This window comes from Blennius ocellaris, assembly GCF_963422515.1.
Source record: "Blennius ocellaris genome assembly, chromosome: 16".
NCBI classification, from domain to species: Eukaryota; Metazoa; Chordata; class Actinopteri; order Blenniiformes; family Blenniidae; genus Blennius; species Blennius ocellaris.
In genome coordinates, this window is record NC_137665.1 from 11,698,672 (window position 1) to 11,842,850 (window position 144,179).

Below are 144,179 nucleotides of genomic sequence, written 5' to 3' on the forward strand. Positions count from 1 at the left end.
GACATGTAAACCCTGTGATGTTTTTCCTCTCGGCTTTTATTGCCGTCGATTAATTCCAAGTTGCCAACTTTGGGGTTTTTAAGGATGTGGATTTTCTTCCAGGCAAAGGATTTCATCCATGCGGAGCTGCTGGCCTACCTCTATTCATCTGGGGACCAGAACAGCCTCATGGAGGAGTCGGCCGACCAGGCCCAGCGCAGAGATGAAATGTTACGCATGTATCATGCCCTCAAGGAGGCACTGCACATTATTGGAGACATCACAACAAGTACCATCTCTACTCCTGTGCCACCACCCGTCAATGACAACTGGATCCCAGACGCCAGGTGAGCTTTTAAGAAGCTCATTACAGTAAATGTCCTGGGTGATGTTTCAGTGGCATGGCCTCACCTCATCTGGTGCTTTTGAGCGAATGGGGTTTTCATTAAATATTGTAAATCTGCAACGTCTCCATCTCAGCCCGACCCCTCAGCGTAGGGCGCCTCCTGCGACAGCCCCGCCCCCGAGCCGCCCGCCTGCTGTCAGGGGCCCAACGCCAGGACCACCCATGAACCCTTCCCCTGCGTTTGGAGCTCCACTCAACCCCACTCCCGCCTTCGGCGCTCCACCAATCCCTTCCCGCCCAGGCCCGCCCATCAATGCTTTCAACAGCAGTCAGGATCCCTTCAGCGCGCCCCCACAGATCCCCTCCCGGCCGGCCCGCGTCCCTCCCGGTGTACCCAGGTACGACTCTCTCTTAATATTCGCTTTGGAAATGTCTCGTGTTCCGATTCAGTCATTTTGGCGCTCCTCAGAATCCCTTTTCATCCAGACGACGTTTTCCTTGCAGCTACAGTTGTATCTCCCATCGTTTCCTCCTCGTGTGGTGTCCATGCTCTGTCTCTCTCGGCCAGCTTTACTCTTTTTGTTTGGGTTCTTCGCTGTCTCTTTGTGAGCTCGTCTCACTTCTTGTCCTGTATCTTCTCTCCCCGATGCAGCCGAAGACCTCCTGGTGCTCCTTCTCACCGGCCCACCATTATCCGCCCTGCTGAGCCCTCCCTGCTAGACTAGACCTGTGGCCGAGCCCACCTAAGCGCGTGTGTTTGTGTGCGGATGTGTCTATATCTACACACTGTAGGGCTCGAGGGGAGGGGCTGACTGTTAGCGGTGCTGTATTCATATGTCTATTCAAGCAATGTTAATAAGCTGCTAATACTGTCTTTATTGAGTGCATGTGAACAGAGGAAAGCCCGTAACCACTTGAATATTACATTTGACTGAACCCCCCCCCACCCCCCCTTCCCCCAAGACCATTAATGCATTCAGCCAGTTTCAGGAGGAGGCGGTGCATCAGAGTAATTTCAGAAGTTTTAATTGGATTGTAATTCCTGTTGTAAAATCTTTGCTGAGAACTTTGATCCGTCTGTCACAATTCTGTTCAGTAACTTATTAACTGATACAGCCGGACTTCCCTCTCCCCTCCAGCTTTATATACTGACCCTGATGTTCAAGTCTCGACCTCTGTGTTAATGTTTGACTGGGTTTTCATATCATGACTGATTTCATACTGAAAGACAATAGCTTATTATCACTGTTGGTGTTTTTCGCTGGCGTCAATGATAATTTCTTGCCCTGTTATTTTATTTTGAGTGACTTTGTCCTTTTTAATGACCGTTCTAAATGTAGCTTTAAATAAAATCCCTAATCGCAGCAGAAAAACACACAGGACAGGGTTTCGTGACTAAATGGCTCAGACTGGATTCAGACCCCCCCCCCCCCCCCACTGTGAATTATCCTTCCACGATAAAAAGATGTCAGCCAGTTTGGCCATCATGATCCAAGCACTTCTAACCGTTCTCGCCTTACGACAAGCCTCATAATGCAGGAGTAGTTTGTTACCAGAACACTATGCACAGAAACCCAGGAGACGGAGAAAGAAATCGACTGAAGGCAAGGCTGTCTGCACTTTGTAGGAAGCTTTCTCCACCCATTCTGAGTTGTTAAAGCCTTGATTTTTTTTTTTTTTTTCGTTTTTAATCCCTTTTTCGTCACAGTCGACAGAGTCTTGAGCCATCGAGGAGACTTTGTTAATTCCTGGATTATTTGATTCAAATAGAGCAGAGCACACAGTATGGTTTTCACTTTGAGAGGATCAAACTTGGTAAAGCTGTGGGGCGAGCACTCGACTACAGATCAGTGTTTAAGAAAATAGCGACGGACTTAAGCAAAGAGGAGATGTCACACCTCTTTCCAGACCTCGTCATCAAAGACCTTTATTCCTGCGATCCGTGGTATAATACCATTGTATATAGCTCGCCGATCCTGAAGAGTTGGTCGATAACACATTATACTACAAGAAGTCGTTATTGATTAGAATCCAGGCCTAAATGGTTGAATCTCACCCGTTCTTCTCAAATTGAGTTAAGCACCAACGCTGTTGTTTGAATCGACTCCAGTGCACAGAAAAAGAGATCGGCCACCTCCTCACGCATTATTTATAAACGGGGCATTTGTCTTTTGATGTTTTTGCTTGCGATTCTATCAGATCTGTTCAACTCCCCCCCCCCCCCCCGTTAATATTTAGAGGCTCTGCTACAGGGATCAGTCGTCTCCGCGCATTGGTAGTGCACTCGGGTCTCGACATACACAGCAGCGATCATTTGCTGAATGTTCTTTGAACATTTTTGAACATTTATCTTCCCCCGGCATTTCGAGGGGACGGATTAAGGTGGGAGTGATGCCGGGCTGGTTTTTGCTTTGATGAATAGTGGCGGTGGTGGGACTGGTGGTGTGTTGTGGTGCATCCTGTCGAGAGAAACTGTCCACAAATTCCTCTGAATCACACATGCTAATATGACAAAATAATTTATGAAGGTCCCCCCCCCTAATCAGATTCTCAAGACAGAATGTGCTCCTTTTTTTTTTTTTTTAATTCCTTTCTCCGGGCCCGGCTCACTGTGACAGCGCAATAAAGGACAAACTGGTTTTTAAGGAACTGCCTTAATATTTAAATGTAAGGTCTTTTACATTAGATTTCCAGCCATCACGTAGGACACTAAATTGATTAAAATAAATAAATAAAAAAATTGCACTGGTGAAATGTGTTTTAATGCTTGTCGCTGTCGCCTGGCCTTGAGAAACCCCAGACTGTAAATACCCCATTATACAATAGCCTGTGGGAATACTGCCCCCGCCCCCCGTCCCACCTCCCACCTCCCTCCTCTCTCCTCTCTCCCTCCCCTCTCTGTGTCTGTAGGACGGGGTTGTAAACTGACCCGCAAAAATCTTTTCTTTTGTTTTTCCAAACCTATTGTCAAGTGCCTCTGTAGCAAATTGATTTGAATAAACATCATGAAGTGATTGAGAAAGGAAAGCAAATAAAGAGGTGTTGTGAACAATAAAGGGACTGGCTCTGGTGGTTGGTGTCTCCTTGTCTTGTGTCATCCTCTCTCTCTCTCTCCCTCTCCCTCCCTATCTCATATATTGTAGAGCACCTCCTGGTTTTCCTCTCCTTTCTCTACATTGAAACCAATACAAACTGACATAAACCTGCACGTTCCTATGGCAACCCTGGCTACCAGCAGGCTGCCTGCGTTTGAACGCCTCGAACAAGGGTCACCGTGCTCTCGGCAGACACGTTTCCACCAAATATGTCATGCTGCACAGAAACGACACATTTATTGGGAGTTGTCTTGCTGCTGTTATTAAAATATGGCTTTATTAATCAATGCAATAAAAGTGAATCCTATTTAGTGTTGGCTTGTCTGTAAGTATGTTAAAGTGAGCTATAGAGGAAACAGCTTTTGTTTTTCTTTGTCTTACTTGTAAGTACAAGTTCTTGTGTCCATCCAACAGCTGGTTGGATGAGCAATCTAGTCAAAGGCAATTCTTTCCTGCATGTCACAAAGTGTGAAAGGGATTAATGTCGATTGATTATTCCTGCACAGGCGCCCGGCTCCCCGTCGAAACCAGTGGTGACCTTCGCAGCCCACAGTGGAAATGCACTGACTTCAATCCATGACAACAGTGAAAAGGAAAGAGCGACACGTCTTATTTATAGAGGCCGGGGGGGAAATGAATGTTGTCAATGTGCAGTTACAGGCCTACATTTGCAAACTGATACTGTCGGTAAAACTTGAAAAGTTTTGAGTTTTAGTTCTGAAAGCTACTAAATGTGTTTGAGTCGGGTTGAAATAGTGTGGATTCTAGTGCAAACCCTCCTTCCCAATTCCTCAGCTGACCTCGCCATGTTAATGAAAACTGCCACTTCAGACAGTACGACAGAACTCTTAAGATTGATTACTCGATGTGGTGCCAAGTCACAAAGTTCAGCAGGAGAACTTGTTTTTTTTTTTTTTTTTTTTTTATTCTCGCTAATTTCTGTTCAGTGTAACCACTCAATATGAGAGGGAATTATTGACTCCAAGTTGAAAGTTCAAGTCATCAAGATGCACAGCACAATTTGTTGACTGCTTTCTGAATGTTTGCAACACTGAGAATAGTGGCAATGATTCATTTAAATAATCATATTTCTGTGTCTTAGACAAAGATGTAACATCCGTAAGACTTGTTTTCTGTCTATTTCACCTCCACATGGAGAAAATAACCAGGGAACTTGACTTAATTATTGTATGAATATTTTTGTTTTAGTTTTTTTTTGAAACAGGCAGTTTCTCAGGCCGAGGCAAAGACCACTTGTTTTTTATTTGGAGAGTACACCATTGGGTGAGATTTCTGGCTTGTTTGGCTGCTGGTGCGTAGCGTTATAAATATCGGTGTCAAATGTGATTTCTTAAATTCAATAAAAGAGCATCTGATAGAAAGCACATGTGGTTGTGTAGCTTCCCTTAATGCCATTAATAAATAAACATGTTGCCAGTCGCTTGAATGTGTATCAGTACACATAATTGCACAATTATGTGATTCAAAAAGCTGATGTGTACAATTCAAGCCAGCAGGTTTGACAAAAAATAATAAAAGTGGCCCAGTTGTCACATTCGCTCCAGGCTGGACAGAGGTAACGTTTCGGTCTTTTCTATGTGCGAACCCGCTTGGTGTCATCAAACAGGCAACGCAAAGTGTAAATTTGAGTGACGGAAACGGTGAGCATGACTAAGAGGTTCATGCAGGACCAGAAGGCCACCCTCCACAAGTTGTCCTCCAGAAGGTAGCGGTCTCTGGCTTCAAAGGCCCGCAGCATGGCCAGGACCTGGCGACTCCTCTCCAGGCGCCGGTACACCGAGTCCATTTGAGTCTTCAGTAGGCAGATGAAAGAGAATAAAACACGTTGCAGGGTGGTGTAAACGTCATTCAAGTGCTGTCTGAAGAGGAATCATAGATGCAGTAGGTGAAACAGTGTTGAGGTTTTTTTTTTTTTTTTTTTTTTTTTTTCACTCTCACCCTGAGGTCTTCCAGGCTGTACTCAGCCATGCTCTCTGTCGCAGCAATGTTCGCCCACTCATCCGGCGCCGCATCTGGGCTGCTCTGACTGTTAATGATCACCTCAAAGAACACCATCTTCTCTGACAGCCGGCTAAAGCTGTTGTCAAAACATAACCTGTAGTCTCCGTCCTCTGTTGGATCCACCCTGCAGGAGAACAATCGCCAGATGAAGAGCAGCAGCTGCTCACGTAAATTCAACACCCATACAAGTACGCACGTAGGCTATATTTGAAATATTTCAGATTGCATGAAATATACTTTGTCACAGGTATTCTTACCTTTACTCAAGTAAATGGAAATGGACTTAATTTGTCCACTTTTCGTCAAAATCAGTCATTCACGTATCCAGTGGAGATGGCTGCCATGCAAGATTTAAATTGTGAACACTTAAGTTATAATGCTGTAATATTGCCATTTTTTGCAATTAAATTCTCAATATTATTTCAAAACTGCATTCATTTTAATGGTGCAAATTCATGCTTAAAATATTCTGAATACAAGTTCAGCTTATATAGGGCACAAATAAAACTTTCGCAAAAATTCACAAAATGTACAGTATGTAACAAATCAAAGATGTGCATAAATTGCATGTATGAGTAGTAGTCCACTCAGTAGTTTAGTGGAAATGAATGAAGTGTTTTGAATTTGTGTCATTAACTGAGCATCCGAACACACGACAATGTTCTGTGTATTCAGGTGATCTTAACCAGAGGGGCTCCAGGCCTCCTGAAGCTGAAAGAGGCTCCCCTATAGATGGAGGGCAGTGGGAATTTAAGACACCCCCCCCCCCCCCCCCCCCCCCCCCCCCCCCCAAGTATAGAACGAAAAAAAAACCCTGCATGACAATATGACAAGCTTCTGGTTGAGTGAGAGCATTTAGGTTGACCCCACATGTGGATGCCATCAGCCCTCCTGAAGTCAGAGACCAGCCGCTGTCCGCTGGGAGAGATGAGAGTGAAGCCGACATCCAGACCCGACCCTGCGATCACCTGCAACGACAACATGGATTCAAGTCAAGAGTTACCCAGAATTCACTGTTGCTGTCTATACTTGGGGCATCCATTGGTACCTGCATGATAGCAGGATCTCTATTTTGACGAATTACAATAATCTCACCGTGTCGTTTCACATCGTAAAGTAGGTTGAGTTATTGTTTCTGTTTTATTATCGCTCAGAAACAGTCGGGATGAGTGGACTTTACACACTGGAGGAGGAGTGTGCAGTCGCAGTGTGCTGACCTTGTAACAAAATGATCATAAAATAACTGGAGAAAACTACCCACATTGAGAACTGTTAAAATGTGAAATCCTTTTTGTCGCTTCAAGAGGTGAGCTTCCACCATAACATACTGTGTGTGTGTGTGGTGTGGTAGTCTTGAGTTAATGGTGTGAGTTTCACTTTCAAGGGTGAGACATGATAGCTCTGTTTCACTGAGATGTCTGCTGGTGAAGCAGCTCTCAGCACTATTCAAGGTAGAAAAAGCTTTATTCTCCGTAAAAGCAGTCCAACAGGGGAGGGTTGCACAGACCAGAGGGAGCGGTATATTCCTACCATCACACCCAGGAAATCACACCCTGGTGATGTCAACCCACACCGTGTTAATAAATAACAATAAAGGAAAATAAAACCAGGAAGTGAGGTAACCAAGAAGTGTAGTGAAAGCCATTATGTCCTTGATTCATCGTTGAGAATATTTCACGAGGAGCTTGATCATAAAAATTTATTCAGTGTGACTCGATCAAGTAAATGCTGAAATACACTGAAGCTGCTCAGGATTCAGTTGAATCGCTCGCTGCAATGAGGAAGCAGATGTTCAAGCAAACGAAAGCCAAAGGGAAATATCCAACCTGATGGTGAGTAAGTAAGTCATCCATATTCTCTTTTCCCCTCAAAAGAATCACAAAAATAACACGGGGAAGAGATGTGGCCTAAACTGTGATCAACTTTATTCCCACACACAATAAATATTAAAGAGACACACAAGTGGCACGTCAATAACAATAAAACAAATATTACAGCTCGAGCCCATCCTGCCCTGGCCTTGTGTCCATGAACATTAAAAAGACCTCACCTTGATAAATAGGTGAACGTATTAATTTAGCAAGTGAAAAGTTTCTACAATCTCTGAAAATCATGTTTTATTTCTTTTGTTTTCTTTTTAAACAAAGTGATGAAATTCTCCCCCCCAAACACACACACATCTTGTCTTTTTTAATATATTCAAGAAAATGTTGCACAATCAATCACTTTGCTGTCCAGCAGGACTAAAGTTGTGTCTTCAGTGGTTTTCTTATCTCTCCAATGACCAAAGTCCAATAATTGTTAGCTACTCAGCTTAGTCACAAAGTTTCCCAAAACAACAGCAAAGTTTCCTGAACAGACAGGAGAGAGAAACCTTCTCTCTTTTTTTTTTCTTTTTTTTTTTTACCTGATATTCTACTTCCATGGTGTCGCTTGCTGTGGTAGTTGGAAAAAGCACTCCGTGTGACCAGCAGGTAAAACAAAAGTAAATTCCACTTGTTGTTTTGATCCCAAACCCAGAGAGAGTCCTGCAGCCAGACTGAAACATGTCAGCAGACAGATCTGTGCAGAAGCAGCCATCCTTGTCCTGATCGCACTGTGATCCACTGTATTCCACTTTCACCAACTCTGCTCTTGAGTTGCACAAAGGAAAAGAAGAAAGAAAAAGAACCTCCTGTACCTGCTTGCTGTCATCGTCCCATGGCTTCAGAAACAGCCTGGAATTGACTTTATCCCAGATGAATGACAGGAGCTGTGCAGCCAGAAGAAGCAGGACTGCAAACTAAGCAAATACAAAGTTGATTAGAGGCAACAAGCCATTTGCTTTGTGTTTCACAACACCGATCTGAAAACGACTTAAGATAAGATCTTCTGATAGTTTAAAATTTGATATCATCACCAGAACGCATCCAGACCTTTACATACTGTTTGTTTTTCACATGATAATTTGTTCTGTGTTTCTCATCTCCTTTCTATGTCCTATAGATGGAGCTGTGGGAAACGCCTCAGCTCCACTGAATTCCCAAATAATCCATTTAATGATTATTTTTGTAGGATTTATCCAGAATTCCTAAGTTAGGGGCTCTTAAAGGGCAAGCGATGATAACAGACAAGCCGTCCCTGCATCATTTACCATTGAGTGTTTGCTGCAGAATCCAATTTTAAAGTGGACTTTTTTTTTTTTTAATGTGTTGTGGAATGTCGCCAGGTGATAAGCTACTGAACGGTGGACAGACTCACTTTTTCAGATTCTTCTGCAGGGTGTAAAACATTTCCTGTGCTACGTGATTACATCTAATGACGTCCCATATAATATATAATTGATTAATTACTATATAATTAACAAAGGAAACAAAACAGCAGCGACGACTTCTGTTTCTTCACATCGGGTCAGTCGAAGTGATACTTTCCATACCTCGACTTTTTCTAAATGACTGTTCTGTCGTGTATTGTCGTGGTTAGCACTTCAGTCTCACTTGCAAGCCTCAGTGTGAAGAGTGGTTGTGTTCTCGCTCTCAGAGTCCCCTGGCTTCCTCTCAGGGTCGTGTCTTATAAGGGGAATTTGTGCATCTAAGTTTACTGTAGGTGTGAGTTGTTATGTAACGGTGCCTCTTCCTGTGTTGCACTGCTAACCTGTCCAGAGTTCCCCCTGCCAATTTGCCCAGTGTAAACTGGGTTTGCCTCCAGCAGCCTACGGCCATACGTTCGATGATGTTCGGGGATAATAATTTGTAGTGAGGAGGATAGTGAGTTGGAATTGCAAGACGAAATGGTGGGTTGCGTGAGGGACAGCCCAGATTTCAGTACCATAGAAACGATGAAGGATCTGAAACAAGAAGGACTGAAACGTCTCACAGCCGAGGGGATTTGGCACAGAAGAGTTGTCAAACACTTCCGCCAGCCAAATGTAGAGATTAGACGATAGTTATTTAAAACGCCTGCACAAAGTTAATCCAGCCTCTGATGCCAATAGTGCACATGTTTGTTCCACAGAAGAAAACTGAACATTGTTACCAAAACCATTTGTTCTTGATCTGCAGCTATCGCTATTTTAGGGGGGGGGGGCCCAGTATTTGTTCAAATAACAAAGCCATGTTGTTGCACTGCACGGTGGCCGTACTGCGCCTTGACAGGAAACCCTCACGTTCTCACCTCTTCAGTCCTTCCAACTTCCACTGTTGCCAACACTGTATGTAACTGTTCTTCTCTTCCTATCTCTCGGACGTAGATACAAAGGTGCACATGAGGGAACTCCACACTTCAGGAGATAAGAAAATAGCTCAACACATTTTCTACAACTTGAATTTGTAGGGGGAAGTCGCAGCTCTTCACTGGACATCAAAGTGTGAACGTTTCACTTGAGAAGACGAGTGGCTGAGATTTTGATCTTAAAGTGGACGCTGGTGTGTAGTTGTTGCTTTGACAATGAGTGTAAGACATGAAGCATGGTGATATTCTGACACTGCAGTGAGGCGGTGGGGTGCGTGGGGGGGGGGGGAGGTTTAAACGCACCATACTTTAGTCTCACACATTGATTACCACTGGCTAGGGGAAGAGTTTATAGAAATCAAATGCACTTTAACCACAACGCCAGTGTGGAGCTCACAGTTACAGTGAAACTGTGCCAATACTGTTCCATGATGCATCTCAAGACTTCTCCACCTGAAGCGACTCTTCATCTGACTACTCGTGAGCCGTCTCCACTTGAGCCAACCAGAAATGAGCCCACCCCACTCTGCAAACTTTTTCACTCGTCTGCACGCGTCTCGTGCGTCTGTTCATCTCTGTGACCTTCTCGAAGCCACAGCACTGACTTCTGGTGAGGACCTGCACGCCGATGGCTTTCTTCAACTACAGAAGGTTCAATGACTGCATGGCTGAGGGCGAGAGTCCCCCCGTGTATGTGGTGGACACTCACGCCTCTCGGCCTCCTTTACCACCCAGAATCAACCACAAGCCAAAGCATTCCAGTCGAACACAAATCCTGCTGTTCCTCCTGGTGAGCCTGGCATTTTGCGGTCTCTTCATCGAAGCCTGCTTCATCTACTCCCTCCACCAGCCTGATGCTGAAAGGAGGAGCGAGAAATTCCATGCAATTGTTCCTTTGGTTTGTATTCAACCTTTTCATATCCCTATTTTGATGTATATGGTCATTCAACTTTCCCATTTAATTCTATCTCTCACTTTTCTTCTGGTTTTATGTTACTCTGTTATTTATTTAAAAAAAAAATTTTATTACCGTAACCACGCTAATAGACTAAGAATATTATCTCTGTAGATTTAAACAAAGAAAAACAAAAGAAAGGGAAAAAAATGCCATGAATGTGTCTATGGAGATTCTTGGGTTTGGTTTTTCTATCTCACAAGGAAAAAAGAAGATTAAACACACTGAATTGACCACACAGTTTAAATAACAGCTCGAATAGTTAAAAATACACAGTTACATTACGTAAAGGCTAGCACCATATGGATCTCCAAAAAAGTAATGACAACAATTAAAATAAACTGAGAAAATACAGAAATCAAAGTCCACACACCAGTGTTTTTACTGTTTAGAAATTTCTGATTTCAATAAACTGATTTTTGGAAATCGTTACATATTAAATAAAAAGCAAAAATGCAGAGAAATATATGCAACGTTTTAAGATTTAACCATCATATGTTTGCGTGGAAACTGTAAACTGTATTATTGCTTATTGTCTATCTTTTGGGTGTAGGTTATAATAATGATGAGACACAAAAACGCTTCTGCACATGAACTGCTGTGAACATATTCAGGTTTGGAACAAATGTATTTCAAGGAGGTCTTGTTGCAATTAGTTTTTCATTTAGAAATTTTTTTTTTTTATAAGCAGCGTAAGGTTAGAGAACTCTGTTAAAGTCCATCTCAGACCCGGCGGTACAAACCTGTTCCACGACGTTGAATGGTCACTGCATTCACAGTAATGCTCTGACTCAGTTTCTTTACAGTACTGGTGCTCCTTGTGAAAGGCAGCAGTCATGGGTTTGAAAGTTGTGAGAAACATGCTTTTTTTGTGGTTGTTGTTGGTTTTTCTTTTATATAACCGAGTGCTAACACACTCTATAAAGGACGTTCGAAACAAGGAAGTGGTCTGTTTCTTGTACCATGATTGCGACCGACCTTGTGCTCATTACCAGGAAGACCAACATGTTCTACTTTGCTGTGCAGACAGAAGGAAACAAACAAACAAACAAAAAAAAACCCAAACAAACAAGCAAACAAAAAAGTAGCAACCAGCCTTTACAAATCAAATTGTCAAAAACTGTTTGCGTGACTTACTTTGTCGCAAATTGTGACGTTATCTCTCGTGATTATCTCTGTGTATGAATACTTCCAAATGCACACGCCCATGTTAGTAAACCATTTTTATTTTCCTCTGCAGCCCACCTCGTCAGTCTTCGACAAGCAAACTGAAGGTATGTCTCATATTTTGTACTTAAATGAGTTGTTTCATTTAAATCGTCCACTGCGTTTTCAACAATACAAACTCATTTCCGGTCCTCACACAGATGAGACTGTTACTATAAAAGACGATCATCTCGACAAGCCAGTTGCACATTTGACAGGTGAATCCAGCTTTTTTTTGTCTTCCATTACCATAGTGCTCACTTAATAGAAATGCTGAAAATAAATGTAGTCAAAAGCATAATTTTGTCGTTTTAAGTTTGTTTATGTCTTTGTGCCCCCCCCCCCCCCCCCCCCACAGGTGGACACGATGATGCTCATGACTCCCACATCATGGCATGGGACATGAAAGCAGACCCCGTCCTCAATGGAATCCGCTACGAAGACAACAGCCTCATCATTGAGAGAACGGGCTATTACTACGTCTACTCCAAGGTTTTCTTCTCAGAAAGCAAAAAGTTTTACCACCATGTCCAAAAGCGCACTCCGAGGTATGGGAGACCCATTACCCTTCTGCAGTCCAGGAAATACTCTCCTTCATCAGACCTGACAAAGTCCAACAGTTTCCTGGGTGGCGTGTTCTACTTTGAGAAAAATGATGCTGTGTTTGTGAATGTCAGTGACACCAAGCAAATCATAAAGCACACAGCTGAGGAAAATGTGTTTGGTGCATATATGATATGATTTGGTACCTCATCAACGGTGCATTGTGAATTGAAAAGGATGGAACGTCTTGGGAAAAGTTGATGTCTTTGTTAAAAAGACAAGTGTGAAACTCGGCTTTGTGAAGTGAGTGAGTGTTGAGTTGTTAAAAACTTAATATGGCAAAAAGTTTTTACCTTTTGCTATATTAAGTACATGTATGCTTTGTAACACATGAGGTAAAATAACTGTATAATCTTTGTAATCCTGAAGTACCTCACTTGTAAAAATGTATTTGCCTTACTCAGTGAAAAACACATCAAACGTGCTTTCTTTTCTTACTTTGTTACACAAAAACATATTTATTCTTTTGTTGCTTTGTGAGTCTGTAGTATTTATGTAAAAAAAATAATACAATTGAATAAAATCAAATGTATTTCAAGCTCTGAGTTGGTTGATTGTTCATGAGCTTTCGACATTTAACAAAAGTAAATTCACTTCCTGATGAGTAAAAAGGATCGGCAAAGGTGTTTTCCATGCACAAACACACACATATACAGGGAGAGAGAGAGAGAGGGAGATATATATATATATATATATAGAGAGAGACCTGGGATGAGGTGCAGGAGTAGCAAGTTTCCACACAGAGTGAGAGTTTTCATTCAGAGTGAGATTTCTTTTGTATTTTCACTTCATCACCTCACACGCTCACCATGCAAACGCATTGCCTCATCCTTCTTTAAAGCTCTGTTTTAAAATCGCTCATGTTCTCGCTTTCCCTTCATCAGCGTCTGTTCGCAGAAGCTGCTTTTGAAACACCCACAATGTTGTATATTTGTAAACTGAGGAGGAAGTGGTAGTGGAAGGGGGGGAGGCGGTGCTAGCGACAGATTGCCTGACTCACTTTCCAACCCCAGGCCTGAAGAGAGCTGCTGAAACTGTGTGTGTGTGTGTGTGTGTGTGTGTGTGTGTGTGTGTGTGTGTGTGTGTGTGTGTGTGTGTGTGTGTGTGTGTGTGTGAGTGTGTTACAACACTCTTGCCTCATAGAAACTCAGGTCTTCTGATCAGAAATGGGTTTCGTCCAGGGAGGCTTTCTCTGTGGAGTTTCCATGTTCCCTCTGTGTGTCTGTGTGTATATATATTTTTATAATAATTTTTTAATTTTTCCAGTCTCCCACAACCCTGATGCAAATTTTCCAGAATTGTGTGTGCGTGTGACATGCTTTAGGTTAGACTGTGTTGGTGTGGGTATTGAAGTGTCGAGCACAGGTCCGCAGGAAATGAATGTAAGTCAATGCGACGAGCCCAATACAAATAGAAAAAAAAAAACTGTGTGTGTGTGTGAGTGTGTTTGTGTGTGTTCCCCTGACATGCACTGCATGTTTGCAAGCTCACGCTACGGTGAAACTGTAATTACTGTGCATCGTTTAGCTCCACATACATCTGGTCTTCTGAACCCATAAGAAAACATATTGCCATTGAAATCATGGCTGGCCTTCAGTCAGACGTCTATGCAGTCTCCTTGTATTTTCGTGAATACGTTTGTGAGTCATTATCCTCCAGCACCGGCTGTGAGCTGTGACAGACTGTGGCAGCAGAGGAGGGGGAGCTGCATATCAGCCATATGGTTGGGATGCATGCCTCCGTTTTATTTCTCACCATTAAAGTCTAGTCCAGACGAGACTTTCACAAAGAACGTGTGTGGGATGAGACCACTTCACATGTGGCTCTGATCTCAAACAATTGTTCTCACTCCCATACATGGAAACAATATATTCCACTGATAAAACCCGGCCTTGCTGTCAGATATCACTCTGATGAGATGGCCAATTTCCGCACGCTTGAACGAAGCAACACTTTGACAAACAGGTTGTGCCACGTTTCTATGAAAGCAATACTGGAAGGAGTGAGTGTGGCACACACTGTGAAGTGTACAGCTAAATGCTGTCCCCTTGTGTTGGTCCCTTGATCGCTTGGAGAAGAGAGGAGAGATTTGACTGAGAGCTTGTTATTCATGAGCTGAACTTTCACTAAACATCTCCTGATGTCTGGCTGGAAAAGATGTTAATTGGCCATTGGGGTTGTTCTGTCTGTGGAAGACTCATTGGGTTTTTTTCACCGGGCTGTGGAAAAAAAAAAAAAAAAAAAAAAAACCCAACCTAGGAGTTTGTTAAACGACACAATGTGGGTGGCAGTTCGGTGTATCAGCTCTCTGCATTAGAATTCGACTTTTTGCATCTCTCCTCTGTGTAATCGAAACTTGTGGAGGTAAGACCTAATGGCTCAAACAGCAAGAGACACAAGACTTTGTGGCTTAGCGTAGGAAAACAAGATTTCAGATAAACCCTCAGTGACTTAGAAAATATGTTGATGTGCTGTGATGATTAATGTCTTGTCTCAGTGAACTATAAAAGAAAAAGAAAAAAAGATCTGGCACAGTTTGATGTGGGTATGTTTATGTGATGGCAGAAGTTTGTGTTTGATGAATTTTGCTTTGTCGGTGTCTTGGGGGACAAATTCCTCGACAGAAAATATACAGGGAGGGTCCCACTGTATCTATTAGTCTCTGAGGTGCTTCTCACTTTCGCTTCATTTCTAGGGTCTCGAATATGACTCAGAGTCAAAGGAATTAATGGATTGTTGTAATTTCACTTTTGTCTCTATGACACATGAATCAGACATGAGTAAAGCATACAGATTTTAATTGCATTGATAAAACGTTTTTTTTTTTTTTACGTTTACAGCTGATGTCTCAAACGTGAAAAGACAAACATTTTAGAATCCATCGGAAGACAATTGATTTCCTAAATAAATAAATAAATAAAAACTGAAAATCATCGACAAATACTACTTTTACTTTCAGCTTTTCTTCTTTCTACCACATGAAACTTTACACATCAACCACCCGGACTTGTGGCTGCAGGTGTCAGAAAGAATGAAAAAGATCCATTTGACATGTGACCGTGATCAGCAAATACACATGTGGTAGAGGAAGAATTACACCCAGACATGTCCTATCTACAGTTTTACACTTAACCCTTTCTTTGACAAATATACTAACATGGTGGAGTTTGTAGCTCGGGTTCGAAATTTGCAACTGACTCACAAATAAATGTTGCACATTGACCCTCATTTTCAACGAGACAGATAAATTACTGACTGAGTTGCCTCTGTGACTAAGTAATATAATAAATGCTCTTATATGCTGGACCATATTTTGGGCCCAGGCAATAAATTAATAAATCATAAATATAGATGTATATATTACATTAAGCTCAAATATACTATGAAATAAGTCTACATTTGGCAAGTTGGAACTGTGCGGGGAAAAAAAATTCTGGCTTAAATGTTTTTTGTTGTTTTGTTGTTTTTTTTTACCAACTTTGATAACAAACATTCTTCTTGTCATTTCAGGAAGTCCAAGAAATAAATAAAATAGCAACTTTCAAGTACGGCCGGTGAACTTTCAAACATCTAATTCACTGTGTCCTGCAGTCGGAGCCACAATTTCGAGCAAAATCCCGCTTTGCTTTTCCGATGGTCACAATAAAGAGTATGAGGGGGGAAACAATCCTCCGACCAGCGCAGCACCCTTAATAGCAGAGGTTTCAGAGGGTGACTCTGAAAAACATCTTTCTTTAAAACAAGAGACACACATCTGTAGTGAGGACATCGACTTCAGACTCGCACAAGAGCTGCTACGCATTCAGAAATAAGAAACGATCGGGGACACTGGAGACTTTGTCTTTGTAGTAAACCAAAAATCTGAAGAGGGGAGGGCGGGGGGGAAGGGGGGGTTCATCCGGCCTGTGGATGAAGGACTACTCTCAGTGTTGAAGCCAGTTGTAACATCCATTCTTGCTGATACCTCATTCAGTTGACAGCACCAGAGTGATTCAGTATTGTGATTTGCGGGAGTCCCTTCAGTTCAAAGCACGTTGGGCAGGTAGATGATGTCCAGGTGGGTCACAGACTCACTGGGGTCCAGACTGCAGGGTGGGCTGACGGTGACCTCCAGCTTCTCTCCGGTGGACAGCAGCTCCACCTTGCTGAGCAAACCTGTGCTGTTTGTTTTTGTGTTGAACCAGCCCTCCAGGATCACCTTTTTGTTCCTGCTCAGGTGAACTGTGCGCTTCAGGTTTGGAGTCTTGCACCCTTTAAGTGTCGCCTGAAGATTTAGGAAATAGTGTCCACCCTTCAAAATGATCAGAGTGGTGGTGGGTTTTGACGCAGACATCAAACACTCTCTGGGGTTGTTTGTTAACCATTCGATGGTGCTGTCGCCTGTTAAAGACAGAGCAGTTTGTTTACCAAACGTTATTCTTTGAATGTCATTTTTAACAGTGAATATCTCGAAGGTAACTCATGTTATTTTAATGCGCAATTGATCATTATGAGCTATAAAAACACTGAATCTAACAAAGATTTTTTTTTTCCATTGACATCGAGATCAATTCATGTACACATATGTGCATTTTTCCACACATACAAAGCTCAAATGTGTGAGCCATTACCTTTAACAGCTTTAAATGTGAGCATCGTCCCACTGCATGAGGGAAGCCTGTCCTTGTTTGAGGGCTGGTGAATGAACAAAAGAGATATTACTCATTAAAATGACGCCGGATTTCAAAGCGACCCATCCATAAGCAATGAGGAGGTTTATTTCTGTAGTTAAAACACAAGTTTTCTGCACCCACCCCTCAAACTGAGAACAAAACAAATTACACTCTGTATTCAGAAGGAAATCAAAGAACACTTTAGTGTAGTGGCATTTCCCCGAATGTGACGATGACGTCAGTGTGCTTCCTCCAAGAGGTAAAGAGAGGAGATGCACAGGGGAAAGTGAAATGCAGGTGAACTGTTGTAACTTCTGTGTCAATAATGCAGAATTTGTTTGTCTAGAGGATTTGTATTGCAAACGGTGCTACAATCTCGCAACCACACGTAAGACAACTCAATCATCAAGAGTGGATCAAGACTGTTAAAATGCACTGCAGAGCAGTTTGAGCTAAAACCTCTGAAACTGTGGAAATCTTACAGAAGGTGTGCTGTGGATCTGGGAATGCTTCAGCGGTGTCGACTCTGTGATGTTGCTGTTCTGCAACTGGAGAACGACAACACGGTCACATCATGTGCTCATATTATATTCAACAGGAAGGCTGAAAAAGTGGACCGACACAAAGGATCACATTTGATACAGAATGACTGTTTTCTAGCTTTCAAGTGATACTGCTTAATGTCAAAATGATGAATCAGTTGTTTATTCATCTGATTTTGTTTACCCGAGACGTTCTTAGTTTAAATATGTTCACTGGAAACTGAAACTGTATATCCTGCTACATTCAGCAACCTATTTTACACACGCTACACACAAACACGTATTTCTAATAAGATTTTACAAAAATATTTAGCTCCTTTCAAGTCATGGCGGGGGTCTGTAGACCACAGACACAGCTGCTTTTCCTCCCAGCTGTGCTACTACCAAAACCACAAGAAAGAACAGATGCACTGCAGAAGGTACTTGAGCACACACACACAGTGACGCCTTATTACGTGCTCGCATTTATTCAAACATGAAGAAAACTCTTGTTGGACGGTTGTTCAAATCTATATAATATCAAATGTGCATCTCCTCGCTAGTGTTCAACATGAAGATTAATATTCAAGCTGAAGTGACTTGAAGAGTTCTCACCAGGTCTTTATGTCCTTGAGTGAAGAAGAGGATGATGAACACGGCCTGGACGATGGAGAGGATGGTGGTCCAGAACAGGAGGATGCAGAGCAGCGAATGGTGGGTAGGCAGAGGCATTATCAGTCCGGTGTCGGTGCTGAGAGCCGTCTGACGTTGGGGAGCGCAGCAAGACCGAGGTGAAGAAAAGATGATTTCACAGGTCCCGAGTTTCCTCTGCTGTACAACCAGAGCAGTGTGTGTGTGTGTGTGTGTGTGAGAGAGAGAGTGCACGCTGGCTTCCTGAGCTCCGTGTGTGCATGTGATGAGGATGTTTTAATTTCTAACTGTGCTCTGCCCTGCTGAAGGTATGTATAGGGTGAAAGGAATTCAGATGGTACTTTCCCCATTATGAAGGGTGAAGGCAGGAAGACCGGGCCCAGAGAGTGTCTGCCGCTGGGGACGGGCCCTTTTCTCCAACTCACCACAAGTCACACAAAAATGAGGAACATACACCTTCTACCAGGGAGTGATGGAAGGAGTGAAGAAATCAACCATAAATCAATGGCAAAATGACTCATTCACTTTTTGATGTTTGAAGATATCTTGTGCGAAAATTTCGGGACAGTTATCTTTTCTTTTTTTTTGGTGGTTTTTCTCCTTTGTGAATCATCATAAATCACTTCTGTGTTCCCATTTTACATGTTTACCTGATCGAATGAAAGTGCCTACCATACTCTAGCTTTACTGGGGCAGATGACGATGTGTACAAAAATGACAAAGTAAACAATAATTGTATGTTTTAATACAGAATTCCATTATACTGTAGATATACTTCTTGACACTTTTCTTCATTTTTCACAGAACATTTGTTGTAACACACAAAAGAATAAGTATTCACAAAATAATAATTATTGTACTACTCTATGTATCCTACATATGTGTGGGTTCAACCACATTCTGCTAAAAATATAGTTCAATGAGCTTAAAGGTTTCAGATTGAACAATATTATCGCTTCTCATCTGGACCGATAAGGGAGATCAAATGCTTCAAACAAGGCATCACAGTCAACTACGAGTGGAACTCACAAAAGGTCACGTTATGTTGTTTACTGTTTGCACTTCTTGAAATTTCCCACCTGCCTCTAAATTCTGGTTGAGGTCAGTAGATGTGGTTTCACTTTTTCTGTCTGCACTTCACCTGCGGGGAAGTTTCATGGCAGCAAAACAGGATGGGTTTTGGTTCAGGTATGTGTCATCAGACTGACTGCAGGACTCACAGAGAGAAATTACATCTGCAGCGAGGTACCCATATGACTCGAGATGGTCAAGGAACCCAGTAACACACGACATGCCCGGGCATAAATTTTCAAGTACAAACCAGAGCATGAAAGTTCTGTTTCTTTCCAAATCGATCTGACTGATGTAAATGGAAACGAAGAAGAGAAGAGGGATTTTTGAGAAGAAGCAGTGTGCCGGTTTGTTCTACATGTAAAACAAATGAAGAGATCACTTTTGTGTGTCATATGATGACAAAGATGATGGAAATTATGAAGGAAGTTAAATGATTTCAGAAATACCGGTATCTTGGCTGATGGCTTTCCATACAAAAGCCGAAACAACAGTGCAATACTGAATTAGTCATTCAAAACAAACGATACAATCAACACTGGAGTGGGTGAGGATGAAATGTTCTAATAATTAGTAATGGAAACAAGGATGCTGATATCGTATAATAACGAGTGGAGAAATGGGATGTAATTGTCGTGAAAGAACAAAAGAATCAGCTATATAAATACCTAAATGACGTCATCATCATCAGTTACACCATGTTGACTTGTGTCTTGTGGGACAATTTAATTATCTGTTTTAAAGCCACCTTTCACACACAGGACTGTACATGAACTGTCGTTACTTCCGCCTTTATTTTTTGCAACTATCTTGATGATTTACAGCCATCTAGTGGAAATAAATCACTAATGCACAAAAACACCTGCTAAAAAGTGGATGCAGAAGATTTATTTCTCCAAACCTCAAACTGTCTAGTTCTGACAAAGCACGGCTGGAAATGCTGTGGTAAAGACACGTGTTACAGAGTTTTATCAGCATAAAAAATAAATACATACCGTGAGCATAATCTGTGCAAAAGCTCGGTTTCTCTATCCCACATAAAAAAAATAATCATCTTTTATCATTCCTCACTTCCTCTTCTCACTTTTCTTTTCCAACCACTTTTTTTTCTTCCTTCTTTATGTAATTTCATGGTTTCTCAATTTTGTAACGGGATCAAAAGGCACCAAGCTGACAAAAAAAAAAGCTTTCAGCGTGAAGCACTGGCAGATATGTGATACCTCCAAAGTGTTTCTTTGAGGGTGTAATCCTAATAATCGGCTTCAAATCCATATTCTTTTCATGCTGTTTTGCTTGGAGAGCAGTGGCATTGAATATTATAGAATAGAAGAATGAGAGTTGGAGAAAAACAGCTTAGATTCACTTCAAAAGGACTGAATTCAAGAAAGTCAGAATTACAAACTGCCCATCAGTGATTGCCCCACGCTGGTATTTATTTCACAATTCACATGTAACTCATTAAGATTATGAAAGATCCATTAAAAATGTGAAATAAACAAAAACACACCAATATTATCCTCTGTAGGATAACCGTGATTTTCACAATTTTCTTAATGGAAAGTTAATTTACTTTATAATCCTGAAACCACAATTGACTTTCGTTTTAATATTTTATGAATTACTTAAAAAAAATGTTTCACTCATAGCAACTCATGACATTTCTTTGGACCATTTCTCCAATTTCTCTCCATCCTGTCTATTCTCTGTAAAAATGATTGGACTATTATTATTGTTTCCTCCCCCAGAAATTTCTCAACCCCGTTTCTATTACATTGCAACTTTCATTTTTCCAATTTATCTCTCAGATATTTGTCTTAAGCGCTTCACCGTCGCTCTTATAGTCTGACCTTTCAGGTCGTCATCCTGATGACAGATTAATACCTTGTGCTCAAGTGATTGCAGTTTCTCAACCCTGTCATACCTGAACCTTGAGTGTTTTTCGTCGTGTCTGAAAAATTCAAACAAATTCATAAACTAATCATTAAGGTGCATATATCAGTATTGATTTGGATCATATTTGCACTTTTGTGTAATTTGTTGCTCAGAGTTGGTTCAACCTAACATCCTCAACACTGTCACGAATACTTTCCATCTGTTGAAACCAAACAGCCACAATGGTGGAAAAGAAACTTTTCAGTTCGTCTTACAGACATTTTAATCCACAATGTCTTTATTTTGCTTTGGCAGGCCTGAATACAGGAGCGAGGATTATTCAACAGAAAGGAATGGATCCAGTGACTCACTGTGGCAACTGTCTCAGGAAATCTTGTATCAAATATTATACATTTACTGTTATCGGATTAATTTAGTTTCTAACTTTTTATTGTGTTAATTTTGGACACAGTCCAACAGACAGGGTCAGGCCATAAGTTATTATATAAGTTGTAGCTGCAGTAGTTCAAGTTCACATTTCTGTCTGTTTTGTTCCATCATGGTTCCATCTTGAAACTGGTAACATAAAAACATTAGTGGAAACCAAGGAAGACTTTCACAGGAGCCAAATCTACACAGATCAAATACCTTGTTAAATATTTGTTGGTCTTTAACAAGAAAACAACATAAAATCAACAACATGACTTCATTTCCCATTAACAAGCCTGTAAGTGCAATGTAAATTCCCTGCTGCTCACATGTTAAGTCAAATTAGAAACCTTACAGCTGATATACATCGTATTAAATCAACGTGTGCTCTCATAATAACAGTTACAAGTTGTATTTTTGAACACAAACCAAAAGAATTATGTTATGTGTACACAATATAGCAAATCTGAAAGTACCTCCTCTTCAATTCAATTTCAAATAAAAACAATAAGCAACTGTTGAAGTCAGGGTTCAATCCCCAAAGTATACAAGCATTACATTAAATTAAATAGGTTCTTCTTACCTATTTACTTACATTTTCTGCTCCTGCTTCATTCCGCAATGTTTGACACTGGGTTGTTTGTCTTGGCTGGTTCATCTTCATTCTTGTAGTCTGACATGAACAATTCCATCACAGTTTAAGTCATAACATAATCTGTTCGTCTTAAATCAATGTTTTCCTTTTTTGTCAAATTATTACCACAGACAGATCCTCAATCTTAACCTGGTAAATTTTTTCTCCGGTATATCACCTGAGTGAGAAGAGACTCTGTGTTCAGTAAGTCATGGGTGTGTCAGGCTTTGGTTCGTGGTTTAGATGACTAATGTAGATAATAGTGTGGTATTACTGAAGAAAAAGTTCATCCAAACCATTGCTTTTTTTTTTTTCCCCACTTGGCTGTGTATGTGAAAAAAAGAAATAAAGCTCAATACTCAGACTGCAATGTGGTGGTAAAGATGACTGACCATGGCATTGAACAGGCTGTGTGCAGATCCTGGTTTAATTCCTACCTTTGTTTTATTATGCCCAATAAACAACCTGTGGTGTCGAGGTTCAGATGACTGTTGTTGGAAGCAGGATTTCAATTTCCCTTTAAAACATGCCTTTGTTTCTTATGGTACTCAGTTGTATACACACACATTGAAATACGACTAAACATGTTATTTGACTGAAATGAGCTCCTCCAGTTCATTTATTTACCTTGAAGATGGATTCATATGATTGATCATTGCTTGTCAACAACTATTGTTACATCTGACAAAGTATATTTCTCCAAAAATATAGATGATCACAGAAGATACTAAAATCAGAATTGGGAACAAAATGTGATAACATAAAGAAATTATTGGAACTTGCAACACCAAAACTGGAGTCGTGTCTCCAGGAATTTACAATTTCAGAAGGTCCATCAAGCAGCTGTGCCTCTGTCTTCACAGTAGGTGGCAGGATACCACAAACCAAAAGTCTATGGGGTTAAACTAAAAGATCATGTATTGAATTGAAGAGCCTGCACAGCTTAAGTTGAAGAAATAAGATATGATCTCTTTCAGAGCCTCGGACGGTTTGATGAGGGAAGCACAAGGCATAACGTGCAGATGGTGTTTTGAGGAGTTTACTGGCAGATAATCAAACAGCAGTCAGCATTGTGGAAAGATAAAAGTCAGGAAGTGGTACACCTTATTATAATGATTTAGCCAGTGCCTTGATGGCTTTATTTCAAAGTGAACAGAGAAAACACATTTTATTTTCCTCCTCCTTTGTTAAAACTTAATAAAATCTATACTAAGCCTATAATTAAAGAAAAAAACTTCTCATCAAGCAAAAAAGTACTCAAATCTGTGGCAAGAGAAAAGAATCAGAAAGATTCACACCAATGCAAAATTAAATATTAGTCTATGGTGCATATACTGTTGTCCCCCCCCCCCCCCCCCCCCCCCCCACACACACACACTTTTATTCTTTTATATTTTTACCTTAAGTACAATCACACTATATAATCTTCTTCAACATTACACAGTATAAAAACCTGAGTCAATTAAACACTTAAAGAGTTTAATTTTATTCTGTTTCAGACAAAGATTGATCCTACTGAACATTTTACTCCAAGTCCAGTGTCACATTATCTCATTTTACTTATTGTAGAGTCAAGATGAACAATGGATTATGTACCCCAAAAATCTTAACACTGTTCAGAGTAACATTGTTACACATACAGAGATATTTCCACTCAAAAATAGTTTAAAAGTCTTTAATAGTCTTAAGTGTATTGATATTTAGTTTCCATTTCTCTGGAGTGTTAATGTTTACATATTCGTCATATCATATATTACTAAATTGCTGTGGTCTCACCCATCTCAGGGAAATAAATACAAAGATACAGTAACAACATTTATTATATTTCAAAGTTTTACAATTAACAAAATAATCACGATATTCATGAAGCGTTTTATTTCCATTTTTGTTGTTGGATAGTTTATTGGAAATAGTATTCTTTGCATCTACATTTGTACAACACACATTGCCCTTGCATTGTTTTCATCATTTGTCTTGGAAATGTGTTTTAGACGGCCAGCTCGGATTAGATAAATGTTGTTGATTAGGGAATTGAATGTGTACGAATGCAAAATTATACATTTCTCATAAAAGTGATATTAGATAGCATTCTTTATCACTGCATACTGTGTTTTACATGACGCAGGAAGCAAGATGATTGCCAAATGTGATGATTGAGTATCAGAGGAGATGTAAATATATGTATATGTATAGATTCATATTAACATTAGTGGAAATTTATATTATTTCTTTTTTGTATGTTTATGCATAGATTTGCTTTTATACGATGGTTTTGTCTTCATATCTTTAACAAATTAATAATCAATCAGTTAATTCAATTATGTCACGGGCTATAAAAGTAACAGATACCGAATTGAATGCTTTTTTAGAGGACACTATACTTTCACTTGAGTGTTTTAATAGATTTCCACTAGTTTTTTCATCTCTGGTAACGAGTTCCTGAAGAGCACAGGGACACTGTTGTGGGACACCTCGGTGGTTGTTCCCAGAAATCGAATGGAATCGAACATGTTATAGGTTTTATCGATTAAAATGGATTTGTACTTTTTTTTTTTTTTTAACAGCTCAGAAGCAGAAATAAAGTCAAGCGCTACCAGAAGTAGCATCAAATACTCATTTCAAAATAAACGCATGGCGTTTTCTGCCCGGGCGTGTGAGAGCGATGTCTGCGGAGGAGTAGCTTTATTCTGAAGTAGCGAGCGCCACACTTCCGCCTCTCATTAATGATTAGTGGCGTGTGAACGTGCTCGGGACGTTTGAAGAGCGAACGGCAGCAACTCTCTCCCCACTCACCAAAGTTAGTTGTGAGCTTGAGGTTTCAGTCGCTCGCCGGCGTGACCCTCCGCCGCCACTTTGCTCCACTTTCCCCCCGCGCTGCGGCTCTTTTCATGACAGACGCGTTTCCATCTGCTCCGCGGTGCTGCTGTCAAACTTCAAGCTGACATGGATTTGTTGCGCCAACGACGGACGGACTCAAACTTTTAAAGGGGGGGTGGGTGGGATTTTTTTTATTTATTTTTTTGTCATTATAAGGGGAGGAGGAGGAGGGGGAAAAAAACTACTCCGAGCCACTTTTAAACAAGTTCTAAAGTAGTTTTGCGTTGAGCTGAAAACATGCAGAAGTTCAATTCCAGCGGCGACCACAGCAACACGCTGCCCCGGGACGCGGAGCTGCAGCTGCGGTTAGCTGATAGCGGAGGAGCCGGGGATGGGAGGGAGAACGGAGCCGGGAAGCATTTCCTCACCCAGCCCGAGGAGGACAGCTCGTTTTGCACCAAGAGCAAGATGCTGGTCGGTCTGGATGTAATATGCCTCTGTGTTGGTAAGAAACTGTGTTTGCGCTGAACACCGCTGTCATTAAAACAACAACGACACCAAAAAAAAAAAAGCACTACGCATATATTCTGCATATCTGTTTATATTTTCGATTTGTTTATTTACTTCTTAAAAGTCAACATTATCTTCTTGTGAGAAAGAAAGTAGATTTTTTTCGAGAGGAAAAACAAACAGGCCATTGCACGAGGGGCTGTTAAAGTTAACCAAGCTGCAAAGTATTTTTCCAAAAGTCAAATGGAAACTGTTGAAAACTTCAGTAAGGAGGGAGAGAAGAGAGGAGAGGAGAGAGGAGGGGGCCTCAGTTGGCAGCAGCAGAGTTGTCCCGGGAATTCATCTGTTCCCATGGCAACCACCCCAAGTTCCCGGGAGAAGAACGTGGGAATAGGGATGAAAACATGCCTCGTGCTGTATGGATGTTTGAACCCCTCTCACTGAATCATCACAAAAAAAAAAAAAAAAACATATTTGACTAAACTCAGCAGGGCCTACTTATATTTCAGCAGGAATGAGATATCTGGAACAACATGTTGACATTTAACTGAGTGGACACCCTCACAACCACAACAAAGGAGTGTCCTGAACTGGTTTTACGTAATGATACCTACAAATGACCCATTCATAGGATGTAATGAGCGACTTGTGGCAAGTAATAGTTGTTATGCTTGTCAGTCTGATTTGTTTTGGTTTGTATTGTTTTAAAATGTTCAAACGTATTTCAAATCAATGTCTGTTGATTTATGTGCAAACACGAATCAAGAAAACCTAATATTTCTTAATTCACCAGAGATCAAAAGGAGCTGGCTGTTGAGTGCTCATGTTGCTCGATACATTTTAGGCTGAGTCATAACAAATGTTGTTTGTCATGGACTCAGATAACGTAATTAGATCAGGTCAAGTTGTGTTTTCATTCGGCATCATTCAACTTGGCAGGATTAACACAGTTGAATAACTACAGACGTCATATGATCAGTCTTGTGTTTTTCTCTCTTTAGCTTCCTGGGTTCAGGAATTATTAGAGTGGTGTGATGAAAGTTTGATTTCTCTGGCAACAGAAATTGTGATAAAAGTGGAATTCAAACCTTTAAAACCACTCAACTGAAAATTGTATACCAAAAATTGATTTATACTGCAGTAACATATAGTGTAAACTTTATGGTCACTTAGAACTTTCATAAGCGTGTCAAATATGAGCGTATGTTTGCTTGCCTAATGTTGATCTATTAAGCATTAATTTACTACACAAACTAAGGGGAAACAGAATTTATTTCCTCCTAGAAATCCATTCTAAAGACGAATCAATCATTCAAGTGCAGGTAACTCGGTTCACCTTGTACATTATTCAAGTGATTCGACTTTCGCCAGCTCTGTATAGTCGAGCAAGGAGTCATCAGGAATCCCCCGTAAGCCTGAAAAGTCATCTTGATGGCTACGATCTATCCTTGCTGACGATGGAAGCAAAATATATCACATGTTTCATGCCGTCATCTCACATGACTGTGAAGGGAGTACCAGCGTAGGTGATTATTTGGACCGGCAGCAAATGGAGAAGCAGAACCCGTCGAGGCAGACTGACAGGTCTCAGGCATGCTGGCAGTTAAAGCACCACGAGCAGGCTGGCAAACAAAACAACAATGTGACACACTCTGTTTCATTGGCGCCTTATTCTTAAACCCTGCAGGTATGCTATTAGCAGTTAACGCTGCACACTTCTCAGTGGCTTTACTCTCGGTTGAGGAAGTGGGCTGCAATCTCGCATCAGTCTGCACAAAAAGTGGAAATGGTGTCTGCCTGGGTTCTCCTCGGGCACTAACTAAGCACGCCACTTGTGTTTCCACACGAGACAGCATGCCCTGAAACCTTTTTATTGTCCTCGGACCAGATAACAACACCGAAGCAGAAGTTCTCAGCAGGAAGCTGGACTCAACTGAGAGTCTCTATTGTTCCTTAACAGCGTGACATAAAAGCTTACACCTTTTTCTTGGTTTTATATATAATTTGACGTGAAAATATAAGATGTTAGAGGAGGCCCATTCAAAGACGTTCGTTATCAGCGTTTTTTATTCGGCACAAGCACAGCATGCGTCGCGGAGTGAATCGTTTATTACACCCTGTGTACACAAGGGCACGATATATCTTTTCCTCTATTGCAGCGTTACAACTATTCTTGTGAATGATTGCACTTTGAACTATTAGGTTACTTATCAATTCCCATCAGTCTTTCTGTCGGTCTCTGTCCTGCCAGCCATCACGTTAGTTATCGGCGAAGGCCTGGCGTTGCCTCATCCGTGTACATTTGGCAGGGAATGTCATCACTTATTGGGAATGAATTGGGCCCTTCATTCTCACTTAATCTTCTTATCTCTGACTAACCCGATTTTCCCTTTAAAATGCCATCATCAGTTCCTCTAGACAGTTGACCCGCCAGCATTATTCACCCTTTGAAGGGGCTCATTCACTACTGTAACTGTGGAATTTACCCCGAAGCATCCCTCCTCATTATGTGATCATCTGGAGAGGGATTCCACCATGTCTGAGGTTATCGCTGTCTCCCCATGTGTCAGAAGTATTTGCTTTACATTCACTGTGGCAATGTAACGTTAGTCTGTTGTGCTATTGCAATGGACCTCTAGTCTGTCTTCTGAATGCTGGTATACAAGGGAAAGTATTCTTCCCGTATTGTTATGCACCTCTTTTAGTCATAGGACAGTGGGACTGTTTGCACATGTTTATGATGGATGCTTCACAAAGATAGATTGTTCTGTTTCAGCTCAGTACGAGTCATTCCCCGGTGAGGTGCAGAATAAAACCGTCTCAGTCCATTTAAGTGCTTACATGGGTTCCTGTTAGGACTGCGGGGGTTTGACTAAAAAGAGAGCTGACAAAATCGGCGCCCTGTGGCTGCACCTCAGATCTAGTGTCCAAACTACCCAGAGGTCAGGAGGATTTGGGTGTTTGTCATTTCTGACAAGCATGCAGGGACAAGCCTTTCCAACCAGCACTGCTGTTTCCCTCCCGCACAGGTGGTCTTTATGCTGTCATCACCCCAATAAAGTCATTTATTGACACTCCGCTGGGTAATTGGGAAATGAATAGAAGTGGTACTTGAGAAGCCGCCATTAGCTTATATGGCTCATACTCGAATGTTGCGAATACCTCTGGGCTTGACCTTCTTCTTGAGGTTAATTACCAAACGACATCACTTTAACACAGCGCTGACATGCGTAAGAAGTTAGCCGGCTTTAACCCAATTCCAAAAAACACTTTCGTAGATGTGGATGTTTTTTTCTGTTTACCAAAAGGACATTGATTTATTAATTTGGTACTTTGCCAATAGATGGATAGGAGAGAAAGAGAAAGTTGGTATCGAGTCGATTGTCATTCTGTGTGAATGCTTTTTCTCTCAGACATGAAGCAGCATGCCAGGACAACAAGCCTCGTATCTACCCGAGAGATCTGAACTCACAAAGCGCTAACTCTTTCCGGCTTATCTCCACTTCTACATCCTTCTCTTTTCCCTCCACCTTTCTTCAGACAGGCTCTATTTTGGGTCTGACGGTGTCCGGCGAGTGCACGCGCGCGTGTGTGTGTGTGTGTGCGTGTGCGCGTGCGCACACGTTTCGAGCTGGTGGCGGGGTTACGTTTGAGGATTTTTTTGTTCAGGTTTTTTGGCACCGAAAGCTGCCAAGTTACTGAGACAGCGAGAGGCCAACACGTCACAGCATGCTGCTTTTTACAGGCCCAGAAATATTCAATTTTCTCTTACGTGTGTGTGTGTGTGTGTGTGTGTGTCTATTTATATGTGTGCACACGCGTGTATGTGTGTGTGTACCTTTTAGTAAAAGTGTGGGTGTGGATGTTTTTGTGTGCGTGAGTCATTATGGCTGTTAATGCAGACTCCCTTCTACAGCTGCCATGTGCTTGCTGTTTGTTGACAAATTTGCCGGTACTGTTTGGCTGCACGTCTCAGGATCTGAAGTTATGGAACACATTGGCGTCACTCTGCGGCTGACAGATGGAGAGCCATTAAAAGTGGCTCCGTCACATCATTAGCTAGTGGAAGAAGTGATTTTGCTCACCCACCCTCGTGACTATATTAATGTATCTGCTTCTCCTTCGACAGCATGCAGAAGTTCGGGAATCCATTAGGTGCACCCTCTCGTCAACCGACCACACAGACCCATTCACTGTACTTTCCCGCGCGTCTTTCCATGAGCCATTAGTACGTTAGCATCAGCTCAGGCCTCAGAATGCCTCACAGGGGCAAGTGAGAGCCTGAACGAGTGAGCAGCCCCAGGGAGTGAGAGCGGAGTGAGTTACGGAAAGAGACTAAGGGTTTGAGCAGCTACAGTAGGGGTCGGAGGTCAGACCCACGGGCGCCTGAGGGATCGCATATACAGCTGTCTGTTTATGTCCGAGTGAGGAAGTAGTACTCAGAAATGCATCGGAAAGGTTCAGACAGCAAACGGCTTCAAATGTACTTTTAATGAGACAGCTGCAATCTTCTCTTAGAAGACGGTTCCATAAGTGCCCGGGGTGGTCCATAGGAATTAGCTGTAATGAGTGAATGAAGATGTGTGTCGCACTCTAATCCTCAGTACTCATTAGATGGAATGGGTGTGATGAGGCTCAGCATCAAACTCTGTACCTGACTTCAAATGCAGGCTGCAGCCCTGTCTTTGCATCTGTCAGAACTAATGACTTGTGGTCTTCTGTCTGTCCCCCAATAAGAATACTGAGGCAGCCCCTCTTGGCTCCATTGCTGGGTTATTCATCATCGTGACCGCTTCATCATCATGTCACACCTCACCTGCCGGAGTCTTCCTGCCATTTATCCTCTCAGACGAAACTTGTTGTGAAGTTGCTCCAGCTGCTTGTCCCCCTGCAAACCGCGACGCTGACAAATCAGCCCTGCAGCCCTCACCTCTTCCCACACAAACATTACCACCACCATCAGTCTGCTTCATGCTACATACCTCAACAGCAGCCCTAGAACTGTGTTGTTCTCACATCGCAGACAGCCAGCCCTCACCTCACTGCGCACACCCTTACCTTCACACCACAAATCCACCAGAGGACTCCTTTAAAGTTTCCAAGGTACATACCACAGCGGCGGGTCCTTTATGCTCCTGCTGAAGCAGACAGGCAGACATACAGACAGACAGACAGCCCACTTCAAAACTCACCACTCATGCCCTGAGCTCCAGAACTGGGCTCCAGGAAGCAGGTCAGTGAAGTGTGGAGAGAACAGAAGCAGCTGTGGGAAGCGTGTCTCCACTGGCCAGTGGTAACAGCAACAAGCCAGAGCACCTCTGGGCACGAGATGATGGCAAAACTACTTTAAGGCCAATGTACTTGTTGCGAGAAAAAAACTTCATGTTGGTTTTTATTTAGCGATATGGGGATTTTTGGATTCAACTCACAAAAAAGATCAATATTAGTTTGTGATTTCTGGGAAATAAATGAACCCGAGCAGCACGGCTCACTGGTCCCTCTGCATCTGTGACGAAGGATCCATGATGATAAATTAAACTAAAACAGACCGCGTGGAGTCCAGCTGTAGCAGATGTTGATGATAAAGGATGATTAACAAACAGCCGAGATGGCTCCTCAGTACCTTTTTGTTCTTGGATGCCATCAGGGCAGACAAAACACCGGAGTCTCTCAGAACAATCCAGCTAATTATGCAGGAAGAGATAGAGGTGCAGGAGGCCAGTGCTCTTCTTCTTTACCTGGTTTGGACCGCAAACGAAGAACAGGAACTTCTGCACTGTCGATTAATAGGGTTTCTTGCTGTTTATAATCCCACCCTTGACATGAATGAGTTCAACTCTGCTTACATGTCACTTTTGCTCCAGTGTAACAGCTTTTGCTCCTGACTGTCAGTCTCTTGTGTTTTGAGTTCTCAAGCTTTTGTCATATGCGATTCTTTTCTGATGTCTTGAAGCGGACTTTTGGGAAACATAACATTCTTGGCGTTGCTGTTTAAGTACCTGACGCACATTGAAGGCGGATTAAATCAAATAGCAATCCAAGACTAGCTTATAGAGACGGCTTTGTGCAGTTAACATCTTTATTGCGCTAGTTTTTGTACGAGCCCACCCACTTGAACTGCTGAGTCTGTTTATGAGCATGTTGGACCGACTGTTGTGCTGCTCCCTATAATGTCGTTACAAGAGATTACCGTGCCTGCACAAAGTTAAATTACGCCAACAGTCCCCACGCTTAAAAAAAAAAAAAAAAAAGGTGATTTAAATGTAAACAAGCAGCTTGAAATTGAGTTGGGGAAACTTGGTAAGATACTGCGGCGGCCCCGTGAATGTGGACCACCCGTGAACAGTGCTGTATCCCCAACTACTGCCCAGTTCTACGGCGGGCCAGATGGACCTGTGACGACAAGTGACCAGCTGACTGTCCTCCAGTTCTAACAAAGGGCGAATGTGGAACGAGGCCTGCATCGTCAATTATTATCGGGTGCTGTGAAGCAGATGATCATTACTGTGGGTTAGACGTGGCTTGAGGCTGTGTCGTGCTAATCTATGAAGTTGACCTGCTGCTTGTCAACAGCCACACCATCAGAGGAGCCGATGCCGGCCTCTGAAAGGAAGTGATCTGTTTGTCTTGATGCATGAGTTGTGGATTGTTTGATTATATATGGTTTACTGACTCCAGCCTGGTTTATTTGCTTGGTTAATTTTTTTTTTTTTTTCCCCAGGTGTTTTTTTTTTTTGTGTGTGTGTGTGTGGTTTGTTTGGTTGTCTGTTAGTCTATGTGGCTGCGGGTTTGGTTTGTTTGCATCCATGTGTGGTTTTTATGTGCATGTGAGTGTGCCGAGTCTGTATGTGTGTTGGGGGGGGGGGGTATTCTGCTGGTTGAGGCGGGGTCGTGTTTACAGAGCGGGTCCCAGCAGAGCCCAGATCTCTGACCCTCACATTCCAGAACCACCACTAATCGCCTCCGTCTGCTGTTCTTCATGGAGAAATCCTTGGTGCATCTCTCTTGGCTCCATCTTTCCAGTTCTCTCTCACCCCCAGGATTATTGGCTTCACCCCCATTTGTCAATTTTCAGGCCTCCTGGCCAGGCATTTTCAACCCAGTTTTTTTCGTTTGACACTGTATTGATTAACAGCTGTTGGGCAATATGACCTCAAAGCGTTGCTTAATAGCGACCATTTGCCAACTTTTTCTTTGCACTTTTCCTTTAACTACGCCCTCTTTCTTTGCACTTTTCCTTTAACTACGCCCTCTTTCACCCTCTCTCTCTCTCTCGTTCTATGAGTGTTTTTTGTTTTTTTCTTTTTCTTGCATTAGTTGTTGTTCTCCTCTCACAGTGAGCTCATTCTGGGCTGTGGTCATAGATGTGTAAATTAGAACCAGAAGAGTTTCTCAGAGTGAGGCACATATCCCCTCTTCTCCTCCTTCTGCTTTTCCCTCTCTTGCTCTTTGTCTCTCTGTCCCTTTTGACTATTTGAAAGCATTCCTGCTTTGAATGTTTGGCCCAGTAAAGCAGCACTTTTTGGACTGGCTGTGTGAGCCGACCCACTCCTCTGCCTCCTCCTGGATCCCCTCGCAGGCCTTCCTGCTCTGGCTCTCTTTTGAGCATGCCTTGGCCAGGTGCAGAGGTTTGCTCACAGCTGCCTGACAGATGATGTGAGAGTCTCTTGAGTGTTTTTGTGTCTTGTTGTGAGAACTGTTTCAATGTAATTGCCAAGTATGGAGGTTTACCGTGACACAAAAGCTCGCAGTTTCTCTCATGCAGTTATTTCAACTTTATATGCGACCTCTCCCAGCTCTGGGCTGCTGTGACATTTTGCGGCACAAGTCCATCTGAGGTAGATTTTGTTTGCAGTATACTGACCACTGTTCCCTGCACATCGGTGGCAAGCCTGTACATGGATGTAACACAGAAATGGGACGACATAAGCCATTAGTGTCAGCAGGCAGGAGATCATAAAGTGTACCTCCATCTAGTTCAGTACTTTACAGATCCCATTAGACCATATATATATATATTGAAAATTGATCCGTTTATAAATCCATGTTCCGGCTGCAACTGCAGTTTCGTTGGGCCTTAATGGAGACACTATCCATTATCTGTCTGTCAGTGCTGCACAATATAGATTACTGAGGGAGGGCAGGCCATATTGTGGAAACCAGAGATGTATAGAAGCGGTTAATGGATGATATGAACTGAAAAGCTTCATATCGAGCACAAAACTCATGTCATTACAGCTGAAATATTCTATTACATATTTAACACCAGGATCTCATCAGCATTCAGTAATAATGAAATGGACTAAAAACATGAGTTTGAAATAGCAAATCCATCATGACTGACTGTGAAATCTTAGAAAGCTCTTCAAATTGCATCAAAGAGGTTTTGCTGGATTTTGTTTGGGGGATTTCATCTGAAACACGTTAAATGAAAAACATCATACCTTCTGATTGAGAGCCAGGAAAGAAGCAAATCACATGTCTGCAATTCTCCACTTCCGTACGGTATACTCAGATATGGATGTTTGGATTGAGGAAATCCCAAAGATCAATAACCAGACGAGCATAATGTCCAGAAAACTCAAAATGATCAATTCTTATATATTGTATACATCTTATACATATTGTATTAGGTGATGACTTTGAGTGTAGAGGTCCTGAATTCAGTTAACTTGTCATTGCAGGAAGATCATTTTGAGTAAAAACTAGTGCAGCCTCGTGTAGCAGTGACTTGCTGTGGTGAGGACCTGTAAAAGAGAACAGCCTCATAGACACTTCCTTTATTATCAAATAGTCAATAATTTCATTGTGCTGTTTTAACAGATTGTCGAGCTCCACTATACACAGCTTGGCGAGAACGTCAAATTAAAACATGAACGGATGCATTCATATGAATTAATAATTGACTAATACACACAAAACATGTACATCACATGTATGTCGATGCGTTTCATCAAGTGTGAGACTGGGGTGAGTGAGGGCGTGTGTGTGAGATGAGCTGCGTGTAGACGTGGCGTCTGAATGCGGCGAGCGAGAGATCGGGGTCAGATGAGAGGTGTTTCCTATCTCTCCTGCTTTCTTTGTTGGCGTCACAGCCTCTGCTATCTGTCTTCAGCGTGTTTCCCTCTCGTGTTCCCTCCTCTTTGCTTTCTTAACATCTATTGAAATACATGAAGGGCAGCCTGCTTCTTCCATTGTTTTGTCTCTCTGATGGGTCATCTTGACTCTGACTGAAGAGTTCACGAACACATCCTGCTGATTATAGTATAGATTGTTTTTGAACACACGCTTGGCTGACCTCGTCAGATAAATATCTTGGATATATTTACATGGTTGTTAAATGTGCGACTGTGTTTCTCCATAGGCTGTCGTGAAACAACTGAGCAAATATCCAAACTTCAACCGATTTAGCCAGTGTGGGAAACCGCGACGAAGATGAACTCTCTTTAACTGACTTACCTCCAGTCAAAAGACACACGGTTACGGAACGGTTTTCAGGCCATTGTCTGTGCGCCTGAGTGTATATTGTCGTGTCAGGCCTCTTGTCCTGATTTTAAACGTGTATCCTGTGCACAGCTCTGTCACGTAGGCTGAGCGATTCCCTGGCAGGAGCAGTGTTTTGGCCTGGGTTGGTTCCAGCCAACCAGCAGGCCCGGGATGACAGGGAGCGGCACAGAGGTTAATGATTAGTCCCATGTTCTCACTGCATTCCACAGGGTGACAAGGGGATATGGGATAAGGGACAGAGAAATAGACCACGCTGGGCAAGCCCTTAAAGGTTTAACTTTTTTTTGCTATTAGTTTGAAGTACAAAGCAGGATAAGAAGCCGCGGCGCTCAGCCCTCAGTCGAGGGGGGGGTACAGACCTCGCTTCCCCTCTTGTAATTAAAATGTTGCACAAGTTTTCTCCCCCTGAACTTTCACCTCCAAACTGAAAGGTTTGTTTGCTTAAACTCGCCAGGCCTCGCCTCTTCTCACCTGTTGTTGATCCCCTATAATTAGCAACCCGCAGGAACTGCGGTGTCGTACAAATGTTGGCACACAAATTATACTGATTCACTTTTCACAACTGCAACTCATCTGAGCGTTGATTTGGCACGAGAAATAAACCCGAACCTGCTTAAATGCTGGGACATGGCTTGTGCAAGGTAGGAAAATATGCCAAATAGATTGCAACATTAAAGTTAATGTTCATACAACTTTGTAATTGCAACACTGAGCCCAAAAAGATCACTATGTAATTTTCTTTGTAAGTTTTCTTTTCGCAGGAACAATGTGTCATTGTTCGGCGGCTTGCTCTATTGCACAGCAACTTCATTGTTGTCTTTCAGTATGCTCAGATTTTCTTTTTGTTTAACTTTCTCAATGTTGCGCCCCTATGCAGCATGATTGTCTACGTTCTGCCAGCCCTTCCCCTCTGCCGTGCTCCTCCGGTGGAGGCAGCTATGTGTGGAATGCTCGATGCCCAGGAATCATGTCACCAAATGATTGAAAAACATAAATGCAGCGCCCCTTATTATGTTGCATGTCATGTCAATCTCCTGCTTGCTAGGAGAAAGCCACCTTTGTGGGGAGCGAATATACCAATTATCTTTTCATCTTGATGTTTTTGGTCCATGTCCACCTTTGTCCTTATTGCTCAGATATTAATCAAGCCATCTTTTGTTTTTTTTTTGTTTTTTTCTTTCAGCCTCCATCCCATTTTTTGCCTGCGAGTTGAAGGCGGTAACGCCGTACAGACGAGGTTTTTTCTGCGGCGACTCCAGCATCACCTACCCCTACGTGGATATAGAGGCCATCCCCGACAGCCTGCTGATCGCTGGTGGCATAGTCATTACAGGCCTAACAGTAAGTCAATGACACCTTCTAAGTGTTCACACATGGGGTCAAAAACCACTTCACATTGATTTTGTAACGTCAAGCGTCAGAGCACGCTTTGGGATGGGAATGAACAGTCACAGTTGTCTTGTCTTCTCCGCAGATCGCACTGGGCGAGTGCTACCGCGTTCGCTTTCGAGGGGTGCACTCGCGGGCCTTCATTCGAAACCGTTACGTGTCGTGTCTGTATAAGGAGCTGGGCAGCTTCCTGTTTGGCTGTTGTGTGGGTCAGTCTCTCACCAACATGGCCAAGCTGAGCGTGGGTCGCCTCCGACCTAACTTCCTCGCGGTCTGTGACATCACCTATGCGTCCATTAACTGCACTCACGGCAGCTACGTGCCAGAGGTCCAGTGCAGGCAGCCCAAAGCAAAGATGGTGGAAGAGGCAAGGTTTGTGGTTTGGGTTCATTTTCCAGAAATTAATTGTTTACGAAAGGTTGAGCACACTGTGACTACCCTTGCATAGTCAATGTGTAATCTTCAGCCTCTTTTTATTGGTCTTGTCTTTCAGGAAGTCATTTTTCTCAGGCCACGCTTCCTTCGCCATGTACACCATGCTCTACCTGGCGGTAAGTCACCTCTGCTATGCAAACACACACACAGTGTGACCTTCACTTTCACCTGAGCTCATGTTGTGTAATTACAGTATTTGGCACTGTGTTTACACGGGAGGGGGAATATTATAGCTCTTACTTTCTTTCTCGTTATTAAACACAACACAAGTCCCTAGAGGCCGAGAACAGTGTGTGCAACTACTAACTAAGCTAATTAAAGATGCGGTAGCACACACCAAGACATGCTTCCTGATCATGAGGGAGGAAATCTTTGAGCGCAGCAGTTCTCTCCAGGCATTCTGCTTCCAACTGAAAGAGCTGGTGAGACAGCGAGCAACGAGGAGGAGGCGGCGGCGGGGGGGGGGGGGGGATGAGAGAGAATGTTTTCCACAGGGAACATGAATAGATGAAGAGACTCCACAGACAGAGGAGGCCTTGTTGTGGGTCTCATTTAGAGGAGGGGGTGGAGGGCTGAATATGCCCGCTGAGAGATCGACAGGCTTCTTTCAGCAATAGACACCCTTTCTGCCTCCCCTCTCACCCCCCCCCCCCCCCCCCCCCCCCCCCCCCAACTCTTCATCTTTCTCCCACACCGCACAGTGCCCAGTAGTCAGGGGTACATTGTGAGAGAAAAATGACAGTTTAAAGGAGACAAAGGAGCATTTTTCACTATAAAAACTTCACATTCCTCGTGTCCACTACATCACGAATCCTTAATTAAACAGGTGATTTATTTTAACCAGCTACACGAAAACTATCGAAATGTAAGTGGCGCTTTTAAAAACTTGCAGAGGAGAGTAGAAAATGAAAACCTCTCCTCCAACTTGTACTTCTCCGCTATAGAAGTCCAAATGAAAAGCGCCATTCTCAGTTGTAAAGGGAGAAACAAGGATGAGGACGGTGGAACTGAATGAAGTAGATTTAAAAAAAAAAAAAAGTGGAGATGTAAAAGAAAGAAAAAGGAAAGAAGTGGTTTGAGAAAAACAAGAACGTGACTGGTTTGTTGTAGCTAGTTTATATCCCCTTTTATGCCATTGTTTCTACCCACACACACACACACACACACACACACACACACACACACACACTCTGCAAAGCACAAAAACACAGCTTCACATGCCGGGTTGCTGTTGGCTGGAGTTTCAATAGGCTGCAGAAAACCTGAGGAGAATGTGTCGAACCTGTAGCTACATGCCACCTCGAGTCTGGCCAGCTGCTTGTATGCAAGGCAGGAGGAGCGACACCTGCTCTCATTTGGGATCAGAGGAGGGAGGGTAGGACGTGGCAAGGGTCCGCTTCTCTGCAGGAATGTAGGCCACATGCTCTTCCGTGGCCGATGGGCCCAGACAGACTTCCAACCGCTTCATGAAGCCGGCCCCGCGTCTGCATCGTGCTCGCCCTGTGACCCCGTTTCTACCGACACAAACATCCACTCTGAGCCACAGCGATCATGCAGGGGATGAGGATGAACAAAAGGAGGAAACGGGGTCTAGAATGTGTTAATGAAATCACGCCTTGCTTCTCTTTCCTCTCTGGGTAGCAGATTGAATGGGTTTTCATGACTTACTGCTCCTGTGTTTACAGAACTTATAAAGTCATTAGACACAATTACTGGTTTATGTTATTTGGGAAAACACAATCACACAATAGCTCACTTGATTTTTAATCCCTATATTTATCTTGTTTGTGTGCAGTTCTACCTGCAGGCGCGGCTTTCGTGGCGAGGAGCTCGGCTACTGCGTCCATTAATACAGTTCCTTTTAGTGATGATCGCCATCTACACTGGCCTCACCCGCATCTCTGACTACCGTCACCACCCCACTGATGTCCTCACGGGCTTCATCCAGGGAGGGCTCACTGCATACTGGGTGGTATGTTGAAAGTCTAAATTGTTCTGAGCAACGTCTAATCTTTGCCTTTATGGAATTTGTTTCTCTATTCCTTTTATTGACTGACCAAGCTCAAACAATACACTCCCTCACTCTGTTTCCCCCCCCCCATGACCTCCTCATGTGGTTATAAACAGCAAATGATTGACAGCATGTGTGGTCTGTGTATCTTTCCTAACGTGTTTTTTTGTTGTTGTTGTTGTTGTTTTTTGTCTGTGCCTGCAGGCCTTCTACATCTCCTCCATGTTTAAGCCCTGCACCCGTCCAGACCTGTCTCCCACCAGCATGTCCCTGGAGAGCCCGCTGTCCAGCCAGCAAACTGTGTGTTAGCTGGCGCACGCAGTCATTTCAGGAATAAGAAAAAACACGGAAAATGGACTGTAGAAATACAGGGGCAAATAGCAAACAGCACAGATGAGGAGCAGTGAGAGGAAGGAAAGTGTAGTTTGACGAAAGGGAATCGTTTTCAAGAGAAGGATGTGATTAAAGAGTACGATCTAATACACATTACACGTACGCGCGCATTGACACACACACAAAATGCATTCACCTGACACATTCACACAATCACACACTCTCACACGTGAAATACATTGTAAAGCACAATTGACTTTTAAGTCAAACCCGTCCAGTGAAAGAACTGCATAGTAGTACAGATATTTTTTATATATGTATATAAAACAAAAGAAAAAAAAATGAAAGTATATTTTTCAAGAGGATTTTTAGAAGCTGCTAACATTGAAAGTTGCCAGTTTGAACTTGTTTTCTTTGAGACGGAGGCCTTTGGTGTGTGAATCCTGTTCTCTTTCAAAGCAGAACTGGCCACTCTTTAGTCTTGTGTAACAGACGTGAACAGGCCGGCCTCCTCTTTGTTTTTGATCCTCTGCTAAGCTTGGAAAACATCACCCAGCAGCTGTGAACTGAGACCATCCGACCTCAGCGAGTGCCACGTCTGTCACAAAGTGACACAACTGGCAGTGATGAGGAACAAGAACTGGCATCCAGTCCTAACCTTCTTTACCTTCAGTGGCCTGACGCTCCACTCCTCTAACCAGACCGCCCTCATCACTATGATTAAACTATAACCTGTATGTAAGCAAAGAGAAGCAGTATTTGTGCTGTAATACAATGTTCTATTTTTCCCGATTAACCGAGGCAGCGAGGGGAAGAAATCTGACCGGGAGGCTCACCTTTACTGCCGCCTTTTCTGTACTAACCACTTTGTGTCTCAGAGCTGGAGGTTTGACTGAATTTTGTAACCTCTGACTTTTGCCCCCTGGACTCCAATCTCTGAGCTGCACCTTGATTTATGCCACTCTGACAGGAGCTGTGTGGCTGCGACCTCCTGCAGCCCTCCTGCGCAACTCAATTAATAGCACTTGAACATAGATAACAGAACCTTCTAATTATAATCACTATTATATATTTTATCACAAGTTTGAATAATCAGTGTTTATTTTTTGTTATTGTCAAGCTCATACCCCCAACCCCCCCTTTTTTTTTAATCGTGAATCAATAATTATTCAAACTGAATGTAAATAGCTATGACATTTTATAAACCACACAGAATTTCAAGAGTATTAGTTCAAGTTTTGGACAGTTTTTACATGTTTATGTGAGTGTTTGTATTTACGTTTGAGGGTTATTTTGTGTACCTGTTGTGTAACTACTAGACTGAGCCACAGTTATGATCAGAAAGCTATTTTTGTGTGTATGTGTTCCCAGTTATTGTTTTTTGTTCGTTTTGTCTGTGAATGCCACATTGGCAAAAAAATAACCACTGTACTCAAAAAACCAAACCATTAAAATGAATGTTGAATGTTTTTAACTTCTGCCGATCTCCGTTATTATTGCTGTCAGTAGACTGAAGAGTTACTGAACATACTATATTGTCGTGTCACAACATTAAAGTCAGTCCGTGTGCAGCCATTAGTTTTTTTCAACATGAGGCTCCAGACTCTGAGGAGGTGAGGACATTTGGGTAAAAATGAACATAAACGTTGAAATGATAAGTGACTTAGCAATGTGTTATGTTTGGATGCTTCCCTTCCAGTGCACTCAGTTTCCTCCATCTTGGCTCTCTCTCTCTCTCTCTCTCTCTCTGTCCTCTTCATACTCTTCCTCGCTCTGCCCCTTCTCTGCACTGGGTTCTTTTCAAGTGCAGTGGAGCGTGATAGACTGTTTCAGGGGGTCATGCTACCATGGAGATGCTTAGCCAGATACAGGTTGGAGCGTCAAAGGCATTTTCTTTCATTTCTCTCCCTCTCTCTCTCTCTCTCTCTCTCTCTCTCTCTCTCTCTCTCTCTCTCTCTCTCTCCTCCTTCCAGGCTCAAAGGGGAGAATAAAAATCGGCCCTGTTCAGACAGGGAGGGCAAAAGAGAAATGTAATAGCTGTAAGGTAAGGGGACGAGCAGAAAAAGTAGTCCAATAATAAGGGGAAAGTGTAATAGAGCAGTTGGCAGAACAGATGGGGTTGGCGATCAGGGAGAGTGAGGGTGATGGGTGTGGGGTGTCAGGGTGGGAAAGAATGTGATCATGGTTTTTGGGCCTGTTTTCTTTCATAATACTGTAGCTAAGGAGCCACATTTCATTGCCGAGCAATGTATATGCCTGTGCTTTTTTTGCGACAGGTTCTTGTACGGCTTTCTCTGTCAACCTCGCAGCTTGTTATTGTCTTCTGTTTAGGTGTGTGCGACCGAGCCGAGCCGCGTTGAGCTTACACACCCTGTCAAACATGACATCTCGTTTACACTGTGACTGGCGCACTCCAAACTAACCCTTTGGCCTATAGTGGAAATAGATGGAAGTCAACAAGCAGAGGCAGATTCTCTGTGTTCAGATTACTGGGGTCCAGTCAGGAGGGCCTCACTATTTACACGGCAGTGATTGTGCACACAGTAGAACAGTAGCCACCCCTGTGGTCATTTAAAAGAGGGTTTGGATGGGGGGGGGGGGGGGGGGGGGGGGGGGGGGGTAATTCGAAATCTTATCTCAACAGGTGAAAGCCATCGATGTCTTTATGCTTCACTGCAAAAGAAAATTAAAGCCACCGCCCCCCTCATTCTTTTGTAAATTCCTTTGAAAGAATCTGATTTTGTGGACATTAGTGAAAAAGAAAATCTGCTGAGCAGATGCTCATGCAGATTCAAATCGCACAAGTGTGTGGCAGAAGGCACGTAGCTCACCTGCATATCTGTATGCATGTGTCTGTGTGTGAGGAAACTTTTTTTTCTTTTTTTTTTTACCTGATGATAATTCCATGAGGAAATGTGCAGAATGTCTCAATTACATTTGGCTTAAGCAAGGTCGTAGTTCTTGTAATTAAAATGAAAAAGCACTTTCATGGCCATTGTGTGATTCGATTTATGTTGGTTTGCTGCAAAGTAAAAGCTGTTTAAGGCTTTAAATTGATTCCGTTTGAAAAAGGAGAAGAAATTTTATATATTTTTTTTTTTCTGTTAAGTGAGAGCTCTTTTTTTTTTTTTTTTTTGCCCGGCATCTCCAAGGTATTACAGACTTAGTCTCTGGAACTTTTCCGGCCTCTTATCCAGCTATAGACCATTTCTTAATAGAATTAAAAAGGATTAATGGACTCTTTAGTATGCTCTGGTTCAGACCTGCTCCTGCAGGCTCACTGCTATGCATATTATTAAAGCTCTTATCAAGAATGCCCTGGTAATAGCCGTTATATCCTAATATGTTTATATGATGGGGGGGGGGGTTAATGTGGTTTGTATGTTACTGATTATGGAAAGCATCTTTCTCTTTGCTCAAATAAAACAAAACAAACAACGACAATCAACTGATGCCTGTTTGTGGTTTCCCTCAAACACACAAAAGTCATTTGCACACTTATTTTATCAGTTCAGCTCATGTGCACAGAGACATTGCAAAGCCTATCTGATGAGGACAGTGTCACTGTGTGATGTGATGACACTGGCATGTGCTCTGCACACAAAATACTGCTGGTTGGATGAGGCTGCTGGTGGTTTTAAACTTTATATTCATATTAAGTAAGTATGTAAAATAATAAAAGACGAAGTTGCATAAACGTCTGTGACAAGATTTGTAATACAGAGAAAACAAAATAACAGCTGTTTTTTTTCGCATATTAGCTTTGCCAGGTAACAGCAGTTCCTGCAGAGACAAATTACTTATACAATAAACAATGATGTGTAAAAACACACCCATATTGTTGTATATGCAAGAGGAAAGAAGTATTATGAAAGTCCAACACAATAGAAAAACGGTTATCTGATACGACCCGGTGACACAATGTGTGTTATGTCATTAAGATTAAATGTTTTAAAGTAGCATGACTGAATTACCTGTACTTTGAGTTCACCTGCAAGATAGTGTTTCTGGGATCTACTGTTTTTCTCCAAGAAAACCATAAAGGAACACATCTAACTGGTTATATAACTTGATTCAGGATAATAACATGCAAGTTGGATTTTGACATGACATTCTTCAGCAATGCAAACGTATCTGTTCGAGACAAGACACGCCAGTCCAGATACCAAAATGTTTTGTTTATACAATGCTGTCTGGAGCGGGAGAGATATTTAGTGCGTGTGTGCATGTGTTTGACAAAAGGTCTCAAGAAAAATCATTATTTTGGTGTTGTTACTTAAGGGGAGACTATGATTAGAATTACATAGATTATAGTTGTTACAGTTAACTTTAAAGTCAATGTCAGTCATGCATAATTTATAGGAATGTGGGTATATTGACTGTTGTGGGAATTTAAATTGGTTTACAACACTCATATAATGGGGGCTTGTTGTCATTATGGAAACAAGAAGTTGTCATGAAGGAAGCCAGGGTTAAAACACACGTTTCAAAGTTGGATTAGGGTGAAGTTAAGATTGAGAGTTAGTGTTAAATTAGTGTTAGGGAAGTCATTGTTACAGCTGACTTCAGAGAAAGTCTGCAGGATTGATGTAAGTGACTGCTTGTACATGTGTGTGTGTGTGTGTGTGTGTGTGTGTGTGTGTGTGTGTGTGTGTGTGTGTGTGTGTGTGTGTGTGTGTGTGTGTGTGTGTGTGTGTGTGTGTGTGTGTGTGTGTGTGTGTGTGTGTGTGTGTGTGTGTGCTTTTCTGTAACTCACAGGCTGCTGAAAGGACACCGGAATGCAAAAACAGGATCATGGGAATAAAAACAATAGCCCGGACCTGGAGGTGTCGGTGACGACTGCAGTGAAGAGTTGGGAGGAGGATCTTAACTTCCAAGGTCAACAAACTAAGCCTTGTGCAACACACACATTCACATGTGGTGGTAATGTAACTTTGACATGACACTCAGTCAATGTGGATACACACAGGGGATTTATAAAAACAAGCCATTTATTACTCAAACTTAGGACAGAATATTACTCAAGTGAACCTCATAAATGTACACAACTGACTTCACTGCTCATGATCTTTGTCTGAGGAGCTGATCTCACATGCAGAGATCCAGCTGTCATTAGTCGTGTGTACAAAACATGGAGGCCAGTGTTCAACACGACCTTGCCTGCTGATATTGTATTCATATTCCTCTGGTTGTGAATATTTCTTTGAATGTTTAGGACAGTACATACCCTTAAACTTGTACTGGAGCATTCACCCTCATGATCTGACATGTTGAACCAAATACTGCCCCACATAAATCACCTTCGTACAATGTAGAGAAATTATTGCACGGTATTTCCAAAACTTGGAAATACCGGCTGTTTACATAATGAGAGAGCTTTATAAGCTTGAATTATATTATCTGTAAATTAGTGTGATGGGAATGGTTAGTGTGGAAAATAAAAAAAAGCCAAGGTGCAGCGGTCACAAAACACTGCAGTCCATCAGAGGGCGATGAAACTGTAAAGTACAGTCTGTGCTTCTTTCCTTTTTGCATGTGTGTCCTTTTATCTGTGCTTTGTGCATGTGATGATAGCTTAGTGCCGGTCGTATGCTCGCAGCAGACATCCCACAATATTCCTCTAAACTCTGGTTAGGAACAAAGTGATCGAGTGAGAAGTGTGTGTGTGTGCGTGCATGTGTGAATTACTGATCCAGTGTGTCTGTTAGCATCTCTCATTAGTACTATTTTTTTTTCCTGATGGGAACAACATATATGCACCCATCTGCAGTATAATGTTTTTTTTTCTTTTTTTCTGCAACCAGTTGAAACCTGGTACGTCGTGGGAAGGTCACCAGTCCATCACAGGGCAAATACTCACATAGTACAATTTAGAGTCACAAATTAACTTAAGATGAATGTTTCTGAACTGTGGGAGGAAACCAGAACACCTGGAGAAAACCCTACATGCACTCCGCACAGAAACACTCATGAGCCAAGGCTTGAACCAGGGATTTCTCACCGTGAGGCTAAAGTGCAAACCACTGCACCATCGTGGGCCACAACAACTTTTTATGGTTTACATTTACAGTCAATTGGGTGTAATAGACGAAAGTCAACCTGACAGTTACAGCTCTGCTGTCTGACTCTGTCCTGTAATTACTCTCCTTGCCTCTGGTTTCGGTAACAGATGATGACAGCGGTGGAAAAGCCAGAGAAAGAAAAAACTCTTGTTGGTGGATGAGAAATGGTAGTTGTGACAGGAAGACGATCCCATTCCTAAAACTTCAGAGGTATCCGTCTTGACACTGAACAACTGGAACAAGCACAATATTTTTTTTTAAAGAGAGAGAAGAAAAAAGGATGGGGATGAATGGATGTAGTGGACAATGCAAATCTGCTGCTCTAATGGAGTCTATTGGATTGAATGTCATTACTGTGACCAGTCAGTCAGAGCATCAAAATCACAGTATTAGAGAAAGAAAATGGTCTTTTAAGACAGACATTTTGCACTGCTGATATTTTCACTTGGAAAATCACAGGTGGAACCAATAACCTTAATGCAGCTGCACTCTTTAGTGGCACCCCATGAAGACACCGTGTCTATTTAACTGAACACACATCCAGTGTTAATAGTATTAATTTCACCTGTGCTTTTCCTGCCATTACATCTCAAAATGACTGCTGCTAAAATGGTTTTGCATTAAACTGGCTTAAATGGGATAACTTTTAAAGGTTTTTCTTTTTGGTTTTTTCACTCACTATGAGCTGCGGCCCTCATTCCCTCTATTCTCCACTTTTTTTCTTTTTTTTTTTTTCAGGTGAGTGCCTCAGTGATCCACAGCACAACCAAACACTAGGCTTTGTTTATTTAACAATACGGATCAGCCAAGTGTGAACAGCTACACAAGAGCTGCCCTAACAAAACATGACACTGATAGACACACTGACTTAACTGACATTTTACAGCACTCCAGCAACTCCATATTTACAAATCCATGTCCCCTTTAACGCTCTGCCATGTCAGTCAGAGTGTGAGGTGAGACTGTCTTGGATACTGTCGCGAATAACAGAAACCATTTTGCAGCCAGCAGCTCATAAACAAAATTAACCGAATGGGTAACCTGATGTCAATTTCTCACATACTTTCTCACGACTCCATTGATGCCGGTGCATGCCAGTGCTTGTTAATGCATTTGCGTGTGTGTCAAAACAAATGGTATTTCATTGAACTGAGTCGCGTTGTATTTATGTGCGTGCATGCTGTGGTTACATGTGGTTATGTGTGTGTGTGAGTGTGTATGTGTGTGTGTGAGGGTTCCAAAATAACGGAGAGCAGGATATAAAAAAAAATAAATAAAAAATCCTGATTGTTTCTGAGGGATTATCCTTCACAATGCACAGCTTTATCAGAGAGCCTGGATCGCTGTAACAAGACACGCTCGCCCCGAGTTTGGCCAGCCAAATACTTAGACTTACTCCACCAGCAAATCACAGGAGGGGAGAAAGAAATGAAGACGGCAGAGGAAAGAAACGCTGGGGGGAAAGGAGAGCAAAGAGCAGGGAGAGGACTGAGGAATGGAGTGAGAGGGAAAGTGGGAGAGAAAACAGAGGGGAAAAGGGGGGGGGGGGTGATCTAAACAGAGAAATGCAGAAGTTGAACAAGTTTAACTAGAGGCCATGCTTCAAACAGAGAGGTTTGTTTTCTGACAGAGATCCCTCTCAGGAGATTGAACTGGAAAATAGATTATAGTAACCGAGGCAAGTTGCGCAACATCTGTATCAGCATGTGAAAAAAAAAAAGAAGAGTTGCATCAAACTATACCGGGCCGTGGCTTTATGTTGCAGCCTCACTTTGCTTTGTATCAGGACGTCGATAGGCTCCCAGGCGGGGACCGGTCTGGAAGCACAAATCTCTCAGATATTGAATGTTTGGCACTGTGGAGGAGAGGTGTTCCTGATTGGATTGTTTTATTTGCCTCCTTTTATAAGACTTTCTCAGCAGGATCGGGTTGCTGTGCCCAGACTCACCAAGCTGTGGTTTTGAAAGGAGAGAGAACATTGACATTAGAAGTGGCTTTAAACTTTGTGCACGAAGGGGGGGTGGGGGGGGGGGGGGGGTTCGGATGTGTCGGGGCTGTGCATTGTATAACGAGAGGCCCACGTCCGTGTGTTCATGCACTGCTATGACAGCTCCACTGCGCGCACCCGTGAAGGATATTTGCTCCGACATGCTGATTTACGTTAACTAGGTGTTCATTGTTGTGACCTGATGTAACATCATGGCATGCCTGGGTGCCATATGTATTCCAGGATGCACTGACACGTCGCTACACCGTTCGTGTGTTTGTGTTCCTCAGTAAGTGCGTCATTATGTGCGAGTATTAATGTGTTTCCTGGCAGTGCAGCCGTGTCCCTTTGTGATATCAAACCTGTGCCAGTGGGGGTTTCAGGCTTCACACTGAGCAAACTGGACACTCTCAGCACGAGTTGACACTCTCTAAACTCACCTCTCCTTTTGGTCCTGCACTCAGATTGAGGGATTATGAATATTAGCATTTTATTTGAAAGCACCCCTACTGACTCAGTGCTCTCTCGCGTTCGACTTTAGGTTTCTGAGGAATATCCGTAACGCTATCAAAATCTCTCAGATCCAGCTCTTGGCTTGTGTAACGTGACTGGAATTTTTTTTTAAATAATCTATAGAAAATCCTCCCGGTCGGGGTGTGAACATGATATTGTTTTTATAGAAGGAGTCGCTGCTGGTCTGTATATATTGTTTTGATTGCGGTCCACTTTCTGCTGGGTGTATTTTGAAACCGTCGTGGCGCTATGCAAACTCAAGCCAAACAGGGTACTGAGCAGCACTATTGTTTCAGACCTACTCAGGATTCTTGTGATGTTGCTTTGCCTTTGCTTTGACTCCACAACTCACTCACCCCAAATGGTGAACCCCGTTTTTGTTTCAAACTTTGGTACATATTATTCATGAAATACTCACCTCCTCCTTTTTTTTTTTTTTTTGTTTAGTTTTTTCTTCGACAAGAAACTTTGAGCCAAAACTGTAGTGTCCTCCTTCACATGCACAGAGAACAAAGGGTTGCTGGAATGATGGCGAGACAGGAAGAGAGCTGTTTATCTCTCATCACTGCTCTTATGAATGAAACAGGAGAGCTGGCACACTTGAAGAGACGCCTCAAAAACAACAGAATTGTAATTATTTGGGCAGATGCTCTTTTTCAAACGTCTTGTATTTGACGCATGCTGATGCTTGGGTGGAGTTAAAGGAGTCATCGGACATGTACTGTATATTCCTGACCATACAGGCTTTTTTTAGCCTATTCGCTTTCCTCTGTTTATGCAGTGCCGGGGAGGAATGGCAGGATATCCAAGCATCCTACTGTTACTTGATATCTGTGGAAAATACATCAGATGATTGAAAAAGTCCACATCCACCCCCCCCCCCCCCCCCCCCCCCCCACCCCAAGAGGCCTGAACTAAATGTATTTACCTACAAGTTGATTCATGCCTGTTGCTAATCCTGTCATTTCCATTCTTCATGTGATCAAGAAGAATGTCCGAGCAGCTCGTCACCCCCCACGCAGGTTATTCAGTCTCAATCTCAAGCCATCGCGATAAACGTGAAGGAAACACCTCTTTGCTCGCAGTGCGGGTGGATTGCGGCCACGAGGGAGGGATGGACGATGGCTGGAGTGGAGAGAGCGGGAGAGACAGATAGGGACCCCGGCTGACTCGCACAGAATATGGTCTGTTTTTTCTCGCTGGACCAGAGAAGATGCAGTGTAAATGAAGCGTTGCTGCACTGTAGTGGCTTGTGCTTTGTCTTTGCGCTGTGTTTGTGTGTATGTATTTGTGTGAAGGGGAACTGACAAAGGGGCTTTTTGAGCGCTCGGAGGCCTCGGTCCTCTCATGGTTATGATGTCGGGAAGACGGCCATCCCCGGTCCAGAAACCTATTAAATCTGTTCAGCTGTTGTACACCCACCAGGGTTTTAAACACATCCCGTCTCTGCACAGAGTCCTTGTCTTCATTTATTTTGATTGGAATGATGTTTCTGTCTCCTCCCATCTGTCACATGTTTCTGACCTTTGACAAGGGCCTCCTCTTGTGTTTGCCGGGCCTCACTGCAAATGTAATAGTGGCGGCGGTTGCGTCACATTACGACTGCTGCAGTCCAACAACTGAAGCAAGAGGGTTTTAAAAGTTATAGAAATAATTTATGACCGGGGATGATATGGAATGACGTCCTGGCACCGTTCCATATATTTTACGGCTGAGTGCTCCAGGTGAAACCACTATAAGCAGTTTATCAAAGGGCAGACTTTCATAATCTCAGTGGAAGTCGGTGTTACATTGAGGAGTGGAGAACATTTGTGAAGCGATCTACTTATATGATATGTGACTACATTAAAAACCTGACAAGAAGGCAAGCTGATGGATACAACTAAAAAAGATATTCCATGCCGAGGTGAAAGGCTCCCGCCCCTACCCCCCCCCCCCCCCCCCCCCCTTACCCCCCCCCCCCCCCCCCCCCCCCCCTTTATATGCCAAGCACTTCCTGGTCTCTTCACTTCCTTATTTAAGAAAAGTTCCCGGGTTACTTCGACAAAATGATCAATCAAATCTGTGTTATAGCAGCAATGATCACTTTCTGCTTTGGACAGCAATTAAGTAAGTGATGTTGTAGGATGGTTACATATTTATTCATGGTTTGTTTGTTGTTTTTTCTGTCCTTTATGATTCTGTATCGTGACTGTGCTCAGTGCCATTTCATTTTGGTTAACCTGCCTGTCGGTTCAGAACTTTTACTGGGAATCTAAACTCGAGTTAATAACACTGATTATTTCGGCTTTCTCCCAGGTTGCACTGAAAAAAAGTTTTCTTGCGAAGACATCAAGGGTGTCCAGGGATTCCACTACAAATATGACTGTCCTAATGACAGTAACTTTGCTGTCAGTTCAAATGAGGTATTTCCATTTGCTTTTAACTCTGTAGTTGTCCATATTGCGTTCAGAAAAACAGTTGAAGTGGTGTGTTTGAGGGAAAGTAAATTCATGATGTACTTACATTTTTTTCCCTTGACAGATTGTGCTTGCAACTAAAGACTGGGGTGAACTTGTTCCTCACTTTTCAAATGCCACAGTGGTCAACTGCACCAACAAATCAATCATCTTAAAAAACTGCTCCGACATCAAAATAGACTGCTCATTTATATCTGTGAGTGTTTTTGTCTCCTCACTGTTTGTGAAATGTTTGAAATGTCTGACAACATGAACTCATCATAAACTTTTGCTTTTTAGAAAGAAAACAAGACTGTTCAGAAATGTGAGAACATCAAAATTTCCAGTAAGGCAATGAATTGTGTCAACTAATATACTCTGTATATATGTGTATGTGTTTCGATTAAATGCTTAATATAAGCTTTATATCTCGTTTTACTTTTAAACAGATGAAACAACAAAGGAACCAGCAAGGAACACCGCAGACAAAACAACATATTGTAATTTGAAAGCTTGTAATTATTAACTTCAGGCTGAATACCTGGATCCCAATATAATATTATAAGTGAGTTGATAACTCAACTTAAAACTTCATGCTAACTTGTTGCATTTTTTTCCTGTTTTGAAGTGACTGTCGGTGTGATTTTCTGTGTCGGTTTCCTGTTTGTCATTGGGATACTTGGGATACTTGGGATCAAGTATTTCTCTTGGAGAAAGGACCCGGGGTGAGATTTGTCTTGTGTATTCCCTGTCACTCTTACATAATTTTTTTTTTTTTTAATATTTTGATACTGGCAGTTGAGGTTGGTGGTGTACGTGTGTGTGTGTGTGTGTGTGTGTGTGTGTGTGTGTGTGTGTGTGTGTGTGTGTGCGCGTGCATGCATATGCCTATGCGTTTTTATTTGGATTTTTATAGTTTGTGAAGCACTTTGTGCTTCAACCATTGTATGAAAAAGACTATATAAATAAAGTTTTATTTGATTTGATTTTGAGTGCAATTCACACATTTACATACAGATGCTCTTACATAGATTCTAACTTGCATGTGATTTGTTTTTTTTCTTTGTCAGGAATCAGGATGATCATAGTTTTTGCAGTTATCTGTCGCAATTCCATTTCATCCAAAGATTGAGGAGCAGGTTTGTCTTACATTTACAATAATCTACATTTAAGCAGCTGGGCAAAGTTTATTAAATCAGCTTCAGGGCAAAGATAAATAAAAGGTAGGAAAATAGTGACTCTTGCTGAGGAAAAACCTGGTCTGAAGTCCTTCAACTCCATCTTTATAAACGTGATCTTAATGTTCCTAAATGAGACAAAGCATCTGCAGGACGTCCATACACATCCATTTCTGAATCAATCCTATTTGGTCTGTTTTTGTCTGCTTTATGAATACCTTCTCCGAAGGTTAGCTAGGGATCAGAAGTCCTTTGTTTAGTACTGCTTTATCCAAATTTTCAAAGATGAAAATGACTAAAAATTTGAAATAATGATGTTATTTCATTAGACTCATCATTAGATTAACTCATTCAGATTAAATTCTTGTTGCATTTAAGTCCAGGAGGTGATGGAAGGGGCACATCATCAAGTTTTTACACATTTTGTCTTTGTTATTACAAGTATTACAGCACTGCTTATCTCTCTATCAGGAATCCTGGTGGAAGTGGTGGAAATGATGCACAAGGAGACATCCCCCTTGAAAGGTGAGGTTTTCACTCACAACAGGCCATCCACTCTGACCTCTTACAAGTGTGCTTGGCAGACAAAGTGTATGTGTCTGGATGTGTGTGCGTCTTTCATAACAATAGGAGGTCTAGACTGTAATCGGCTAAAAGCTACCTTTGTCTCCTCAGTATTGATTCCCAGTCCGATGGCAACACTCCTCAACCCCTTAGTCTGGACAGCGGTTTGAGCAACGGGAGAATTGTGCCAACTGCACCGTGAGGACGAGAATTGTTTTCTTTCTCTTCTGCCTGCAGTCAGTTTTCATTTAAAGCTTGAGCTCAAGTACCACATTACCTGGACAGGCAGTGGATGAGATTTTGTAACAGATCCTGTGGCATTTTTCGCTATTGTGTTTATTTTGCAGTGACAACATGACAGTCTACACCGTGAATGAAACCTCTTCTCATCAATCTGCAAAAGGGTGAGTTTGTGGCACCGGAGAGACTGCAAGAGTTTATTATTTATGATTAGTGTGTTTGCTTTATTCCATTTTTTGTACTTTACATATTATTGTTATTATTATTATTATTGTTATTGTTATTATCATTAACAACAATCATAATCATATTAATAATAATAATAATAATAATAATAATACATATTCTTAATGGGCACTTCAGCAGCTGTGCATCATAATGAAGTCCATATTTGATTTTAAGTCAAACCAGAAGCTTTTATCATCCATTGAGTTTTCCCGATGACAAATTAATGTTAAATCAAAAAAAAAATTTCACGGTGAAATAATGACACATTGCACTACTTATACTGTTGATAAAATGACATTAAGTACTCACCCTGTGGTTTCATCTGTGTGGCTGCAACTCAACATGATTATGAGAATGTCTCTCTCTTTTTTTTCTTTTCAGGAGAGCCAATAGTGGGTGGACTGCTGGCGACCACGATGCTGAAGATCATGAGAATGAAAGACGGTCACTGCTGCACACTGATGGGTGAGACTGGCTCTTCCTCTCTCACTGCACTCAGAGCTGCGATCAAAGACAAACGCATGTCACCTCACAGATTCTCCTTTACACTGTTTAATTTCGCTGCTACTCGGCCGGCTGTCGAGAGAACCTCGACAAACACACCTCAACACCCCAAATCTGACCTGACGGGTTGGTCTGAATATCAGAACATCTGCTGAAATGGGAGCAGAAGCCACGCTTCACAGCAACCACACAACTCTTCATTTCTCGATTCCTTCTTGTTTCTGTCTGCAGAGCGACCATCCAAACTTCTGACATGACAAGTGAAGCTGTAGCTTCGGTGAACGAGCCTGGCCAACATGGCAGATGCTCCCCTGCACCGGTAAGGCAAAAGACGATCTTGTGTTCCTCAGTATATATTGCTTTTTGTTGCTTTTCTATAATTGAGCAATTTTGCTTTTAGGAGTTTGACGCGGAGTCACCGACCGACGTGGAAGCAACAACTGACGTGGAGTCAACAACCAACAACAACGAAGATAAAAACGAGATATAAATCTATAAATAATAAATCTATCACATCTATAAATAGATAAAAACATATTCAATATTTTAAAATATAATAATAATACTAATACTAAAACTATTACTACTTATACTGATCATATTTTCTCTCCCAGTATGTGGATATTTTACTGGCATATCTTTGGGATCAAGTCTAATGTTTGATGATCATATTTTATGGAAATGCATCTGTACGTTTGAAGGTCTATATGTTTGCCATGTTATGGACGGGTGAACAGTCCAGTGGTAGTACAGTGGTATTGAAGATGAATAGAAGTTTTTAAAAGCTCAAAATGCAGGACATTGCTTTTATGTTGCTTTTCAGCTGCCTGGCATTTTGTCAAAGATAATTCAATACACTTGGCTTGTTATATTTAAATGGCTTTTAAATGTAACATTTCACCACATCGTTGCCTTACCATAAAGAAAAATAATGAACGTGGCTGCCACTTTCCACACTGCAAGTTGTCAAAGACGAGACATGCCATAAAAGGTTCCACATGCACAGCTGGGAGATTATTTTATGCTATAGAATATATAATGTATTTGTGTATTATAGCTGATATGAATAATATGAAATAGATCATATATTAAATAATGCTTTTTTTATTTTATTGCAAAGTCAGGTTGAATATAATACAAGGATGTTGTAAATAGAACAGATTGATCTAATTTTTTTGTCAATGTCATTATAGTTGTTATCTTGTTTTTTTTTGCTGTTTTTTTTCCAATAAGTTGTCCAATATGGTGATTAGCTTCTAAGTTTAGAGTAATCAAAATGTTCACTGCCTGCTTAGAGAGGTGAAGCTCTTAAACGTGCCACACAGCGTATTTCAACCTCTTACCAACAGGGGGCAGTAAATACCCATGAGTCCCTCATGAAGGCGCATAATTACCCTGCCTATTAGCTTTGTTAGAGATGCAAATGCAATTAATGTGCATTTAGTGCGGACTGCAAATGCTTTCTGGATCTACAAAATATAGATTCTTTGAACACATTGAATTTCCATCATCAATCACTGAGGGTGGGATTAAAAAAAAAAAAAAAATCATCACTGAATGTATCAAAGCTCCCTTAAAATAGTGTTGATTGACTATTGTTGGGTTTTTCTGTGCAGTGCCAGTGTGCGTTTCCTTGTATACTGCTCTGATTTATTAATCAACTAATAAAAGAACATTGGATACTTTAATCATGACTTGGTTCTTTAAGTGGTAAATACAGCACCTTGCAGCACTTAAAAGATTGGTTGCCCCTGTGGCTTGATGTATGATAGTAATTACAGTAACACACAAACACACGGGGGCTCGGAGTGAACTTAATACATCTCTATTCCCTATCTTTTGGGATCTGCTGACAGTTTCTGTGAGTCTTGGTTGCTCAATGTCTGCCTCTATTTTAGGCTTCCCGAAATGTGCATTGACCTTGAAAAAGCCTCTTTTTACCTCTCAGATGGACTGAGTGCCAGTAAGTGAGTGTAGCTGGGGTTAGAGACTTCGTAGCTCACGTTTGATTTGTGAGTGTGTGAAAGTGTTGCTGGAGCGCTGGTGAAAAGAGGGTGATTGAATGGTCAAGGCCTCGGAGCCTTCCCACTAGGGGAGTCTCACTGAAAGGACATAAGCAATGCAGGGGCCGGGCAGATGGTACATAGGTAGGGGGTTGGTCAACGCATGTCGTCATACAGCATACAGCATGAAGGGACAAATGTAGCTCGATGGGTAAGGAAAAGATGCAAAGAAGCCTGTAATTAAGGATGAATATGCTATGCTCCGATGCACACAATAATTGCATATTGGTTAATTAGTTACCTATCACACTTCAGGATTATGAGCAATCAGGAAGCAAAACTCAGTGGGAACCAAGAACTGATCACACGTCAGGGATAAAAGGGCTTAGAGGGAGTTATAGCAGACGGGCCGCAATAACCCAGACACTTGTGTGTGTCATCCCCAAATGATGTTGCTGATCACAATGTTTATGCGTTCTCTGGAGTGTGCTAAAGGTCGCGTACCGTCGCATGCAGCTGTGGCTTTACAACAGCTTCAAGCGAACAGTGTTGCATTCAGAAGTCTGTAATCTATACTTGCACCGGAGTTATTAAAAGATTACATCAGGGATCACACTACACCGTATGATTAATTAACCTTGACTGATGCTTTGTAAAGCCGGATCCAGCTGAGCCGGTATGCCCACCGGTCTGCATGTGCACATACATAAGATGGCCAAAGCACCACTGTGGCTTAGTATAACTGACTCAGGCTCACTGTGGTGAAACAAAGCCCGGCTTGCTCCACAGTCGTAGCACCGGCTCTCTCATCCCTCCTTCTGGCTGTGGAGGGCTTTTTTTTTTCTTGCCTTTGATCACATTGCAAAGTATGCTTTGAATACAGACTGGTGTTTGACAAAATCATCATCCCAACCACCAGGTCAAATCTGCATATGCATACCGTGTGGTTCAAAGGGGAGCTGACTCAGGAAGGGGCTGGGTGGCTTTGGCTTCTGTCCCTCACTTCACAGGGCAATGAAGTGAGCAGCACAATACTGTTGCGACCTGCAGGATAGGACATGAATAAAACATAGCCGCTGTATTAGTGTTTAAAGACCTCGTTTCCTTCGCAGTCTGAATTGTGAGCTATGTATATTGAAGTTTATGCATATGGAACAGCAGAATATTAGTCATAATTTGTGTATGTGTGGTTACCCTTTTAACACACTGGCACATGCACAAGTACACAAGCAGCTATGCTATACATCAGTGTGCCAACCATATACGCACGCACACACACCACAGTTTGGCCCTTTCAAGACACTCCCAGAGAAACCCTCAAGCATGAATAGTGTATATTTTCAATAGTCTTTTTTTATTATTATTAATATGTGCTGATACAAGGTCGCTTTGACCTGCAATGCTGCAATGATGGAAACACCCACAGAAAATCATCCCCTTTGGCCCAGACAGCTGTCAAAGCAATGACTGTGTGGGGGGAAAAAAAACCAAATCAGTCAAATAAACAGCATTTCTGAACGAAAACAGAAACCATACCCAAAGTGTTGCGTTTACTTCAATTTACAAATATCTCAGCAGCACATGATAAATGATCCGTTTCATAGAAAAATCACAGTCGCACATTATCAGTGCTCCTCCTGCCATTCACCCTTTTATACCAGACCACTAGCCCCTTGTTCCCATGATTTAAAGCATTTAATACTGTCCAGATTCTACTGTGCTGAGCTAATTAGCGGATACAGATAATTACCAGATACTCCGAATATTCCCATCCACTCCTGTTGTAGCCAAGAAGTCTGCTGAAAGTCACAGGGTGTGTGGGATTGCATTTTGCAGACTTGTCACGCCGACAGAGGAAGATCACTTGAACCAAGGAAGGGAACGCGTCGCACTCAGAGACACACTGCACCCAGAGGAAGAAAACTCCTATCTGATTCAAGCTGCTTTACGTGAATGAACATAGCAGATCAATCCCAATCTTCACTTCTAAAACAACAAAATCTGTTTGATGATGTGTATTTTCATCACTGTGTCAAAAGATATGTTTCGACTTTGAGCGTTAGGATCTCTATGAAAATAAGCATTGCAACGTTTGTCTTTATAGAATACCAAAAAATATAAAGCTCCAGTGATGTTGGCCTCACCCTGCGCATCCAAGCTGGTCCCGAACTGTGTGTGAATCTCATAACTGTACATATGAATAATAACAATGATAAAACTAGCAAACAGAAGTCATGTGGATGAGAAATCAATAACAAAATAGTACAGCTTTAACGCTGTCTATATTTGCTTTAAACATCTCTTCAGGAAATCGATGTCACATTTGCTGGCATTTTACAATCGTGTGTCAAGTAGCTGATGCGACAGTGGCTTCATTTCACAGTTTTTATTAAAGGAAGTATCCATTACACCAAAACAACAATCGCATCCCCCTCACTTCCTTTACAAGTAGGCCGGATATTTATGAATGAACCTGGGCTCTTACAAGCCAGCTTGATCAACTTAAGCCATAAAATGATAACTTATAGTCTGCAAACCACCAACGGAAAGCCATGAAGCAGCACATTCATCTTCTTATCTGCAGGCACTCCTGCACAGCCCTTCTTGCCGACCGTCCTCCCTCCCTCGCTGCTTGCAGCTATGTGTTTGTGACACCCGTGACATCTCTACTGATGCTGTCCCCGCTCTGTCCACTCTTGGCTGGTCTTTGCAGACATAATGACCCTATGCTCCCCCGCTGCCGCTGAACTCTCACCAGTATCCTGGCCCCCCCTTTTCTAAACTGCCCTCCTGGTGCGATACCGTCCACACAAAAATGTCTATATGCGAAAGGGTCAGCGCCGAGCAAACAGGCTGAAAGCATGCTGGGACCACTGTCTAATGATAGACCGGACAATGCCACAGCTCACTCTCCACTGACACTGAGCCACGGGGATCAAACAGTACCGTGTCAAAGGTTGGGCATCATACCTTTTAAACAACTTCCCACATAATCACTAAGCACACCCATGCCAGGCTGGCCACTGGGACGGAAGGGAAGCTGTGTTAAGCGTTTGCAAATAGAGACTGAAAGCAGGAGATTGAGGGTGAGTTCACGGCAGTAAATTAATACCCACGGTGTTATTATTGTAATCAGAGGTTTGGAGGGCTTTGAATGGTGGAGAAACTCCCATTGTGCAAGCCTTTGTCCAACAGCGTGGGCCGCGGACCTTCTACTGTATAATCACTATCATTTACCACAGCACAGCCCTCCTCTGTTTATTGCGATATTAATCTGGGATAAACAAAGCTTTTGACAAAGCAAATTAACACTCTGGAAGAAGTGCTGCACTAATGGAGTCCACTGAGATTGATATTAAAAAGTGGATGAGTTGAAAGAGGAGGAATAAAAAGGAATGGGAGGTGCTGGAAAAAAAAAAAAGAAGTAGCGGGCCCAAGGTGACGCACGTTCTTCCTCTCATGGGGAGTGTCTGTCTAAACAGTGTTGCTCCCCGGGGCGAGACTCGGCAGAGCACTGGAGATCAGCATCAGCAAGTTATGTCCAATACAATGAGGGACGGATGGAGCTAATGATGATGGTGATGAGAACAATGAGGGAAGAGATGATGATGGCCATCTTGAATTTCCCATTAACCCTTCCACCCTGGGGTGAATTGTTTTATCTCCACTTCTGCTTGTTAAAATACATTCAGTTGTCCTCGGTTGACCAGCGAGTGCTACCTCGGTATGGTGCCATGCTACTGAGCCATCGCTGGTCTGACACTGTGGCACAGCGGGATTCATGTGCAAATCATCTTTTCATTTGCAAATGCGGAGTTTCCAAGTTCAGCCGAGAAAACCGAGTCATGTACCATCCATCCAGTATTGCACATGCACATGCCCTATGTCTCATGTGATATTAGCAGGGCTTTCCGTCTGAGCCTCATCGCACTCCTCAGCCCGTACAATGTTACTTAAGCAAGTGATTAGAATAACAAGAAGAAATGGTGGCAAATCCTTGTAATCCTTCGGCCTTATCTTTCTTTAACCGCCTCTCTCTCCCTCTCGCTCGCTTTCAACCCCAGGAGCCACAGCTAAAAGCCGTCCTTTGGGTCCTCTTAGAAGTGGGACACTCAGGCCTGAGCCAAATGTCACACTGCAGCAGATGCATCTATTTTCTGCTCACGTTATGGCCACAAAACACGCACTCGCAGAAGGTTTAGCAGAGATAGGGAAAAAAAGGGGTTGGCGAGAGGGGGGGGGGCAGGAATAAATCAATGTGCATAAATATTCCAATCACACATATAAAAACTGATAAATAAACCGTAACAAATACCTATAAATAAAGCCTAAAAGAAAGGCAAACATTTTTTTTTTTTTTTTTTTTTTAAAGGTCATCAAACAGACAACAGACTTCAGCTGAATGAGGGGAGCCTCGTGAGTGGGCTCTCTCTTGACAGCCAATTTTGCTTGTATAAAGTGGCATATTGGAAACATGTTCCTCCCAATCTGTCAACCCCGCTTGTCATTTTCATGGTATAGTGTTACCTCACCTCTCCGGAGGCAGTCTGATTTCTGCTGTCCTCCAAGTACCTCAGCACTACGGCAAGCGAGCAACTTCCATTTGAGGCGGACGAGTGATGGCGGCTCTCTGAGATGAGTATCCCTCTTTGTCTGACGCGCATTCAAGTTATGTTACATAAAATAGCCTTTCAAATGTGACCTGTGGTACACACCCAAGAGTCGAGTCGACGGCGTGCGCCGAACACGCTCACAAATCACACGGCTGCCACATTCAGCCACTCGGGTACATTCATGCTGACACACATGCACACAGGAAAAATAATGAATTGTCACATTAGGCTGCGGAGTAATGCTGAAACTATCTTTAACAAACAGCAAAATGCGTCATTTTCCCATAGTGAAACAAATGTCATTATCATACATGCTATGAAACGTGTTGTCAAAGTTATGCTCTCCGGTTATATCTTCCAAATAATACAAGGACAAACCAAACCACGCCATGGATGCTGTCATTCACCCACAATGTTTAGCGTGCTTGTGAGGCACAGTATGACATTTGACAACGTCTATCTCGCTTGCCCCGCGGCTCCCGCTTCCCACCGCCTTTAGTGATTCCACACAGGGAATGTCATAGGTCAAACATTAACAACGGTAATGGATTATATCACATGAAAATTGTGCCTGGACTTCGCTTTTGTTGCATCTCTCTCTCGCTCTCTCTGTCTCTCGTGCCTTTGTCCCTCTTTATTGGATCATCGAGGAACATCACTGCATGACATGCTGCTGGGACACAGAAGGGTGAGAGAGAAAGAGAGGGAGAGATCAAGCAACGGGGGAGAGAGATAGAGTATATCATTCAGTTCACAAACTTCAAAACATTTTATTTTTTTTACTTTCATCAGTTTGTTGCAGTACAAGAAGTCATTTTTCATAGTATTTATTACCCTTTGTTGCTTTTGATCATCTGGTGTCTCTATTTACACAGTAAGAATAAAGTAGATTCATGTGTGGTCTATATGTACACGGTTATACCAATTGGTCGGCCTGTGCGCTTGTGACGTTGACAGTCTTGCTTGTCACGGTAACACACAGGAATAAAGTTCACTTTAACTGGCTAGGCTCTAACAGCAAAGTACGAGGGGAGGGGCAACACCAATCCGCACTTGCTGCCTCGACAGGATGTCAACCCAGTCAACAAATCGAATACTTTGTTCAAAATAATAACAAGGCAGTCATTGAACATTTTAGATTCCTAAAGCACACAACAGGAGAGAAGAGTGGAGACAATTGGCCAGTCTTATGGGTGCAGACCCTCCTGCTCTGTAGGGACGGTGCCGCAGCTTCTCAGTCTCCGTCTCCACCTCTACCCTACTTCTGTACAGAGATTTCGATTCACAGCAAGAGAAAATGAAGGCAACTACACTGGATCAGCTCTCTCTGCCTGCTTGGAACAAAAGCGCTGGCTCCTTTTTACCTAGATGGAGTACTGTTTTCACTTGTGATGTTCAGTAATGAGCACTTCTCGATGAGTGTGTGTGTGTGTGCGTGTGTGTGCATGTGTACATGTCCGTGTGTTTATATGTGTGTGTGCCTTATGAATGTTCTAGTTCTGTTCTGGCTCAATAAAAGATATTTTTGGCAACAATGAAGAGCTTGCTGTGAGACATTTTTTAGGGTGAGAGAGTGTACGATATTCCCTGTCTCCACAGCGAACTACTCCTATCAAATGACGACTCAAAAAAGACCTACAGATGGTAAGAAAGGGAAATTAGATAAAATATAAAATGATATTCCCATCTCCACAGGCAGGTCTGAAGAGAAATTACATAAAAAAAAAAAAAAAGCTTTAACAAAGTTTGTAAGTTGGAAATATCCAAAGGTAAAGGGGCGGGTTGGTACATTCAGAGTGCTGGACTTGGCCCGAGGGTACCAAAAGGAACTGGGAATGACTGTTTACACAGAGCCCATGAACACTCTGTAGAGTGCTCATAGCATGGGGAGGGAAGGAGATGAAGGCTGCTTCTGCACAGTCAGGTCATTTTGTCCGCTCATATGCTAGTTAAATAAAAGTCAAGAGAAAGAAAGGCAACCAAACAAGCAGAAAGTGGAGAGACGTGAGAACAAGACGAGCTAGGAGGAGGCTCTGGCCAGCATATCAGTCCCCAACTTCCTCCTTGTGGCTCCAGTCACAGGCTGGTGACCAGCTGCATCTGTCCGTCCCCCTCATTGTGGGCAGGCTCCTGGGCCTGGTGTCCATCCCCGCTCGGTCTTCGGGGTGGGGCCTGGTAGAAGGTCTGCATGGGGGCTCCGCGAGAACCCACTGCGGGCCTCCCTGAGCCATAGTATAGCTCCTCAGGGGGCTGAGCTGAGCGGGGCACCACTTCCAGGGGCTCAGGACTGCTGTCAGGATAGGGCGAGTCTCGCAGGTTGGTGATGCTGGTGTACAGGGAGTCACGGGCGGGGGAGTCCGGTGCCCTGTTACCTCCCTGCCCACTGCCGCTCTGGCCACTGTGGCCCAGGCTCTCTGTGAGGTCGGCTGTGTAGCTCTCCGACTCCTCTGGATCACTCTGGTAGAGGACCGACTGGGCACGTTGCAACAAAAGGGGCTCCTCCAGAGCTTTATAAAGCAGCTCCACATCCTGCGGCGTACGCTGCCGTCCTTCTCGAAGATAGTCCTCGTCTTCATCCATATTCAAGGATGGCTCCGGTCCTATTGTTGCTGCCCCCCGCCCAGCCCCACCATGCGGACGTCCCCTGGCCAGGCTGCCATACACTCTGTCCCCTACGTCACCTACTCCTCCTCCTCCTCCTCCTCCAACGACGACGCCGCCTCTCAAGTTGTTGTGCACAAGCTCAGAGATGATCATTTTCTCGAAGGCTGCTGCATCAGAAAGGTTTCTTCGGATGCCTCCACCACCCAACGTCTCTGAGCTGCGAGGATTGAAGATGGGAGGGGGGCTGTCTCCACCCCCACCACTGAGGAAGTCACAGCTGCCACCGCCTCCGCCTGCCGGGCCACTGCGTAGGGAATAGCTGTTATTGAAGTTACCATTCAGGGGCAGGGTTTCCATTCCACAGGGGTCTCGGCCCTTAGATAATGTACTCTCTAGACCCAAACACAGACAGAAGGTTTTAGTTTTATGAATTAAATGAATTTAAAATGTTACCAAGAGAACAATATGTTAATTCCACTTACTTGGGTCGCGGAAGGTTCCTGTACATTCCAGAGAAAGTCATGCGAAGTGAATGAAAAGAAAGATAGTTGTAAGTAACAATTTCCACTTCGGTGCAAAAATTAGATGACATGTCAAAAGAAAATGCCTGATGTGAAACTACTGTTCCAAGAAAATACTTGTCCAGCCCTTCCGTGGAACAGCTGGACATCTTTCTCCCACAGCCACCAGCTCTTATCATATACACAAACACACACAGCAACACTGACCCTGAGTCATGCAGACACAGTTCTGTTTTTATTCCCTCCACCATTAACTGTTCATCAGTTCCTGAAAAAAATATTCTGAAAATATATTTACTGCTTTCAGTGATACCTGGATACATGCATAATTCATGTTAAAACGTGTACAGTAGCAGTGATGTTTATTTTATGAATTTGCATCCACACACCAAAGCAGCTGTGTTTTACTCTCAAATTACCAACACGGCAATGCAAGAGCTGCAGTGCCTAAAAAAGTGTGAAGCATGTTCGTCTTTAAAAATGTAATGGCTAGTATGACTTTAATCAACATTCTTCTTCGATGGTGGATTGGGTAATTAGACATTCTAATGAAGTGCTCTCCCCATCCTCCACCGCTCTCGTCTAAAAATGACTCGGCTGCCAGGCCTGTGGCCATCAGGCTTGACGTATTGTGCGAAGAGGCTTTAAAATATTTAACAGAAACGCCGCCTTAAATTTCAGTCCTCAGACACTAAGCCTGATACGCTGTGGGTGCATGCTCAACCAGCAAACCAGCCACACGCAGTCCTGGTTCACACGTAGCGCTATTGGATTGTAGTGGAGCAATGCAGCAAAAGTGCCTAATTCTGCAGGTGAAGGGTGTGGCGAGGGCAACAGAAATGTGAAGGGAGAACTATCAGGCTGTTCAAGGAGTCCCTCTGACAGAAAACCAAGAACACAGAGACGAGTGAGCACCCGCACCTGACCGGCTGACATCCAGATGGACTGTCCCGGGCTCCTGAGCTGTCTAATCTCTTTCTATGGCCATCATGATTTTAGACTACTTCATCTGCCTGCAAACAGGAAAGATCCCTCTAAAGATTTCTGGCAGTCACAGCTGTAGCTAAACTTCTAATCAATTTGTGGCTGTTCTCATGAAGATTCGAGATCTGACCAGATGGCTGGTTAGGCTGTAGGCACTGTTTGGCTCTGTTCTGCTCAGTCCAGTGAATCCGTCTGACAGCTCCGTGAAAAAAAGAAAAGAAAAGAAAAAGACACTACACACACAAACACGCACGCACACTCACACATATGTGCACACACTCAACAGCAGTGACTGTGTGTATATCGTGTCAAACTACTGACAGAGAAACAGACAGAAACACAGCAAGCGGTGCAAACTGTAGACACACACACACTCGCACACACACACACTCGCACAGTCTGAAGTGTTTATGAGGAGCTCACCGGTGGAGTTGAAGACTCCAGGTGAGGGAGGAGTGAAGCTCTCAGCCAGCAGGGTGTTGTAAGGAGAGGTGCCAGTGCGAGTCTGTAACACCGGGTTCGTCAGAAGGTGGTTGCCCATGGTCGCTGCCAGACAGGAACATTAAAACCAAAATAACATTATCATAAATATAATCATAAATTTGCCTCAAATGTATGAAAAGTAAGCACCGAAACATGGCGCACAATAGGTGTAACATTCTGACAGTCACATTCTCAGCCTCTAATACCACCTGCATCATAAAAAAAATATATATTTACTGTTTATTCAGATGGGGTTATTTTTGTTATGGAGTAATGCATTTCACAGTGTTCCCCTCAGTGTTTATGCCTGCTGATTGTAACCTTTGAGTAAAAATACAATTGCAGAGAGAAAGGTACTGTTTGGAGCAATGCCATTCATTTTTTTTTTCTCTCCTTGGGCTCTTGACAATGTAGTCGAGGGGGGGCAGTAATGCATGCCATTATGTAGTCAAAGAGTGCAGCCATTGAAACACAGTTAATTTCACAGTGAAATGTGAATGCCACTACAAGACAAATATAATTCAAAGAAATGGCACACTGAAAATGTTGTATAATGCCCATGTATGGCTCCAGCCTGAGGCAACTCGAACAGAAATGCCATGAAATTAAAAATAGGACAGCATGACGGAGAGTCGTCCAAGGCAAAGTGCAACCTTCAGGTCTTCCGCCTACCGTTCATCACACGGTGAGGGAGCAGGGAATTCTAAAAAAAAATAAAAAAATAAAATATGCACCCACACACAGCTATTTATTTGTCGTTGTCCCTCCTCTTTCACTCGCTCCTCTGTCCATCTTTCTGGCATGCCATACGCACTCCCCTCCCTTCATTTGCTGGCTTGCTTTGTCGACTCAACCACATTTTCTCAGTTCCTCATGCCAGATTTTTTTTTCAAACACCAACCAAATTAGTTGGGATTAGCTGTCTCTGTGTACCTCACAGGAATATAATGTAGAAAATTAAAGAAAACTCCCCTTAAGTGTGGTGGGGGAAGTAGGGCGGCGGCGGGGGGGGGGTTGTGTGTGTGTGTGTGTGTGTGTGTGTGTGTGTGTGTGTGTGTGTGTGTGTGTGTGTGTGTGTGTGTGTGTGTGTGTGTGTGTGTGTGTATGTGTGCCTGCTCTTTTGTTTCTTCTGGACAGATTACTATTGTCACGAAGAGATTGCGGTCCATAAAGAAGTGAAGTGGGGGAATCAAAGAGATCTGAGATGCCAGCGATAGCGACACAGCATCTCTCCTCCAAGATTCCGGCTTTTTAATTACTCCTCCATTGGAAGCGTCTTGCACTTCATCTCCCTTTTCCTCTCCCTCCCCTTGTGTGCTTCTGCTCATCTCTCACTTACTGCCAAAGTTTTCTCCGAAGCACAGAAAATAAAGGCTTCACAGCACAGTTGTTTGTGTTTGACAGAGCACCATAGAATGATCCGCATGGCGTGTCTCCTGCAGGCCTGGTGATTGCTCTATCGTAACGAAAACCCCCAGAAACCGGTCCACCCGGCCACGCGCGCAGACGCGCAAACACATCTCTCATCTCCCCGGCTCCTTCGTAGCACACCTCTTCCTCACCCCCTGCTTTGCTTCTGTCACTCTCCTCAATTAGAATAATTACCCCCCGTTCGCTCACACGCTAATCAGTTCATTAAAAACAAAATGGATGAAATTAGCATAGAGAGTGACGGCTGATTTAGCAACTGCCTCTGTGTCACAGTCGACACCTTCCGCAACCCAATGTGGAACCTGAACCAACCTCCAGCGCCTTGGTGTCCCTGATTGCTGCAACGGTGACGCCACCAGTTGCTGAGGCAGAGACAGTCACTAACACTGCACACTGATTTTTTTTTTTTTTTTTTTATGTCGTCAGGTTGTAAATAATTGTGAGTGTGCAGAGTGAGGTTCGGAGGGGCCGACGTGCATCACTGCACTGAGGCAAAGGTGGCGTGGATGCGATCGATCCCATGGAACTGGAAATGACTGCATAAGCATTTGCCATGGTAACGGGAGGTTGAAAAATAATTATTATCCGCCGTCAAATGTGTGACGTGATTGCCTCGGCCGTGTGCTTTCAATATTCCGTAACACCAACTGAAGCAGTCATTAACTGAGTCAAACTTCAACTAAGATCATACTGACTTTAAAACGTTGCACGGACAACTTGTACACAAAACTGCAACCCCGGACAACTCGTCCATGTAATTTCGGACATCTTGTCCACGACTCATTTTTTCAGCCTTATTGATTTGAAGGATTGGATTTGAAAGGATATTTGACACATTTGGAAGGATCATTAAATATTGTTGACACTATAAACCCAAAACACCTGAGGCTATATTGACTCATATTTATGTACCTTAATGTACCTTAGGTACATTACAGCTAGTGTATTAAGGTCGACAATATCATGACCTTTTAACGTCTTTGATATGGCAAACAGAGGATTTGTTGGCGCATAAGAATCAGCTTGATTTACTTCTTCTTCTGAATTAAAAAAAAAAATAGGATCAATGTTTGTTATATAATTATTTCTCCATATTTCCAAACCATAACTCAGATATGGAAGAAGAAGAGAATTATATAATAAGTTGAGTGAATTTTGATCTAATACTGATTGGATTTTACACATTATGCCAATATTTCTGGCTAATTTTGACTTCAAGATATTTATATGCGGCTTCCAGTCGAGCTTTACTTATGATGAAAAATCAAAAGCAATTCCGAAGGATTTATTTACATGCACTTGTTCAATTTGTTTACCATTAAGACAATGGTAAACAAAGACATATGAAATATATATGGACACATTAAAAATATATAAAATATCAATTGGAAACAACAATATGCAAAAGTACATTATACAGGATTGATTTTCTCAAAGAAATTCTGAAATCTCATCCATGGACGAGTTTTCCGGGGTTTGCATTTTTGTGGACGAGCTTTCCTCCAATCCTTTAAAATTATGATTTTTAAAATGTGCAGCAGGCCGCCAGAGAAATTGAGAAGGAGCAACCAAAAAAGATATGCAGGACGCCTTGATGAGTATTTTCCTTTCAATGTTTGAGGATAAAATTAATAAATCATGACAGAAAGAAATTAATGTAGGCTAAAACTATTATATAACTTTATCAAAACAAATATTTTTAGAGCACAATTCATTGTAATAGTGAGAAATTGAAATTATAAAATAGGCTTTTTTTTGGCAATGTGTTTCAAGTTGTGTGAGGGTGGGCTCATCCTCCCCCTCATTTACAATAATAAAGCAGAAAAAACCATTAACATTTACACATTTTAATCATAACACCATTTAGCAACAGATTGTTTTTAATTTAATGTCCATCATTTGTTTTAATTGTATATGAATTAGAATTTTGAAAGCTTTCATGGATGTTGTGTGTCAAACAATAGAACATGTGAATATCAAGGAGAAAACACCACAAACAACACTATGCATTGCAAATGTAGTGCACCTGTTTGGATGTTTCTGTCTGCTCTAATACATTGTCCAAGTAAACTGAGGAAGTTTTTGGAAAGTGTGTATCACTATGTTGGCGTGCAAGTGTGTTTGTGGGCATGGTGGAGTGTATAATTGTGACGGCGGGGAAGCGGAGCGGTGACAGAGGGAGGCCTCACCACGGTTGAGTGTTGGGGTGCTGTTGATATCTCCCGCCATGAAAGAAGATTCCGTCTGCTTTCGAACCGTGTCGTTCCACATCCTGCGGATCCGACTCTGGAAGAGGGAGCAGGGCGCAGTGAGTGGCACCAAACACACACAACAAGTTAAATATAGAAACACAGCGGGTAGACTTTGTAACTCGGTGGGGCAGCTGTAATCAAAACTGTGGGGCTCGCTCTAATCCGTGAAGAACAATAGACAAACACGCCAGACAAAGAGGCTGAGGCGTCGGGTAAAGAGCCACACAGCTTCGTCATGTTATCATGAGGCGAGCTAATGAGCTTGAGACGTGTAAGACATGATTGCAGCCGCCGATACAATTATTATCTGAAAGTGTCTTATTAAATTGTGGGAAAGCTTGTTTATTGATTGTGGAGGATCTAATTGTCAGTGTGAGTGTGTCTGTTCCTGTGTGCCACTGCCAACATGTAAAATATTTTTGGAACTCTCATACAGTGCATGCCTCTATATATAACACAAGGACTTCAAAAGGACATCTGTAAAAACAAAAAAAAAATCTACCATATTAATCGGTGGAAACATGAGAGCACATTTTGCACAACAGAAGTGAGTAAGCTGAGCGATTAAGGCAGATTTTCAAGAGAATCCTTTTATGGACGCGTCAAAAATCACGACGCAATATTCGTTAATGCAGCACCGTCACTAAGAAGTAAAGTTATTGTGGCACAGATGTGTCACTTGCTGCTCATCTCAGTCGCCTGAGGCCTAAAAAGTGAGAAAAATCAGTAAATTCAAGTGCTTTGCAAAGTAATCAGTGAGTCATTGGTATTGATCGGCAATCAAACCCCCGCAGAGCCACTCATTTTGTGCTTCAGAAGCTTATATAAGAGCCCTTTTAAACTGAGGAAATATAACCGCAAAGTGAGGAAATTTCCTCTTATTTCAAAGCTATTTATTTGGCTTTAACATCTTTTCTGGAAAAAAAAAATTGAGATAGTATCAAGGGATTCGTTTTATTCAAGAGAACTGATTTTTCATTTTATTCCTCAGAAATAAGCTGATCAGTACAAGTAAAAGCATCTCGCTGCACGGGCAGATTTACTTTTCATTTGTTCTGGGGAAAACACAATTTTATAGAACTCGGTGCTCATCTGATTGATGTGAGAGGATGTGCGCCTTTCGTTGTGTGCAAAAGGCTTTGTGCGTGTGTGGCTGTGATTATCGGCATGGGCCTGTCTTGCCTGCACCTGTCTGTGGGCCGCAGCGTGGCGAGCTTGGCTCCCGCTGTAGTAGCGGTTGTTGGCGCGCAGGCCCGAGTTCTTCAGGGAACCGTGGGAGCTGTTGGTGGAGGTGCGGCTGCAGCAATAGGAGTGACGCAGACATTTACTGTACTCCTTATGGACCTGTAAAAAAAATAAAAAAAATAAATAAATAACACCACCAGCACACTTGGCAGGTTTTACAGTCACTCGTAAACATAAACACTTAGTTTCAATAGGCTGAAGCCAACGTGGAGCAACAGAGCTTTTTATCACAACGCCACCACAAAATGTATCTAACGCAATCACCTCAGACATGTCCGTGGGATATTAATCAGACTTTCACATCCATTTTTTTTTTTTGCCTTTTATCAACTTATTGATCTTTAATTTGAAAGATAATTCAAGACTGATCATGTACCTTCTTTTGTAGGGCACAGTGGAAGATGAAGATGAACATGCCCTGAAAGGCATTGAAGGTGGTGAAAAGGTAGGCCATGATTACTGTGTTCTCGTTAATAAAAAGGAGGCCAAAGGCCCATGTCAGCCCAAGCAGGAACAGCAGGGCAATGGCCCCAAGAGCCCATGACCTAATGGAAGAAGAGCAGAAAATGTTGACTTATATTTCAAAGCTCGAAGAAAAACGACGTGCTTTGAAAAAGAAATAATGAATATTCATTTCTAACTCACTTAATGTTATCCAGGCGGCTGGAGTCAGGTTTGAGAGCTGAGGAGTTGCGAATCATCTTGTGTAGAGTTATCATGAGGAAAATGAGGTTGAGCTGAGGGGAGAATATAAAAAATGAAATACACACGCACTGAACTTTACAGTGAACTCTATAAACACTGGCCTGTTAATAACCTCACGAACAAAACACAGCGGTAAAATACTTGGGGTTTGAAAGTGTGATATTATAATAGGGATGGAAAAAGTCTGTCAGACAGTAAAGCTAATACCATAATAACAAATGAAACGGGTCCAATGAAGCTCCAGATGAAGTAGTTATCCACTCGCAGCCAGCATCTGGAGTGGCGCAGAGGAGAGGAGACAGTTATAACGCTACTCAGCTCACGAGCAAACACACACACACACACACACACACACACACACACACACACACACACACACACACACACACACACACACACACACACACACACACACACACACACACACACACACACACACACACACACACACACACACACGGGCATGCACAGACTATTTTCCCTGTCTCAGCGGATTATCTTATGAAGGCTAATCATCAGGCTTTGGCTAAGTGTGTTCAGAAAACCCAGTCTGTGGGGAGGCACTGGAGCTGTTCACACAGCACTGCATATTACATTTCCAGCTGGGGGAATAGCATAATCCTACTTCTCAATCTGCAGGTGCAAAAGGCCTGTCTTCACACGTACGCTTTCTTGGTCCCATAGCTCCTGTAGTCTATGGCTGCAGAGATGCCCACCACCAGTGCGGGGAAGCAGTAGCCGCACAGATAGTAGTACTTTTTGCGGGAGTACTCGCTCTCAAAGACCTCCACCAGCATGAGATAGAGTTGAACACCCTCCAGACACATCCATGAGAAGGCAGCCAAGAAGAAGAAATGCAGAAGACCAGCAAAGATGGGACAGGCAATCTGAGGGCAGCAGACAGAGAGAGGGCCAGGACACAGAATGAAACAACAGTATGAGGAGGGAGGAGAAATAGTCCATATCAAGGCATACAACTGAGCTAAAAAAACCCAAAACAGAACAGAGTCACTATCAGGATCTGGACATTGTCAGGGGAAAAATGAAAAGCTGCCCCATAGGTGACTGGCTCTTTGCATAATATTGAGTAGTAATTCTTTATTCAGAGCGGTAAATGTTTTATAGAGTAACACAGTGACACACAGCCTCAATTTCACATTCACAGTCATTCAATAAAAGAGTTAGAAAGTCACTGGTGTTGCGCTGTAACTGTCATTTTGAAGTTGGAATAGATAAAAATGAACTGGATCCTGTGATTTATTATTCATTAGGGCTACTGGCACATCAGTGACTGAACTTATTTTAAATGCCGGATTATATTTTGTCCATCAGAGGGAAGATTTGGTGTGGTTACAAACTCACGTGGTATTCTGTCTTGTCGATGCCGATGAGGAAGAGGAGCTCTGCGATGAAGAGGTTGATGCAGAGGTTCTTGTGGATGGTGTTGCGGTCGGTCTGCAGGCCGCGCAGGAAGCAGAAAGTGGAGATGCAGATGGCCAGGCACACCAGGGAGATGACAATCCCCACCCAGGTGATCACAAAGAGGATCAGTTCGTGCATCCGACCCTGGTAGTGAGATTTGTGAAGTATCGGGTGAACAGAAATGGAGGTGGGGGGGAGGGGGGTGCAGAGAAGAATGGGGAAAGGACAGCAGATGGTCATAAAATTACAGAAAAAAACAGAATAATACAAAGATAAAATTCAGTGTTAATATAATAGTGCGATTGGAGGTAAGCAAGGGAAACAATAGGGGGGGTGGGTTGAATGGGGGAGGGGGAGAGACAGAGCGCGACAGAGAGAGAAAGAGAGAGAGAGGCGGGAGCAAATCGCCTTATTTAATATTTGTAAATATATGCAAGGAGCTAAAGTGTAAAAGACAAGAGACAAGACGTTCCGAAAAAAAAAAGAAAAAAAAAACGACATTCAAATTCATGTGAATGTCAGCTGGAAGTAGCGGGACATGAATTTGTAAGCCCTGTGCCTCCCTGAATGTCTGACTGAAAGGGGAAAAGAGACAATTCAAAACAAAGAGCTTGTCAGCCTTGAGAGGGGAACATTAATGTGCATGTGCACGCGGGCGTGTGGCTCCGACTGAACGAACGCCACTGCTCACGCGACTGAGCGTCTGCATGAATTACCCGGCCTCCATTTTGACGGCGCGTGTGCCACGCCCGTTGTTGACTTACGTCGGGCTCGTGGTGAGCCATGAGCACCGCGAAGTTGGTGAGGTGGCTGCAGGAGCAGGTGGTGTGCGTGTTGTTGGTGTCCAGCAGCCGGCAGCCCTGCGAGGACCACTGGCCCGTCATGGAGCGCTCAGAGTAGTTCCAGAAGGAGCAGTTTGGAGTGTGATAGTTTTCCGACTGAAGAAACAAAATAAGACGACGGATGAGAGAGAGAGAGAGAGAGAGAGAGAGGATCAAACGAGGCTCATTCCCCTGACAAACTAATAGAAATGTAATTCATGTTACCCGTAGGTGTTTGAGTGTGAAGACCACCGGCTGAGTGAGAAACACTCGACTAGACTCTTTGTTGATGGAGGCAGCAATCACATGGGAGTTGACCACCAGGCGTTTCTTATCATGGCTCAGTCCGTCCACGTCCATCTTCACCGTGGCGTTTTCAGTGGATAGAAAAGATCCCAGGTTTTTATACAGAATGAATACCACCTTGACGTGTCCTGCACATAAGAGAAAAACACAAAATGATTAAGAGCAACATTATGAGATCAACTGTAAGCAGTAAAGGGAATGAAAAAAGCCGATGCAACATGAAGAGAATACAAATAGAGTAGTAAAACTGGGAGGAGGAGAAGAGAGTGGAAAAAAAAAACAAATAAAGAAATGGGGGTATAATATGGTAATGGCAGCGAGAATGGCAGAGGCAGAGAGTGGGGAGTGACAGGGTGAGTGAAAGGGAGACAGAGAGAGAGAGTTAGTGAAGGTTAGAATGATGGTAAGGACCGTTTCATTTTTACTGGTGGAAGAGAGCGAGATTTAATGTGGAGGGCAATGGAACATTCATCCCTCAAGCATTCACAGATCTCTTATTATTCCATATGAATATTTCATGTGCGTTTGTTTCAATCATTCTAATCTCGTTCCCACTGCAGAGCCGAGGAGAGACAGAAAACAGAAATGGGTAGGGATGGAGGGGGTAGGGGGTGGGGGGTGACAGAGGGGAGGGAGGGGGGAGGTTAGAAGCAAGAGAGATGGGAGAGGGGGATAAGGACGGTGGAGAGACGAAGAGAGGGAGTGGAATGGGAAGAAGAGGAGAGAGGGAGTGCTGAGATTGCTCTGTCAGACTGGGGCCGATTGTAATCTACACGCCTCCCCAGCCATTCTATTAAGACTGCTGTTAAGAAACCATCAAGAAAAGAAATTGTCTCAGCATTTTTGTTAATCTGATTAGCCTATTATTATGAACCAATAACTTAGTCAACTGCATGCAGATTGTTTTAGGCTCGCATGTGAAATGCAAATGGCAACACACGGGAGTGGGTTGAAGAGGACAGAGCAATTTTTCATCGGCGAGGTGAGGGCGAGGAGGGGTGAAGGGTTGCTGACCGTTGCGACTGTACTGTTTGATAGTGGAGGCAGAAAGCTGGATGGTGCTGTCGCTGGCGTAATTCTGGGGAAAGGACAAATCCTGCAGCTCCATCTCCGTGTTCACAACGTGCACCTCCAGATCTAGGTGTAGAAACAGAAATTGTCTTTTTTTTTATTTTTGATTTGTTAAAGCCTCTATTGGTGTAAAAGAATAAAAACACAGCCAGCACAAATTGAATAGTTGCAACCTGGAGGCACAATTTCACAAGCGGTGGTCTGCGGTTCATTTATACGCCCGCCATAATTAGCGCCATTATCACTGTTTTCTTACCGATGCTGGGCGCTCGGTCAGAGAAGCGATTGCCGTACATGTTGTTTGCCAGCAGGAAAGCTCCTTTTTCCAGGACGTCCAGGAGCATGGTGGCGGTGTGGGCCTGCTCCGTGCTATTCATGTCCTGCCACGACTCCAGGGCCTCGGGCCGGAGCAGGTTGTCCACTGTTTGCACCACCGCCTTGGCACACGCAGGAGGCAAAGTATTAACATTATATGTGCAATCATGTCATCGCTACAACGATCACTTTGTAATGAGCTACACAAAGTCCCTGCATGGTACATGAGACAAATGAGGAATTAAATGAAGTAATTATTATATATCGCCCATATCACACTCGCTATGAATATTTAAATAAAGGTTGACACTTTTTTTTTTTTTAATTGATAGTACTTGATAACTTCCACTGTTTCTTCCAAGACATTAATGGCCAATGATCGATGATAACATTAATGTACGGTCATGCTAAAGAATTTGCTTGTGTAGGATTTCTGGAATTTTAAATAAAATGCATGCAACTTTTATATGGCAGACATATAAACAACACTTTAAGACTGTAACTGAAATAAAAGCTACTAATATAATGCACAAGACAGTATGATTGTTTCAATTTATACACAACTTAAATTAAAAAAACAAAACAAGACATGAACGCCTTGTAATAACCTTTTAAAGACACTAAATATATTACAATGTATGCCCACGAAAGGCATGAATAACACTTTTCTGAGACTTTACCGCTCTGCTTAAAATGAGAAGACATTACAAAAATGTAATGTGGGGTAAGTAATGAAATGTGAGTCAATGACAGGGTGATAATGAGGTACAACTGCATTCCTACCAACATTGCATTGCACTCAACAACACAAAGGGGAACGCAGGAAACATGCACAGAGTACAAAAAGGGACAGTAATGACTACTGCTTATTGGCTTTGTGTCATTTGGCATCCAATTTTGAGGAAACCCAATTCTGGATATCTAGTAACTAATTATTAGACACCGGTTCATTAACGCTATTTCTAGCTGTGTGTTCCCAGTTCTCCGAAGGTGCTATTAGCTATTTGTTAGGTAGTGAGAAATTATGAATTAGATAGATTCTTTCTAATACTGAACAAAGTAACCAAATTACAGAAGCATTTGTGAATACAAATTTTCCCTTCTGCCATAATATTCTCGAAGCTCTCCAGTCCCCTGCACTGCGTTTATTATTATGCTATGTAAGACATATTACCATTCTATTTCACACTTACAATTCATTTAATGGCAATTTTGATGGTTGTATCAGCTATCCAATTTATTGGAGTAGCCTGCTTGATGAATCATGTAATTCTCTTGCTCAGGCCTCTCAAAATGAAGGATTGACTGCTGTGTGAAATAGAGAGCATTGCTGTTAAGAAAATGAATGTACAATAAGAATGCGCTCTGTTGGCCAGAAAGGAAAAAGACAATTTGGTTTTTGGTTTATCCTTTAGATCCGTGAGTTACGTCACAGGGAACAAAGTGGGCTTTTTGCATTTATCTTGCACCAGCTGAAGTCAGAAGACCTGGGGTCATATTACAGGGCACTGCAGACAGGCCAAGACACATAAAAAGACCGTGTGCTGCAGAGTGCCGCATTTCATCATTACAGAGAAGCAGACACAGGGTCTTTTCATGATATTAGATTACAGCTTACTCAGAACCGGAGATATTGCACAAATATTGCAAAAGCACAGAGGGGTGTCGTAACAAAAACTGTTGCTTCTCATACTTAAGTCAAATTGCATTTTCTCAGACAGTCAGATATTATGCTGCATTGTGCATGTATAAAGTACAGTCAAAGTCATTATTATTTTATTTTGTTTCATTTCGTTTTATTTATAGATTTATTTAACCATACCCATCGGCGGGAGCTGGTGAGTACCTGAACGAACACAGAAAGGCCCCGACTGGTATTTGGACCCGGAGCTTCTCGCTATGAGGCGGTAGTGCTAACCACTGTACCACCGTGCCACTGTACCACCGTGCGGCCCGGGCTGGTGAGTTTACTTTTTTTTATTCAATTAAGGTTGAGCACAGTGCAGCAGCGTTAAAATGCTATCGCAGACAGATGACATCATCCTCATTAGCTGAACCCATTTTTTAAATACAAGTACGTTATGAACAGTCGAAAACCTATAATTCAGCATTTATGGCTCTGAGAAATACTATGCCAATATTTAAAACCGGTACATTGTGTCAGCCAGGAGTAATCCCAAATCTAACTCACCCCGCTCCTCAGCACAAGCCAGAAACTCTATAAGTGATGATTCCAAAGGCAGTATCAATCATAATACGGAGCACTGAGCTAAAGGAATCTCATCCACAAACCTAGCCTGCTCAAGGATTTATCTTCCCTCGGTTATTCTAAGTCACAGAGCAGCCCTACTCCACAGGCATGTAAAGCAGGCAGATAAAATGAAAAAGCTACCTGGATGTACGCCCGACAGGTTCGCTCGCGCTTCTGGAACTGGAAAGGAGAAAACAAAGCCTGGAATTAAACAACTAAATAAAAAAAACAAAAAAAGAAAAACACACTGCAAATTAAAAACTCCCCAGTCCTTGCATGTGCACCGAGGGAGTAAATTCACATTATCCACAGTGCTCCTTTCTAATGCTTGATTTGAATATACTAAGAAAGCAGGCATGTGCATTTATACACTTTTCTTTACACTTTCTTCTACCTTGTTGTAGTTTCTTCCCGCGGACTCCTTATTTCCGGGCCTAAGGGCTTGAAGCTGAGCGTCCAGTATATCCAGCAGCTGTTCAATCAATCGTACAGAAGAGCTAACGTCGCCGGCTTGGATCCGACCCCGCGTGTGGTTCACCAGCTCACCCGCTATGTTTGCGGCATTCTCCCCGCTCTTTATCTGCATGTGAACACACATAAATGCACACATTTATTTACACACAGTAAACTTGGAGATGATAAAACACACTCGCTTTCTTTGGTTGACTCACATTAAAGCTGTTGAAAACCAAAACAAGCCAAGCCAAAACGTGTTGCGTGCATAAAAAAAAAATAAAAAATTCAGTTTGCATCATTTGTTCAGTAATCCGATTTCCTCCTTTGGTATAAGCCCTTCTTGCATCATTGTAAACAAATATGGACCTTGTAGAAAACATCATGAAGTATTTATTCTCTCTAGTGCTGCTTCATTTGCAAATCGCACCCTTAGCAACCATCTTGCGATTGCAATTGATTTTTGCCAACAGTGGAAGGTATAATGAATTAATCCGATGATGCTGCTTTTCACATGCGAGCACTCGAAACACCTTTAGGAAAGCAGGTCAATGTTATGTATTTCTTCAGAAGAAAAGTTGCTGTTTTATTTAATCCATATTTACACAGCATGAGTGAATTACACAGGTTTGTTTTTGGTTTTTTTCATTGCAGTCAAATATTTGTGTCTTTGTGTGCAATTGAGAAGTCATTTGACAAAAAAAACAACAAAAAACCCCAGCAAAGTATCGTCTTTAAATAAACTCTTGCATATGTGTGTTACAAATACAGGCAAGCGTACTTGGCAACAGATGATACAGCAAAGTCAAATAAAAACAATGAAACAGGACATGAACCGTAAAGGGTACAGGCTTGCGAAACGGGGGTGGAACATAAATCAATAGGGTTGCAATCAAAACGAAACATTCCATTGACATGACAGAGCTGTGTGCAAACTGTGAAACCTTAAGACTTAAATTTAAAAAACAATTTAGCCTAGCTGTAATTTGGGTTTATCCTTAAAAAAAAAAAAGTGGTTAATTAAGTACTGAGAGCAGATGCCTGGTAATAAAGGGCCAGCTGAAATGAGCCTGTATTTTAATCAGGACAGCCTTGGAGATATGTTAATGTGTGTGTGGAGCTGGACGGGGAGGTGAGGCGGGGCATCGGGGCAGAGGAGAGGGACGAACCCATGGCCAGGGTTTATAGCTCCAGGTCTCACCTTCTGGGCCACCTGGTTGACCCATGGGGAGGTGCAGTTACTCAGGTCAGGACCCCGTGGGTTCCACATGACCTGCTCCGCCAAGCACTGGAACGAAGCAATGCCTGGAGAAAGGAAAAGAATACGATGGAGGGGGTGGGGGGTGGGGGTGGGGGGGTGAGAGCAAGATAATAAGCATTAGGTGTCCACAATTAAAGGTGAAAGTGCTGAGGAGAAGGATGAGCACCAAAAAAGATGATCATTTTTTGAAAAATGGAATGAAATGAATTTTAAAAATGCAATCCTGAAAGTGTTTGAAGATGAGAGGGGAGAGGGAGGGAGGAAGTGGAGTAAAAATCTCATAGAAAATGGGTCAGAAGTAAAAAAAAAAAAAAAGGTTAAATAATGTAGTGTAGGGTAGTGCAGAAGTGAGGGAAGTGAGAGGGAGGGAGAAAAGGCAGCGGCGGAACAGGCTTTCATGCTGTAAAAAAGAATGATTTAAAAGGAACATATGCTCACGTAGCACGTAACATTTACTCTGAGCACTCGCACACCAAAGACATCAGGTATGATCCCTCACTGTCAAATAAAAACACCTGAAGGGAAGCGAGTTTCCACCAAACCTTGTTTCCAGCTACGTTTTCTGTTCAGTTACGAGGGTTCAGAGAAGGGACACCATGCGGGGATAAAACCAAAGAAGGGTCTATCTGCCGCTGCTAACACAAATAACCGACGTCAACTCACAAAGGCAGAGAAAACAGAAGCGAGACCACAGGAAAAGAGCAAAAGTGATAGAGGGAAAGGAAAATGGAAAAGCCCAGACGAAAGGCTCATGCCTCAGCAATGCCTCTATAGTCACAGAAGGATCAGAGCACATGTGGCGTTTGCATTTCATATCCTTTTTTTCCCTCCCTGACACTAGTTTCTCTCATCTCTCTTCCACTTTTCACTATATTCTTCTCTACTGACCACAGAGTAGGTTTTGAGGGCTCTGCCAGGATGAGGCAATTACTGCAACTTCTAATTGAACACACGCAGAACATAAAGAAACGGCAAAAGGCGTTGGGAGGGGAAGATGGAGAGAGAGATGCCTTTTCTTCTGCAACTAGAAAGAGTTTTTTGATGGCTGGATGTTTAGCGCTGTAGTAGCCAGCATGAAGGGAGGTGACGCCTGTGTTGTCTGGCCTTTCATTTCATTATTCGCCACTTTCAATCAGCTCTGTTTCTGTGAGAGAGGAGCCTTTCATTTGTGCAGGACAAGCTTTCATCTGCAAGTCCTCTGGGACTTTGCCTGCTGGTGGGACCGACGCAGGGACAGAAGACAACAGTAGAAAAAAACAAGTGTGAGAGCACAAACATGCTGATCACTTGGGCACGTGCCTGGATATATATATATATATATATATATATATATATATAGTATATACAGCAACCACCCACATGCATGGAGACGCACAGTGTGAGTACACTTGAAAGACGAACTAATTCATCAAGCAGAAGAAATGCTTATGCTCCAAAAATGTACGCAAGCTTATGTTCTCACCTAAAGATCCTTTGGGACACGGGCGGTCTACAGTTTCTCCTCGCTGCGTGGTGGGCCATGCAACTCCGCGGACCAACCTGGCCTCACAGGCCTGCAGCTCGGGCCCCGGAGGAGGCCGGGGCGGATGTCTGGTGACGGGCACGGTGGCTGTGATCGGTCGAAGGTCAGGGTGCTTGTTGATGGAGCCAATTGGACGTGAGGTGGGGGCCAGAGGGCGCGTGGTAGAAGGACTGGCGCTGGAGGTGAAAGGCCTTGATGGAAGAGTGGTCGTCACTTGAGTGGTGGTCAGAGGCCCTGAGGTCACCGGGAAGTAAATTCAGGCAGACAAGCGAGAAGCGGTGAGTTGGAGACTTAAAGGAGGACGCAAGGATTTGTTAGAAAACAACTAAATCTGACAGCAAAAAGCCAAAACAGAGATCAATAGAATGAAGGACAGATGCGTGTGAATGTAAGATGTTTCTCGACTAAGTTCAAAAGTTAGTCTGAGAATAATTGGGGTGACAAAGACTTTTTTGAGATTCTCAAAGCCCGTTCTCCAGAGAGAAGGGGAGGGAATGGCGAGAACGCCTCTTCACAAGTCAGGGGGAAGTAAATAATTAATCAAACAAACGTATCAGAGAAGTCACCATCACTAACAAGCAAACCTAATGCGAAGATAAAAGCAACACATCACAACTACAAAAATCCTAACTGATCAAACGCAGAGTCAGCATGCAACTCTGGGAGTGCTGCCGCCCGTCTGTCTCTGCTGTCTCTGGGCATAATCCCAGCTTCACACAGGCCTTTACGTGGCTCAGATATACATTGCGTTCAGGCTATCCTCTCATACTGATGGACTGCCAAATTGCAATGTGGCTTTTCCACTTCATCTTCTTTCTTATCACTGCAAAATGACTTTTTCCTTATCCACGACACAGTAAAGTTGATATTAAGTGCTACAGCAGGCATACCTGAGAGGCTGCTCTTATTGTAACCATGGCTGAGGATGGTAATATAATGACAGATATAAATGTCAGATAAGCGGCCCGAAAAGACTGTTTGAAATATTACATGATCACACGATAGAAAAATAACGTCAGCGCAACGAAGACCAATCAAAACGATAAAATAAAATGAACACATGCAATGTAAAATTCTCGCATGATTCAGTTAAAGCATATTTTATATTTTAGATATATTTATGTATGACGCTGTGAGGCATACAGCAGCATCTGTGATGAAAACATATAGATTTACAATTTTGGCTTGCGATTAATCAGCCGCATTGACAACTGTTTACAAAATAAATGTCGAAGCATTGAAAAGTATGGAATAAGAGAAAGTGTGTTTTTTTTTTGCAAGATGACTTCTCACCAGTGGTGGGATCTGGCGGCCCAAACTCCAACGGGTAGCGCAGCACATTATAGTTGTTCCACACATAAAGCTGGTTATCCCGAGGGTTGTAGTCCACGGAGGAAATGTACTGATAGGGATTTGGGAAAGCGATGTTTACAGGTTCCTCGCGTGCGCGGTTGGTATTGTAGGCGTACATCATCAGGTCGCCGCCTGCTTCGCTGTCATCATCCTGGTAAACTGATCGCACTGCGTAAAGCACGCCACATGCCATGAAGGCGTTGGACGCCATCCGTTTGTCAAAGCTGGTCTCCCAAGTGCCTTCAAATCGCAGCGTGTAAGGATTCACCTATGATCAAAGAGGAAGTATTATACCTGAGATTTCTGATGATATTCTTAATGTGTACAGTGAACTTTTCTTTTGGTGGAAGTTCATGATCTTTAGTAGTTTAATGTTAAAAACCCAACACCTCAAACTGCATTGCACAGAAGTCTATGAGTTTCTTCCACTTTGGGTTGGTAGGAAAAACAATAAAAAACAATTTGCTGGTGATGAAAGTGATCATTTTCTTGTTTGTTACTTTGCAGCTCCATTTTCTTTTTTTTCTCACTCGAACAGCTAATTCATGGTTTGATATTTTAGATGGATAGTTTACCTTATACTGTCTGAAAAACAATTTCCTGGTAAGGTCAAAGAAAGAGATAATAAATGGGAGCCGTCTATCTGAACAACACATTAATTTCAACTCTGTTTATGTGGAAAGTTGCTCCCTGATTGCAGTTTTGTTTGTTAAGAAACAAAGATCCGACTGCCATTAAAACATGAACGCTTTAAATTTCATGGTGATGAATCACCTTCTGAGGCGGAGTCGAGCAGGTGAGAAGCGCAAAGCAATGTGACTTTGCATTAGAGAAGAAGAACGATGGTGTTTCAACCTTTATCACATTTTTATGATTCAAAGTCTTACAAGCCGGACTGCAATCAATCATGTATTTTCATATGATGGGATTTAAAATCTGGTCCAATGTGCTGTATAAATCTTGCTGTATTTGCTAGATTGTTATGCTTTTGTCCAGCAAACATGTCCTTATCTCATTTGTACTTATCTCAACAGCGGAATACTTCATGTGCGACATATGACCTTTTGCCTGCGTGACTAGATGAGATTTGTAACATAATCCACTCCTCTACTTCTAATCCACATCTCATCCCATTCAGAGCTGCTCTCCCACCTGGCTGACCACCAGCCGTCCGTTGTTGGACTCAGTGGCGTAAATCACCCAGAGGCCGTTCTCGTCCACCGCCAGGTCGATGTCAGACTTCCCTCCCCAGCGGTACGGTGAAGTGTCGTGATAGTTGGCGTTCGTGACGATGGCTTCGCCGCTCTTGATGCGCGTACGCAGGTCATACTTGACAATGTTTCGTGTTCGTTCTTTGTTGTAAAACACAGCGCCGTCGTACACGACAAAGCCCGTGCCGTCCACTCTGTTGGGCAACCTGTTGAGCGAGAGTGATGCCGAGATCAAGATGAAAAACAAAAGCCACCCGTCTGCTCTGCACGGCATCGTCCCACAAGATGACCTCATGCCGAGCGGAAGGACACCACAGTGGAACCATCCTGCTATTGCCATCTATATCCACATCAAAAGCCAATAAATCAATACAACAGCATATGCCATCGGATCAGCCGGGACCGTGGGAGGTGCACTCACTTGTAGGTCGTGGTCGCTCGGTTCTGTTTGAAGTCTTCCCAGGAGGCATACTCGTACAGCATGTCTGTCCGATAGGGGGTCCAGGGCATGACGTACAGACGGTCCCCAGACTGCAGCGGGTCCTTACACCAAGCTCCCGCCTGGTGCTCCGCCTCCTGCTGGGAGCTGGGCACCTGCACACGCAGCAGTGTCCCTGGACACACAAATACTGGAGCAAAGTGTTGGAGCAGAGAGAAGAAGAGGGAAGAAAGGAAGAGACAAAAAATGAAAACATAGCATTTCAAAAATGAACGATATCATGGAGATGGCAGGGGAGGAGAAGAGGCACTGGGAAAAGGCCAAAGACCATAGAATATAGAGCGGGGGTGAGAGACACGGATGGGATGAAGAAAAGATGTGAGTAGATTAAAGTAAGATGAGGACTGAAAAGGAGACAAATAGTAGGAGAAGGATGGAGTGAGGGGATCATGGTGAGGTACATTATCTGATGTAAAATGAGAGAACATAAAAAAAGCTCATTTGTAGAACTTTGGTGTTGTGGTTGGACAACATTTGGATATGATTAATGGGAGATTTCTGGCTGCCACCATGACTTAGATGTAGTCTCTAATCTCATTTTTCTGGGCCTACTTTTGCATTTTCTATTTCAAAGGCGTCTGTTTCTTTGCTCTGCCACTGGGTGGTAAAACGGTAATTGTGGAGCTTGTTTTATTAGTGCTCAAATTTGGCTCTCAGTCAAGAGTGATGCCTCAAAGAAAAACGCATCCTGGGGTAAAGATTTGAGGTTGGCAAGGCCTCCCCTTCCTCAGCATTTGTCTGACATGACCACAAGCACAAATATAGACACAAACAGCCATCCCTATTCCAGCCAGGCATAGCCTGCACGCACAAAAACAAATGGAAACTCGAGCGCACAGTTCAGACACCAAACAGGTACACACACGCACACGCACGCACACAAACTCACACACACACACACACACACACACACACACACACACACACACACACACACACACACACACACACGTCTAGTTTAAGCAGGTGGAGGTCATCCACTGGGGACCAGAGTAAATTGGCTGGCTGATGCCGTGTGTCCCTGCCTGACAGTCAGAGTGCCCTGGGACCAACAGGCGTGTCAGGTGATCTATGAGGAAACCTGCTGGCATCCTCACCACTCTGACATCACAGTGGTCCCAGTTACAGCACGGGGGGGCAGCGAGAGAGAGAGAGAGAAAGTGAGTAAGGGAGTTGGAAGCTCTACAGAATAAAACAGCTGAGGAGTCCCCATGTATTCCTCAGCCAGTTTATTTATGTGTCTCTTTGGCTTGGGTTGCAACAGAGACAGACACCTGCTGGTCACCTCATGATTGAATGCATCTCTGAACTAATTGGACACTGCGGGGACATTTGGACACAGATGACACGTGCACAGCACTCAAAGAGCCACGAACAGACACAGACTGTTTCTGCTCATGCGTGGACGGCACACAACATGCATACACACACCCACACACATCCATACACTGTCAGAGTGACTGTTAGAGTGATGGATCAGTCTGAGCTCAAACTGTCTTGAATATTGCATGGATTCCGGTGCAGGAGGAGAATCGCAACAGAGAGACAGAAGAGTTAGTTCAGGCTCCAAGAAATCCAGCTTTCTCTTTCTGCTTTGTGTCATGCTGTTGTTGATAGCGGCTGATGATCTGTGGTGCTGGGCCACTTAGGAATTAGCCTGTTCTGTCTGAGGGGTCCAACCGGGATTGAGATTGGCAGCCAGACAGGAATCTAATCAAACTCAGGCATAAACAAACACTGAATGCAGACTCTTCACAAGGAGGAAGCTTGTCATGCTCTATTGTCAAACCAAAAATGTTTGCTCAAAAGTACTGATGCCTGAGGTTTTTGCTTTGTAAATATGAGTGTGCATGACTCAGATATGCAAATATTGTTCAGAGAAATTGTTAAAAATGGCACTGTGCTCCAAAATATTTCAAACAAGGGCTGCAAAGGCTAATAAGCTAGTGCAGCAGCAGAAAGCAAAAAGGAAGAAAACACCAATACAAGTAGGACACGTGCTTAAAATTACAATGGTACAGTAAATAAAGAAATAAACAACATGGACAAAGACTGAATTTCGGTGACCCATAAACAAAGCCAGAAGCATTCTGCCTAAAATACAATAAAGGACAACAAGTAGGCATGCACGCCTTTTCTCTGCTGTCATAGAAGGATGACCTACTAGAAAAGTAAGAATTATATGCATACACCTCAATCCATCTCTGTTGCCATGATACAGTGAAACTATGTAGGAACCAAACTGCAGAACACACTGCAGATCTATATAAATCAATGGCACTCATGGTCACTTATCCACTTAGCATTTGAAGGTTTTCACAAATGTTTGCAATGCAATGAGATTGTAGTAAATAAAAGTAAATACCTGTTTTGGCTTTTTTTAATATATCAATATTTGGAAAAATATGAGTGGTATTTAAGAGTGGCTGAAAGGTATCAAAGAATTCGCATCGCAAACAAACTTTCAGTTTTGCATGATTCATATTTGTTATTTTAGCCTTTACTGGACAATATTTTAAGTTTCAATGTTATATATTACCATAGTTTAGATGGAATGTGTGAGTAATATACCTTAATGTGCTCTACATATTATAATGTGCCCTTTTCACATAGAATCTCTATACAACCAAAAATAAGATTTTGCTATTGGAGCCTTTCATTGAAAATATAATGATGAGCCATGACTGGACATAATATTCCAGTCAGAACAGAAAAAGACATTTCAGGACTCTAAAATGGTCGTTCTTATCTGCAGTGCAGTTTCAATTCAATAAATTGTGCTGACCACAGTGTCCTACCAAAAATACGAGGTGATTTTGTTCATTTCTGCACCTAAGCTTCCAGCCATGTTCTAAATTGGCAAAAGCCTGTATCCTATTGGGCTCATCATCCCAATAACACTGCAGCCCATTTGAGACACAAACTTGTCATCCCCTGCCTTCCTCCTCCACATTTCTCACCAATGCAATCTGTGCGTGTCGGTTTATTCTAATGAACTGGTGGTCTGATCAGCCTGGTGTCAAAGGGCATCATCAACGGCCTCTGAGCTGTACACATAGATTAGGGCGCACACACACACACACAGACACAACCAGAAACAGTGGCTTCATTAATTTTGACCTGCCCTCTTCAGCTTTCCAGGCTGATTTCCTGTTTACCAGCTTTTTTGCTCGGTCTCCGCTTGTCTCCTAACTGTGAAGGTTGGCTGAAGTAGCAGGAAGCCAAACCAGCGATCTGTCGCAGTAGAAACTATAGTACAGAAGGATATTACTACCGTAGTATGAATGAGGTATTAGGCATTAGGTATTAAGCATTAGGCATAAGTCTTGAGATTAGGCATTATCCAAGTCTGGCGAGAGCAGGTTAGCTGTAGTGGAGCCATCTGGGATTATGAGAGATAGATAGATTAGTAGATTCATTTCTGTTTGGGCACAGGCAGATATTTTGGAGTCATGATCACCCTACTGAAGACACCAAGCAGCACAGACAAGACTCTTTTTTTTGCCTCAAAACTAGCCAGATGGCTAATGAAACTTACCTTATCAGGGATTAAAACCCAGGCTGTAGCTATCATACTCTAGCATGCCAATTACTGCCAAGCATACTGGGAAATACTGCTGTAATAATTGACTATTTATCTCCGTAATCCATTTGCCAGGCACAGGTCAGCTGTTACTTGTCAATATGGGGTAGGGGTAAAAGTGATTAGAGCTCCAGAAGTTTCTGAAACTGACAGTAAATATCTCCCATTAGTGTCTAGCACCCATTTGTGATCGACTGGTAACGCAATTAAAAGTGAACGCTGACAGCTTCGGGCTAAATTTAGACTTTTCATTTTGGTTGTCTTCTGCAGTCCGTGCTGTTTTCATGTTTGATGTGACAGCATCATGGTGATGGTTAATGTTTGACTTTGATGATCTAAACACCCCCTGCCAATGGTTGGCAGCTGTTCCTTAAGTGGTGCCTTGCAGTGTTTCTTTTTTCCTCCCTCCCTTTTCATTTTTTTTTTGTTTGTTTTTTACATAGGAGGATCTGAATGAACTGCTGGCCCAAGTCTTTGCCCAGTCCGCAGTCCACAGCCATGGCGGGCTCACAGGACTGACTGCTGAGAGCATGCTGCTCTAATTGAATCCCACACCTGTTACTGGCAGGTGCTTTGAACAGGCAGCAGGGGGCAGAATGGAGCATGGTGTGGTACTCTGCAATCCATGCTGGACAGTTAAATGGACTTTAAGGTTTAGTGCTTGTGTATAAGTGTGTAGTGAGTCTCCTGGTGGTAAGTTGTTGCATTCATTAGCCTATTTGTGTGTGTGTGTGTGTGTGTGTGTGTGTGTGTGTGTGTGTGTGTGTGTGTGTGTGTGTGTGTGTGTGTGTGTGTGTGTGTGTGTGTGTGTGTGTGTGTGTGTGTGTGTGTGTGTGTGTGTGTGCAGTTCAAAGAAAAAGACATGCAGAAAAACGGGACGGAAGCATGTGGAGGTGCGTGAGCGTGTTCTCTGTGTGCAAACAGGACTAAGGAGAGGAGTAGAGTGAGAGAGTAAATAGGTTATTTCCTGTGAAATGAGAATTAGGAGTGAGTTAATTTGCTGAGGAGTGACAAATAGTGACAGAGAGAAGAAGGGAGGAACAATGAAGGTAAAGGGAGGGGGTCCCAATGTGCTCCCACTTCCTTTAAGACTACAACCTGATCTGGTCATGGGAGTAAAAACACAATATAGCACAAACAGCTGTACATAAACATAACACACACACGCACACACGCACACACGCACACACACACACACACACACACACACACACACACACACACACACACACACACACACACACACACACACACACACACACACACACACACACACACACACACACACACACACACTCAGTCAATGCATGTCGGTACACACTGTCCAGACAGTGAAAGCGGCAGGTGTCCAACTGGCACCTTTATCAATCCAAACATTCACCCCATAGAACACTCTTCACTGAGACTAAAAGCGGGAAACGGTGATAGATAGCATCCTTTGAGAGAAAAGTCTTATCTGTCTCATGTGGAGCTGACACTGAGTGACAGGAAAGTTGACTGAGACATAGTTGCAGGTCTACAGGCAGCAGATATAGAAGACGAGAGTGGGGCATACCCTTGCCTAGCTGACTGAGGCTTGAGAGGTTGGGCAACAAGCCTGGATCGCTGTAATATTAGCCTGCCACCGCCCTGAAAGCCCCACTCCCCCACCCCTCTCTTGCTCTGACTTCAGTTCTCCCACAGACTCCATTATTGTCCTGAAACCAGCCGTTGTGCTTTATATTCATGACCAGCTGCTTTACCCACTCACATCACTGTTCTTCTGGCTTTAACAATGCAATGACTTCTACGTGTAGCCAGTCCTCACCCTCCTCCGAAGCTCCCTGTGTCACTAAAAAGGGTGTCTGCACTGCCTCAGTCACATGACCATGCTTGTGCGTGGTGGGTCATTCGTAATGAGGGGATGCTGCCTGACTCATAGTCTCTATAGCAACCACTTTTCCTCTTTTCCTACCATTCACAGCCATTCTTTGTATTTTACTGTCATCCAATGCAGTGGTTTCTCAATCATCTAGTCTAACTTTGCTACATCACATGTAGAGCATTTTGTGCGAGTGATGCTTCTGTCCTAATATGCTCACAGATCCCACCCTCTATGGCAGTATTGTTACGACTCTCTGGTCTAACAGACTCCATTTGTTGCATCTTGCCCTTCAGAAGCAACAACCTTTGAAAGAAAAAAAAAAACACTTTTTTGTGGTCCTGTCAGCTGCGATGGAGGAAACGCTGTGATGCAGTATGTATTGTGCCTTGCCAGAGTGTTAGCAGAATTGGTGAGAAACAGGAATAAGACAAAGATGTGACGGGAGAGTTGGCTGACACCAGCATAGTCTTAAGAGAGACTTAAAATAACAGTATGTGGGTTGATGGTGTTGGACTTCAGGTGATCAGTGACATCATCAAGATACAATGTACGTAATCTCGAACCCAATCTGTCAATCAGCTCATCAATCAGCAAAGAAATAATTAATTTGACAAACGTGAGGAGAATAAACACAAGGGGTGTGTTCAACAGCAGTGAAGAAATGGATTATGGTGGACGTGGGCAGGAGTGCAGACAGACGCCGGGGACATTCATTTTAGTGTTAGTGAGAGGAAGAGTCGTAAATAAATATAAGCTGCTGTTTGAAGGGGAGGGAAGGGATTTTTTTTCTTTTGCTCTGTATACCACCACAAGCATAGAGAGTGGGCTAGAATGGCTGCTTGCGGTGGGAGAAAAATGTGAGACAATGATCCATGTTAATGAAAAGCCAAGGACACAGTGACAGACAAAGGGGTTCATAAACCAGTTAATGGCAACCTCAATAGGCGCTAATACCTTCAACATATGGATCCAGCCATGGTGCCAGGCAGGAAAATGGCCGATACTGACACAGATGTTAGTTGGGAGTTCAGAGGAAGTTGAGGAGGGTGGGGATTTGAGCGGGGGAGTTAAGGCTCATTGGAAAGCTGAAAATGGCCACTATTCTTGTCCTGACCTTGGATATGGGTCAGGTCTATCTTTGCTCTTTAAAAAGCTTGTGATTGAGGTGCCCGGCCATGTTGATTGGGGCTCTTTAGAAGTGCTTGTGGCAAGGCCTGACTGCATCAGAGAAGCCATTACGAGCAGCTGAAAAATGCGCTGCAGGGTATACACCTCTCTCCCCGATTCCTTCCCCTCTCCTCAAACGCACCAGGAACTAGAAGGGATGGACTAATGTAAACAGGTATGGGGCAGTGAGGAAGGGCAAGCTTACTTTGCATGGGCAACAAAGCAAATAGAGACGTCGCAGTGTATTAAGAGGTTGAGAGGGTAAAAAAAAAATAGGAGGAAGAAGAAAAGTGTAAGAGGTGCTCAAAGGAGCCTGCTGCTGCTTGTGATGGCCAGATGTGATCTGAGAGATAAACCAATCAGAAAAGGCAAGAGAAAGAGCACAAGAAAAGGAGAAAAGAAGGATGACTAACTCAATGGAGAAAAAAGGTGAGAGAAAAGGATAGTGAGAGAAAAAAAGGGTTAAACGGCATGAATAGATTTAAAAAATGGAGAGAGAGAGAATGACAGACGGACACTGAAGAACCTGGAAATGAGATACTGCAACAATGAACTGATAGAAACTTTACAAGTTGCTGTGTTATCTTAGCACAGTGTTTTTGCTTTGATATTACAGCCACATCAAACTTTGAATCGGTCCCGAGAAACTAAAAAAGAAGGGAAGAAAGACAGTATGGAGAAGTGTTGCAGTTGAAAAATGTAAAGAGAAGGAGAACGTTTCTTTTTTGTTTTCAGATCTGTAGGAACAGATACATTGCAGCTGGTAAATGAGGAGCCACTACTTATGAAATGGGAATATGAGATCTCAGTAATGACAAATGTTGACTGTCAAGTATGTATGGTAGTGAGATGATGAAAATGGTTTTTGAAAGGGATGATTAAAAAAAAAAAGACCTATGCCACCCATGAAATGAATGAATGTATTTTGTCTGTACATTTAGCCTGAGACGGGCTACTTTGTACAGGAAAGAAATGAAGTAATATTCTTGTTTATCTCTCATAGATACTGGACTGACCTTTCATTATGTTTTTGTTGTGCGTCTGTGGAAGTGTGTGATTGCATGTATGTGTGTATATGCGTGCAGGTCAGGCTGATGTCATCTGAAACAAGGAGGAAATCTAGAAAGATTTTAGAGTTTTGGTTACAAATCAAAGAGAGATAGAAAGAGAACGCAAGAGGAGGCGATTAGAGATTGAGAAAGAAAAAGGAGGGATATCAACATCAAACATGACCACTACACAAGGTGCTGGGTTAGGGGGGAATATGGGGGGAGGAAGGGAGACAAGGGAGGAGGAGGAGGAGGGAGGAAGGGGCGAGCTGTGGTTGTTATGTTTATTGTGGTCTTTACCTTTTTGATCCACTTCTATTCAAGCATCGGAAAAAAGGAGAAAGAAGGAGATAGAAAGAAAACAGAGAAAGACAGTAAGAAGGAGGGAGAAAGAGGGAAAGTAAAGAGAATGAAAGAAAAACAGGTGCAGGAAAAAAGAGAAAATTGCGATTAAATAAAATGCTGTCCTTTCTCTCTCTGTCTCTCTCTCTCTCTCTCTTTTTTTAAAGCAAGTTATCTGTCTGGGTTATGGTTGACTACTCAGAGAAAGGATGGCTTAAATGGAAAATGAGAAGAGGAAAATGGCCTGACCTGAGTTTAAAACCATTTCCATTTCATTTCAGTTATCAATAAATCCCCCAACAACACAATCCACCCCCAACCACACACTCTCGACCCCACCTCACCCCCCATCTTATTGCCACAGCCCTCCCACTTTATCTCCTGACAGTAAGTGCAGCTCCGAGAACCTGGTGGAGAGAGAAACCATGGAGAACATCTTGCAGGTCTTTCGTCAAAGCTGTGGAAGTAAACAAAGAGTGGAACGAGGCATGGTGGATGAAAGGGTGTTGATGACTATGTTTCTAAATGTGAACACATGTCTTCAGAGAGATCACTGAGTCTGTCCCTCTTACGCTCTCTCGCCAAGCATCCCCAGTGTTGACATTATAGCGGTCCCTTGAACTAAAGAAAGCGGTGCTTTTGGCTTTGTTCAATTTACAGAGTCAGGATGCCTGCTATAGAAGCCGGCAAAACACTCACACCCATCGACCATCCAATCAATGGGGAGCTGCTGGCTTGCCTGGCCGAGACCGGCTCATCAAAGAACAAGAGAACAAACAACAGCGAAAAGGGTGGGCTTGACAGAGTGGAACGCCTCAAAAACACAGTGAGAAACCACATTCAGAGGGGGGGAGGGAAGAAAAAAATAGAGGCTGGAGACAAAAGAGAGATGAGAGAATCGTCTGGAGCGAGCTCATCACACACAAATCAATAGGTTGGTGTGTTGAGTCACACTAAGGCCTCGGCTCGCACAAGCAGGTAGAGCATAGATTCTTCGACATCCACGACGCTGTTTGACGCGTGCGCTTGTGTCACAGCATCTGGGGAGCTCAGCGAGCAGCTGGAGACGAGAGGAGGGGCAAGCGTGAGTCTCAGCTCCGCCCTCCACGTCAGTGAGCCGGCACTCTCCTTTCCTCTGCGTTTGCTGAGGCCCAAGTGGTGTGTGAGTGGATCTGCATGTCTCTCGGGAAGCAATGTGTCAAAAGGCACATGGCTGGCGGATCCCTGCTGCGAGCGTGATTGTCATGTATGTGTCGCGAGAAGTTGAATGTCTCCGGGGGAGCCCGGCGAAATTGTCACAACACCTCACAGCGTTATGCGAAGAAAGAAGAAAAAAAAAAGAGACAGAGAGAGAGAGAGAGAGAGAGAGAGACAGAAAAAAAAAAAACCTGGACCGTGAGCAGCACTGGGCTCAGTTGTGTTTGTTGGAGGGGGGGTGGCATTGCACCTTGGCAGCAACCGTATCAGCAGCCATGCTGATCATTTATCATCTTCTGCCATGATCAAAGTGGACAAACAACCTCCAAGAAGACCTGCAGGATGGGAGCCATTTTCAGTTTGGAGCGGTAAATATGCCGAGGAGTGGGAGTCCTGTGATGCCCGGGCAGTGGCAAAAAAAAAAAAAAAAAAAGATCTCACATCCTGCCACCAACTGTGAGTGCAATCATTAACTCCGCAGTTAGGGAAAGGAGAGGCTGGCCATGAAGCATCCATGGCTTTCATCTGTACTCAAACAGCTGCAGGGGGGTGGAAAGGAAACATCAGAATTGAGCTGAGCTCAAACATATACTATTTGTCCATATATTGAAGAAAGCTACTGGCCATAGTGTGAGTGGTCCACACTGTGCGATTTTGGACTGTGAGGTCACAGTCCTTAAAACACTGTGAGCTAAATTGCCTGCTGAGTGTGTTCGTCTAAGCGGGAGCAGATGATATGTGATGCATTGCAGTGGTGTGTGGAAAGAAAGTCAGAAAGGGACAGAAAGTTTCACCAGACCTGTAGAGAAGACATAAAAACAAAAGAGATGGAAGACTTTGGTTATCGCCATTTCTTCTTTTTTGGTTGCCCTGAAAAATAGACACAGAGCACAAGCACGCACGCGCACACACACATGCACACACACTGATCACACATTCCTAAAGCACGAACAGAGAAAGGGGACAGAAAGTCATCAAACTGCCCTCACAGTGAGCTGGAGGTTAGTTTAAGGCCACCTTGGTTGTTTGTCTGATTCATTCAACATTTCGCTTTCAGGGCTCTTTTGAGAAATAAGCTCCTGGCCTCTCTCCTCTTAATCACTCTGCTCAGTGCTCTCTACAACCCTATCAATTACTCCCACACTAATGAGTACATCTCGGCACACACATATTGTTTGAGCATTGCGGGACAACAGTTTCCTCATTCTCTTGTACAGTTCTGGGAGTTAGTGCACCCTCTCCTGCCTCTTCCATCCTCTCCCCTGTCTATTGTCTTCCTCTAACACTTTAAGTTTTCACAGTAAAGAGTCGACCCATTTGTTGGCCAGAGCAATTCCTCCTGTTTCTTATTCACCAAACATTTATGAGAACCACGTCTAATGGTGTCCTTATACATATTAATAGAATTTCATTTTCAGCCACATCAAAGTGTTTCCTCTCCTCCCCTGAAAACTTGTCATATTACAATGCCATTATTCTTTCTACTGACAAATTCTTACTGACAAGTCAACTATCATTTCCAGCAGCTTTGTGTCCAAAAAGCAATGTCTCGTAATGAACAGGCAGTGCTGAATATATTTATGGGGAAGAATCAATTTTATAAAGTGAAACAGGGGCTGAGTAGCAAACTATGAATGGGAAAGGGCAGGATATGGGCTTAGGCTAAGAAGCTCTGCAGACTATCTACTGTAAAGGCCAGTGCAGATACCTGCACTGTGCATATTAACAAGATAAATCACAGCTGATGAAATAGCAGAGGCACAACACCAGGGGTAATGGCTCTGGCATGGCTAGCATGGATGGTCCCGGTGGAGAGCATTAGGAATCAATAATGATGTAGCGCCATGTCCTGAAGAAGGAGGCGGGGGGGGGGGGGGGGGGGGGGGGGGGGGGGGGGGCAAGGTTCTCTTGTGGGGTAGATTTACTTTGACTCAGTGTACATCTGTGTTAAGACTGCAGTGTAGGGTTTTTCACTGCAGTAAACACATGCTGCAGCTGTGTCCGTGAGTCTGTGATGTCTTAATGGAATCCAGCAGGCTACAGCAGGCTGTGACAGTGTGAAATGAGAGTTCAGTTGAGCCATTTTGTCTTGCTCTGCTCCGGATGGCAAAAACAATGCTATGTGGCAGCGAGGCCTCGCAGGGGCTTTTTGGGACTCGATGAGATATGATTTGACTTGTTGGCTGATGTTGTATTTTGCCAAAGCGTTCGCACACACTCGTGCGCACACACGCGTTCCGGACCCTTGTCGGAGCTCAGGCAGCTGAGGTGTGTGCGTGTCGGCTCGGCTCCGGCTGTCACCTTGCCGTTTCAGGTGACTGGCAACATGGCGCCTGTGTGACTCAGGCGGTACTGGCATAGAGGACCCTGTCAGATGCAAACATCACACTCAGCCATCAACACGGCTGCACACCATCTAAGGTGCTATGACACACAACCATTGCATATCATCTCCCAATTGTTCACCCTTTTTGTCACGGCAGCCAACGAAAAACATGCGTCAGCCCTGGATGATACCCGAGTACCCGGCAGTCCCAGCCAGACGTGAATGATGGGGCATTACCAGAGCGATTAGCAGCAGCAAATTCAATTAATCTTGACAAATCTCTGCTGAGGCAGAACTGAAGAGAGCGATGCACCCCCTCTCCTGGTAATTAAAAGTGGCCGAGTTGAGTGGCGTGTGGTGCGACGGTGACTCGGTTTTTGGATGAACAGTTCCAGCTCTGAGTCTCAATGTGTCAGGTCGTATTTAGTTTGTCAGATGAGCAGCAAAGCGCCGAACGGCCCGCAGAGTCATCTGTGTGGATATCCATATTTTTATGCTTGTCTCCTTTTTTTGTTGTGGCGGTGTGAAGAAGAATGCTTGCATTTCTTCCACGGAGGAGAGTGGCAGAGGACAGGGGTAATTGACTCTTCTTTGTCACCTCAGACAGGCGACACTTTTCATCATAGAGGGATCAGCTTCCAATTTTCTAAGCTGTGCTACACTTCAGACCCAATCAACAAAGTTTTTTTCTTTTTTTTTTTTAATAAACACGGGGAAGAAAACTGCAAGTCAGCAGCTATTTAATCATCTCTTTGATTGCCTTGCAAAGAGCGAACAAGTTTCCTTATGCAGTAAGAGGGAAAAAGACATGGCCAGAATATATGAGAGGAAGAAAACGGGTATAGCTAAACAATGCTACGTTGACCCTCAGCGGGCAATTCCATGCGGCACACCAAACAACAGTACAGGACAATCAGAGGACTAACAAGCAAAGTCACACTACTTGCAGAGGCTCTATTTTGACCACTGCTAATACCGCCTGGAAGCCTGGGGAGTGGAGGATGGAGGACACTCCAGAAGAACACTTGTTGCCCCTTGAAAAGGTGAGAAGAGAAGATTCACATCAGGCAATACTCCCTAACACAAAATCCTCAACTTCTTATCTGTGACCCGGGCTTCAAACTGACTCAATTACAGTGTCTTCCGAAATAAACCGAGGTCACAGACACACTGAGCAGAGGGAGGTAAGGAAACTGAAAGAGGTGCGTGTAAGTCCCTCGATCCTTGGATGAATATTTGTCACACCTGGAAAAAAAACACAACAGAGACAGCATAAGAAGTCAGAAGAGAATGCAATGATAAGATACATTGGAGGACGGATGGATAGATTAGAAGAAGGAAATAAAGGAAGAATGAGACTAGCAAGATAAAGAATGCAGATTCAAATTGAGAGAGAAAATAAGGGAGAAATAATAGAGTTGAAAAGAGGTGATGGTGAACTAGAGTGAAAGACTTCAGAGATAAAAATGAGGAGGAAGGACAGGTAGGAGGAAAAGAAGAAAGTTAGAGGTTTGGCTTGGTCTCAGTCCTGTGGCTCGCCTCAGATTCGGCACCTGAGGGAAAAGTAGAGACAATCATCCCACACCCTGCTCGATAAATTAAAGTGCTCCCATTTCCCCCGAAGGACCCATATTTGTTCCCCCCCCCATGCACCGAGACCCCAACACCCACAATCATCACTCCATCTTTTCCTGAACCCCATTCCTGCTTCAGCAGAGTGGAGAGGAGCGCCACGGCTCCTCCCCTCCAGCCACTGGTTCCTGCACAGTGGAGGGATCAATGCTGAGGGTAATAATACATGAGAGGGAGGAGGGGAGACTGAGCGGAGATTTTCACATGAGCGAGGATCAACACAACACCATCTAATCCTTGCTGTGTCTGCTCCTTTGGCTGTGTGAGTGCTCGTCTGTGCGTGCACACTCGCTTTGAAACCAAGACTCAGTGCAAGTGAGAGAAAGAAAGAGCAAGGAGGTGTGTTGGCTTTTGTTTATGTGTTGGCATGAGTGTGTGTCACACCTGCCACAGAGTTTTGAACAATGCAGGAGGAAGTCAGTCGTTTCCATGGGGACATTAAAATATGAGGCGCTCCAGGTCATGTGGCCTAAAATAGACCCTTTGCTGATTGTTGGTAACAGTCCTATTGTGAGAGGCAACGCAACACACACACACACACACACACACACACACACACACACACACACACACACACACACACACACACACACACACACACACACACACACACACACACACACACACACACACACACACACGCACACATGCACACGCACGCCACCCCCTGCCTCAGCATCTTACTGGGCCCAATTTTCATTTTTATTGGAAATCAGAGGGACGGCAAAGGTGTTTGGCACCAGATAAAGTCAGCAGCGTGCCGCTGAGCTAATCAGGGCGTGAGTTTGAGGCGGTGTGTGTTACACTGCTGTGATTGCCAATAAAGGCTGACCCCATGTTTGCAGTGCGGATGCGTGAAGTGCTTATCAGGGCTTGTGTTTGTGGAGCACCTTCCCCCATGTGAAAATCCCTTTCAGCCACTGGTGCGTCACTCTGTCAATGAAGAAAAAAAGGTTTAGTGCTCTGTGACTGTGTGCATGTGTGTGGCTGTGCAGTGTATGAGGAAGAAGGAAGAGAGAGGCAGAGAGAGCAGGTGAGGATGACTGTCTTGGTTTGTTTTGGCCGTGTCAAGAAAACCCGAGGAGAGCAAGTGTGTACATGTGAATGTAAAAATGTCTTATTCTAGCGTTCTGGTGGGTTGAAAAGGGGGCAGGAGATCCAGATGGGGGTTGAGGAAGGGAAAAGGAGGGCAAAGGTGAATGGCGTGAGGTGGGGAGGTGCGAGGGGGTGGCGTGGCACTCAGTACTCACTGTAGGGGACACATTCATATTGGATCTCCAAGTACTTGTAGGTCCCTGGGCAGGGGTCCGGGAACACGTCCGACCCAGCTACCACCACACACTGAGTGCGATTGTTACACCTGCGAGATGAGATAGATAGGGGCAGGAATGGAGAAAATAGAGAGAAGGGAGGAAGTAAGTGGGAACAAAAGATGAGTGACATTGTAAGAAATGCTAAGAAAAGTCCTTCCAAAAAAAAAAGAAAAAGAAAAAAAAGAAAACATCTTCAGGCTCCGAAAGACCGAGGGAACAGTAGGAAAGGGAGTAATTTCACACTAGACTAGATCATGTGACAGCTGCACCCGAAGGGAGGTGGCAAACCGAGGGGGAGGGTGAATGGGGGAAAAGGGTGTGGTATGACGGATAGAGAGACTCAAGGAGGGAGGAAAGAGGCAGCGTGAGGGCGAGTGACGTAAGAGCATCCTCTCCTGGGGGATTGTGAGTGGGAGCAATTAGAGGTGAAACAACAGGGAAGGACGCGAGGAGGGGTGGGGGTGGGATAGTGGGCGCAGCACCGGGAAAACATTCATATGCACATAATACCTACATCTAAACCACATCGCTGCATGCCTTCTCACGTTTGCACGCCCAAGGAAACACATGCACGGAAGGATGAACGCGCATACATACACTCAGTCATTCTCAACCCATAATCCTTCTCGATCCAGCTTTGAGCATTTCTTCTCAGTGCAGTCTTTTTCTTCCCTTATATCTCAAATCTCTGCTGCACTCACTCTATCACCCCATCATTTCCAGAAGTCTTTCTCCTTACTTCACCTCCTCGGTTCTCTCTTCCACCCCTCTCTCCCTCCCTCCCCTGTTCTCTCCCCCAGCGAGCACCCAGTGCCTCCATTACATGCGTGATGGATAGCTGAGAGAGGGCTTCCATTGATCTGAGCTCAGAGGAAGCAGATGCTGAGCACAAACAGAGAGCAGCTGAAGGAAGCCTCACAAATGCCTCGGCGGCGATCCTCAACATATACGCTCTCATAAAACCAGTTACACGTTACCAAGCACCCATACACACAGCCCTACATGTGTGCTCACCCATGTGCATCTCAGTGAAACTGTGTACAAAAAAAAAATGTGTGGTTTATAAATTCACACAAGAAAACTGCTGTTGGCTATGTGGAAATTTGGGAACCCCCTGTACAACTTGCATATCAAGTCCCCTTTATGTGAAACGTATAATACCATTCACTGAAACAAAAAAAAAACCCATCCATTTTCTTGGGCTGGAGCCAATCCCAGCTGAGTATGGATGAAGTCAGGGTTCACCCTGGACAGGTCACCAGTCCATCACAGGGCAGCCACACAGAGAGAGGCATCCACATACTAATCTTCACACCTGCAGACAATCTAAACCGACCTATCATTGTCAAAAATATGTTTTTGGATAGTGGGATAAAACCATAGTCCCCATAGAACACATACACACACATGCACATTCCACACAAAAAGGTACCTGAACCTAGATCTCTATGGCTAGAGTGCTAACCATGACTCCACATCTAAGTCTCTTTTGCTAATTCAGTGTTCGCACATTGATTCTTCATTTTCACCCCATAGTCTCAAAAATGTAATACCTTGTGAAAATGAATTGTGATTACACAAGGAAGCTATTTTCCTGGGACTAGTTAATGCTAATTTCAACAGCTTTAGTAACAACCTAGAAAATAAGCCAAACTTTTGCTCATGCCAAAGACGTATTTTAATATATTATCAAACAGAACTATAGAGAGAATTACCACCTGAAAAATGTTCCACTCTAATATATTGTCTGTGCAAGAGCTCATTTATTTTCTTTGAAGCTAGATTTACTTCATCAACACTATAACTATTAATAATTATTCTTCAGTCTGTGTTTCACCCCTAAGAACTATTAATGCGACACTTTTCATGAATCTTAAATATTCTATGATATGACATGTAGTCAAGTTGATAACTTTTGACTTGTTGGTTCAGATTCGTTCAGAATCTGATAAATACAACATAGAATTGTAAAAATATGTATTCTGTGCTTCAAAAATCAAAGAAGCTCCTCACAGATACCTTAAAAAATCTCCAGAGCAGAAAAGGCAGGAGGACCTGTGTTGTGAAACAGTATCTTGTTTCCTGTGCCAATAACAGGCTCTGACTCTGCACATACACACGTACGCAAGATCTAAACAGATCGACTCTTACCTCTGTGACATTATCTTGAAGGCATCGGGCAGGTAGCACTGCACATTCTCCATCTGAAAGGGGTCTGCATCACAGATCTTGTCATCAGTACGACCGTAGTTTGCCGTCTCAATCATGATGACGTCACTTCCTGGGCAGCGCAGCTCAATTGGGTAGCCTTCGCATGCCAGCTCTCGACGCATCAAGCCAAAGGGCATCATCGACCGGCTGAGAGCTGTGGAGGAAAAAAAAAAAAGGAGAAGCCGAGTTATTGATAATCCAATGTACACTTAATACTTTTAGGAGGCTCTGTATTACTTAACCTCATTGTAAATATTATGCAAAGTGTTTGACAAGAGCAGGTGGAATGAAAATGGCCTCCGTTGTCCTCGTGAAAAACACAGCTAAGCAAACATTGACTCATCTTCACTGAGTAGTTGCATTGCAGTACTGTGGACACAAAGTCTGACCACCCAGTCTCCAAATTGGAACCTTAGAGATTCCACATTGGCATTTTTGCAGCCATACCAGCTTTTCCAATGAAATACTGCACTAGTTGCGAAACAAACTGTGAAAGATTCAAATGTTAACAAACTCCTACACACAACCAGGCAGCAACTTATCATCCTCATCTCCCCACCAGAGAGGAACTGTGCGTCCTTTCTCTTTCAGTCTATTTCACCTCAACAAGGCACGAGAGCGGAACCTTTGCATTTAGTCTGAGCAAGAGAGGAAGTAATGGGAGAACCACAAAAAACAGAATTAGCGCCTGCGCACACTTTCACCTCTGGTGTGTACACCATTTGCACACCCACTGCTGGTAATCAACTGTCTGAGAGGCATGTCAATGCACTGCGGCGGCTCTGTGTGAAGAAGGTTCAGCAGGGACAGCGAGGTACTCTGGGTTAATCGCTGAGCCAGGCTGAGAGGCATGAAAGAGGGCTGCAAAGAGGTACTGAGAGAGACACTCATTGTCTCTCCAACTCTCTCCATAACTGCATATCTTTCCAACTACTTCCACATTCAAAATCACACACACACACAAAAATACAAAATGGCAACCAGCAAACTTGACAGGCCATGTAGATACTGCCATAGAGACACACCATATGAGTGGAGCCAGATAGAGTGAGTGATCGGGGAGTGAAGGTGAAAAGATAGCAAGTGCTCCTCTGTCCGAGCATGCCAGTGACAGAGAGATCGGCTGTCCGTGGTGCTGAAATCACTAAACTTCATTTGGGAGCAGGCATCCTGAGGGCTGGAGCTGCATCACAGATCAGTATGAGTGGAGCTGTCCACTGTCCTGATGGAGCAGGGAGCTTTGACTGAGATCGCCTTTGTAACGTCAGTAGGGAGGAGATGGCAGATATTTAGCTGATCGTAGGCATACTGTCAAATCTAAGCAGAGCGGTGCTACCTCCGTCTCGACGGGGAGCATTTTCTTTATAAACTGAGGCTTTCACTGCACAGCACTTCCCTCTGCCAGACAGGCTCAGTAGCAGACAAGGGCACTGAGTCAGCCCCTCTCCCCTACTACTGTTCGAGCTGAAACCCACAGAGTGGGGCTGTTTTCCCTTCCTGACACTGAGCTAGCGCTACTTAGGTTTCAGCTGCTGTCCATTCAGGAGGGGTGCCCATCTGGGTCAATGTCAATGTCAGTCATTCCAGACATGCTCCGCAGCAGTGCGCTACATGATTCACTGTCATCGGACTTGCTCATATTTCTAAATGCCACCCATTTATGCAGCAGGGACTTGAGTTCAGTTGTGTAACTAACGCCATTAAGGCTGAATGACTAGCACAGACAGACTTCAAATCTTTTATGCCTCGCCAGCATGCAGTGCCAGAGCCAAATCACAAAGGCCTAGATGCGAAAGCGCATACTAATTAAAGCACACGGAGATGCAAACAGCAGGCGAGGCCAGACAAACAAGTCGACACTAAAATGCAAAAAACCCACACAAGCAAATTAGTGCATACGCAGACATACAGGGCAGATGAATGTCCGTGTTAATAACCAAGCATACACACTTGCATACATACATGCATACACACGCAGAGTTCTGGTGTCACAGTGGGATTACAACACACAGAGCCAGTGTGTGGCCTTGTTCTCTTAACTACCCTGTGGTGTAAATACACAGCAGCGTACAGCTGGCCGGTGATTACAATCACACAATGAGCCAAGAGGAGTGTAAATGTGAAGAGGGCCACCAGGAGTCATCACACTTACATTGTGGACCAGCACAGCAGGAATATTGGCCTTGACCAGAGGTGGCAATTCATAATCCAAATTTGCTTGACATGCTTAGCATACATGCAGATTTGTAGTGATTAAGGCTGATCTACTTCCAGAGACTCTAATGTTTGGAGAAGCAATGGCGACTTGAAGCATTGTGACTACGTGTAAATAAAGGTTGCACTGTACTGAATGACTTATTGTGCAATGTTTGGGGGTTTTTTGGATTGTGAGACATTTTACTGGAGATACACACATAGAAAATCTAACATTGGACGTCTGGTGCAATATTAAGTTAATCGCTTGTATTTATTAATCTTGAATGGTTCGAGTTGTGTAATTAGTTATTGAAACTGAATAAGTAAAAAGCAAGAAAAAAATATAGACTGATTCTCTTGAGCCACATTTATTTATACATTGATAGAAAAATTACCAGTTAAGATTTATGCTGGATGCTTTGTGTGACCCTGAATCCATCATCTTTCATTCAGTATTTCTTTTTCATCCCCTGCTGTTATACTATAAATCAACCGATTGTTGAGCACAGCTACTATTGAGTCTGCACACTTGAGTGGTGGGAGCAACTATGATAACCACCCTATACCTGGCACCACTGCAAAGCCCCACTTCTGTGATATTGTATGGTGTTTTGCACTACCACAGTTCACACCCACGGAGCCACTTTTTGACAAATTGCAGGTGAAAGGTGGATTTCACTGTGTAAATATAAAATAGCACACCTCACTTTTGAGCTGAGATTTTTGAATGGCTTATTTACAAAAAGGCATGAAACATGAGAAAGTGTGTGTGTATGTGTGTATGTGTGTGTGTGTGTGTGTGTGTGTGTGTGTGTGTGTGTGTGTGTGTGTGTGTGTGTGTGTGTGTGTGTGTGTGTGTGTGTGTGTGTGTGTGTGTGTGTGTGTGTGTGTGTGTGTGTGTGTGTGTGTGTGTGTGTGTGTGTGTGTGTGTGTGTGTGTGTGTGTGTCACTGTGTCAGCCAGATGGCCTGAGGCCTAGCTGGAGCTGTGGCTGGCTCTCTGAGCTGGGCTGAGATGAGATGAGCAGAGGATAAGCTTGGACTGGCCATGGGCTACGATTGTCCTTCACTCTGCAGGAATCCATTAAGGTTTCAGGGTCTCTTTAGCCAAAGCGCGTGCAAACACACACACACACACACACACACACACACACACACACACACACACACACACACACACACACACACACACGTGCCCGTTTAGTCTAGCCTGTCAGATTCATAATAGCTGAATGACAAAGTGTCTTTCCTGGCACAAGCCATATGTATAGGTGGGTGTAATCCATGCAGTGAGACCGTATGACTCATCTCTCATGGTATATAACACCGTATTATCCATCATCTGCAAGACATGGTTACCAATTGTCACACAAAACAATAATGATATGAGGTAATTCGATTCGATTATACAAGCAGATTTGCATGGATGTGGCTGTGTGCAGACAGAGGTTACACATTGCACAACCTGCAGGAGCTTGGTGTCACTCCAGGGCAGCTGGTAAAACACACTGAAGCTGTTGGCTTCAAAATAGAAGCTCCATACAAATTGGGAGCAAGAGAGAGAACTGATTGGATTTGACTCATTATCCTCACACAGTAATTAAAGCCTGAGGGTAGATAGATGCTTGGACCATCAGACAAGAACATAATTTTGCAGAAAATCAAGTTACTCTTTGCACATGGGATTTTTTTTTTCTTATGCATTCTTTCTCTTGTGCACATTGTTCTATACAGATTAGATTTCATACAATTGATAAGAAATAACAGAGACCAAGAGCAACACTCAATCCCGGAGTTATTATCGATATCAGAAAACCTTGTGATTCTTATGTCATAATGTAGTTGGAGGGCCTACATTCACAATGTTGAAGACTTAACAATGAATATTTTTTCTTCTTCAGTGAGACATCACCAAAAACTCTACAGAGTGCTTTCAAACAATAAAACCAACTTCGTTTTCAACAACTCTGACTGTTTGACCTTGGACGGTTATTGTCAAGACTTTATGGTGTGTTTTCTCAGTAATAACGGAGTGAAAAGCTTTGGCCTTGCAGGTGGCTTGCAACTCTGCAATTGTGTCACAATAGGAGATTATACTGGTGGCGCTCAGTGGCTGACTTATTTGCTGGCACTCTTTTAGTGGGTGAAACGTGATCAGCCCAGTTTCAGCCCCTGCCTCTGCCTGAGCAGTTGTCACCCACTGCTACACATGAACCCAGAACTGTACCAGTGAAGCGCTGAAGCGTAATGCCAGAAGATATTTTAACTGGGTAATATGTGCAATTAAAACAATTACACACTTCTGATAATGTGGTTATTTTTGTCTTATCATAGTTATTAAAATCTAGGCATTGCAACAAACAAAGTGATTATCCTCTTTTTGTCCAGATACAACAAAGGATTTTTTTTTTAAATACACTGCACATATCTGCATACGCCCTCAACCTCATTGCTGGCCAAAAAGCTAAGTCCCCTCATGAATTTCAGGTTGGTTTCTTAGTAAAGCTGGCGAGGAAGAACAAGTAATTTTACAGTCATTGGACAGAACTGAGAGGTCTCAGTGATGGGAATCCCTCTCTAGTAGAGAATCATCCTGACCAATTGCTGGAGCCCTTTATCAGCTTAGCGCTGCATCTTAGCGACTCACTTAGCACTGCGAGTTAGCGTAATGACTCGGTGGAGCATGGCCTGTCACCACAGACAAGCTGAGGCGATGCGGCCAGAACTGTCACATTCAGGCAGCCTTCAAGCTGAGGAGTTGTGACAGAGTGACATGCTGAGACAAACTTAAAGGCCTAACATGAGGGAGCGCAAGTTGCGCGGGCAGTGTGTGTTTGTGTATGTACGCGCGTGTGTCTGTGCGTATGGATGAGAAGGGGTAGCAATGGCCTCAAAGCCAGGATGCTATCTCATTTCTGTCTCCTCTGCCTGCCCGCTACAGGCAAAAGAGACAGAGGAGATGAGATGAGTAGTGACTGTGTGGCGAGTCACCAGCCTCGCTATAAGGTCAGAACACAAAGCAGCGCCAAAATGACACACATCCACTGTGATTGAGCCGAGTTAAGCTAACACACAAGGAGGGATAAATGGAACGGGAGAGCAAATGAGACTGTGTGACAATAGAAAAAGATAGAAACCTTCAAACAGGATGCCTGCAGAAGATGAGCATAAAAGGCATTCTTTGTGGAGGCCCAAGGTCATGGACACAAAAGGAATGAAGACAGACGCGAGAAGGAGATGACCTGCGATTGTCCAATTTTGTTCAACATATACAGCCTCTCGACTCAGCAGCTCAGTCCTCTAAATAAACTAAATTACAGCACAGTCCATAACATTACATCATTCATAAGGGAATTAACTGTGCCACGGCTGGAAATGTGATACGCACATATTCATGCGTTTGTGATGATGCGCAGACACACACACACGCACACACACACACACACACACACACACACACACACACACACACACACACACACACACACACACACACACACACAGACACACAGATTAATCAATTCTTGGAGGCAGATACACACAAGCCCAAAACCTCATCCATTGTCAACCTCGGCAACTCCATGCATGACTGTGTGTTGACAAAACTTTGCTGTGGGGGATGGGGGGGTGGCGGGTGGGAACGACTCGCGGGCATAGAAGAGAGATGAAGATGAGCAGTTAAAAAGCTACTGAGACACCGAACAACACACATACACAAACTTGAGGAGGGAGGCGAGACGGGACGTGCTCATACTGTCAAATCGTTTCATTGCTGGCCCCAGCGTCTAATTATGCAATAAAAGTGCCTCTACAAGGGGAAACAGCATAGCCCGAAATAAAAATCAGCCTGCCTGAAAAGTAGGAGATTCACCCGGTGTAAAATATCCGCCATCTCTCCAGGGATGGAAGCTATGCTACAGGCCCAGCACAGCTCTATTCTGTTCTCTGTTTCCAGCACATATCACAAGAGGCAGGCCGGCAGACAGTGACTCAGACCTAGATTCATATGAACAGTGGTGGAGCAAAACTGCAGGTGCTGCAGGGAAACAGCCACAGGGATGAGCAACGAACGGAGCAGAAACACAGAAGCAGTGAAAGAAAAGTGTGGAAGATGGTGAGAGACTCAAAAACAAGAAAGTGATAAGGAAAGGAGGGAAAGGCAGAGATAAAGTGCAGAGGAGAGAGGAGGAGGCTGACTGAGTACTTGCGAGGCGGGCTGTCAGAAAGATGTGTGTGTGCATTTGGAAATGTTGCAAGTCGCATCCAGAGACCTGTTAAGAAAGATGAGTGTCAAAGCCCAACCCTGCCACTGCATTAGACACTTAATTAACCTCCTTATACGCTAAGCCAAAGGCCTGATCGTGTGGACAGTGTGTGTATGTGTTTGTGTGCACTTTTTACTCCGCATGTTTATGAGCTCATCGATCTGTTTGCAAGTATAAGTAGCTAACTCCATAGCGGAGTGTTTCACGTGCTCCTGTACATCTCCATTAAAAATGGATTTGACTTTGAGACCCTTGCTGGCTTCCTCCCATACACATATGTCATCTCATTCACCTGGAGTGCAATGAATGAACACATACAGCATGTTTTCCCCTCACTTAGCATTTTTTCAGTTACTTCAGCACCTTGCCTCAATCCCTCATCAGATTTGATCCACTCACAAACTCTCTCATTTGCCACCACCACCCATCCTCTTTGGGTTCATTCTCATTCTGTCCATGTCTTTATTCCTTGTCTTGTTGTTACCCTTAATCTCAAATTTTCCCCTCTTCCTTATCCTTTCCATTCTTCTCCTTAACTACCTCTCACCAATTTTCCAGCCCCTCCATACAAATCCATCTCTCTCTATCACTGCGTCTGCCCTCGGCCCCGTTCTGCTCTCTGTGCTCTCGGTTCACAGCTGCAAGCTGCTGCCGATAATTATCAATCTGCATGGGAAGCTAATGCACACACTCTCAAGCACATGCCACGCTTGATGTAAGGACATGAGCACCCCTGCTTATGGAACAGCACTCTTGGATACACACACAAGGTCACAAAGCCTTAAGGTTACACCTGAGAGCAGAGAGGCACACTTTCCCATCCTTTATGTAGGAGCTTGTTTGCAGTACACAAATCAATGCACACAAACTAACACGCCACTGCCCACACACAACTACAAGCAAACACAAACACAACGGTCACAAACAGACATACAGTGACTCTGTGAATAAATAAATGAATAAATAAATAAACACAAAGGCCCAGCCCATGTGTAGCAGCAGACACATGATTGTGGTGTGTGTCATCTTCAAAGGGCGGTCTGAAAGAACACACCGCCACGCTGCCCCGGCCTCTCCCACCCTTTCACTGCCACCCCCCAATTCCCAATATATGTTCAAAGGCCATCCATTAACCTTTCACTCACACAGGCTCGTCTGTGATCTACTGCTCTCAGCCAAGGGCTTTGAAGACCACAGCAACCCACAGTACCAGCAACGGATGGAGGGAGGGAGAAAATCAGAGATGAGAAAGATAGAAAGAGGCAAAAGAGAGGGAAAGAAAAGAGAAAGGAATGACAACGACAAGAGATGCTCGCTGTTAACAGATGGCGGGCAGAGGGTAAGGAAAGGCAAACACAGCAGCTGGGGTGGAGGCAGCGGGGTTAATCTCGAGGAGGGAGGTTGGAGAGAAAGTGGGGTAAAGCAATAGGCTGGGGATGCCTAAAAAGGGAGGAGAGCCAAAACGTGACAGAGGGAATAGGCAATGGGACCACGGGGCCATGAGAGAGATGGAAGGAAAAGGCGAGTTGGGGAAGAACATTACAACGCAGAGGGAGGGAGTAATAGCTGAGGTGTTAGGGGAGAGAAGGCAGAGAAATTGGATGAAAATGAGCAGTGAGTGTTCAGGGTGAGAGAAGTGAGAAGCACTGACTGCTGCTAATAAGATGGGGGATGCAACAATAGCTCGAAAACATACACAAGAGGCACAGAGAACCGGGAGAGAGTGAGTCGTCGCAGCACTGCTTTATTGCAGAATACAGGCGATATGCAATACTCACAATCCACTAGATTAGCAATTAGTGTCAGTGAGGCCCGTGGATTTCAGCTTTATGAAAGAGAAAAAGCATGTAAAAACATATTTAAAGGTAATTTTTAGACAAAATGAGAGCATTTACTTGTCTAAGTGAACACACAGCCAGTCACTTCTGAATGGCCTCGGTTTATAAAACGCCAAGCTTTTAGGATTAGAACTGTAACTTGTCTGTGCAGTACTAAAATGTTCTTGTATTCAAATCCAACCAAAATTATCATCGACTTGCCTGTGATTCTGAAACTTAACTAAAGCCGTCTATCAAAGAGAGACAAGCTTTTGATGATACAGTTGTACAGTTCTATTTGCAGGAAAACAAGTCTACTCCTGAGATCAATTCCCATATGACTTCAAAGCTGTATTACATTGAACCGTTCCTGATGATAATATACAGTCACCATGTAGGAATAATTAGAATTAATAAATCAACACAGCTTTAACAGTCAAAGGTAGAAGCACAAAGAAGGAAATATGAGCCTGGCAACCCTGTCACCATGAAATTAAATTCATTTATTACTTAAGTGTCTTTTTTTTGTGTGAAAGTGTCAAATGTTTGCGAGCAGCGTTATGTTCAGAGACAAAGCTTTTTATGTTTATTTTTCAAATAAATGATGCACGGCATTCATGAACCACACTGGAGTTGCCGTTAAGGTGGTCTTACAAGTCACAGCACTGTCATAATAAGCACTGCAGACTCCAGGTTCACATTTATATCTGTGTTTAAAAAAACACTGTGTTCAGGGAAAGGTAGTGGTTTTGTGGTGCAGCTTTAAATCACTGTGGACTGTGAATGTCTAAACACACCTGCTAAAAGATATTATTACGCTACTTCTTCGTGACATCTAACAGTGATAGTAAGTGAAAACATCATGAGACAAGGTAAACTGGAAGTTTACATAACTGGGTTCTGATTGCTGCCGATGAAGTCAGATTAACGAACTTCATGCTTTACTTCGCTTGTACCTTTACTTTTGAGACATGCTTGTTGCAAAAGAAAAATAAATAAAAGTGAAGTCATGGCTTTGCAAAATGCAACACAATATGCTGTTCAGCAAATTATACAAGAACGTGAAGCTAAGTGTGTGTAGCGAGGTTAACGGGAATGCTGCTTTATTGCCTCCTCTCAAAATATTATTGCCGTGAGCCTGTCGGAGAATCAATTCTTATGAATTTGTGAGTAGTCGCAGCTTTGAAATGATAATTCTGATATGAAAGTATTGCGAGACTAAAAATCTGTGCATGTGTCCGTGCGTGTGTGCGAGTGCGGAAATTTTATATTGGATGTGGGGTTTTGTGTGTGTGTGTGTGTGTGTGTGTGTGTGTGTGTGGCTGTCTCAGTGTTTTAACCTTGTTTTGAGCAACAGGCACAAAATAACTGCCAGCTCAGTTATCTTAAAAAGTATCTGGCTTGCAAAGGCATATTGAATACCTCATGTGGCCCTCGATGAAAACTAACTACTCACCACTGCAATATAGAAACCAAAATACTACACAGAGATCAGAACCCATTCAGATCTCCTGTCCCTTTTCAAGGGCCATAGAGAGAACAAGCACTTTAAGCAGATGTGTAAAAACAGCCAGTTCTCCATCCTTAAGCAATACCTACTATTCAGGGAAGAAGGCACAGAGGGAAAACAGCGAGAGAGATGGAGAGGAAGACGGATCAAAATGTCTGCGCGTGCACTAAAGGACCAGGGGCCTTTCCACACGACTGATCTGAGAGCAAAGGCTTTAATACAGGAGAGATGAGAACAGATTCAACCAGTCAGCTGGCAGTTGAATCCTTGTATGACTGCCGTGCACACACACATAATCACACAAATGCTCAAACACACACCCATCTGGACATGCGAGCACTCTCATGTCAACACAAAGGACTCACACAGACCTTCACATGTACACATCGCTATGCACTGCACACAGAAATATGCGGCATACTGTATACCTGCGGATTCACACATTGACAGACACTGCCGACTGAAAGGAACTACAAATAGCCTTGTAATGATCTGGCTGCAACCACTGGTGCACAAAAATACAAATACACATGCACACGCCACTGCTTTCGCTCTGCTAAATGAAAGTTCTGTGTCAGGGCTTCATCACATCCAGCGCAGCTGCTTGCGATGCCTGCCACATTAAGCAAGCCTAATGGGCTTTCAGATCAACAGCACTGTGTATGAGGGGTGGTACATTCTCCGGCGTTCTGTGGAATCAGCGGGACGTTCTGTTTGTCAAGGTACGCAAGCCAGTCAGTCAGGGCGACAGAGGTGTGGAGAAGTTTTGGGTTTTTTTTATTCGCCAATATGATTATGTCCTTATTTGCTTAGGTTGGTATGAGTATTCACAGATGAGACTCTGCTTTTGCGTCAAGCAGCCGCTGCATTTCACGTCTAAATGGAAAAAGAATCACCCAGCGTTTTAAAGGGATAAATATTCATCGTGTCAGACGGGCAAGTGATTGAGATTTTTGGGGTAGTGCAGGGAAGAGGCGTGTGTACAAAGCTCATGCTGGTTAGGGATATTTGCACTAAAGAGCTGCTTCCAGGGAAGAGTAAACGTATGAGTGTTAAGGGTAAATATTAGATTGTGCAGCCAGAACCAAAGTGAGGTTAAAGCGCGGCAGATTAGTTGGGACACCAAGGAGAAGCAAGGGTGCACATTAGACGGTAACGCGGTGTGTGATGATCATGCAGGTTTCCAAATGAGCCTTGATTACTCAGAAAGAGATTGCAGTCACTCGTCACATCAAAACCCTGCCCCTGTGGTTTGAATCCTACTTTTCTTGCTCTCGTCTCTTTGTCTCTTCTGCTTCTCTGGTCATACTACAATGGAGAGCATGAATTTCGGCCAAAAACGCACTGCCAAAAATATGTGCAACAAAACAGTGCGTGTGTGTGTGTGTGTGTGTGTGTGTGTGTGTGTGTGTGTGTGTGTGTGTGTGTGTGTGTGTGTGTGTGTGTGTGTGTGTGTGTGTGTGTGTGTGTGTGTGTGTGTGTGTGTGTGTGTGTGTGTGTGTGTGTGTGTGCAATGGGCATGTGTGTGCGCCTGTCTATGTGCCTAATTCCATTAGAAAAAAAGATTTCTTTCTTAATTTTATCAAGCCAAATGCTGCCCCTGTGTTTTGGGGCTCAAGACAGATAACAGCCAATTGATTATTAATGTATTATTAATAGTCCTAAAGTACCAGGTTCCAGACATAGTGGAAGGCTCAATTTCATTCAAACACACACACCCACACACGCACACACACCAAGCAGCATGTTGCCAGAGACTACACACACAAAAGTGCAATGTTGGAAAAAGCACAAATTAACATGAAAAAAAAAAGAAGAAAGAAAACACTTCATCAGATTAAAACCACACCAGCCTTCACTCAAGGAATCAAGGAAAAAATCCGAAGCCCATAAAATCACCTCACTCATTGGCTTTCTTTCACCCCTCCCACTCCATCACTCGCTCCTCCCCATGATGAACAGTATCTCCTCTACTTCATCCTTTCTGTCCATCAAGCAGCGGCTCGTTGGCACAGAGCTGAGTAAGAGCGTGCAGCAGATGGTGTGCCGCTGTCTGTATGGCAGGCCACTAGCAATACTCCCAGTGGTCCCTCCCTTCCCCTCTTCGGCCTGTTGCCTGCAAGCCCTGCTCCTTCCTCCATACACACCCTCCTGCACATGCACCCTCCAGTGTCACTACAGCCCAACCGGGTCACCTGCTGCCAGGCTCGCGACGGCCAGCGGACACACAAACATGAAATGAAATGTCTTATGGTACATGGCACATTCAAGGAGGTCACACATATGGCACCATTACATGCACCGATTCCCCCTCACTCTTTCGCCACGCTCCAGCGACCATCAAGATGACAAGAAATTTTTATTGACATTCTCACATGGGCCCTCCACCACGCTCACACACTGTCTCTCCATCGCATATGGAGACAGTTTGGTTAATCAAGCGCAGCCTTTCGAGCCTGGTCAGCAAGTCAATATACTCGCAACCTCCATCCCGTCGCTTCAGTATAAATATTACATCCTTGTTTGCGGTAACCCAATGAACCCAGTTACAAATGAAACCAACAGGAGGATGTGTGTGTGTACCACCATCAGACGGCTCAGCAAATCAACAGTAGTATAGTGTGGTGTCGTGTAGCATGTACATACAAAATTTTAAATAAACCATTTAATAATGTTTACTTACCCTGCGAGGATGGACTAATGCTGCTGAAAGTCATGGCACAGGTGAAGACGATCCAGACTGCAAAAGCCATGTTTGCAGGGGGGGGAAGGGGGGGGGGGGGGGGGGGGGTGAGAGATGGGGCTGGAGCTTGGAGGTGGTCAGCAGGCACAGGTGAGTGGGTGGCACTTCCTTAGCTTACACCCTCCTGGAGGGTGAACCTGCAGACACAAAAAGTAAAAAAATAAAATAAATAGAAAGTTAGTACAAATCAGGCTGCAACTTTGTCGAAATACATGATATTTTCCAGCTTTGTGCTAAAATCTCAACCACACTGCTTTTACATAAGAGATGTTTATTTTTCATTTGAATATAAATCGAACTTACTGCACACAACGGAGTGTGCTTGAAGCGGAGTGGCATAGTTTGCATGTTTCTATCAGAGCAGGAAGAAAGGGCCGAAGCGAATAGAAGAGAGGCTCCCCTGTGGTGGTCAGGTAGCACGATCAGACAGGAGATCTGAGGCCATTTTGTGCAGGATTGCATGGCAGCAGCTGTTGCCACCACCAGCTCATCACTCTCAATTGTTTGGTTGCTTGATTGAATCAGACATGCTACACATGTCCATATGTTTTGCGGCTGTTAACAGAGCTATAGTCATGTGAAAAATACAGAGGACACGCGGCTGTGTGCGTGCGTGCGTGGATGTTTATGTGCATGCACACGAACAGAGACAGTGAAAAGTGGTGACTCAGACAGAAGAGCTTTAGGGCTTACACATCTCATTTGCCTAATGAAATAAATCACAATCTGAAACTCGAGCTGATTTTTTGACAGTAAAATACGTTATGGCCCTCGAGGGGATGAAAGACAGAAACCAGTATGGATGGTGCGTTCAAGTTAAGTGCTCCTCCTGCTGGGCTTCCTAATGAAAACTACTAATTACATGGATGTGTATGTTTGAAGTGAGGTGGTGCAATTAAATTTGATCAAAACTCATCCATCCTCCCATATATATACTTTCTATCCACAATTCTTTCATTATAGGGAAGTTATTACATCAATCTGTATCCATCCATCGTCAATCCTGCTTTTATACAATTCAGGATTGCAAGTCGTTGGGAGCCACTCACACTCCTACAGGCAATTTAAACTCACAAATTGACATCACATCATATCTTTTTTGCAAACGCTATGAGGAGCAAGTGTACCACACCCAACATGTACGTTTTTTAATTTACCATATAATGTAAGTGGGACACAAACACACACACACACACACACACACACACACACACACACACACACACACACACACACACACACACACACACACACACACACACACACACACACACACACACACACACACACACACACACACACACACACACACAGTGGCACCATAAATCTTGTTTACTGTAATCCAGCAAATCCACTTAACTACCACTTGAACAAAAACTATCTGGCGAATCCACCGCAATGTATATTTGGAATGGACTAACCTACAAACCTGTTTAAACTTAAAAATGATTATTTGAACTTGCACATGCACAAAAATGCATAAAATATAATAAACCTCAAGGAGGATAGATTAATCCAGTTTTGTGGAATAAGTGATGTTATCAATCAGCGATGAGAAAATGTACTTAACGAATAAAATATTTACACAAATATATTGAAGCCTAATCCTAATCTTGATTACAAACTTGAACCAAAACCCCACACGAGACATTTGGGATTATACAAGTCTCTTCATTTTGCATTCCTATAATCTTTTCATCCTTCCAAATGTATTCAACATGAAAACACGCAGGCATGGGTGAGCTGACTTCTGCTGGTAGGAGCGAGAGAACACTTTAAGTAACTGGGTGGCTTCACCCCCCTTTCTTCATCACCACTGATTTGGTCCCCCCCAATCTCTCCAGCCCCTCCTGCTCGTGACCTTCTCTGATATTTAACCTCCTCCCCAGTGGCGATGCCGGCCTATAGCCACGACCCGCCTGGGTGTCGCTACGTGGATCAGTGTGTTGGATGTTGTGGAGAACAAGCAACTCAGAATGAGAGAGACGTTGATGACAAATAGCAAAGAGGGAGAGGGGATGAAAACGGAACAGAGTGCAAATCACATCTCCGCAGCTGTTCTTCACGGTGTTTATTTCTACCACATACGCACAACCCCTGTACTAATGCTGCTTGCGCTTTAATTTTAGTTTGTTTGTGACCACCATCCATGGCCAGCAGCTGAGAGGAAAGGACACACTCAGAGGGAGGGCCGGAGAGAGAGAGAGAGAGAGAGAGAGAGAGAGAGAGAGAGAGAGAGAGAGAGAGAGAGAGAGAAAGCACTGAAGAGCAGTAAACAAAAAGGAATAGACACGCATTGTGGTTCGTGTAAAAAAAAAACTCCCTGCTTGGCTCTTTCTCGCAGCCTTTTCTCCCCCCCCCCCAACCCCGTCTCACTTTATTATTAATGGTCAAAAAGTGATTCCATTCTGTACAGTGAGGGATATTTTTTTCTTCCACATTGGTGGGTTTAATAAAAAAAATCTGTCTTCTCTCTTGTTTCTTTTGACAATTCTTCTGTCTGTGCTTTTCAACAATAGCTCTCCTGTGGCCTCAAAAGATGACGAGGGCCCAGGAAAAAGAGCAGGGAGGGACTGCAGGTTGTACGTTGAGGGAGGAAAAGGTGCAGGGAGGATAAATTGCTATACTTTTCCAACAAAAAGAAAACTGGCATTACGCAACATTCAGTTTTGTTGCGGAAGGCAGGGAATACAGGAAGAATGAAGAAAGGAAGAATGAGTGAGAGGCCAAAGGGAAAGAAGAAAGACAAAAGGAGTCGTTATGACAGCCGGCTGAGGTAAATAAGAAATGACAAAAGAGACGAAAGCAGAGAAAGCATAATGCAGAATGAATAACTAAAACAATGAACAGAAGGAGCAAAGGAAGTGAGCAGCAGCAAATCTGAGGAAGGGTGACTTTTTCTATAAGAAGAATAAACACAAGAAAGGGAGAGAGGGCTGCTGAAAATAGCCAAGAGAGAACAGCAAAGGAACACTGAAAGAAAGAAAAAATCAGCAGGAGGAAAAAAAACGTTTCTTTTACTGTTTCTATGAGTCATTGTGCCTCTGGGCGGACGGAGGTTAGGAGTTTTTGGAGGGTATAAGATGGGTGTCTTCGCCCTCCGTGCTCTCCCTACTTGGACGATGTTACGTGCCTGAGGCCAGAGGCTGACCTTTTGCACTGATCACATCCACCATTATTATCATCACTGTTTCTCTTCTAATAGAGCAGAACATCATATTCCTAAGAGACGAGAGCCTACAAAATAGAAGAATGAACGGCACTGGTGGAAAGGTGAGGGGGGTGACTAGGAAAGAAAGTGGGTGGTAGGAAAACTGTCAGTCGTATCAACATAAAGACGAAAATGGTAGTTGTGCAAGCTGAAGCGCAGAGTTCTGCCATCTTGATTTAAATGTTACACTCTGCTTCTTTTACTATTAATTTACAGGCTGCCTTGATCCAAAGTAAATAACCTCATTATCCACTTCTATTGGATCATTACGATAATCACCATGATCATTAGGATGTGTTTGCTTTAGCAGACATGCTCATCAAGAGCCAGTGTCACAAGGCCTTTTTTTTTCTCCATATTGGGGGGGGGGGGTGGGGGTGGTTAAAGGCTGTGTGTGTCTAGCAATAAAACCATTCATGTTAACCCCATCACTCAAATCACTTCGGAAGGGAAGAAAGAGGCATTTAGCAACATTACCCCTTCAGAATCAAAAGGCGAGAGAACAAAGAGTTGACGTAGACAGTTTTTGCTGCATAATTAGAAAAGCTGGTGCAACTCTCATGAGCCGCTACAGCTCCAGGCTTTCTCTCTCTCCTGTTTACCCCCACCAAGAGGAAGCTGATATCAAGGTGGGAGAGACAAGTATGATAAGTGTGAGTCGACTCACTTGATGTGTGTTTGTGTATTTCGTGACTGGCCAACCCATGAACAGAAGGCTGGAGATTCACACTGCTGATCGGACTAACAGTGCAGATTTGAACGTAAAAACCCTCCGAAAGCTTGCCAAAAATGCTTTGTATCGATGAAGTGTTTTGGACGCCGCTGACGCTCTAATTAGCATTTTTGGTACGTTCGAAAATGAGGTGTGCTGTATGGACAAGTTAAAATCATGTGGGGCAACGAGGGGCAACGAGGGGCAATGAGGGGATCAAGAAAACACAAACACAAATTTATCCAGTTGGGAAAACATTCATGATTGATTTAAAGACCTGACAGTCGTGAATTATGACGGTCAGACACTTCATGCGAATAGAAGTCTTTGCACCTCATGATGAAGCACCAGCGTTTCCCATGCTATTAGGATTGATGTTTGTGCCTCAGATGCTTCAACAACAAATAGTTGTTTCAGCAGCAAAGCTCCTGCTATGAAGGAAATGATTGCCTCCTAGCAACCGACACAGTCGAGCGTGCAAATCTGAATGGCAATCACTCACGTACAAATCAGAAAGTGATGCAAAGTGCTGCATTAAATATTTGTAATCAAGTAAAAAAAAAAAAAAAAATCACAGCTAATAGAAAAACCAAAGTCAAATCAGAATCAATTGGAAACTACCACTATTTTTTTTTTTGCCTCACGGGGAAAAACTGTTGGCAACTTGAAAAGCCAGCTATGTGGTGTTATGTAGAGTATGATGAGGCTGTGGAGAATGACAAAAACCTCTGCTTTACCCAGGGGCCTCTAAGCAATTCTACATCTGAGTCATCAGTGCTGAAGCTTTGTCACACTTGATACTCTTTTGTAGTCTGTTAAGTTAGGCAAGAGGGAGCAGTACAAAGAAGTGTAACAATAAATGAGGATGGGATAGAATTCATTAATTACTTCTTCACCTCTATAAAAATAATCGCTCGCCAAAGTGAATGTAATTATCCTACTTTTCCTTTTAAAATATAACAGACATACCATGAAATATCATTATCATCTGCAATCAAGCTTTGCTGAGTGGGAGGCTGTGTTTTCACTGTCAAACCTGCCTCGCACAATGCTGAGATATGACTGTCATATTTAATGATTTAATGATTATTCAAATTCACCAAAGTGGCCATTTAGACTCACAGGTTACATTGCAATTAAATTGCCCATTAAAGGAGCACATGGAATCAGACCAATGTGATGATAATGATAATAATAATAATAATAATAAATAGTTTTGTCACAAAAATAGTGCTGAAGGTGACATCATGGAAATTCAAAACAAAAGACAGATATGCCATTAAATATTTTAATCTCAACAAGAATTATCGCCGTGTAAAAAAATAAAAATAAATCATACCTTGAATAAATGATTGTCCTCCTAACCCTGACATTGTTTTCCTCCGGTTGGGCCTATCGCTAATCTCCCTAATCCTTTTTGGTGAGGCTATCACCAGCAAGGACAACATAATAGCATTAGATATTACTCCCTCACAACAACTTGATTCTATTACATTTGCATTGATGCTCAACGGCCCGCATGGTCTTAGTGAGAACTGATAGCCTGCTGTAATGTTAACACTAGAGCAGTTATTCAGGATGGATAATATTGTTAAGATAGAAGCAACTACACAAGCACATTCAGGTCAGATCATCCCAACACTTCCCCATTTACTGGGGTAGGTCAGTTAAGGCCGGACTTGTGGTGTGGTAGTATCTCACCGGCTACAGCAGCAGTGCTGTTTATATAATGACACCATTGTGCTGTCTGTGTGCAGATGGAACATCAGAGCTCCTGTAATGGCCTGTGTATTAGGGCCAATGTGTTTGATTACTGACTCAGGGAGAGCAGGGATAGGCTGTGTAGTCAACAGGGAATAAGATCCCCTCCAAAAGAGCAACCCAGGGAAAAAAAGACCTATTTGAAGAAAAAGAAGGAAAGAGGGAAGAGACAAAAAAACAGGGGGGGACTTTAATGGAAGTGCGCTTTAAGGGAATGCAAATGAGACAAGGGAATCTGCAGAGCTGCAGAACATAGCGGAGGGATATCAAACAGGCCGAGTGAGGCTGCCAACGAGGTAAAGGCAAAGGGAATGAGGAAGAGAAAAAGAGAAAGAGCCACTCTCACTTTATTCAATAGACACTCCTGTACAATTTTTCCTGCCTCAGTATCTGCCCTTGGATGTAGTTCTCCACAAACCCCAACCCACACACCCCTACTCATCTCTAGAGCCTACACTTTGACTATTATTATTTCTGAAATAGTAGTACGGTATTCTAAAATAAAAAAATAAAAAAGCTGCAAGCAGGAGCGCAATATTCCTGAGCGAAAGCAACACATGCTAATCAGAGTGAATGAGAATCTGAATGCGGTCGACAGCGTGTGGTAACAGTGCTGCATCCGTGAATGAGTGACAGACGTCGTCTGCCCCTAACCAGGAAGCCAGTCAGTCTGTTCGTCAGCGACGTCGCCACAAAGCGGAGAGAGCCTGCTCCCCGGCCGGGTCTTCAGCCTCTCCAGTGTGGCCTGTGATTTATTGTGGCTGCGGAGAGCTTGTCACTGTTCATTATTGCTGATGCAACAGGAGGCAATGCCACCGCCCATCAATGCTGGCCTTGTGATGCCCACCACAGCTGCCAGAGGAAGCGACCTTAGCATCCACCTGTCTTCTCACACCCACACTGCAATAATCCCCACTTTAATGAGCGCTAATACCTTACAGGAACGATGCATCTGACCTCATATCTTAAATAATTGCTGCCCAGCAGAAGCAATAGATGATGATTCAAGCTCACAGACGCCACATTGACATGCAAAATTATACAAACTCGTTACTATTTTTATTAAGCTTCATTTCTTATTTTCTATAATTTGCTTGTGTTTTCTTGCACTCGTCCCACTCTTCTCCCTGGCCGCACAGTCAGATAGAAGATGGACTGTATATCCGTCAACCTGTGCTGCCAACTGTGTCAGGGGGAGTTGCGTTGCAAATCAATGAAATGAGATGAATAATTCACTATGACTATTAAGTCCAAACAACAAGTGATAACTGCCCGCTCCAACATTAATCTTATGAACCACCGACAATGGATTATGATATAACATGGTAATGTTATGAAATTGCACTCTGTGGTGAAGCACCATCCCACCCTTTGCACTGAGCTGCTCACAGATGTCACTTGGCTGTGACTGGCAGGCTGCCACCCCGAGTGCCTGTGCACCGCCAGGCCCAGCTAGATCCATCTTCATTAAGGACAGAAGCACTGTGAGTTGTGTGTATTATTATCAGTGTCTATTAATCTGAAAGCTCCAGTAGGGCAACCCCCGTCTCACTGTAGCACGACAGTACACAATAACAAAGCACGCCCTATGTACAGTACAAGCACAGTGCAGATGTGCGCGACACAGACGCCCACGTGAAGCCTCCTTCAACGCCTGCCTATCCAGAGCTTCTTCCTCCGATAATGAGTGCAGCAACAGACTTAAACAATTTGCAGATAATGTGTTCTCACTCCTAATTGGGAACGATAGACAATAATTACATGAGGAAAAAACTCATTTGTAATTGTTTAGAGACCCTTGGGATTCAAACAGTAGACAGCACCTCCTGAATGCTAGTTTACGGTAAGGTACCCATGATGGCGGCTCTAAGAGTTCACACACATGTTCCACACACTGAATAGCCCACCGGGGCACCACATGTGATGTTGACCCAGTTTAGATCTGTGGCACAAAGTAGAGCAGGGATTCAGAATGAAATAGACAGTGACATTTAAAAATAGGTTGACATTCTTTTCATGTCATTGCTGTGACACATACAATGGAGGCACTCCTCTTTTTGTGTCGAAGGCACTAGCCCCTAATTATTCTGTTACATCTTTAACTTGCCACTGAAAGAGTCGCACTTGTTACACCAGCTTTCGGGGGAGGCAATTGAATAGTGATACATTGATCACAATCCGACATATTATTATGGTGCCATCAAAGTGCAATGACTGTCAAAATACTAGTTTTTAATCTGAGCAGTCAGCTAACTAAGTCTGATTGTTTTTTTTTAATTAGTTTGATTAAATTTCATATATTTTGGGTGGGTGCAATATCTTGCAGTTTTGATATTGCATGTGATTACCATAACACTGACATACCTAATTACATTGCAGTGTTACAGCTTCATGATTCTTCTGGTTTAAAAAACTAAGGTGTTCATATCTAGATTTCTAGACAGTGCATTAACCTCTTTAGGCCACTTTCTGCCATGCTTGAAACACTGAAAGTGCATTTCCTTGAACAAAGTTAAAAAAGCCGGAGCTATTCAGTTGTTTTGCTTTGCCAGAGATTGGGTTTATATTAAGAACATTTTTCTCAATGCTCATATTGGATTTTGTGTGTGTGTGTGTGTGTGTATGTGTGTGTGTGTGTGTGTGTGTGTGTGTGTGTGTGTGTGTGTGTGTGTGTGTGTGTGTGTGTGTGTGTGTGTGTGTGTGTGTGTGTGTGTGTGTGTGTGTGTGTGTGTGTGTGTGTGTGTGTGTGTGTGTGTGAGATGTATCTAATTTGATAGTAGTGACCCCAATCTGCCTGCCAAGGTTATCCAGCTTGAAGATGTGCAGAGTGGGCATCAGGAGATTCTGACACAGCAGGCCTTGCTGACATGCCCCAATTCTAAAACATGGCTGTCAGTCACTTCCTTTCTCCCTTCCAGTCACTTCCAGTCAGTGTGTACGTTTGTAACGTACACACACACACACACACACACACACACCCACACACACACACACACACACACACACACACACACACACACACACACACACACACACACACACACACACACACACACACACACACACACACACATACACACACACACACACACACACAGAGAGATGGAGAAAATACTTGAATTTGTCGAAAAACAAAATTAGAAAAAGGTGAAATTGAATTAGTTTTCTTTTCCTTTCCCTTCGGGTCATCCACACAATCAAACATTTAAAACTGCATACAATAGTGGTCTGACTTATAACCCAGTGGGTCTGAAGCACATGCTGTATTCTGCCATCTTATTACCAACAATGGAAACGTTTTGCTAGAATTCACACCAGGTGAACACCCATTAGTGCATGGAGAGGACCCAGAAGGGCTAAGCCAACCAGCTTCCTGACAAACACTCAGACTAAAGCTAAGTAGGAACACACACAGGTGCACCCTGAAGAAACACAGCTGCAAACACTTCCATGCATTCATTGGAAGACAGTTGCACATTGGTTGCTTGTTATGTGCACCGGTGTTATTGTGAATCACACCTTGAAAGATGTACATCGAGATACACATTCAATTCAGTTCTGCTACACCTCACAATCTTTTTCTTTCTTTGCAAATACTAATTTTTTCCCTCATTTCCCCTGGTCCCTGGAGGCACAAGTACATCAGTTCATCGACACATTTCATTCTGGTTGGCGGTCTCTCCAGAGCCTTCTGTTTCGTGCGACCTTTCTCCCTCTTCGTTCCACAAGTCTCACGCGTCTGGTCACTCTGAATCACTTTCTCCGTCTGCTTTTGTTCGGTTAAAAAGGTTTGGCAGAGAAAGGAAACCGAGCACATAAAAAGAGATGAATCAACAGAGATCTCATGGCGCCCGCTGCTGCTATCCAAGTGAAGGATAGCACTGTTTCTACTCATCCACCTTATCAACCCTCCCCCTCCACATATCTCTGCTCAAGCTCACGTCTGTGTCCCTCCACACCTCCACTACCCCGGTTTTTGTACTTGCATGCTCCCTCCCTCCATCTCCCTGCAGTTCTCATTTCTTTTCTCTTATCATCAGATTCCAGTTTGCTTCATTCCCATCAATAATGAAATTTTTTTTTTTTGATTGGGTTAAAATAAATAGCTGACAACCAATCAAGGAGGAAGTCACATTCCTTACAACAGCTGCTTCTACCATTAGGTGGGCCGCTATGGCGGCTCGCATGAATCGAGGAGTGAGTTTAGGTTCTGATCCCACTGAAAGAAAAAGTAAATTATTCAGATGGCACTCACTTTTACTTCAAATTCCCTCTAAACCAGTCCTGTTTTAGCTCTGTGGGGGAGACTGATACATCGGAGAAAGCAATTTTTTCCCCACTTTTTTTCTTCACAGATTTAAAATGCGAAAGAGGCACTCAGTGACAGCACCACTCAGTCATAAACTGAAGCAGAAAACTAAACACATGCAAATGAGTTGATTAGCTAAATATGCAAATCAATTCATTATTTGTAGATAGCATTTCATATGTTAATTGGAATAGTAGCTCACCATTATATATACACATATATATATATATATATATATATATATATATATATATATATATATATATATATATATATATATATAAAATCTACTGTAATGGGTACAGATCAAAACATAAAGACAGTAATTAGTTCCCTCCATACGTCTCTTTCAGACCCATTGATCTGACATATGGCACTGACCCAAGTTACAGAAGAAAGAAATCTCATTTTAACGTTCACAAAGCTGCAACAGTGCTTCTCCGAACATCTACGTCAAAGCCGAATGCTGGCTCTGCACGCGGAGACGATGGGTGTGGAGGGAGCGCTGCCAGGCTGTAAGCTCTGTAGGTTTTGCTTTCTCTTTTCCCTCTTTCACTGTCTCTCATCCCCACTGTCTCTTGGCCCCCTGACCTGTGTAGGTCTCACGTTCCTGACTCTTCTCTTGGCAAGCAGTCGATCGATAGATGGATCTGACTTTACCCTGACTCAATAACCTCTCATGCACATCCTCTTCCTCTAAGGAGTGGGTGTGCATGAGCGTGTTTGAGTGTGTATGCCGGTGGTGGAAAGGCTACGGGTCTGCATGTGCAAGTTCGTGCTTGCGAGGCATGGTTTTGGGGTGTTTTGGCAGAGCTGCTGATGTGTGTGTCTGTGTTTGCCAGTTTCAGTCTCTCACCCCGGGGCCTTCAAGTCACGGCAGTGAGAAAACAGATTGATTTCTCCCCTCCCACGCACAAACAATTAACTACACAGCGCTCAATTAGACACACGCTGAAGACGCCTCCAGACAAGGCTTTGCCTTGACCTGGGATCTATTTCCTGCAAACCAACCTATAGTGCTTCATCTCACCAACAACACATAAAAGGTGTTGAAAGTGGTGGGAGCCAGTGAGAGAATATTAGGAAGGTGTTTATGTGTTTTGCTCAGGCAAAATTAGCTCACACGTCGTTCATAGCATCTTCCTTAGATTAGGTGTCCCAGCACAAAATGAGCTAAGATTATCTTTAATGATGTCAACGGTGTGCAGTTTCATTATCACTGGCGTTCACACACTGCTCCACAGCTTGAGCTGCGAGCTGAGTAAGCGGAGCTAGGATGCTAATTTAAAGGCAGGGGAATTCCAGTGGAGCGTGGTACTCCGAGTATCAGTCACCCCATGTCCACCTTGGGGACCCATATCCACGTAACACATGTTGATCATCCAGTAAAGGACAAACAAGGTTGTCATCCCTCTGTCAGCTTTCTGTCGCTTTTCATTTTTCCATGTGAAACACTCCAGTGAGCATGTCTTTCGCTGTATCTCTCTTCCTTTCCTAGAGCCGAGACATTTTTCTGAATTTCAACTGTGTCCTCCTACTGCTTCAGAAAAACAAGCTCAATTTGCTTCCTCAGAAAAGATGACTTTCGTCTGTCAATTCAAAACAAAGTAAAGAAAGAAAAATCTTTAATTTCCGTGCATGATGATAAATCAATGTACTGGTGTACAGTCCGTTTCAAATTTCACCTTTTTATTGTCACTTTAGAAAATTGCAGGAATCCACTCTCATGGGTGACACACATTTGGGGCTGTGCAACAAATACACTGAATGAAAAATGTGCAAATAGACACAAATTAAAACAAGTTTTTCTTATTAAATGTAGGAAAAATGGGACAATCAGCACATTAAAATTGAGACTATTATTTCCACAGATGCTGGCGTTGATGTTAATTGTGATCCACTGCCACATGGCTAAGTCATTCCAGGCTTTAAGTGTGTCATTCATAACAAGCTGAGGGAGATAATAGAATTACAGAGCCAGTGCCTGTGCGCACGCATGTGTTTATGAGTGTAAGTGTGAATGCATTTATGTGTTTATGAAAGTGAAAGCAAATGAAAGACAGAAAGAAAGAAAGAAGTGGAATATTGAGAGTATAAGCTCCAGTGAGAGCCAAAATTTCTAATTATCTCACTGTCACGTCTGGAGGCTAAGGAGATAACACCTGAAGTCACCAGGGTGGCAGAGCAGGCGCACACACAGCCAGGACACAAATACTCACACACACAAACCACCCTCACAAGTTCATATACCTTCAATCACCTGCACCTGCATGCTGGGCCCTCAGATGTGTTTCTCTCTCTGCATGACTGCCTCCCCCTCTCACTCTGTTTCTACCCTTCCCTATTTTTTACCTCCTTTTTTGTACTCTCACTCTCTCTTTTTGAAGTAGAAGTGAAGTCCAGCTTGTGAGCCCTCACCTGTTTACTTGCATACACACTGATGTCAAGATGCTGCGCCGGCTTCATCCCTGCTCTCCTTACGAAGCCAGCAATACATCGAACATTTCCATTGATGTTTATCCTCGTCATGCCTACTGAACAGTGCTTGTGGCCTGTGGTTGATATCAAATCCCATGCTGAGGGCCGAGATGGTAACCCTACTGATCAGATAAGCACCAAAGGGAATGAAGATGGATTTAAATTGTTTTAGTAATAACGACTGTTCACAACCTAACTCCCATATGTAAGCAACTGTACAAAAAAGATGGATTTTAGATAACCTGAAGGCTAGATTACCCTATTACCATTCATATGTAAACCCCTTTATAGTCTGAAACATATTATGTGACTTTACATTCCATTACTACAACTTCTTACATCACACTTGCTTCAGGTTCATGAAATATTCCAAGGTTTGAGTGTTACAGTAATATTTGATGGTGTGAAGATTATTAAGGTAGACTTTCCCTGAAAATATCTCTTGTTAGTCTGTATTTTTTCTCTTCTGATGGCCTGGAGATGGTGTTTCTGTAGTGACCGTCACTTTCTCATTACAGCCTTCTTTCTGTCACCCAGAAATGTACGATCCCGCTGGTTTGCTAACCTCAAGTGGTGTGAAAACTCGAAATAGCTGTACTATAGGTCTGGGTCAGAGTGACTCACTGGGTGCTCAGGCTTGGGCTTGCACTCTTTGAGAGTGTTTAACATTATAAAGGCATTCAAACAGAAGAGTGTTGAAATATTAATCAAGTTAGAATTAACAGAGCTGTCAATCACACCCGCACTACTGCGTTGTCCTCGTGCCCTAACGGCATAAGAGTCTGTGTCACTGCCAGCATTTGCATAGTAAAACCAAGACAGAAATGTCAGACATATCTACAACACATCCACAGTTGATAATTAAATTAAAGGTTTTAGTGTAGTAGCAGAGGGTGTGTTGAGACGTGTGTGGCCTATAGGCACATTCATCAAAGCAGCATCCAGATCAGCAGCACAATCCACCAAACTCTTCCTCAAAATTTCAATCTGCTGATAGTGCATACCCAACTAGCTGGTTTCACTCTCACATAGGTTCGGGTTGATTCATGGCATTTACCCCTCCCAGCGTCCAACTCAGTTCTCTTTTGTTGTGACATCACAGCAGGGGCCCTGATTGGATCCGAGCCCAAACCCTGCAGACTGAATAACTGGCTCAGCGCTTCTCTGGATGCCTGGATGTTAATCCAGCCCACCTGCGCACACACACACACACACACACACACACACACACACACACACACACACACACACACACACACACACACACACACACACACACACACACACAGTAATACACTACACACTAATACAACTATGCATACACAAAGTGACATTCAATCAAACATGCCCATTCATAAAAATAAGTCATTTAACTGCCAACCACTACACCTTCCTCCTTTCAATCTGTCTTTACTTTTTATATGTCTTGTCAATTGATTTTAAAGCGCTCCTTTTTGAAGATTATGGCCCTTTAAAATCTAAGTGCCCTTGTTTAACTTAGCTTAAACGACTCTCTGTCTTTGCTTCGTGGGTTAGGCCCCATTTCAAGATTTCTGAGTACTGTCCTGGGAGACATAAAGAGTATGAGAAAGCAAGGGCATTCTGGGAGAGGAAGAGACAGCAAAGAGAGAGACAGTGAGAAAAAAAAGCTTGCTGTGCCACGTGTCCATCTTTAAGTACGCTCAGGCTTTTACGCATGTATCTACTTGTGCTCACTATCTCTATTTGGCTACATGAAGCAATCATCTACCCTTAAGTGCAGGTATTCTCTTTTAAATACAGTACAAATTGATGTTAGCTTCTACTTGAGCCTTGAGCGGCACTCCTGAAGCCTCCCTAACTGGGAAATGAAACCAGAGCGGTCCGCGATTCCCTCCTTTTCCTCAATTCCCATAGGATTGCCTACAGCGTGCCTCTCTAAAGATACCCCTGGTACACGTGGCCGCACCAAACACAGAGGACAGCTGCAGGCTTTCTGCAGTGTCCATCCATACAACTGGACCACCAATCCACTTCTCCACAGTTTTTGAGCTGCACAGCACTTTTCACACTGTGGCATTACTGTTGTTATTTATTCCAGTCCTTTAAAATCCTCATCAAAAATTCTCCCCTCTGTTGTTTCAATATCGTCTGTTTTCTTTATGCACTTTTCTGTTGTATCGGCAGTCTGAACAAACACTTGCATCTGCAGCTTTTTCCCTCCAGAAGTGTGGGGGAGAAAAGCTCAACCCTCTCATAAGCCTAAAGGAAACAGAGGCACAGAATTTGGCGGCGGGACAGACCTCCTGCTGCACCTGTGCCTGCTCAGGCAGATCAGTATTTAGTTGAGCCCGGCTGCTGCCCTCGGGACAATGAGAGGGGATGGAAGGATGGACTGAGGATTGGAGAGGAAGACTTGGACACTATTCACCAGCCACTGTGCCAGCGTTACAGGTCGAGTGGACCAAATGTCTACTCGCTGGCACTAACACACAGCTGTTTGGTGATCTGCCTTTGGGCCAGCCCCACACAAACATACAACCATGAATGTGAAGAGGGACACATTGAACATCTTGTCCAACACAGCCAATGCAATTTTTCCCCCCTCTTGACTATAAAAGAAGAAAGCTTGAAAAGGAGCGTGTACATGGAGAGATAAATTCTCATTATGTATATCTGTTATTTGGAATGAGAGGAAATTACAATGATAATAGTGCTGTTTAACTGTACTTCCACTTGCATCAACTCACTTTGCAATTCTGCACTAGTGGATGTGTCCCCCAGTCTTACCCCAAGGTTGTCATTACAACAGAGAAACCTTGAAAATTCTGCAAATAAAAATTCTGCGAATGTCCTCCTAGTGAAAAACACTCCCTCACACCTAATCCCTCCCTCCATATATTTAAGAAAGCTGTGGATCACACCTGTTCCCCCTTTATGCTTGGATGCGGGAATCACGATGGAGGGAATAGCACTGAATGTGTTATCTGCTTGGGAGCTGTGACACTGTGTTTCTATGGTAACACTCCACCCAGTGTTACAGTCATTTCGATGTATTTTCTTTCACTGCCAGTTATTCTCCAAAATAGTCTACGTCTTTGGGAGAAAGTAAGGGCCAACAGACGTAGTCCTTAAAAACAAAGTCAAAAAAGAGGCTAAACCCGCCCATGAAGCGAACCCATTTTTTTTTTTTATTAGCATGTATTTTTCCCAAATGCGCCACTTCTCTACTTACGTTATTGAAGCTAATATTAATAATTTGAGGATGTTTGTGTGTTACCCAATACCCACATTTAGAAGTCATTATTCACAAAGGAAGATTTAATTCATGAATCTATTCGGCTATTGACTAAGAGCTATGTTTACCTAATTATGCACAAAATAGACATTTATCAGAGTGGCACTGTTTGTGCCTATGTGTCCTCCTGAATGAATGAACATAAAAGCCTGTGGTGAGACACTAACACCCTCCCCCAGGAGTCTGGTGTCCTACGGGGATGTCGACCTACCTTGTGACAAACTGTTATTCTGATCGATACGGCCCACTATTGATCGTTCGCTGATGATCAATGTCTCCCTCTTGCCTGTATCATCATTGCAATGAGTGGCATTAATGAGTCCTGCTGCTCCCGTTATCCTGGCCTATATATACTTTCACACCTTTGAATTTTGCACTCACACAAACTGTGTGTTCTCTGCAACATGGTGGGAGCTTAATACTTAATGTGTAATTTACCTAATGAGATCATGATGTGCAAAGACAGTACACCAGTATCTGTGTGTGCATAGACACCTGCTTGATTACACAGAAGGCAGAAATTGTGGTATGAAGTCTGTGGAAGAATGACAAACCCAACTTCAGTCCACACAAGAAGAAAAAGACGGGAGAGGTTAGAGACTATACACTCGCCATATCACTCTTCATTCCCCCAGGCTCAGGGGCTTTGCAAGAGAGAGAGACGAAGGAAAGAGGGTGAGTGAACGAGAGACTAAACAATCTCTGAGGCTACAAAGGGCTGGGGGGACTTGAGGTGCAGTCCAAAAGTAAAGCTGGATGAGAACAACCACCATACTAGCTCCTTTTTTCCCCCCGTTTTTCTTTCCAAAGTACTCCAAACATACAGTAGGTAGCCAGACATACCGGTGATGTAAATCAGACAGTAATGGAGACATGAGGAGAAAAGGCAAGAGAGACAGCAGCACAGAGGGGAGCCTGATGGGAAAAGACAAAGAGGAGAGGAGGGAGGGTGGGTGAGGATGGAGATTGCGCGGATAAAACAGTTGTAATTCAGCTAACGAAATGGGAGCGTGACAGATAGTGGAAAATGAGTATATTCAAGGGAGGAGTAAATGACTGACCAGACAACATTCTGCCGTTTTGGAAAAAGATGAAGGAGAAACTGAGCAGAAAATGGAAGAAGGTCAGAGATGTGATGCAGCAGGAGAAAAAGAAAAGATAGTGAGAATAATGTGTGAATGGGAGAGGGGGGAAAAAAAGCCTTGAGGCTTAAGAGGAAATTCAAAATGACATAACCAGGGGGATAGAAAAATGGCAGCATGAAGTGAAAGAAGAGCTGATGAGGATGGAAGAAGACTGAGGTGTGGAGAGTAGTCTTTAATCAAAATGTTTTTTAATTAATTTTTCAATTAAGGCACTGCTCGTTACCTTTGGCACACACAAGAGATGACATTGCAGTCGTACAGGAGCCATTAATATAATGATGACAGATTGGCGCTCTTGTGGGACTGCCTCTGCTCTGTGACAGCTGGGTCCTCCAAACAACGTCACCTGACTGGCATGACATCACCTGACCTCATTCAATTCGGCTGCTGGCGGTTCAGAGGACATGACCATTACGACACAGCCACACCACACATACTTGGTTCTGCGAAGAAGGCCGATGACACCGACAGAACTGTCACACCTTTTCCTACGCCCTACTTCACTCCGTCCTTTTATCGTTCAAACAAGGACAAGAGCCAAACAAAACAGTAGAAGGAGTGAAATCCTGCCAACCTTTTTCACGACAGCTGCCTGAGGTGTACTTGTGTTTTATCATCATACTGTATATTGCCTCACAGACAATCAATCACTTGGGGAGTTGAGCACGTGCATACAAATTCACGTACACGTCCACATACTACACGCCCTGCTGAAGCCTCACTTTCTTATACACTGTTGTCATGGCAACCCTATTAAGGGAGGACAGTCAGGCTGCAACTCTTGTGAAATCGGTCTCTCCTCTCGCTCTCTGTTGTTCTTTTACACACACATACGCACTCTTTCCTTTTTCTTTCACTGCCAGCCATTTCTATTTGTCTCCCTCCATTACATCTTCCTCACCCATTGTCCTTCTTGCTTTTCTTGCGTCACCCTTGGCACACCTCTCTGCCCATTCCTCTCCATTATCACGTTACCTTTTAATGGCCTCACCTCCCACGTCTCACGCACAAATAAATATGTCACCTAACTTTTCAAATCATCACCATGTTTATATGTCACTTTGCCGGGTCAGTGTGCATATGGGGTGCAGATATTTGTGTCTGTTGGTCTCCATCCCTCTCCCTCCTTTGCCCATTCGCCCCCTCTTAGAGACACCGACTACATCTGTGATTGAGGCACCACCTTTCTTCTTGTGCCCTCTCCAATTAAAGGGGAGATTTACAGGGGGAATCAGTCAGAGGGCAGACTTAGAGGACAGCTTTAATAAGGGCTCTCTGCAGCACCGCTCTCTTTTTCATGCTCTCTAGCCTTCTCTCGTAGGAAGATGGCTTGCCATTTAGCAGTTGCAAGGACAGGAGACAGGAGAAACAGGTTACATGATAACCTCTCTCTGACAGGAACATTAAAAAGCCAGCCAGCCAACAATGAGCAATCCCACTTTCTCTGTACCACATTACTGCTAAAATGATCATATGGAAGCAGCCTCTTGAATTCAACGGATAAGCCACATATTATTCAGGCTCCTGCTCTGAGACTCAGCTGCCACATTAGTTCCAGCAGCCATCCCATCCATCTTGTGGTCCGCTAACAGTTGGTGGGCCGACTGTGTAGCTTCACAACTTCACGATATTGATGGCTTTAGAAATAAGAGAAATAATTGTTTAGAAACTACAGCAGTTCAGAAGAGATTGCAAAAGAAAAGCTACATCCTCCAATGTCTCTGCATTTATCGCTGTTAGTGCCTGTCCCTATGGGCCACCTGTTTGCCAGAAGCCAGAGCATCAAGCCTTAACCCTCACCGATTCTGATCCACTCCAACCCACTTGATGAGCTAGATAACACAGTATGGTGGAGCGCACACACGAGATGCCCCCCAGAGAAATAATCTGGAGATACGGCGAGCAAATGCGGAGGCAAGCAGCAGGGCTCTGGGTTAGCAGGCGGCCCGCATGATGAGAAGAGAAGAAGAACAAAAGGAGGGGAGACAGGGATGGAGGAAAAAAAAAAACAAGAACTGGAGGCAACACGGGGAAAGTAAGGAAAGAAAGTGAGGGACGGTTCAATGGAAACAAAGGAAGGGCAGGACGAGTAGGGGGTACTTTTCATTAAAGGACACAGAAAGAAGGCATTAAAAGAGGAAGAAAGGGGAGAGCTGGAGAGAAGAAATAGGTGGTGAGATACGCAGGGATGAGAGTGTAGGAGAGGAGAAAGCATTATAGGAAGATAGATCTGCTACGACTACACATGGATGTGTATGCAGCCTGTGGCTTCCTGGGAGACACATAGAACTACTTAGCGGAAGCCACCTCTCACACCACTCTACAGGCCAACCCGTTTGTGTGTGCAGAAAAGCAAATATCCATTATTGCTGTTAATAGTCATTGCATGTATAATGCACCGGCCCAGTGGTGTGCCACTGTCTAAGTATAGCACTAGTTTTTTTCTTCTTTCTCCGGTTGGATTTCAGCGTGAGCTGCACGACCCCTTTAGCATCATAGCGGTTGCTCTCAGCCCTGGTGAGGGGGAGGGTTTATAGTGGATAGAGGGCTGGTGGGAAAGAGAGAGCGTTTATATTTAGCTCCACACACAATCAGCTGGGAGGATAGACTAAAGATGCGATGCACTGTCTAATACTTACAGTATGTAGTGTTTGTCCAACACTGACCACAGAGTAGTTGACTCGCAGCACAGATACCGTGTTCAGGCCAAAAAGCAGATACGGCATGAGAATTGCCTCTCAAAATGGAGGGGCGCAGAGAGCTCTGTGTTGCAGCGTGACTGTTATGAATATTTGAAGCAGCCATATCGCAAGGCTCCTGGTTGTTGCTCGAGGGGGAAACATGGGCGCGGGCAGAGTGGTTGGCAGTACAGAGAGACCGGGGTAGAGGGGGGGTGGCGGGCAGTGGCGGAGGCAGCGGCCCATCCTGAGGCTGGCAGCAGGCAGCTCAGTGAATGAAAGCAGGGCAGGTCATGTGTGGGTGGGGAGGCGGGACTCTCCTGCTGCTGAGACAGATGCCATGGTTGTTAGGCTTAATTTCTTCTGCCAAGCACCACCCAGCACTGGCCAAAAACAAACTCAAATGCTTGTGACCAGTGTGTGTATGCGTGCGCATGTGTGTGTCTCAATAGAGAGAAAGAGCACTGTTTGATTCGGTATCAGACTCAAACAGGAGCACACACAAGCAGAGCAGTAATCGTTTACTCTTCAATCCTATCCACCTCCTTCCTCTGTTCTTTCTTAGCCCTATCTCCATTTCTCACCATCAATCTTCTTGACTCTTTCTAGTTTGTCCTTCTCCTCCTCTTTCCATCTCTGCTTCATAGTTCCCTCTGCAGCAAAGCTGGCTCCTGCTGCAGTGAAAAGAAAAAAGAGAATGTATGGGGGCAAAGAGACTGAGAGAGAAATAGAGGAGTGAGAGATAAAGAAAGAGCAGTGTGGTATTTGGCTCAGTGTTGCATTATTGGCTCTGGTTGATCTGATCTGAGCAGATTACAGGAATACAATACTCACAAATCACCGTTCTGCCTCCTGAGCCTCACACCCTGCTACACACACACACACTCAAAACAAAAATGCTAATGCTCACTCACTCACACACACACACACAGACACACAGACACACACACACAGCCTTGAGCTAACACCCACACCTGTGGTCTGTCTAGCCATTTCTGTATTCACTGCTTTTACATTCACCACTGCTTCAAAATCATTCACCACACTGCTGCTTTTCATGTCAAGAGGCATCACCCATGCAGCAAGACATAATTACTGTTCAACTAGTAATTAATAAAAATGAGAACAATGGTGAACAGACAATACTTTATGAACTTACTGCATTTTATTTCCATAATGCAATCAGTCTAAAAATGTATTTCTGCTTCTAATACACAAGCTCGATCGTTCCCTTTACCCCTCTCTTGACTTCTCTTAGCCAAGATGAAGTCGGGGCTGTTGCTGTGGGGGCAGGGCAGCATCTTGTGCCAAGGCCAGTGTGACATGTTTTGCCTCTGTACTTGGACATTAATTCAAGTATTGATCACATTTGTGTTAAGTGCAAAGAAAAAGGAGAGCAGAGAAGTCAGAAAAACACCAAACAGAATTCATCACAGCAGCCAGTATTGCCATTCAGGAGACAAAATGTTGCTGATGCAAACACACACACTCTCACATTCCTCCACATCCAAGGACAAACACAACATACATATACATGTACATCTACAAAGCTGGAGGCACTGCAGCTTCCTAACCTGGTTCCTGCCATTCTCCGAAACTCACACACAAACAAAACCTCCACATTCATTTCATCTGCAGCACAGCATGTCTTTTGATGCCGATCCATAAACATTGATTCACACTTCGACGGCACTTATTCATTTATCTATTTACTCATTCATTCACTTATACATTTTACATGGAGAGAAAAAAATGGCAGCTGAGCTCTGGTAACTGATTGACTCATGTAGAATTTTTTTTTTTTTTTTTTTATCTGTGTTCATTGTTTACTCATTGAAGACAAAAATGTTCTCTATTGTACGTTGTAAAAGACTTCGCCAGGCCTGTGCATTTTTCGATCAGTCAAAATACAAAATAAACAAAGCACTCTCCACCTCCTGCTGTATTACGAACTGAGGCATTGACATTTTGCAGTCCTGACAGTAAGTTGTCAATGTGAGAGTTTCTTGAATAAAATTGAGAAAATCCAGCACAGTGGCATACAGTGCTTGGGGAAAAAAAGATGGGGCTGCACATGCGCATCACATTACAGATTCTAGAGCTGCCATTGTGGAGCACAACAGTAATCTCTCTCACACATAACACACAATGGTGAAAGCACTAGGAAAGCGAGCCATGGTGTCTGGGTGGTAGACAGGCTTCAGAGACAACAACGGTGAAAATTAAATTCCATTTAAGGCTAATCCCATTTTCAACCTCTGCTGAGTCTCACTGCTATTGTGACAGTCAAGGAAATCTGTCTGAATTGTTCCATTGCGGGAATTGATGGTGAAACACGATACAGCATAAATAATGGAGCTTGATCACCAAGAGACAGACCCTGAAGGAGAGGAGAACAGGGTTATACAACAAGAATGCAGCAGCCAATGGTGGCGAGAGCAGGAGGCAGAGCTACCATAAACAAGAAGGTGAGAGAGGCAAGGGAGAAAAGGAAAAAAAACAAAAAACTGAAAGGCCGGTCGAGAGTGAGGGGGCAGCAAACAATGTGTGTGCATTTATGCCATGCAAATTCTCTTGACATTTCATAGGCAGTATTGTTTTGCTGCTCTGGTACTGACAGGGACAAGGTGAGGGGGTACAAATTTGAGCACACCACAGACCGTAGGGCAGACAATCGCCTCATCACAAATGTCCCTACATCAACCCCACGGCACTATCACATACCTACGCATAAGCACAGCCATGCCTTGGCATTGAAAGTGAATTGGCCACTGGCATCCCAAGGGAAAGAAAGCTAGAATAAATTATCATACTGCTCTCTAGTAACAGCTCCTCTCTAATCGAGGACTGGCATAGCACAGTGTTCATCTTCCTATGAGAGTAAATACACTCATGTATTACATGAAACAGAGCGGTTTCCACTTGCAGCAAGCCAAGAAGGGGGACGGGTTTGTTATTTTAAAGAGTTTAATCTGGGCTAAAAATACAAGTCTTAATTTTGGTACCCTGATGATGACAAGAGCAAAGGATAGAAGAAGACCTTCCTTGAAAAACAGAAAATCTAGCACAAACTCACTCTTGCTATAATTACACAGAAGATGAAATGAGGTGTTCAAATGTAGCTACATTTATGTGCCAAAAGAGACTAGTGAGATGCTCATCTCCTGGGCTCATCTAAAACGATGGAGAAGCGACAGGAGACTGACACATAGAGATAAATGTGCAAACACCATCCTCCCACTTTTCCTATTTACATTCATTTCACATCCAACTCGAAATTCACATCCAATTTTACAGTCAATTCACGTCCAAGCTGGCACTCAAAATCAGCCACTTGTGCATGCAGTCTGTATTCGCAGGTCAGTGTGGTTAAAGCTGACACTTTCTGTCAACACACCCATCACTAACCCCCATTACTCACTCAGTTAGTCTCCTCCATCATGGCTCACTCATTCATTTGCCTGCACGCGCAGATGTGCAACAACACCCCCACAATCTGCATGAACGCACACAAACACACAGTCATCACCCACTTGCTTGCTGAGCAATTTGTTCATTTGCTCAGGCCTTCACTTCTTCACAGTATTCTCACCCACTCATTTGACATTCGTTCATTGTTCACAGCCACTTGTGTTCTCATCTGGTCCCCCGATCTCTGTCACCACTCTTGAGCCACACAGTCACTCGTTCTTTCATCTACTTGCTTCTTCTCCCTGTCGCCAACTGAGCCCTGTCACACTGTTTATTTCTCTTTCTGTGTGGCTAATTTTTGGAGCACACTTCTTTCCCAGTCTGTTCCACCCCTTCATTAAACCCCTGGATGACACATCCACTCACCTCTGCTCATCCCCCCCATAACTCTTTACTAAGTCTGCCGTCTTCCTCTCAATATAGATTGCTTCCATCCATTTCAATATAAGATTTAAATGCTCCTTTAAGTGCTAATCAGGTTGTCATCCGTGCAGCCGAAATCAGAGGCTTGATAAATAAAGGCTTGTCTCTGTTGGCTAGTGGCTCACTGTGTTTAAATAGGTGACATCGGAGTGCATTCTAAGCACACCAGATCGATGCCAGAACCCCTGGGGTCTCCTGAAATGGTGAACAGAGACAAAGCTTAGCGCTCGATAATCACGTAAGGATAGGCAGCTTGCTCCCTATTTTCGGGGGAACTCTCCCTGGACTTGTCCTTTTCTCCCCCCCACTTTGTATTCTCGTCCTCTCATCACAACAGGCATTTTCATCTCACTGGTTATCTCAATTGCAAAAACATCGATACCTAAAACTTTTATTTCCATACATTACTCAGGGGTAAGCTGCTACACAGGGGGAAGTGCATTAAAAAAAATACCAACAGACTCACCAGTAACTCTTATCTTTTATTCCTCCACCCAAACGCTCTCTGCTGTCCAATCATCCCATCACGTCCCGCTATGGCCAATTTACTGCTATGTCTAATCCCTCCTCTGCAACTGTTTGCGCTCACTTGAAATAAATATCACCAGCTCTCACTGTCACCCGTCATGCTGTATCACTAAAAGTCACGCTCTGCTCGCATGAAAAGAGAAAATAAAACACACAGAGGACCCAGCGAGGCTCGACAGACACACGCTGTCACTGACCCACACCTACACACAACAACACAGTGAACCCTTACCCCAACCTTAACTCTCCTCAGCAACCTCCATCCTCTCACTTTACATCCACTTACATTCCCTCCCATGGCCCCACACCCTACGACGGTAATATAAAGGTCCCCCGCTCCCTCTGTGGCTCTTTTTCCTCACTTTGATTTTCTGTCCATCAAGGAGGCGTGGATTAGTGCTCTCTTGTTTATCTGCTCGTCAGTTTTATCTATCTATCACTAAGCCATCCGCTGTGCGGCAGCGGCCTCAGCACTGCATTAATCCCCTATCAGCCGGCCAGCCATCCATCACCCTGCTGTCTATCACGTCAGATCCATCATCCGCCCATCTGTCTCACACTGCCCATGCTCGGAGATCATCTCCTCAGAGAGCCCCACCAGCAAGTCACAGCGGGTGTAAGGACAGCGGGGCAGGCGGAAATTAGAGAGAAATGCAAAAACAAAAGATGTGGACGAGGGAGTGAAGATTATACCCTGCTCTTTCTTCCCTCCTGCCCTTTCAGCCAGTATCCGGCTCAAATACTTGGCTTGCCAATACTTGTTTATTAGATGTTAGGTTTGTTTCCTCGTAATTTGTTTGTTTTCCTCGCCTGCTAATTCTACCCAGTGGGACAAATGCCAGTGGAGGGAAAGATGGCTGCTGGGGTCATAAATCCCATAAAGCCCCGATGTAGTGAGACACATGGTCCCTCCTTCTACGACATGTCAGAGCAAGGAAGGGATATTGTCTAAAGCCTCCGGCTTTAAAACAGCTCAATATCTGGGTTCATCAGGGGTCATTTGTATTTCCATCCATATCTGCTTGCATCGAAAGGTGAGTGAGGGGAGCATATGAGCAGGAGAGAAGGTGACTGTAGGGCAAACGTTGGTACACTTGCTGAGGAAGGGGAGTCCACACAGGTGCATGTAAGTGTAGGGTGCAGGGGCAAGGAAGCGGAAAGAGACACATATTAGAAGAACCAATGAGCACACAGACATTTAGGTCTGCAAACTGCAAATGGTAGGTGTGCAAACAGGTATGTATGTGGGCTGAAGCGCTGTAATTATTTAGACTAGTCAACAAATAGAGTCTGTGAGGGCAGAAAAATATTGTTCAGAGGGTAACAAAAAGAGCCGAGGAAAAAAGGTTAATGCAGATGCTTTTAGACTGTTATTACACGGAAAAAACATTCCGGCTTCTACAAAAGGGAAGTTAAAAATGTAGTTTAGCAGCTTTTTAGTCATCCAAAGAAGAGATGTGTATGGAGCTTTGTGAGTAACGTCCTTAAGGCAATGGCACAATTATGGTTTTCAGCGACTTGATTCACTGTGTGGATATTGTTTATACAATTCGTTTGATGCAACTCAGCCAAGCAAAATATTTTTTTAAAGCCACAAAGTAAAAAAAATGTGCTGACTTTGAGTCTGTTTTGCTGTGATGATGAAATTATTGAGGCCCTTCAAACAGCCTCTTGTCAATTTATGTTGCAAAACAAAAGCCACTATACCGTTGTCCAAAAAGCTGGTTTCTTTGTTTTTTCTAGTGCTCGCATGGAGTTTGGAGTTTAACACACCACTCTACAGAAAATCTAAATATCAAAAAGGATGAATGTACCCAAGCACAGCTAAAGATTTTGAGGTCAGCCAATTTAATTATCCATTCTTTAATCCTGGCTTTAATTACAGTAAGATAATCCAGTTAACATAGCAACATGACAGCTGCAATAAATTGCAAACAACCTTAGTGTGTCTATGATCAGGTTAGTGTTCACATGACCTCTTAGGCTGCTCTGTAGTTAGGTATTAAAAACAGACAGTGCTGGACAGTGCTGACAGAGGTTGTCATTTCTTTGTGCGTCTTTGAATCCAGTTAAGGAAATCATGAAATTGCAGTCTATAGAGAAGCTATGTTTTGTGGCTTTTTGTGCTGAAACCAATAATATGAACTATGATTAACATTCAACCATAATTCTTAAAAAAAAAAAAAAAATCCTATTTGTTCATAAGCCTCAGGATTATTCCCTCAGCATTTTTAGTCACACATCTTATTAAATATATAGTGTAATGTAATGCAGCAGAAATGTCAGTGGAATACAGAATGCTGCCCTTTGCATTTGCCTGAACCTGCATGGTAATAATGACCTGAGCTGTACTCCAAGTCACATGATTAACTAAAAGCATGTAGTAAGAGTCCTAATTTTTGCACGTGTTTCATTGTACTCTATGGTTGTGTTTACCCTCTGTGACTAAGCTACCTCTCTTCCTGCTTGATTCTTCCCACTAGAAGCCACAATGGGGCTTTCAATAAAATGAACAAGTGAACAAATACCTACAGTAGCAAATATAATAATACACAACGAAACAGGAGAGCTACATTTCAACCCTCAAATCTCACTGATGGTCTCTTTCATTTAGTCTGTTGTTTCACTCCTGTGTACCCTTGCACAATTTCAGGATTGCATTTTGTGCTGTGAAGTGTTTAGTGAACAGAAATACCTCTATAGATGCAGACAGTCAAATGACAGTTGAAAGCCTGTAATGAAACTAGTGGTCTGCCGTTACATGCAGAAAATGGGGAAAGAGATGTGTGAAGCTTCTACTTTTATCCATAATGAGTCTAAACAAACATCTCCAAACAGATTCTCTTCTTCTACAAGCAGCCGAATCGGATGAGACAGCTGTCAGAAAGGATCCATATCCGTCCTGAGTTAGCTCTAATTAGAGAACTCCTCTCTCTCTTTGACAGATACTGCTCAATCACAACGCTAGTGCTGAACGCTGCTGCAACCCTACAATATACAATGTGCAATTGCAGCACACTGTGCCGTTTCATGGTAGCACCTCACACACGGCATGCATTCACACACAGTGCACACATTCATAGACTGTGCTTGGACTGTGTGTCTGCATGCATTTGTGATGGTATACATCTTCGCAGGTATTAAAGCTGAACATGCATGTGCCAAGCCTGCATGAGATATGTCATTTTGTGACATGCAGTGATAGCATGATGTTGCATGTGCAGGGGGAAAAAAAAGGGAGAGATTCCAAATATCCCTGTTCCAATAACTGGATGACAGATACGGTCCATAACCGATGCACAACCCGTTACACAAATACACACCCAGGGAAAAGCACACAGTTATGAGCACCTGCACAGCCTTGTAAACACATACCGAAGTTATTTCACACACACTGAATTAATCAGCTCTTAAACAAATAGCTGAATAAATACTGTGGATAGCCAGATCAATAATATAAACTCAATTCATTTGAGTTCACAGAGATGTCACATTTTGCATAGTTCTATAGCACACTGATTAAACTGGCACCACATTAATTCAGTAAATCAATAAAACCAATCTGTCAAATAAATCAAGTCGCCCGGACAACTGGAGCCAATTGGAGGGCAAGAACACATTAAAATTCCCTCGCTCCAACTGCATATCTATGTCAAGCAGGCAGCACACTGATTTGCTGTGAGGATTCCACAATTTGTTGAATGAAAATGATTAATCCATGAAACAATAACCAGGGTGCCAAGAAGGCACATGGTAATTCTATAATGATCAAAGACTCAATTAAATCCTTTCCCATTCTGTTCTCTAAATGCTTCCGTGGTTGCTGAAAATGTGTGTATTTGTGCTTTTGGGTGGTTGCTTCATGCTGTGCTCTGTCTGTGTCCCTCCCACTCATCTTGGGGCTGCGATGTGACTGGAGGTTAAACTGTGGTCAGATGACGTATTTTGTGGGGTTTATATGTTCATACTATTACACTACATTAGCACAAGTGAAGAAACGGTAATCATTACTGCATAATCACCCCGGCCATATTCTGATGGACAAGTCAGTGAATCCTATTAGAAATATGTGCTTCATCATTGACCGTGTAGTCTTTTGTAGTACTTATCGCTCAGATATTTCATCATCAAACATTCAACATTTTGTCATGTTTCAAATGAACGCATCAAAGACTTAGTTGCTGAAAATTGCTGCACTGCAGTGTAGTTTTCAAAAATTCATTGAGAAAGAAAAGGAAACTGCATAGCCATAAGGATTAGCCGTAGAGATTTTGCTGAGCATGCATGATCGGTTTTAGCAGCACCTTACCTCTCATTGACACTGTTAATTCAACACATGGGTCAGAGTTGTTGAATTAGCACAAAGCTCTATTCAATTATTTGACATTGAACATTGCAGCCTCAATCTTCAAAAGTACAAATCTTTTTGTAAGTGTTTGCAGTCGCCTGTTTTGTTAAAGCTCACCAGCTCTGTTGGATTTCAAATTTTACAACTTCACCATTTGAGATTGACTTAATTAATTAAGATAGAAAATAAAAAAACATTAATTGTGTATTTTATGAGACTATTCAGTCAAATCCTGTCTTGGAAGTGGCTTGTTAGAGCCCAATATGTAACAATGACCCAAAATGTAACGACGACCAAAATTGTTAGAAAATGTAATTTAATAAAACCTGAAATGTAATAACTTGTCGATAATGTAACTAAAGTGCTGAGCCCAAAATGTAATTTAAAAAAATTCTAATAAACCCAAAAATGTAACAAGTGGTCAAAAGATTTAACAAGAATTTAAATGTGATCTTAATATGTTTAATGCTTATATATTATTTTGTACTGTTGATTAGAGAAAGAGATTACACATTACAGACAACAGAATTTAATTCAAAATACTTTATTTATCCCCAAGGGACAATTTTAAAACAGCCCACGCTGAGTATTGTAAGTAATGTAAGAATAGACATAAGAACTTAAAAACCATCATAAAGACTATAAATGACTTGGGCAACAGCAATCATACATGAATAAATTGGGTCATTGTTACACATCAGGCTCCAACAGCGGCGACTTCAGTATTTTGCTTCCAACTCATTTATAACTTGTGGCCTTTTCTCTCTAGAGTTTGCACTGTTCTCCCAGCATGTTTTCTCTGGGTACCGCGGCTTAATCCTACAGTCCACAAACAGCTGTTTGAGATTGTTGTTCACTAAAATTGTGTGAATGTTAGTACATATTGCTGCTTCTTTCTCTGTGTGTTTGACCTGTGCTGGATTTGCGATGTGTCCCGTGTTTCTGCCACCTTCCTCTATCGCCGGCTCATATAAGCTCGAGGCGGTTCACCCACGACCCTGAACTCGCTACAATGAAGCGGGATGATGGCGATGTACTGTGGCTCACAAAAAGTTTGATCATTCCTTAGTTTATGAAATGAGTCCATATCACTTATATACAGCAAACTGCAAAAAGCACTTCTGAACAAATAAATTCAACAAATGTTGCCAACTAACTGATGAATTAAAATATATATCAAATTATGCCAAGAAATTATCATTTTATAATGCATCAATTAAAATGTAAGATTAACGCTATTGCTCTTTATTGCCCTGAGATGTCTAAACGGGAAGCCACTTGCACACAGGTTTGCAGTAAAAGTCTATGATTTCATATCATGATCAAATTTACAGTTTGTTTATAATTTACCCATTTATAAGCAGTGATGCTGGTAACGTGTTGATTTGTAATGTATTACTGTGTTATGACCAAATTTTTTTCCAGTAATGAGAAATCTAACGCGTTACTATCGCCAAACCAGTAATCTGATTAAAGTTACTTATATTAAGTCACTGTGTGTCACTATTGTAGCATCACTATTGTAGCATCACTATTGTAGCGTCACTATCGTAGTGTCACTATCGTAGCGTTACTATTGTAGCGTCCCGCAGGACCAGTTTCTTGTCTGCAAAGGCGCTTTATTATTAAACAGAACCGACTGCTCTTTCATTCTCCTCCAAACAGACTCAGACACATACAGAGCATGCATGCAGTCTGCACTCTCACCTGACCTGCCCCCTTCTCCACTCTCAGCCAATCACAGGTCAACCCACTCTAACGGTGCGTTCAGGTAACACAAAAGAATTGGAACCAACCATTGTCATCAATAAAACTTAACACTGCAATAAACTCCCACCCTTTTTAAAACAATCAATCAAAGACTTTGTTTGTTCCCCGGGAGGGGAACTATGTGGAAATAAATACCAGTAATAGTACAAATCTAATAATAAAACCATGAGTCAGATCTAAATATAACAAAGAATGAAGGTCAAAGGTTAACTATGTATCAGCAGGAGGCCAGGCAGGGATCAGAACTGAGTTTTTGGTCAAATCAGTTGTCATTTTTATGTTGAGATCAATGAGGCGTGTTGTCGGCAACTACTGAAAGAAACTAAAAAGTTACTTGTAATCTAACTTAGTTACTCTTAAAAACAAGTAATCAGTGAAGTAACAAACTTACCTTTTAAAGGAGTAACTAGTATTCAGTAATTGGATTACTTTTTCAAGGAAACTATGTCAAGACCAAAGATGTGAACCATTGTTTTGTTAAACACCAGCCTCCACCTCGAAATAGGTTTTCATTGTGATGTGAACTGAGCAGCACAGATATTAATTTCACGCATTTGCTGCATGAGTGCAGAGGCTAACAATATAAGACCGATGTTGTAGTGTAGCAGTTTTTAAAAAAAAAACAGCAGCAAAAAGGTTAATATGCTGTTGCACTCATTCACTTGTGTGCACAGTGTCAGAGAGGTGAATCTATGATACCACAAGTGTGAGGAGTATTTTCCTGTGGTTTGCATCCATATGTGTGGAGGTGCAGAGGGCATGAGGATTGGAGAGGCGCGGCAGTGAGTAGTCTCAGGTGAGGCATGCATAGTCCCAACATAATTATAATCCTTAATTAATCCACCCTGGATGCTTTCTCTCTCTCCGTCTCTCTCCCTCTCCTCATTGCTATTGGTGTTAGTGGAGTTTTTTTTTCCATCCTGGTGCACCTCCCGCTCCCTGTCTTATCTGGCACATGTCTGTTATATGTGTAATGCTCGAGGTGTTTTTGCAGCTGTTTATGAATGTATGTGCCCCTTTCACACCTCTCTCTGGAAGCATCATCTTCCTTTGCCCTCCCCCTCCTCCCTTTTTTTTTTTCCTTCTACCTGCTGCTCTCCAACTCCCATCCTGGCAGACGGGAAAACAAGCAGTTTGTTCTGGTCCCATGTTGTTTCTTGGTGTTGCCTCTTCTCGCAGCTCACAGCATGGAACACAGGGATGCACAAACACAAACATGCCCACACCAGTCCAACACCATATACTCTAAGGGGAGTCCTGCTGACACAAATACGAACCCACCAGAGCCTTTCTCTGGAGACGGACTCAAGTGAGACGAGGGTTAACATGGCTTGTAAGGGTCCTATTTATATACATGTCTATTGTAATTCTACTGTTTGTCCAAATGCATTGATGGCTTCGACAATAGCCCTTTTTTTTTTTTTTTTTGCACACGGATTCTGTTTTGGGACTGCGACGCCTTTATTCCGCCCCACCGTCTGTGTGAATTGTATGGAGGCCTAACAATTTGTTCCGCCTCTAATACGCCTCTGTGCCGCCTTCGAAGATAGCATCAGAACCAAGATGGTGTCTATACACACAAACACATGCACACGCGCCCACACACACACACGCACTAACACTGGACTATCGTGGTTCTTTATAAATGACTAAAACCAATATAATAAACCGGAGATTTGCAAGAGCAACTCTGTTCCTGCTTTGAAAAGTGAAAGAGTTGAATAGCTCATGTGAATGAATAAGGGCAAAAAGCGAGGAAGTTGACTTAGCAAATGGAGGTGTAATGAAGGAACACTGGAGTCCTGCAGCAGCAGAGAATGGGTCTGCACATGGCACTAAGCTGAAGGTAATGAGGATAAAGGTGTCAGTATTGATGCTAACAGAATGAGAGGACCAGGTGTGAGGAGGAGTGACAACTACCACTGCCACTAATGCTCAGTCTCCCACTCTGTCTATTTCGGCCGAGCCAATTAAGGGGGCTCACTAGCCAGTCTGGTCGGCAACTGCCATCCAGTTATCAGAAAAAAAAAAAGAAAAAACAAAACATAAGGATTGATTGGACAAGCTATTAGGTCAATTGATCTATGTTTCCTTTCATCTGTGTGCTCCTCCGTTTTCAGATGGAAAGGTTGGATACGGAAAGCTCATCCAATTACCTGAGGACAAAGGTTCAACTTGGACACCACTGATAGACCATCACATCATATCTTAAATTAAAACTTTCTCAATTCCACTGTTGTTGGAGTTAAACTTTGCTCTAATATATGTTGAAAGATTTCAAAAGTGCTTTCAAAAAGTTGTGTTTTTATAATACATGGGTTGCACAGAGGTGAGACTACAGTTTGTCAAGTATTTTTTCCATTATACACCAGGGGCTGCCTGAACCGCTTCTATGAAATGTCAACCAACTTACAAGAGCAAGAAAATATTGATGTGTTATCATTATTTATGTTGGCAAAATTGTGGCACAGGGCCTTTCACCTCACGGAATGTGAGGTGAAGTCATTAAAACTGGTTAACAGAAAGAGCTAATAACTGATATTTGACAGGCTTAGGCATAATTTCAAA

General features: G+C 43.3%; 6 protein-coding genes across 10 annotated transcripts in view; 4 read left to right on the forward strand and 2 right to left on the reverse strand.

Annotated features, from left to right (window-relative positions):
• The window catches only part of dnm2a (dynamin 2a), a 26,700-nt gene extending 21,917 nt beyond the window's left edge, over positions 1-4,783 (forward strand). For 4 of the 5 annotated variants that reach the window (XM_080510827.1, XM_080510828.1, XM_080510830.1 and 1 more), the window contains 3 exons: positions 103-326; positions 460-723; positions 978-3,620. In XM_080510827.1, coding sequence (XP_080366953.1) covers positions 103-326; positions 460-723; positions 978-1,050 — 561 coding nt within the window. In that variant the 3' untranslated portion in view covers positions 1,051-3,620. Of the gene's footprint in view, positions 1-102; positions 327-459; positions 724-977; positions 3,621-3,926 lie in introns of those variants that run through there. The other variant, XM_080510829.1, reaches the window with a different exon arrangement.
• Positions 4,784-5,014: 231 nt separating this feature from the next.
• On the reverse strand, positions 5,015-8,022 carry tmed1a (transmembrane p24 trafficking protein 1a; the record flags this gene model as incomplete). The annotated part of the gene is given in 5 exon segments (XM_080511954.1): positions 5,015-5,233; positions 5,380-5,566; positions 6,313-6,410; positions 7,850-7,890; positions 7,893-8,022. Coding segments are annotated over 5 exon segments (675 nt in total).
• A 2,257-nt stretch (positions 8,023-10,279) lies between these two features.
• Positions 10,280-12,666, forward strand: tnfsf14 (TNF superfamily member 14; the record flags this gene model as incomplete). The annotated part of the gene is made up of 3 exons (XM_080511955.1): positions 10,280-10,549; positions 11,847-12,030; positions 12,171-12,666. 3 exons carry the CDS (start codon positions 10,280-10,282, stop codon positions 12,551-12,553), a joined length of 837 nt encoding a protein of 278 aa, XP_080368081.1. The 3' UTR covers positions 12,554-12,666.
• A 12,657-nt stretch (positions 12,667-25,323) lies between these two features.
• Positions 25,324-40,716, forward strand: ppap2d (phosphatidic acid phosphatase type 2D). The gene is made up of 6 exons (XM_080511721.1): positions 25,324-25,567; positions 36,263-36,420; positions 36,554-36,840; positions 36,962-37,019; positions 38,699-38,875; positions 39,119-40,716. The coding sequence occupies exons 1-6, from the start codon at positions 25,360-25,362 to the stop codon at positions 39,221-39,223; spliced, it is 993 nt and encodes a 330-aa protein (XP_080367847.1). The 5' UTR covers positions 25,324-25,359; the 3' UTR covers positions 39,224-40,716.
• Positions 40,717-46,906: 6,190 nt separating this feature from the next.
• On the forward strand, positions 46,907-54,537 carry LOC308141743 (uncharacterized protein; the record flags this gene model as incomplete). The annotated part of the gene is made up of 13 exons (XM_080511956.1): positions 46,907-46,923; positions 47,838-47,895; positions 50,333-50,464; positions 50,548-50,593; positions 50,697-50,747; positions 50,876-50,972; positions 51,318-51,386; positions 51,897-51,950; positions 52,101-52,187; positions 52,337-52,393; positions 52,839-52,922; positions 53,193-53,280; positions 53,362-54,537. The coding sequence occupies 13 exons, from the start codon at positions 46,907-46,909 to the stop codon at positions 53,449-53,451; spliced, it is 930 nt and encodes a 309-aa protein (XP_080368082.1). The 3' UTR covers positions 53,452-54,537.
• A 7,116-nt stretch (positions 54,538-61,653) lies between these two features.
• adgrl1a (adhesion G protein-coupled receptor L1a) lies at positions 61,654-111,510 on the reverse strand (the record flags this gene model as incomplete). The annotated part of the gene is made up of 25 exons (XM_080511292.1): positions 61,654-62,573; positions 62,664-62,681; positions 64,110-64,232; positions 67,790-67,886; positions 69,041-69,196; positions 69,474-69,642; positions 69,743-69,834; positions 70,010-70,076; positions 70,469-70,689; positions 71,165-71,374; positions 71,989-72,162; positions 72,271-72,479; positions 73,366-73,488; positions 73,679-73,859; positions 76,130-76,168; positions 76,383-76,568; positions 77,643-77,746; positions 79,165-79,458; positions 80,518-80,845; positions 81,730-81,994; positions 82,210-82,417; positions 90,251-90,265; positions 96,698-96,807; positions 98,912-99,125; positions 111,441-111,510. The coding sequence occupies 25 exons, from the start codon at positions 111,508-111,510 to the stop codon at positions 61,654-61,656; spliced, it is 4,593 nt and encodes a 1,530-aa protein (XP_080367418.1).
• Positions 111,511-144,179: the final 32,669 nt, after the last annotated feature.

Bases quoted from the DNA above. Each gene is read 5' to 3' on its own strand.
- ppap2d (XM_080511721.1), top strand. From the start codon at position 25,360: ATGCAGAAGTTCAATTCCAGCGGCGACCACAGCAACACGCTGCCCCGG. The intron at 25,568-36,262 runs GTAAGAAACTGT...TTTTTCTTTCAG, and splicing joins TGTAATATGCCTCTGTGTTG to CCTCCATCCCATTTTTTGCC. The intron at 37,020-38,698 runs GTAAGTCACCTC...GTTTGTGTGCAG, and splicing joins ACACCATGCTCTACCTGGCG to TTCTACCTGCAGGCGCGGCT.